General features: G+C 43.5%; 2 protein-coding genes across 2 annotated transcripts; both read left to right on the top strand.

Annotated features, from left to right (window-relative positions):
* Window positions 1-2,590: 2,590 nt before the first annotated feature.
* Window positions 2,591-39,720, top strand: LOC122560004 (tumor necrosis factor receptor superfamily member 5-like). Its single transcript, XM_043710155.2, has 9 exons — window positions 2,591-2,865; window positions 14,073-14,157; window positions 16,675-16,800; window positions 19,319-19,465; window positions 19,572-19,668; window positions 20,747-20,799; window positions 28,621-28,728; window positions 31,130-31,167; window positions 38,920-39,720. Exons 1-9 carry the CDS (start codon window positions 2,809-2,811, stop codon window positions 39,133-39,135), a joined length of 927 nt encoding a protein of 308 aa, XP_043566090.2. The 5' UTR covers window positions 2,591-2,808; the 3' UTR covers window positions 39,136-39,720.
* A 23,956-nt stretch (window positions 39,721-63,676) lies between these two features.
* On the top strand, window positions 63,677-133,871 carry LOC122560005 (tumor necrosis factor receptor superfamily member 5-like). The gene is made up of 9 exons (XM_043710156.2): window positions 63,677-64,036; window positions 87,202-87,286; window positions 103,323-103,451; window positions 112,306-112,449; window positions 113,931-114,027; window positions 121,547-121,608; window positions 123,051-123,149; window positions 125,180-125,217; window positions 125,813-133,871. The coding sequence occupies exons 1-9, from the start codon at window positions 63,995-63,997 to the stop codon at window positions 126,044-126,046; spliced, it is 930 nt and encodes a 309-aa protein (XP_043566091.2). The 5' UTR covers window positions 63,677-63,994; the 3' UTR covers window positions 126,047-133,871.
* The last annotated feature ends 9,873 nt before the right edge of the window (window positions 133,872-143,744 follow it).

Here is a 143,744-nt window from a genome sequence, read left to right as displayed (position 1 = left end):
TGTTCCAAAGTGCTTTCCATGTACTTTCAAAGCCCAATCACCATTGTAAATGCAGAAGCCAACTCTGCACTGCAAGATTCCACAAAGGATAATAAGATACGTTCAAAAGAAAGAATTTCATTTATATTGTACCACTTGTGACCACCAGCCTTCTCAAAGCACTTTACAGTCAATGGAGTGCTTTTGAAGTATAACTATTGTAATCTAGAAAAAATGGCAATCAATTTGTGCACAGCAAGCTCCCACAATCAGCAATTTGATAATGGCCAAAGTGATCAGATTTTGTGATGTTAATTGAGGAACAAATATTGGCCAGGGAAACAGGAAATAATTCCATCTGATCCTTTTTTGAGATTTCTCTATACCAACCTAGAAGGACAGGGATGACTCAGTTTAATATTTCTTCTAGAAGATGGGTCATCACTTAATTTCCAATGCACTATTAAAAAAAAGATTTAATGACATTACCACTGTGATGTAGTGACTGCTATTTTTAAAATCTGTGCCATAAACATGACTTAAGAAACCAGGGGAATGGGTATTGGTGGGAAGTAACACTTTTAACACTGGTGACAATCAGAAGGATGGGGTTAGTCGCAAACCTATTTAGACAAATGCAGCTCAATTTATTTTTAGGAGTCTATTCCCATATTAAAGTGTTTAAACTAAATGGAATGCATGTTGTTTCTGGCAAGTACAGTTTGGCAAATTTGTGCAGCACCTCTGTATTCACTTGTTTCTCCAGGACACAAACTTAGAGTCTTTGTTACCTCAATCAGACCCATTCCATTTTGAAGGCAACAATCACAGTGTAGTTGCAGGCTCCAGCCACTAGCTGGCTCTGTGGAGTGGGTCTTAATGTAAAAGAGTCCCTTCTCATTGGCTGACCATTAGGCAGTGACAGTGTTTTAGGAGGACCATTTTAAAACTCAGTCTCAATAAGACACACAGAGTAGACAGTCCCAGGTACACCTGCACACATGCAACATGGGTAAAGAAAGGAAAAAAAATTAAACAGGAATGTCAAGGGTTCTGTTCATTCTGAGAGCTGGCTCTGAGGGAGCAGGATCAGTGTCAAGGACATGTAAATAAAGGGTGACTTGGTGATGGGATACCGGCCTCTGTGGAGTTATTTCAGTGGCAGAGAGAAAAAAAAGACAGTCACAGGTAATAGTCGTTTGTCTGTATTCAGTTACCCAGTTTCATCCTGTCAATAAGTATTAGCGACTGACCTCAGTGCATCTGATGAAGAGAAGGAATGGGATATTCCCAGTGGAAGATTGAACCGGGCAATAATTGATGCTCTTGATTGCTCATTTATGGAAAAGATTTCATGCATGGAAATTGGGTGAAGGCAGGACAGGGTTCAATGCTAACAGCCTTCTTGAGGGATTACAGTCCACTGAACCACCTGGGTGGTTGACTCAAAATAGCTCTTGTCCACTTCCTAAAGGACAGGCATTGGTTAAGCTGTAAATTCCTTATAAGTTAAAACGTTTGAATTTCTGTTGCAATTATCAAAGTCCTGTGGCATCCCAAAGTACTTTACCACCAATGAGGTTCTCTAGAACTGCTATCATTGAGGGAATGAAATGCAGCAAGATCCCACAGAGAGCCAAGTGGATACTGACCTGCTTTAGTGGTGTTAAGTAATAAATATTGTCTGGGACACTAAGAACTCCCCTCTTTTACTCTGGAATGATGCTTATTCACCTGACAGGGCCTGATGAAACCAAAGTCAGAAAGACACCTCTGGGGTTATAGTGCCTGACTGCCTTTCACTGTTGCACGTCAGTGTCCATTGAGAAGTAGCACGTGGTGCCCTCCAGCATCTCTTTTTTTCTTAGTGCTGTGTGATCAAAACAGTGAAGGGGAGGGGAAATCTCCTGTTTATTTTTCTTTTTTTTTCCTTTTATTTTAGACACAAAGTGCACGAATCTTTATTCACAGCATCTCTTCACAGAGACCGGCTCACAGGGACTGGCTGCATCATTACCAATACTAAACTTGATATTTTAACAATGTTTTAATATTATTCTCATAAGTTTCCATTGTAGTTTTGTGAATTTCTATTGATCGTTTGATTTTACTTTTGTTGCAATCCCCCATCAGGGCCATTCAACTTGATTAGCGTACGCTTAAAGGAGTAGAAAGGCACCTCTGACAGTACAGCACTCCTTCAGGACTGTAAATGCTTCCCTGGATTTTACACGTGAATCTAGGGGGTCCGCAACACACGAAGTTGCGAGAATTAGCACATTCCCAGCGGAGAATCACATATTTACCGGAGTGACTGAAGCAAAATGCACTGTCTGTTGCAAATCTTTTAATAAATGGAAGATGTAGGTTTTATTCAATGGGTCAAGCAGCGTCAGTGGAAAAATAGAGATAAAAACAACCTTTTAAGATTAACCAGAATTGAATGATCCATCCTGATTCTCTATGCAGTTGTAAACCTCTTTCAACCTCGAATTTCCCAGTTTGGAATGAAATGTTAATGAAGTGTAAACCCTGGCTGAGGAGGACGGGTTGGGAGTGTGTGTGAGAGAGAGTGAGAGAGACTGTAAACTCGACTGAGTGGTGTCAGGAATGGGACGCCTCCACGGCCTCTCTGATTCCGCCTTCCGCTCGATAAGCCAGTCCTTCCCGGATCGTGATTGGGAATATCTCGGAGCCGCAGTCCAGGCCTCCCTCTCATCCCCAAAGCCAAACCAAATCCTTACTGGGAGTGAGCTTGGGGCGAACGCCAGCGACTGAGATGCGACCCGCACAAAGTCAGGGATCAGACCATTCCGGCTGGGAACTCGGATGCCATGCAGAATGAAAGTGCGGCGCTACCTCTGGCTGGTGGTTCAGGCGATTCAGGTTATTTCTGTGTCTGTGTCTCTGTGTGTTTGCAGGAGAGTGCTGAAATCACAGGCTGTTGTTCTGTGTTTACAAAGGTTTAAGATTAACGAGAACTGCTGGATTGAGAAGGGGAGCAGGATTGTGTCGGGGTTATGTATCTCTCTGAGGTGTCTGAGTAACATTCTCTGTATACACAGAAACCGGGGAGTGCTGTGATATCTCACTGCAAGCAGCGAGGCTTCACTCACTGTATGGGGCTCGGAGCACGGAGAGCAGGATTACTCTCTGTCCTTGGCTGCAGGCCTTTTCCGAATGGCTCGGCCCAGCCGCAGGGGTGACCCCTACACCAACACTGCAAATGGTCAGGGCTCAATTTCAGTGACAGCAGAAAGTGTAATCATTGGGCACTCAAACTCTGCAGTGATATGTACGTCTAAAAAGGTGGACTCACTGGGCAGTGATACATAACATCTGAAAATGTGGACTCACTGGGCGGTGATATATAACATCTGAGAAGGTGGACTCTCTGGGTGATGATATATAACATCTGAAAAGGTAGAATAACTGGGTGGTGATATATAACACCTGAGAAGGTAGAATAATTGGGTGGTGATATATAACATCTGAGAAGGTAAATAACTGGGTGGTGATATATAACATCTGAAAAGATAGAATAACTAGGTGGTGATATATAACATCTGAGAAGGTAGAATAACTGGGTGGTGATATATAACATCTGAAAAGGTAGAATAACTGGGTGGTGATATATAACAACTGAGAAGGTGGACTCTCTGGGTGGTGATATATAACATCTGAGAAGGTGGACTCTCTGGGTGGTGATATATAACATCTGAGAAGGTGGACTCTCTGGGTGGTGATATATAACATCTGAGAAGGTGGACTCTCTGGGTGGTGATATATAACAACTGAGAAGGTGGACTCTCTGGGTGGTGATATATAACAACTGAGAAGGTGGACTCACTGTGCAATATTGTAAAATTGTTAATTGTTGACCTGCGTTACTTTCAATGTTCCCTTTCCTTTGATGTAGCTGTCTGCCAATGTAATCTCTAAACCTATTTAACAAATCCTGATTCAGATTAATCTCTGAGACGGAGACTGGAAGTATATTTAAAATATAAGGAGAAAAGGGAGTGTTGGTTTCAGTCATGTTGGCACTAAGGCGGCCATGAGATAGGAAAGATTTTTTTTAGTGTCTTTCACAATTGCAGAGTGTCCCAAAACACTTTACTGGCAATTAAAAGCACTTTTGTAATGACTGGTCTAACTTAGGAAGTGCACACTTCTGTTTGGACACATTAGACTCAAATACTAACGTGACCACATACATCTGCGTTGGATTAATGATGAATTTTGGCTGCAACCCTGGAAGAATGCTGGTAAAGCAGAAACTTGGTTTACTTTAAAAGAAAAAGCAAATATATTTTGAGTGAATCGCTTTGAATTCAAAGGGGTAAATGAGGAATGCATTCAGAGGAAAAAATAGATGGTTGTTTGGATACTTGGGACTGGCGGAACAGGTTAGCAACAAGTACATGGGACTTGAATGTAGGTTCCACTCATGATTATCAGCACATTACCCAGGGTGATGGTGAATAACTTCTCTCTATGGACAGGAGAAATACTTAAATAACATGTTTGGCTGTGCAGCCTATTGGCCAGATTATAGTGGGAGAGTTGACATAGTAGTTTATAATGGTTACTTGATAGAAACATTTGACCAAAAATGAATTGGCAATAGTAATTGCTTATGGACAGGAATCAGCTGTTCTACGTAAGATTTTTAAATTTTATATATATTATATACATTATATAATGCTTATCGTATATACACAAGCTTATTCTTTTCCTTATCATAATCACTCATTAAGCTTCTGTACGCAATTATATTGAATAGAGTTTTCAGGATATTGTGAAAAAGCCAATGGAGCTTTGGATGCAATGTCATCTTCATGTTTCATGTTATTTTTTCAACCTTCAGTTTCTGCCACAACCCTTCTCCTTATGTTACAATCTTTGCCATTGTCTTGGGCTGTATTCGTCCCTTTGCATACCTGCCATTCTGTTCGATCCCAGTCTGAATTTTCAACCCCCTCCGCTTCCCAATGTTAAGTGGAAACACTGTCTGTTTCCGTCTCAGCAACATTGTTCATTTGTCCCCAGCTCAGTGTGTCTTGTGTCGAAACCCTCATACATATTTTTTGGCATTTCCAAAGTCTGTACGAGTAAGTTTGAATTTGTGTGATTGTGTAAAACTGGAGATAAGGGATCAACCAAGTGTTCCAGTTTTCAGTTGTGAAAAATTAGGTCAGGAGAGAATTAAGGCTGAAAATGTGTTGCTGGAAAAGCGCAGCAGGTCAGGCAGCATCCAAAGAGCAGGAGAATGGATGTTTCGGGCATGAGCCCTTCTTCAGGATTCCTGAAGAAGGGCTCATGCCCGAAACATCGATTCTCCTGCTCCTTGGATGCTGCCTGACCTGCTGCGCTTTTCCAGAACACATTTTCAGCTCTGATCTCCAGCATCTGCAGTCCTCACTTTCTCCTAGGAGAGAATTAAGGCTGCTGATCATTATCACCTGTTTTATGATATCATCCAAAATTTAAATTGCCCACTGCTCTTTCACACTTCCAAACTTTTTAAAAAAAGCGAGTCCACATTGTGTTCCCTCCCTTGCCCATTATTATAATTTCGGATGCCCATGCCATAATGGTGTGGCTGAGCAGTCTTCGACAGATGCACTGCTAACAATCCTCCTCCTTGGTATCAAAGCTACATTCCTGATACCATGTGGAGAAGGATACTTGCACAGTAGGAGATAGGCTCAATCTTGATCAACAGCAAAAGTTTATTACATATTTATAATTAGCACATTACATTGATGACCTCTTAGAAGACATCAGGCTCAGTTTAAGAGTACACAATATTGCTAGCTATGTGGACTATGCACCCTAACAATTACAACATGACATATTGTAATGAGTTAGAGCACATGAACACACCGGTTTGCTCCTCCTGGGAACAATTTTTTATCTCTTGATAAGCAAAGCTTATCTCATTAATGTTGGTTAACTGCTTTGGATACTAACTACCTTACAGAATACCCATCATCTCTCCAGTTCTTGCTGACCTTAAGTGGCTCTCCTGACCCTCTATGCAATGCAATGAGAGTTTTCACTCTATATCCCTAACCCCAACACGCCAATCCTCTGATGTAAGCCCCTTCGATGTTTCTATTCCCTTCATCTTATATGCAAGTGACAGGGCCTTCTCCTTCAATGTTCTACACCTGGAATTCTAACTCTAAATGGTTATGTTCTCATTTGAGAAGCTCTCCAAAACCTGTTCCTTTAACCAAGTTTGTGCCCAATGCATTTTGTTCTGCTTTCCTGGCTCATTGCCTTTTTGTCCAGAAGCTTATTCCATCAGTTAGCACAGCTGCCTCACAATGCCAGGGACCCTGGTTCGCGTCGATGCATGGGTGACTGCATGCCCACATTGTACGTGCCATGCTTTTTTTAATATTACAGGTGTTATATAAAATGGCTGCTATTGTTGTTAAGCAAAGCAAACAGATGCAGATGTTCCCAAGAGTGGGCCATAGTGCACCATCTTCTGAGGCACTAAATGCATTATTCTCTTGGCTCTCAAAAGTGTCAACCGATCCTTGGAACTCAGTACACGTGATCCGAATCCCGACCAGAGATGGATGTTGGGACAGTGATGCAGCGTCAATCCATAGCTCCTGCTCAGTACTGGGAGGGGAATGATTAATAGCAGCACTTATTCAGTGCAAGTTGCATCTCCACTTCCATAATGCTAAGAGTTAGGACGGTCAAATAAAATGTAGCAAATGAAATGTGTTAATCAGTATGTGCCCACAGACACCTTTAAAGATGAAACCTTACATTTCCCATGCTCCTTCAGAATTTTATAATTTTGGGAATGCAAAACGCAAGCTTTTGTGTTTATTAGTCTTGTCCTGGTGTACCAGTAATGGAATGACAGAGGAAGGAGTAGACATCAATAGCTCAAGTATTGCAAGCTCACATCCACTGCAATCTCAATGTAACTGCTTATTTTAGGTGAGCCAAATTTCAGCTTCCACATTGAATTGTAGACTATACCCTAACTCACTTGTGAAAATCATGGTGTTCCATGTGTTTGAGGAAAGACATTCTGGCTATTGAGGGAGTGTAGCGTAAGTTCATGAGGTCAATTCCTGGAATGGCGGGATTACCTTACACTGAAAGACTGGAGCGACTGGGCTTGTATACCCTTGAGTTTAGAAGACTGAGAGAGGATCTGATTGAGACATATAAGATTATTAAAGGATTGGACACTCTGGAGGCAGGAAACATGTTTCCGCTGATGGGTGAGTGCCGAACCAGAGGACACAGCTTAAAAATACAGGTTAGACCATTTAGGACAGAGATGAGGAGAAACATCTTCACCCAGAGAGTGGTGGCTGTGTGGAATGCTCTGCCCCAGAGGGCAGTGGCGGCCCAGTCTCTGGATTCATTTAAGAAAGAGTTGGCTGGAGCTCTCAAGGATAGTGGAATCAAGGGTTATGGAGATAAGGCAGGAACAGGATACTGATTAAGGATGATCAGCCATGATCATACTGAATGGTGGTGCAGGCTCGAAGGGCAGAATGGCCTACTCCTGCACCTATTGTCTATTGTCTAAAAATGTAACGTCATTGTAAAACAGAGGCACCTACTAGAGATATGTCTTGTGAGCTGCATTCTAGTTGGTTTATTTTTTTAAAGCTTTTCTGGCATTGTGTCAACTTCCATGAAGTCAGCTGTTGCCAATTTTCTAATTGCCTGCATTCCTCTTGTTCATATCTTGAGACCAGCCTGCTCCCCCATGTCCCTGTGTCCACTATTGCTTCCAGCTTCCACCCTCAGTGGCAAACGGTCACTTGTTGCAAATATCCTGGTTCTGCACCCATCCATCACATAGAATTCAATCATCATTTCATATTGCACATCAGTTATTATCATCCCCATTGATGTAGTAGTTTTGGCTAGGGTGAAGATGAGTCAGAAATTTGTGGGCTCAGATCACACACATGAGGCTGATAAATCACTGTAGTGATGAGGGAGCTGGGCATTGTCAGAGGCACTGCCTTTGGGATGATTCATTTAACTGAGATCCAAGTTCCTCTTTCAGGTGTTTGTGAAAGATTCCATGGCACTATTCTGAGGAAGAACATGGTCCTCACTGACATCTGCAACTCATCCAGCATTATTACTAAAACAGATTAGCTGATCATCCAGTTTATTGCTTTTTGTCATTGTCCACAACTTGACTGCAGTGTCTTCTACATTTCTATAGCAGTTGCATTTTAGATGTGTGTGAGGTGAGTTGAGACATTCTGAAAGCTGCTGTATAAACGCAAGTTCAATCATGCCAGCTATGTTAATTTGTGAACTATGACTTAATGTTTATTAATCTATTGTGCAACAGGGTGTGGTAACCATGCTGTTTAATAAAGGTGTGATGAGGGAGAAGAATCATTTCTGTTCTTGGCCCACAGAGAATCCCACCCCCATAAAGGGTTATCCCCTGAGTAGCACCAATCTCTGGGCTGGTGTAAAGGACACAGCAGAAAGTGCTGAGGCCTTAAATGTGTCGAACATGCTATTGAGCCCTGAAGGCTGCAGGATCCCCAAATGGAAGTTGAGATGCTGTTGATCCAACTTGCGCTGAGCTTCATTGGAGCACTGCAGCAAGCTTGAGAAAGAGACGTTGGCCAGGGAATAGGGGGGATACGTTGAAGTGGCAGGCAACTGGAAGCTCAGGTCATTTTTGTGGATAGAACGAAGATGTTCTGCAAAATGGTTGTCCAATCCACGCTTCATTTTCCCAGTGTACAGGAGACCACATTGTGAGCAGTGAATATAGTAGACTAGATTGACTGAAATGCAGAAAAAGCGCTGCTTCATCGGGAAGGTGTGTCTGGGGCGTTTTGTTGGTGAGGACGGAGGAAATAAACAGGCAGGTATTACAACTTCTATGATGGCAAGGGAAGGTGATGATGTGGAGAGGTGTTGGGAGGGGAGAAGGAGTGGACTAGAGTGTTGTGGAGACATTAGTCCCCGTGGAAGGCTACTGGAGGAGGGGAGGGGAATATGTGTCTGGTCACAGCATTTTAATACACTTGGATAAATGGTGGCTTATAATCCTTTGGCAACAGTGGCTGGTAGGTTGGGAAGTGAAGACAGGGGAACCCTATTGCTGTTGATGGAGGGAAGAGATGGGGTGGGGGCAAAGTGTGCGAGTTGGGTCGGACATGATGAAAAGCACTGTTGATCATGGTGGTTGGGATTCCTCAGCTGAGGAAAAATTTATGAGGCCTCCCCCACCGGAAGGTGGCATCATTAGAGATACCATGGAGGTGGAGAAACTGGGAGAAATGGGATGGAGACCTTACACAAAGCAAGATTTAGGGATGTATATTCCAGGGAACTTGGAATCAATGGGTTTGTGATGGATGTCAATGACAAGCTATGCCCAGAAATGGAAACAAGAGATATCAAGGAAGGGAAGGGAGGAGTCCGGAGGTGGACCAAGTGAATGTGAGAGCAGGGTGAAAATTGGAAGCAAAGTTGATTAACTTCTCCAGTTCAGAATGAGAGAGGGAAGGAGCACCGATGATGTCATTGCTGTGCTGGAGTAACAGTTGTGGGTGTATGCCTGGGATTAGGACTGGAACAAGGAATGTTCCATGTATCCCACACAGAGACAGACATAACTGGGGCCATGCAGGTACCCATGGCCACCCCTCTGACCTGAAGAAAGTGAGAGGAGTTAAAGCAGAAGTTGTTCAAAGTGAGGATGAGCTTGATAAAAGTTCTCTCTCTTCAGGTACTGTCCCTTTAATTTTTCAAAACCACCATCATCCTCGCCTTCTCTGAAATCCTTGACACAGTTAACCTATGGTTCTCCTTCAAGATAACCCCTTCACTGCCTAACTCACTGACACTGCTCTTGCTTCATTATATCAGTTTGTTGCAATGATTTCTCAACTCTGCAGTGTCTCTCTGGAGAACTCCAAGATTCCCGTGATTTTATGAGGTTTCCCAGTATCCCATACATGTGGGGTCAGCATTCTTGCCTATCAGACCTAACTCTGCCTCTCTATGTCACCTATCTCGATGTATCTGTTGTCTCCATGCTGCCAGAATGCTTGCCAACACGCCGCCTTGGAAAATTGGTCACTATGTCCGGTTAAAAGACAAGAGAAGCCAAAACCACTGTCTTTCTTACTTGTCACCAACCCAGGATCTTCTCTGATGAAGCAACCCTCTTGCACACTGTGATAGTAGGTGATGTATACAATATGTATAGAACACTCAGATCCTGTGCAGGAGCATTAGCAGTTCTGAAAGCCTCTCACTTCCTTCTGATATGAGTGTGTAACCACTGCAAGATCAGGCTGTGAGATAAGTGATCACTTGCAAACTCCACTTCTCCCACTGATATAATCACCAAGAGGGAAGCAAACACAGCAGTTAACATCACTAAATTATTTGAAATGTTTGAGTTTGGAGATCAGCTTCAGGAGACATTGGAACACATTGGTATGTTCAGTAACAAGAAATTACATAAAGCAGCACAGAAACATCCCCATTAGTTTTCTTGTGGGAAGCTGGGGTTAGCTGTGGTGATCAGCCACATGCCTGTGGGTCCACCGTTGTAGAAACAATATATACAAGAACTATTTCCTCTTCCTCAACCTTTGCAAATGTTAATATGTATCAAATATTAAATGGCAGAGAGGGTAGCATTGATGCCTCACAGTGTCAGGGACCTGGGTTCGATTCCAGTCTCTGTGCACACTCGACACAGACAATCACCATTCTCCCCGTGTCTGCGTGGGTTTCCACCTGGTGCTCCGATTTCCTCCCACAATCCAAAGTTGTGCAGATTAGGGTGAATTGGCTGTGCTAAATTGTCCATACTGTCTAGAGATGTGCAGGCTAGGTGGATTAGCCATGATAAATGGAGGGTGACAAGGATAGACAGGAATATACAGTGATAAGATCAGCCATGATGTCATTTAGATTACTTACAGTGTGGAAACAGGCCCTTCGGCCCAACAAGTCCACACCGACCCGCCGAAGCGCAACCCACCCAGACCCATTCCCCTTTATTTTCACCCCTTCACCTAACACTACGGGTAATTTAGCATGGCCAATTCACCTAACCTGCACATTTTTGGACTGTAGGAGGAAACCGGAGCACCCGGAAGAAACCTGCACAGACATAGGGAGAATGTGCACACTTGACACAGACAGTCACCAGAGACTGGAATTGAACCCGGGTCTCTGGCGCTGTGAGGCAAGTACTAACCACTGTGCCACCGTGCCGCCCACGAATGGTGGAATTGGCTTGAGGGGCTGAATGGCCCTATCTATGCTCCTAATTCATGTGTTTATGAATAACCAGCGCAATCTTTTAGCAAGAATTAATTGGCATAATCATTTAAAAAAGGAATAATGGGGTCTAAATTTAACATTTTTTTTAATTCATTCATAAAATGTGGATATTGCTGGCCAGACCAGCATTTATTACCCATCCCTAATTGCCCAGAGAGCAATTAAGCATCAGTCACATTGGTGTGGATCTGGAATCACATGTAGGTAGGTTGCCTATCCTAAAGAACGGTCATCATTAGACTCTTAATTCCAGACTTTTGCAGAATTCAAATTCTGCCATGGTTGGATTTGAACCCGCGTCCCCAGAACATTACCTGGGTCTCTGGATTAAGAATCCAGTGATAATACCACTAGGTCATCGCCTCTCCTGTACCTATTTGTGGTGTCTGTTTTATGGATGCAAATTGAATGTGGTGCTAAACACTTGAGGATGGCAGAGGTCTGATCTGCATTGTCTGCTCGCTGGAAAATTCATTGGTGCTTTGCTTCATTTTCAAGACAGTTCTTGTGTCATTCCAGAAGTGGATTGTTAAACTTGTTTAAAAGCAAAGTCCCACAGATGGAAATCTGAAACAAATACAGGGAATGCTGGAGAAACTCAGCAGGTCTGTGGCGAGAGAAAGAGAGCAGCCTAACTGCAGTCTGTAAAGGGTAATGGTAGGCTGCTTAAACAAGGCCCCAACCTTTTCATTGTCAGAAGCTTCCTTTAACACTCTTTCATCTCCAATGTCTCTCAGTTTCCAGTATGACTTCGTACGGGATAGAATCGTAAAAGGACTCGAGTGGGAGACCTGTTTGCCCCCACAATTAGTTATTCTGTTGTGGCCTATGATAGGCTTAGTTCAAACCCATCATTTTCTGTGCAATTCTCACACCACAGGGGAATACAGCAAGTTTGGACATCCAAGAAAAATTTAAATAAGTCATTGTAGGGAAAAAACTTTTTTTTAGGATTGTTGTGTCTTCGAAGCCATTTAAAAGCATAAAAACAGGAGAAGATCATTCCTTCAGCCTGCTGTGAAATTTACTAAGATCGTGGCTGGTCTGATTGTAACTTTTAGTCTACATTCTCACCTGCACCTTTTGCCCACTTGCTTAATAAGTTATCTATCTGTCTCTGCCTCGGAGATATTCAAGGACTGTCTTTCCACCACCTTTTCAAAAGACAGTCCCAAAGATTTAAGACCCGCAGAGAAAGAATCTCTGTTTGAACTGGGTGATGCCGGATTTCTAAACCCCTTGTTCTAGATTCTTCCTTTAGAGGGAACACCCTGTCCAAATCTATGCTGTCAAGACCCCTCAGTGAAATAATTAAGCCTTTAATGACTTTAAAATCCTCTGCCTTTTTCATTGGATTTCTGTTGGGTTTACTTGCTTTGAGAAAATAGAATGTATTTTAGGGCCTTGGCAGTGTTGTAGAACAGAGAGACCTAGGGATTCAGGTGCATAACTCTTTGAAGTTTGCGTCACGTGTAGACAGGGTGGTTAAGAAGGCAAAAACCGAAAAAAACTGCCTCAGTTTGAGGAAGGGTCACTTGACCTGAAACGTTAAGTCTGATTTCCCTCCACAGATGCTGCCAGACCTGCTGAGCTGGTTAAGAAAGTGTTTAGCACGCTTGCCTTTATTGCTCAGACCTTTGGGTATAGGAATTGGGACTTCATATTGAGGTTGTACAGGGTGTGGCAGTGCTGGTGTTGGACTGGGGTGGACAAGATTAAATGTCACACGACACCAAATTATAGTCCAACAGGTTCATTTGAAATCACAATATTTCCGAGCACTGCTCCTTCGTCAGTTTGAGGATGTACAGGACATCGGTGAGGCCTCTTCTGGAGTACTGTGTGCAGTTCTGGTCGCCCTGTTATAGGAAGGTTATTATTAAACTGGAGTGGCTTCAGAAAAGATTTACCAGGACGTTACCAGGACTGGAGGGTTTGAGTTATAAGGAGAGGCTGGATAGGCTTGGACTTTTTTCACTAGAGCATAGGAGGTTGAGGGGTGATCTTATAGAGGTTTATAAAATCAGGTGGGGCACAGATAAAGTGAATGGCAAGTGTCTTTTCCCTTGGGTGGGGGAGTTCAAAACCAGAGGGCATATTTTTAAAGTTGAGAGGATAAAGATTTAACAAAGATACAAGGGGCAACCTTTTACACAGAGAGTAATTTGTGTGTGGGGTGAACCTCCAGAGGAAGTGTTGGATGCGGGTACAGTTAGAACATTTAAAAGGCATTTGGATAAATTCACAAATAGAAAGTGCTTTGAGGGATAAGTGTCAAGCCCAGGCAGGTGGGACAAGTTTAGTTTTGGATTAGGGTCGCCATGGACTAGTTGGACCGAAAGGTCTGTTTCTGTGCTGTGTGACTATGACTCTATTGGGTGCTATGATGGCAATGAGAAAGCTATCACTCATCCACAATTGGCACTTTCCTGATACAACAGCGGTCTGACAGACCGAATGGTCTGCTGTGCACTGTATCTATTCTATGGTTCTATGACTTTGAGTTGATTGGAAAGTTTCTTTGACCATTGCTCATACAGCCAATTTTGATCAATTTCTGATATATTTACAGCTAAAAAAATAAAAGTGCGCAAATAAAATTACGTCTGCACGCTTAATTTCTCCTATGGTTTTTTTTCTTCTGGATTTGCTCATCCCATTGTCCTGGAGATTAATCTTTCATTCCCGCAGAACACAGTGTAGAATGAGCGGAACGCTTTATAATTGTAATTCATTGTTTGCCTTTCTGTTTTCAGCTGTACCACTGTGAGTCTGCCGCCAAATGTAACAATATCACACAGTACTCATTGTCTTCCCGCTGCTGTGCCAAGTGTCCACCGGGTAAGTACAGGGTTAATGATGGAGAATACTGAGGGGCTGGAGAGAGAACTGGAATATAAACTGGGCGACTGCTTGACATTTTGGAATGGAATCAGGAAGCATGTCTTCACACACAGTCCAATAAAAATCAAGAATACTGTCCACTGTAGGGCTGGGGCTTTCAAGATATGGATCAGAGCTTCCTGAAGTGGGATATAGGGACCCCACGTGGGGTCATGTGCTGAATCTATGGAGTTACAAACTCTGAGGTATGAGCACAGCTCTAACCAAGTGTATAACTCTCCTTCCTAACTCTGAAAGCTTACAATGAGAGGTTGTGACAATTTCCAAGCCTTGAAATGGAGTTACAGAGTGGAAAAAGCTTGAGAAGTGCTGATTCTGATCAGTAGAGCTAGTTGTAGGTAGAGTGATGCTGAATTACAGGTTTTAATAGAATGGCCAAGAGGCTGAATAGCCTCGTCCTCTTTCTTTAACTAAAAAGGTTGCTTGCATTGATATGAGATAACTTTCACAATTTGATTTTCACAATTATACCTTATTCTGTGAAAAAGTATGGATCAATGGCATTGCATAGGATCCAAGTTATTGACTGGTTTACCCATTATGTATTGTCCATCGGGGAGTTCCAGGATGAGTAGTTTGTTGGTGTCTGAATAAGTAGAACTGATCTGAGTGTTCAGGTAACAAATTAAGAACTAAATTAGAAGAACATGACAAGGGATACTAAGCTCAGAAGAAACTTCGAGCAGGAGTGGGGTCAGATTCAGGCTTGATGGTCAATCTCGAGCAGTGCATGGGAGATTAGTAAATCTACAGTTCAGGTGTGATAACCTTCATAGTGAGTTAACCTGTCACCAGTCATAGCCTCGACTCATGACCCCACTTTGAGTCTCAACCCTCGTTTTGGGAAGCTATGATCCATATCTTGAAAACCCCAGCCCTTTACTGGACAGTATTCTCGATTTCTATTGGTCTGTGCATGAGGACATGCCTCCTGATTCCATTCCCAAATGGCCAGATGTACACGTGAAGAAGAGAGTTGCCTCAAGTACTTAAAAACTGATCGTACCTATCTAACCTTTAGCACCCTCAAGGCAGGAGACAGGAAGGGACAGAAATCTAAGAATAAATTGAAAGCAGATTAGGCTTTGCAGTTGAGTGAGTGAGCAACTGAGCTGAGGATGTCAGGAATTTCCGAGATTGCATTTCTAAGTCAGTTGCTGACCTGCACTGACTTTACTTTGTCTCTGTTGAGGTTGTTATGGTTTGCTAATAGTGATCTCTGGGTCAGGAAGTATCTGACTGGCCCTGGTTCCAGTGCTTGCTGGTTGGGCAGTATATGTCTTGTCAGGCTGATACTTTGTCCCCCTCCCTTTGGGTTTACTGTATTTTTCTACAGTCTCCACTTTCTTCCCTCCATATTGATAGGATCATTTCTTGCCGTAATGGTACTACTGTCTGGTCAATGTTCTCATCAGCTGCTCTCCCTTTTTACCATCTTCAGATATCTCAACACTCACCTTTAGTTTTATTGAAATATACAGTAGGTTCATCCCTACAAGTCTCTAGCTGTGGCTCAGTGGGTAGTATCTTTGCCTCTGAGTCAGATGGTTGTGACTTCATGACCCACTTAAGCACAGAACGATGCTGGCACCTTTGTACAATACTCAGGGAGTAGAGTTATGTCAAAGGAGCATATTTCAGAAGTGACATTAAATTTTTCTGTAGGGACCTTCTCATGTAGATACAAAAGATTAGCCAATTGTATCGTGAAGAAGAACTGAGCATGATTCTGGCCATTTTTTTGTCACTCAATAATCAAAATAAATTATCTTGTGTCTTATTGTAAAAGGATGCCCTTTGTCACAGCTTTTTATCTTGAACTTATCAGGACAATTTGCAAAAAACATCCCAATTCAATAAGAAAATCAACATTTATATTTAAGAAAGGACAGTACTGCTTTGTTGGCAAGTGCAGTCTGATTGGTAGAGATGTTGCCATGGAGATTGCAGAGTCAATGATGTTTGACAGTTAACTGACAGGCTTTGTTTACATTTTAATTCAGACAGGTTGACTTTGATTGGTCAGGGCATTGCTTTGAAAAATGGAACAGTGAAAGGCTATTTAGATGAGTTGAAACAGACGCAGTGTTTCTTACAATACACTAATGTCTACTTTCTATACTCTTTCATTTGGACCACCTTGAGGAAGGTGTGACTATAAATGCAAGTTCTTTCTTCTCAGGCATAGCAGTTTAATCTTTTATCTCTTCCTATTACCTTTACATTCTTCTATAAGGCGGATTTTGAATGTTTTCTACATTGGTTCAAATTGCCGCAAAATTAGTGTGGAAAAACCTGCTAAGAGGTTTATTTCTATATAAATGACCAAATATTTGTTTGCATCAGACACTATCAAAATCTATTTAGTTCTGTAGGAAAAGGTGGAGGATTTGAGCCAGATTTGAGAGTTGCATTCTTGTGCAATAAATTTGTATTGTGGTATTTATCTTGCAGGTACCTATTTGAGCAGTAAATGCACAATACTGAAAGACACTGAGTGCAAGCCCTGTGAAGAGGGACTGTATCAGTCAAAGTGGAACTTGGCTGATCACTGTCAGCGGCACACATACTGTGATCCAAGTAGGTCCAAATTATTTTCCCTAGTTTTCTTTCTGCTTACATTTCTGGTAGGGTTTTACTGATGTATGCAATTGTGTAAGTTCGTGTGTGAATATGCATTTGTGTGTTTCTGTGCATATGCACAAGTGTATGCATATGCTCCTGTGTCAGTGTGCACACCTGTGTAGGTGTGCTCCTATACTTGGGTGCAAGTGTGTGTGTGTGTCTATGTGTGTGTGTGTGTATGTATGTATACACACGCATGCCTGTGCACACAGATAAGTAACAAGTTAATCTAATTAATATCTATGATTTAAAGTATATTTTTCTTATCATAAATCCACTAACACACAGACGAACAGATAGACATGGTTTGGGGATGAATTAAAAAGAAAAGAAATGAATTTTAATTTGCCAAATAAGTAAACAGTTTCCAATAATGGATACTAGGCCTCCATGAAAACCTTAGACAATAGATTGTCCACAGGAACTGTATAAGAACTAGGGGCAGAAGTAGGGAATTCATCCCCTTAAGCCTGTTCTGCCATTTAATACAACTATGGCTGATCTCATCTTGGCCCTAACTCCACTTTCCTGCCCTTCAGCCTCTTACTGTTTTAAAATCTGTCCATCTTCTTAAACTTATTCCATGTTCTGGCATTCTAAAGGGTAATGAGTTCCACAATTCACAACTGTTTTAGAGAAGTCATTTCTTCTCATTCCTATTCTAAATCCGCTACCCATTATCCTAAAACTATGACCCCTTGTTCCAGATAGCCCTACCTGAAGAAACATCCTCACTTTGTTTACTTTGTCAATCCACTTTGGCATCTTGTAAACTGCGCTTAGATCTCCTGTCATTTATCTAAATTCCAGACAGTATAGGTCTAAACTGCTCAGTCTCTCTTCATAACACAACCCCCTCATATCTGGAATCAATCTAGTGATTCTCTTCTGAACTGTCTCCAATGCAACCACGCTTCCCCCTTGAGTAAGCATACCATAATTGTACGCAGTACTCCAGCTTGAATTCAATGTCACCAGTTAATACAAACAGTTTCAGAAGACGTCTAGAAATATTTTAAAATTATTTCTTACAAACTGGGCCTTTCCTTAGAACATTCAACAATTTTATAACTGAATAGAAAACTGGAAAGAGCAAAACACAGCAATCATCTCTGAAAGTTTTCAAATAATCACTCTTCTACTAAAAACAAATCAGAACTGGTGGTTCTCTCTCCTTCCTTTCCTTTTAAGTCAGCATTCTTTATGGGTGAGTGGTTGGCACCTGTTCTCCCCGATTGACAAATTCAACATTGAACTGCTGCCGGCCTGGAACATAGAAATTGCTCAGTGCCAATTTGTTCACAGTGCCTTTGGCACAGTAATTAAGTTGCATCGTCTTCCAGGCCAGTACCCAACTACAAACATCTGTCCTTGTTCTCTTCCTGTTTAAAACAAGCTGCTGTTCAAAGTTCAACTCTTAATCTGACCTTACATTTCCAAACCAAAAATAAAGAGGAAATAAAAGAAAACCGGTGAGAGCCCCTAGAATACATGTACATGTTCCTGTGCTTTTGTGACTATGTATGTGCATTTGTGCATGCATCTGGTCGTGTGTGTGTATGTGTGCGCGCGCTCATCTGGTTGTGTGTGTGTGTGTGTGTGGCACCAGTGTGTGTGCATGTATGTGCACCTGTGTATGTGCATGTGTGTTTGTGTCTGTTCATGTGTGCATGCACATGTGTGCATGCAAGTGTTCCTGTGTGTCTGTGCACCAGTGTATGCGTATGTTTCTGTGTGCATACATTCATGTGTACCATGTTTTTGTGTGTATGTGCATGTGTTTGTTCGTGTGTGTGTGTGAGAACCTATTGGCCAAGTCAGCTTTATGGTTTGATGAAATTGTGCTGCACACAAAATGGAGAGTATTTCCTGTCAGTCACAATTGACTCTGAATAAATATAGAACTGTTCTTTGGGGGAAGGGAGGAGGGAAGTGAGATCGTGGCCAAATTAAATCCCCAACAGAATTTGGAGAGCTTTGTATTTGAAATGGATGTTGTATTATTAATGCAAATTCAGCATTCTGTTGGACCACTAAATAAGAGGGATATTTCTTCATCCACAGTGCAAGCAAAACAACAAAATTGCCAGAATTATTTTTATTTGCCATTTAAAATATGCCATCGCTTCCCAATGAGATACTACCTGAATAAAGAAAAATTATCATAGCCCTACAGGGGTCAAGATAAAACAATGGCCTGTGTTGATTAAGTCAGGTTTGGGCTATTTTATGACAGGGCCTGCAGTTTAACAGTTTCCCAAAGTGTATTCACTTCATACAAGAGTGCACTGCTTGACTTATAGGAAGTGTCGAAGTGAAACCGTAAGCCAGTTTCCAAACAGGACGGAAATCTTAAAAATACAGGCACACAATCCCTGTCTCTTTTGCGAGGTGCACAGTCTTATCACTGTAACCAAGAGGGAGATCTCTGCAATCACAAATATTCTTACACTCTGCCTTTTCCTATCTTCAGATGGAGGATTTGTGACCGAGTCGCCTGGCGACACCTTGACCAATGCTGTGTGTTTGTGTGCGATAGGGAAGCACTGCATCAATGAGGACTGTGAAATGTGTGTGGAGGACAAGATTTGTGAGCCTGGTTCTGGAGTAACTAAACCAGGTAAAAACATAAGCATCTGTAAATATCTCAGATTCATAATGTATAGTTTGTGGTATTATTACTGCCTTTGTCGTTTGCTGATGTGCTAATGTGGTTTGTTTGCCAGCGGATCGCAAACACAAGGACACAGAGTGTGAGGAATGTAAACATGGTTATTACTCAAATGTCTCTTCGGCTGTAGAGCTCTGTTCGAAATGGACAAAGTAAGTAACCCAGGTTAACTGGGGGGAGTGGGAAACTTTAGGTTGAATGGGGTAGGTCAGTATCCATGGATTAAATGGGCAGGATTTCAAGCTGCCTCTGGCTTTACATCGACCCTGTATCTTTGCTGAACCACTGTTTGACTCTCTTGTTTGATTGCCTTGTCACAAGCAATGTCTTTACTCTTTTCCATGTTGATGGATCTTCCTAAGATGGCCCCAACTTTTGCTTTGTCAAATCTAAGGGGCTCAGATCTGGTACAAAGCTGATTTAATCATCCAACACTAGGTCTGGCTAGATCACCTATATGTCACTCCCTCTGACAAAACTGCTCAAAAGCTCGAAATTACTCTGGAGAGAAATTAGTTCTCTGACCTTTTTTGTTCTCCTCTCCCAACAGTCTGTTTAACCATGCCCAGGCATTGTTGGCAAGATGTGTATTTACAGCACATCACTTGTTAGCCTTGAACCACTGCTGTTCTGATGGTGAAGGCATTCAACTGATACTATGAGAGCGCGGTCAGAGGTCACACGACACCATGTTATAGTCCAACAGGTTTGTTTGAAATCACAAGCTTTTGGAGTGCCGTTCTTCATCAGGTGTCGTGTGACTTCTAGCCTTGTCCACTTCAGTGCAACGATATATCACGGTTAGAGAGAAATTTCAGGACTTTGATAGTAACAATATGTGATATTTTGTGACCTGGAGGGAGTTCAGAAGTGGCGCTGTTTCCAAGTGGCTGTTGTCCTTCACCTACAAAGTGATTAGGTCGTGGGTATGCAATAATCTGATCAGGCCGACATAAAAAGCATAAAACATAAGACTAGCCTGAGAGGACTTTTTGCCTCAAAAAAAGGGCAGTTAAACAGGGGATGAGCTTGGATGGGCTGCAACTAATTGGTGCCCATCTGATTAAATTGATACCTTGATATTCCACATGTGTTCCTTGGTGTAGGTTGGCATCAGTGAACAAAGTAAATGGGATATTTATTACCTGAAATTGGGAGCTCTGATTATACACAGTCTTTGGTACTTTCTGTGCTCTGATTCTCTGACTACCAACATCCCTTTGCTTTCAGTTGTGGGTCACGCGGAGAGCTGAAACCAGGCAATGCAACAACTGATGTGAAATGTAAGTACATCAAGCTTCTAGCAAAAGATCACCATAGAGTCATAGGACATGGAAACACCCCCTTTGATCCAACTCCTGCCAATCTGGTCTATTTGCCATTTGCCAGCACTTGTCCCGTATTCGCCTAAACCCTTCCTATTCATATACACATCCAGATGCCTTTTAAATATTGTAATTGTACCAGCCTCCAACAGTTCATTTCATACATGTACTCCAATTTAGAACTCTAACTGTTTGATCAGTTCTTTACTTTTTCATAACTATTTTAAAATTAACAGAATGATGACCACTTGCTCCAAAGTACTCTTTCATTGACACCTCAGTCACTTACCCTACATGATTTCCAAGCACAAAGTCAGGTATTGCTCCTTCTCTAGTAGGTAAATCCAAATATTGAAGAAGAAAATTCTCCTGTACACACTTTAAAACATTCTGCCCCATCCAAACCCTTAACACTATGACGGTCCTAGTCTATGTTCGTAAAGTTAAAATCCCCAACCACAACAACCCTACCTTTCCTACAGGTATTTGAGATCTCCTTACATACTTGATTCTCAATTTCCTGCTGACTATTGGTGGGCCTATAATACAATCTCAACAAGATGATCATTCCTTCCTTATTTTTAAGTTCCACCCAAATAACTTCACTGGACGATTTCCCAGGAATTGAGAGTGTGTTGCTGGAAAAGCACAGCAAGTCAGGCAGCATCCGAGGAGCAGGAGAATCGACATTTCGGGCATAAGCCTTTCATCAGGAATGTGGTCAATATCTCATTCCTGATAGAGTCATAGAGATATAAAACATGGAAACAGACCCTTTGATCCAACCCGTCCATGCCAACCAGATATCCCAACCCAATCTAGTCCCACCGGCCAGCACCTGACCCATATTGCTCCAAACCCTTCGTATTCATATACCCATCCAAATGCCTCATAAATGTTGCAATTGTACCAGCCTTCACCACTTCCTCTGGCAGCTCATTTCATATCCGTACCACTCTCTGCGTGAAAAAGTTGCCCCTTAGGTCTGTTTTATATCTTTTCCCTCTCACCCTAAACCTATGCCCTCTAGTTCTGGACTCACTGACCCCAGGGAAAAGACTTTGCCTGTTTACCCTATCCATGCCCCTCATAATTTTGTAAACCTCTGCAAGGTCATCCCGCAGCCTCTGACGCTCCAGGAAAAACAGCCCCAGCCTGTTCAGCCTCTCCCTCTAGCTCAAATCCTCCAACCCTACAACATCCTTGTAAATCTTTTCTGAACCCTTTCAAGTTTCACAACATCTTTCCAATAGGAAGGAGACCAGAATTGCACGCAATATTCCAACAGTGGCCTAACCAATGTCCTGTACAGCCGCAACATGACATCCCAACTCCTGTACTCAATACTCTGACCAATAAAGGAAAGCATACCAAACACCTTCTTCACTATCCTATCTATTTTAATATCTCCCCCATTTTCTGCGGCTCCACATAAAGGCTGCCTTGCTGATCTTTGAGGGGCCCTATTCTCTCCCTAGTTACTCTTTTGTTCTTAATGTATTTGTAAAACGCTTTGGATTCTCCTTAATTCTATTTGCCAACGCTATCGCCTGTCCCCTTTCTGCCCTCCTGATTTCCCTCTTAAGTATGCTCCTATTTCCTTTATACTCTTCTAAGGATTCACTCGATCTATCCTCTCTATACCTTACATATGCTTCCTTCTTTTTCTTAACCAAACCCTCAATTTCTTTAGTCATCCAGCATTCCCTATAGTTACCAGCCTTCCCTTTCACCCTGACAGGAATATACTTTCTCTGGATTCTCGTTATTTCATTTCTGAAGGCTTCCCATTTTCCAGCTGTCCCTTTACCTGCGAACATCTGCCTCCAATCAGCTTTCGAAAGTTCTTGCCTAATGCCGTCAAAATTGGCTTTTCTCCAATTTAGAACTTCAACTTTTAGATCTGGTCTATCCTTTTCCATCACTATTTTAAATCTAATAGAATTGTGGTCGCTGGCCCCAAAGTGCTTCCCCACTGACACCCCAGTCACCTGCCCTGCCTTATTTCCCAAGAGTAGGTCAAGTTTTGCACCTTCTCTAGTAGATACAAAATTATGAGGGGCACGGATAGGGTAAATCGACAAAGTCTTTTCCCTGGGGTCAGGGAGTCCAGAACTAGAGGGCATATGTTTAGGGTGAGAGGGGAAAGATATAAAAGAGACCTAAAGGGGCAACCTTTTCATGCAGAGGGTGGTACATGTATGGAATGAGTTGCCAGAGGAAGTGGTGGAGGCTGGTACAATTGCAACATTTAAGAGGCATTTGGGTAGGTATGTGAATAGGAAGGGTTTGGAGGGATATGGGCTGGGTGCTGGTAGGTAGGACTAGATTAGGTTGGGATATCTGGTCGGCATGGACAGGTTGGATCGAAGGGTCTGTTTCCATGCTGTACATCTCTATGACTCTATAAATGGAGTTTAATTTATTAGTCCTACCTTGTCCCTGCCTGCCCTGACTGTTTGACTTGCTTCTGTTCTCAACTGTACCAGTCTCAGATGATTTCTTTCCTCGCTATCTCCCTGGGTCCCCCCCCCCCCCTCCCCCACCCCGCTCCCCCACCCGAGCAGCTCTAACAAATCTCCCTGCTGGTATATTAGTCCCCTTCCAATTTAGGTGCAATCCGTCCTTGTATTGGTCACTTCTACCCCAAAAGAGATTCCAATGATCCAAAAATGTGAATCCTTCTCCCATACACCAGCTCCTCAGCCATGCATTCATCTGCTCTATCCTCCTATTCCTGCCCTCACTAGCTTGTAGCACCGGGGGTAATCCGGATATTACTACTCGCGAGGACCTCCTTTTTAAATTTCTGCCTAACTCTCTGTAATCTCCCTTCAGACTCTCAACCTTTTCCCTTCCTATGTTATTGGTTCCAATGTGGACAATGACCTCTTGCTGGCCCCTCTCCCCCGTGAGAATATTCTGCACCCACTCTGAGACATTCTTGATCCTGGCACCAGGGAAGCAACACACTATTCTGATTTTTCGCTGCTGGCCACAGAAATGTCTGTCTATATCTTGGACTAGAGAATCCCCTAACACAATTGATCTCTTAGAAGTCGATGTACCCCTCGTTGCATTAAAGCCAGTCTCAATACCAGAAACATGGCTGTTTGTGCTACGTTCCCCTGAGAATCATTCCCCCCTCTACATTTTCCAAAACAGCATACCTGTTTGAAATGGGTATATCCACAAAAGACTCCTGCACTAGCTGCCTAGCTCTCTTACCTTTCCTGGAGTTAACCCATCTATGTGACTGTATCTGAGACTTTCCCCCCTTCCTATAACTGCCGTCCATCACATACTGTTGCTATTGCAAATTCCTCATTGCTTCTTACTGTCTCTCCAACCAATCCATTTGATCTGATAATATTCGCAACCAACAGCATTTATGGCAGATATAATCCGCAGTAACCCTTAAACTCTCTTTAAAGTCCCATATAATCTAAATGACATCATGGCTGATCTTATCTGACAAGAAGCATATTTCACTCTACTAAAAGGCCATTTCTGCTTCTTCACAATCTACATACCCAGAAAATAACACCGTCTTATTCCTCTACAAACACTGCCCCAGGTTAAATTAATTGTTATGGCTTATCATTTAAGTTTAATTAAGAGACATATCTCCAAAAACATATAAACAAGAAAGAACCCACTCTACTAACTACTGCAGCCTCTCTGTAGGTCACACTGAAAACAACAATACACTTATCTAATTCTGTGCTGTGAACTTCACCCAACAGTTCCTGCAAGGTCAGTTGTGAATTTCACTGTTTGTTAATTTTCCCAGATGCACTCCGATGTCCAGCGATCCATGAATTCAAACAACAAAGGCAGTGTCAGTTTCTTTCTCTCTCCCTCTCCTGCACTGACCTCACCATGTGCTTCCTTTGTCTGTTCTTCTCCCTTTTAAAACTGCTGTTGTTTTGACTTTTTTTTTCCAAAGTTCCAAAACAATGCAACAGCAAAAAAACAGTAATTGCTGCTCCTGGAATTTGAGGACATCACCTCCAGCACCTAAAATACCTCAAAAAAGGAGCAGCTGTTACAGCTAGAAATTTTTCCCGTCCCCCATCTTGGAGTACCCAGAATCCTGAAGGGCTCTGGCCCAAAACATTGATTCTCCTGCTCCTTGGCTACTGCTTGACCTGCTGTGCTTTTCCAGCAACACACTCCCGACTCTGATCTCCAGCATCTGCAGACCTCACTTTCCCCTAGTAGATTTCCCTGGAATATTCTTCCACTTTGACAGGGACATTACTTCTGGCTGTCGATGATACAAATATCTCGGCAAGGGGTCCAGAAATCTCTTCCCTAGCTTCCCACAAAGTTTTGATCAGGTCCCTGGTAGAAACTCAGCAGGTCTGACAGCATGTGTGGAGAGAGAAACAGAGTTAATGTTTGAAGTCTGGTGACCCTTTCTTCAGTATGCAATCCAGGGTAAAATTGGTTAACTGTTCCATTGTCTCTGGTGGTAATCTGACATCTCTACTTATTTCCCTGTGTTCCCTCGATTCCGTGTCCTTCAAAATACTGACACAGAGTATCTCCTCCCAACTGTCATGTTACCTCACGCATTTCACTGCTGTTGGAGACAATGATTAATCAGCAAACTGATTGTGGAAGGGACATTATAATCATATGGAGTATTGTTCTCCCCTGAATTCTGCACATGTTCTTGTTGCATTAGGAGCCTCTGAGTGGTAAGCAGGCACCTGAAACTGGCTAGGAAGGAGCAAATTACTGCAGATGTTGGAATCTGTACTGAAAACAAAAAGTTGCTGGAAATCACAGTGGGTCAGGCTGCATCCTTGGAGAGAACCTAACTAGTTGTTATATCCCAGTGCATAGTCAGGACAACAATATCATCAGTTTAGTTATATCTCACTGAGATCTTGTCTTTATGATAATACACGTACCGCACCATATTTCATGTAGTTTGTTATAAATTGTTGTTGCAGAAGAGAGTCAGGGACGACAACGCATTCATAAATGAGTTTATAAAGCTACAGTGTCACTGTTGAGGGTGGTTTATATCGAGGAATGACAGGGTGGCTCTTATCCTGGGGATACACGTCATGTTCCATGTGGGAACTCCAGGACATATGTACTTACATCCTGGACAATCATATATGCAAGAAATATCATCAGCAACAGCAGCTAATGCCACTGCCTCATGGCTGTGCGATTTGAGAGCATTGGGTGTATCATCCTGCAGTATGAGGGACCCTCATTCAAAAAAAGGCCATAACAAGAAACCCTGTTACTAACAGTCAGTCAATCCAACTTAGAATACTGTCAGAATGATCATTTGTGAGTAGGCAAGTGCGAATTAACTCAGAAAAATTAAGGGAAATCTGTATTCTTGTTTGAGTATTTTGATGAAATAACAGAAAACTTTAGGATATCTGGTCAGCGTGGATGAGTTGGTCCGAAGGGTCTGTTTCCATGCTGTACATCTCTATGACTTCTACAACTTTAAAAACGACATTTGATAAAGTGACAGATGTGTGAGCAAAGTTAGAACTTGTGGAACAAAGTGGACAGTAGCAATATGGATACAAGATAACTGAGCAGGAAGCAATGAAGAATTGTGATAAATGGTGCATTTTTGGAAAGGAGGCAGCTTTGTAGTGCAGTTTCCTAGAACTCAGTGTTAGGATCCATGCCATTCCTGACGTATATTACTGACCTTCTTCCTGGTGTACACTAGTTGGATTAGGGTCAATTTCATTTAAATTACAAATGCTGCTGGGTGTAAGAGCAGTTTGTGCTGGAGCAGAGATGAACAGGAAATTGCAGGGTTTAACCCAGAGTACTTTGGAACAGAGAAGGGCCCGACAAATTCCAATGTCAGTCTTTAAAGGAAGGTTCTCGGGAAAACTGGTTGCCAATTGAATGCTGGGCTTGCACTGCATTAGAAGAAGCACATGGTTTTCATAAGAAATACGTCTGTGGGGCATTTTAATCCATTTTACCTATAAAGACAGCATTTTCTTCATTCCTGGGGTATGGGCAATGCTGATATCAGATGGAGAGGATGTCCAAATGGAAACCTAAATATCACATCAGGGCACAATTCTAAAGGGAGCACAGGGTGTGAGTGTGGATAAACCAATGGACGTGGCAGAACAGATTGGGAGAGTGGTTAGTAAAGCATCTCGCACCTTGGGCATTGTTCAATGACGGCTTCTCCCCACCCCCACCCTCCTCTCACTTATCTCTCCACCCTTCAGGCTCCCTGCCTGTATTCCTGATGAAGGGCTTTTGCCCGAAATGTCGATTTTACTGCTCCTCGGATGCTGCCTGAACTGCTGTGCTTTTCCAGCACCACTCTGATCTGGACTCTGTTTTCCAGCATCTGCAGTCATTGGTTTTACCTCAATGAGGGCTTAGACTACAAAAGAAGGAAGTTATACTAATCCTCTATTAAAATAAAAAAAAAATCAGGCTTGACTGGTGTCTGGTTCTGGACAACACACTTTGGGAAAGATGTGAAACATTAAACAGGGTGCAGAAGAGATTCATGAGGATGGTTCAGGGGGTGAGGAACATCAGGCACAGCGAATGACTGTTTTCCTTGAGGAAGAGAAGGCTGAGAGGAAGTTTGGTAAAGGTGCTCAAAACTGTGAGGACTTAGGACAAAGGAGATAGAGACTGTTCCCATTGGTGGAAGGACAGAGAACCAGAGGGCACTGATTAAGGTAAGAAATGGCAATATGAGGGAAAACATTTTCACTCTTTGTGTGGCTAGCATTTGAAATGCACTGCCTGGGTGTATGACTAAGGCAGGGTCAATTAAGGCTTTGAAGAGGAAACCGAATCATTACTTGAAAGGAAAAAGATGCAGGGCTACTAGGAAAAGGCAAAGAAGTGACTTTAGATTCATTTCTCCTTCAGAAGGACAGTACAATCACAAAAGACGAAATGGTTTCTTTTGGTGTTGTTACCGTTCTAGGATTCTGTACTGCATGGAGCTGGGCATGTCCAGAGCTACCTTCAGAAGGAAGGAGCAGAACATACAGCAGCATGGTGGCTCAGTGGTTTAGCCCCGCTGCCTCGTAGCACCAGGGACCTGGGTTTGATTCCACTCTTGGGTGACAATCTCTGTGGAGTTGCACATTTCCTCCATGTCTACATGGATTTCTTCCAGATGTTATGGTTTCCTCTCACAGTCCAAAGATGTGCAGGTTAGGTGCATTGGCCATGTTAAATAGCCCAAGGTGTCTGGGGATGTGCAGGTTAGGTACACTGGCCGTGCTAAATTGCCGATAGTGTCTGGGGAGGTGCGGGCTGGGTGGATTGGTCACAGTAAATGCAGGGTTATAGGGATAAGGTACAGGACATGTAGGTCTGGGTGGACTCGATGAGCCGAATAGCCTGCTTCCACATGTAGGGATTCTATGATGCTGTGAGAAGCAAAGTACAGGTGGTTTAAAGCTTATTCTACAAATGATTACGGTAATATCCGTGATCTGTACTTTAATGTCTTGGTTCTGCTTGGAACTAGTTCTATCTAACCATTAAAATTATTGATACAATTGGTTTTCTTTTTCTTTAACAGTGTTTATAAAAGTATGGACCAAATCTTTGCATTGTTGGCACTGGCAATGCTGCTGGGAATGAGGTGGTGCTGGGGGATTTTGGCATTGTCCATTTATTTGTCTGCTTTAAATCTGTCGATTTTTAAAAAAAAGTTCTATTTTAATTAAATAAACCAGAGAAAAGCAGAGTGGTTTGTTAGCTCTGAATGACCATGTGCCTGTTTTTATTCAGGTAAGCCTTGGCCTGTAGCAGTACCTGGTGAGACCCCAACGATTGTGATCAGTGTTATTGTCACGGCTGCATTGGTAGCTTTAGTTGCTGCCATTGTCTACCACAGAGGTAAGGCTTACACTCTTCCCCATTATATTGTTGCAATGGCAGGCTGAGTTTTACAGTATTGTCTAAAACAGTGTGTCGGTACAGAAAACATGCAGATAGTTTCAGATTAATCAGAGAATGCTGATCACCATGTTTTCTGTCTCTGTCAAGAAATTTTAGATCGAAGATCTACGTTGTAGTCATTACTTGGTGAGCCCTCTGACCTCTTTCATTGCATGATCCTCACACAAAGCAACAGCGAATGGTTATTACTTATGAAGACAATGCAGATCTTGCTTGTGGAGAATGAAAAGGGAGCAACATCTTCATTCACTTGATCTCTGTGCTGCATAATCTGCTCTCTAAGCCATACTGCCTTTTTATCTTATTTCGTAGAATCGTAGAATCCTTATAGTGTGGAAGCAGGCCGTTTGGCCCATTGAGTCCACACCGACCCTCCGAAGACCCATCCCCCAACTCTATCCCTGTAACCCTCCATTTCCCCTGGTCAATCCACCTAGTCTGCTCCTTTCACACAGTGCTGTGTCTTCAAGGATGAATCTGTTTCTCTTTTGAAAGTTGCTATTGAATCTGTTTCTCCCAAGCTTTCAGGCAGCACATTCCAGACAGTAACACCAACTGTGTGAATACAATGTTGCTGAAAGCTAAAGGGAGTCTGCCAGGGGACTGATGGCCTTGAGTAAATGACAAAAGCATTTTACAATCTGTATTTTAAACAAAGAGTGATGAGTTTGGTTCCAAAAATATTGCTGGGCTCATCTTTAGAAGTTACACAGCTGGTAGAAAAGTTGCTTTGCGTGTTTTGCTAATTTCATTTTTATAGAAGAGGAAGTCACTGGTGAGTTAACAAACCCATATTAAATCATTCTTTTTTTAGATTAGATTCCCAGCAGGATGGAAACAGACCCTTCGGCCCAACAAGTCCACACCGAAGAGTAAACCATCCAGACTCACTTCCCTATATTTACCCCAGATTGATGCACCTAACACTATGGGCAATTTAGCATGGCCAATTCACCTAACCTGCACATCTTTGGATTATGGGGGGAAACCGGAGCACCCAGAAAACCCACGCAGATACGGGGAGAACATGCAAACTTCACACAGACAGTCGCCCGAGGCTGAAATTGAACCTGGGTCCCTGGCGCTGTAAGGCAGCAGTGCTAACCATGGAGCCACCATACCTCCACCCATGAAAGTGCCCATTCTTTGAGCAGGATTATTCTGGTGGGGCCATTTAATGTTCTGCAGAGTGTTAAGAGGATGATGGAGACTAGATTTGCTGCTCACTCAGGACCTCAGAAAGCTGTCAGTCAATTCCTGGTTCCCAGATTTTAAGTATCAGTCATCCAGGAAAAAGATAATTCAAAGCTGTCTTGCAGTGGGGGACAGATAGGGAGTCCTTAAGTGAAGTAATGGTGGTGGGGGGGTCTGTTGGAAAGGCCCTGGTTTAAGGTTGGGCGGCAGGCCTTAATTGGGAAAGGGGGCCAGTGATGTAGCAGGCCACAAGCCTGCCGTCCTGCCTGAGCTCCAAGCAGAATTACCTGCCAGGCATCCTCCCCTGACGACCTGCCATTCACCCAGTGACTGGCTGTTTAGGGCATCAACACCAGTGAGGGTAGGTGCCTGCTCATGCCTACCCTTGTCCTTTAAAGCCTCTGGCAGGTGGGGGAGGGGTGTCTAGGTGGGAGGAGGGACAAACTCCTGCTGCATTTTACTACCCGCCACGCCCCTTCCTGTCTAGAAACCGGTCAGTGGAGGCTTGTAAAATTCTGAGCCTGGCGTTTGAAAATGAACAATGTGGGTTGGCTGGTTGGACTCCCAATCTTGCTCGACCCTTGTACACTTCCAATGGACTTTCATGGATGGAACTTGGGAGTGGCACCCCTCCCCCATTCCTCTTTCTCACAGTGTATGAAACAGATTATGTACTCTGAAAACAGCACAGAAGAGGGGTCAAGTCTTGAGCTTTCCTAATGGTATGGTTCATTGTCACATCTTTCAGGACAGAGATGGAATTATAGAATCATAGAGCCCTACAGAATGGAGTCAGGCCCTTTGGCCCAAACTGGTCCATGCTGACCAAAATGTCCATCCATGCTAACCCCATTTCTCTTGGCCCATATCCTTCTAAACCTTTCCTATCCAAATATTTGTCCAAATGCCTTTTAAATGGTGTTAATGTACATGCCTCAACCACTTCCATTGGCAGTTCATTCCATATGCGTACCAACCTCTGTGTAAATAAAAGTTGCCCCTCAGGTTCCCTTGTAATGAATCTGTGACTCCTTTCCATTGCAGACTACTCAGTATGTTTGGACATTATGTACAATACATAAGTACAACTAATCACTATTTGCAATTCACTTGTGCAGTTAATGACTCTGTTTTCCCTATGTAGATCACCTGAAGGGAATGTTGAGGCGATTCCACACACGGGTAAGCAATACTATTTTCAGTATTCTGATTACAAAGTATAAAATTATCCAACCTCTCTCTCTGAAGCTGAAACAAGCCTTTTGCAGTTTTAGCTTCCTGTCTGACCCTGAGTTGAGCTTCCAACCATTAACATCTCCATCACTAAGACTGTTGAATTCCAGCTCTCCAGCCTCACTTCATCTGCTGCTGAATCCCTCAACCATGCCTATTCTAATCCCTCTGCCCATTATTAGATTTGACTATCCCTGACCAATCTCCTACCAGTAAACTTGAGCTCAACCAAAGCTCAGCTGTTCATATCCTAACTCTTGCGAAGTCCTGTCCATTATTATCCCTGACAGGTTTTGCTGCATAAGCTTCAGCCCAGTGCTAGCTCAATTGTAAGATCCACATTCTAGCTTTTAGCTTCTTCCTTGGCTTTTGTTGACACTTTCAGCCCTACTGCTTTCAGTTCTCTCACTCTTCATCAATACCATCAGTGATGGCTCCGTCTTTGATTGCCTGGGCTTTGTCTTTTCTCTTGGTGTGATCATTTCTTTGCCCTCCTTTAACATGTTCCTTTAAAATCTGCCTCTTTTTGACCAAGGTTCTGGGAGTCTGTTCTAAGATCCCCTTATGTGATTTAGTGTCAAAGTCGACCTGATGAAATTCCTGTAAGGAGCTGTGAGGCTATTTACTATGCTAAAGTTGCAAAATAAATGCAAGTAGATGTACACACATGATTCAAAGGGGAGACAGTTGTGTAGTGGTAATGCCACAGGTTCAAATCCCACAATGGCTGATGGAGGGTTTTAAATTCAATCATTAAGTTCACTTCATTAATGGTGACTATGAAAGCTGTCATTGACTGCCATAAAATCCATCTGGTCAGCAGTCAGCGGACCTCCTCATTGGTCTGCTCCTGAACAAACTGGCTATATACAGATCTGGGCAGCAGGGTGTACAGGGGGATCATCTGTGCTGACTGCCCGTCCCTCTTCCATGGTTATGTTCATGCCTGGGTGTCATTGGAGAGTGAGCACACAGTGTCCATCAATGCTCTTGACACCTTTACAGGGAGTTGGGCGCTGGGGAGAGGTGCTGGCCAGGCAGAAACACAGTCATCCATTCCTCCCTCCAACTCGATTTTGATTTAGCCCCCTATCTCTTCCTCCCACTTGATGGTCCCATTACCTTTACTGGGCTTTTGACTTAAAGTAACCAGTTGGAGAACTTGGGTGATTTACTGGCGATGGTTAGTAAATGTTAAAAATAACACGGGTGGTTTGGTGATAGGATAAAAAAAGACACTCAGTTGTGTGTAAGAGCACTTCTGGATCTAAAAAAAGAAATTTGGTTTCCAGTCTCTTTTATTGAAGGAAGTCTGTGACTGCTATTCCACAATAATCAGTTGTGCCTTGACTGTTTCCAGTTCAAAAGCAATTAGAATGAACAACACAATGCAGGAAAAAACCACCAAAGTCCCATCTTCCATTGAGGAGAGCCTCCTGTGTGTTACATGACTAACACACAGGAGTCTATCCAGAAGGAAGTGATCATGGATTTGGAAGGTGCTGTCTGAGGAGTTTTGGTGAATTTCTGCAATGCATCTTGTAGATAGTACACAGTGCTGCTACTGAGTGATGGTGGTAGAGGGAGTGGATGTTTGTGGATATAGTGCCAATCAAGCAGACTGCTTTGTTCTGGATGATGTCAAAGTTGTTAAATGCACCTAGCTAGGCAAGTGGGGAATATTCCATCACACTCCTGACTTGTGCCTTGTAGATGGTGGACAGGCTCTGGGGAGTCAGGAGGTGAGTTGCTTACTGCAGGATTCCTAGCCTCTGACCTGCTCTTGTAGCTTCTGTGTTTATTTCACGAGTCGAGTTGAGTTTCTGGTCAATGGTAACCCCCATGATATTGATAGTGGGGTATTCAGTGATGGTAACGCCATTGAATATCATGGGGTAATGTTTAGATAGTCTCTTATTGGTGATGGTCATAGTCTGTAGAAAGGTAAAATAAAATGGAAAGTAAGTGAGATATGTTAAACTTTTAATGAACCTTGATTAGATCACACAGAGTACTGCATGCACATCGGGTTGCTATATTACATGAAAAGAAAAGAGACTGAGATATTGGAGAAGGTGTCCTACAGTAACGAACAGCGGTGGACAATTAAACAATTTGCTGGAGGAGGAGGCTCGACAAATATCTACATTCTCAATGAGGAGGAGCCTGACATGTGAAAGCAAAAGACAAAGAAATTTCAGATTCCAGCATCCGCAGTAATTTGCTTTTAAGCAGAAATATTTGTAAGATCTTCAGCTAGATTGGCCAAGTGGACTGCGCCAAGTGGATGAGCTATCACAATTTCCACTGGAATTTCTCCCCAACATGGTAGAGTTTAGATCTTAGTTAGTTAGATCCCGTCTGTGCGATATCAAGAAATGACTGAGAGGAAAGTGCAATGGACGAGGGCGGGAATGACTGTCCACAAGGCAGTCCAAAAGAAACATGCAGGTAGTGCAGGAGTCACATGCGGTCCCACTCACAAATGGATTTTCCATTGGAAACTGATGGGTGTATTGGTTCCTCAGGGGAGTGCAGTCAGAGTTACATTTGTGGCAGTGTGAGTGGCTTAGCTGTACAGGAGAGGAGGAAGGAGGATCAATAGTAATAGGAGATTCCATAGTTAGGGGAACAGACAGGCCTTTCTGTGGCTGTAGACCTGCCTCCAGCATGCTACATTGCCTCCCCAGGGCCAGGGTCAAAGAGGTCACAGAGCAGGACATTCTTCTGGGAGAGGGTGAACAGCCAGTGGTTGAGATTCCTAGAATCCCTACGACGTGGAAGCAGGCCATTCGGCCCATCGAGTCTACACCGACTCTCTGGATAGCATCCCAACTGGGCCCACCCCATCCCTGTAACCTTGCATGGCTAACCCACACATCCCTGGACACTATGGGCGATTTCCCATGATCAGTCCACCTAACCGGGTAGAATCAAACCAAGGACCCTGATGTGTGGGATAGGTGGGTTAGCCATGGGAAATGCAGGGTTACAGGGACAGGGTAGGGAGGGGTGGGTCTGGGTGAGATGCTTTTTGAAAGGTCGGTGTGGACGCGATGGGTTGAATGCCCTGCTTCCATACAGTAGGATTTCTATGATCTTTCTATGATGTTAGCTGGATGGGCTAAGTGGCCTCCTTCTGAACCGTGACAATTCAGTGATTCTATGAATGAAGGCACTGAATATTGCACAGCTTCTGGGCCTTGAAAAATCCTGATTCAATACTGAAGGCTTGTGCTCCAGAACATGCAGTGTCCCTAACTCACAGCTACAGCATCTGTCTGACAATGTGGGAAGTCCAAAGTGGCCAGTCACCACCACATCAGTCTATTCTCAATCAACAGCAGAGTGATGGAAGGGGTCATTGGCAGTGCTATCAAGTGACACTCTGTCATCAGGAGCCTGGTTACCAGTGCTCAGTTTGTGTTTCACCAAGGCCTCTCAGGTCCAGATTTTATTACAGACTTGGTCCAAACATGGAGGAAATCTGAATTCCACAGGTTTGGGAGTAACTACCTCTGACATCAAGGCAGCATTTTACGTCCACCATAAGGTCTGAAGTGTGACTATTCACTGATGATTCACAGAATTCAGTCATGTTGGTTTCCTTGGATACTGAGGCTGCCTGAATGCAGCCAGATCTGGTAAACATGGTTACTACGTGGTGAGGAATTTTGGCAAGGTAATGACTATCTTGTACACGAGGGAACCTAACCATCTCCCTTCGATGATTAATGGCATTATTGTTGTTGAATTGACTTCTTGGGCAGAAAATAAACTGGACTCTCCACAAGAGGCTGGGTATTCTGCAGTGAGTAACTCATCGACAGGGACACATCAGAGGGTGATAGAATACTCTCCAATTTGCCTGGGTGCTGGCAGGTCTGACAACACTTGTGAACCTTGACACCACCCAATGTAAAGCCTGCCTGATTGCCCATCCACTACTTAAAGCATCGATGCACACCAGCAGCAGTCTGGTCCTTTTATGAAATGTACCGTGGGGTGGCACGGTGGCACAGTGGTTAGCACTGCTGCCTCACAGCGCCAGAGACCCGGGTTCAATTCCCGCCTCAGGCGATTGACTGTGTGGAGTTTGCACGTTCTCCCCGTGTCTGCGTGGGTTTCCTCCGGGTGCTCCGGTTTCCTCCCACAGTCCAAAGATGTGCAGGTCAGGTGAATTGGCCATACTAAATTGCCCGTAGTGTTAGGTAAGGGGTAAATATAGGGATATGGGTGGGTTTCGCTTCGGCGGGTCGGTGTGGACTTGTTGGGCCGAAGGGCCTGTTTCCACATTGTAATCTAATCTAAAAAAAAATCTACATGTTCAAGGCTCCTCCAACAACTACTTTCAAACCTGGGATGTTTACTACCCATAAGGACAAGTACAGCAGACACATGGGATTACTACCACCTGTAAATTTCCCTCTGAATCACACACCGTTGAACTACATCACTATTCCTTCCCCATCACTGTAAAATTCTGGAACTTCTTCACTAACAGCACTGTGGGTGTTTCTACACCCAAGAGCTGCAAGGGTTTAAGAATTTCCACCATCACTGTCACATGTAATTAGGGATGGGCAACAAAACCTGGTCTAGCCAGCAATGCCTAGAAAACCACAAATCAACATAAAATGTTTAAAAATTACAAACACATACATTGCGCAAGGTTCAGGTTCTGTCTTATGTGTTACGGAGTGAGCTATGAATCAGGACAGGATTATTGCAGAGGCAGTCCAAGCAGGTGCTGGCGATGTTGGAGGAAGGCAGGATTTAAAAGTTGACTTAAATGCCTCTCATCAGAGTGGTCACTGTTGATGTGAGTCAGTCACTGCAGGTTTTAAAACCAGCACTGACCCAGTTAAAACAGCTCGGATTATAATATCGAGACTGGTGTATGAGCCAACTGTTTGACAGTGGGGGAACTGAACAGCTGAGACGAATTCTTTGACAAATACATGTGCTGTCTTACTGGAGATGCAAGTTAGACTGGCGTAATTTTCCAGTTTGTATATTTCACCTGATGAAATTGAGCAATGTTTGATGTTATTTGTTGGGACTACCCCAGCCTCCAGCCAGAAGTATTAAAGGATATTTGGCCGAGCCAATAAAGTAAGCCTTTAAGATCAGTTCATTCTCAGGGTGTGATCACAATGCTAACATTTCCTTCGAGCTCCGCTTCCCTGAGAAAGTGGAGCTGGGTGTTTCTCTCGTGTTATACCTGAAGAACTTGCTTGGCCTGTTCGTTTGGCAATTATGGATCGTTTGGAATTTCAATTGTATATAGGTTAGATTGGGTAACAATGTCAGGTGTCATTCCTTAAAGTGGAATCATACGGGCTTTCAGAGTAAGTTCTAGAATAATCAAAAATCCCTCCCACCCTGGTTATAAGCTTTTCTGTCAGGCAGATAATACAAAAGCTTAAACGTATGTGCCAACAGATTTAAGAACAGCTTTCTGTCAGCTGTTATTAGACTTCTGAATGGACCTCTCAAATTTTAAATTTAATATTGATCTCGCTCTTTGTGCACTTTCTGTGTATGTGTAACATTGTATTCCTCACTCTGTTCTATTACCCTAATGCACTTTGTAAGGTATGATCTGCCTGCACTGCATACAAAACACAAGTTTTCACTGTACCTAGGTACATGTGACAGTAATAAATCAAATCAAATCAAATAAAGTTGACAGCAATTATAAAACTCTTTGGTCTGAGCACGGCTGGCAAGCAGAGTATTTGTTGCCCATCTTGAACTAAGTTGCTTTCTAGGCCATTTCAGTTCAAGATGGGCAGTTAAGAGTCGGTCACATTATTGAGGGTCTGGAGTCACATGTAGGTAAGATCAGATAAGGTCTTCCCAAAACATCATTAGTGTCCAAATGGGTTGTACAATAATTGAGCGCAGTTATTGGTCACAATGAGTAAAGCTAGTTTATAAATAAAAGAAAGAACTGCAGATGCTGGACATCTGAAACAAAAAGAAAAGAAATTGTTAAAGAAACTCCACAGGTCTGGAAGCATCAGTGGACGTTTCGGGTCCACTGACTCTTTAGCAGCAAGGAAAATGTGGTATTTATGCTGAAGCCAAAGTGGGGGAGGGCAGAGGTAGAGACAGAGCCCAGAGAGAGAGAAAGAGTTGTGGAAGGGGTAGGTAAAGAATGAGATAATGGATAGCTGATTTATTCATTGAATTTTAAATCCCTGTATCAGCCATGGGTGTTGAACCCTTGTCCCCTGAGCATTAACTTGGGTCTCTGGACCATGTGACATCATCAGTACATGACCGTTTCCCCCACAAGCACTTTAATCGATCCCAGCTTTATATTCTGAGCTTTTAAAATAATAATGAAAATTCTCAAACTGCTGTGGTGGAATTTGAACTCTTTCTCTGCATTAGTAGTCCAGGTCCCTAAGTGTCTGGTTCAGTAACATAATAAGATAACATTATACTTTGCCGTTAACATTCTCTGTCTTATTCTTGCTAATTTTTTGTCAATGTTATGAATGAGGATAGATTAACATTGCGCCACTAACCCCATGCCCCGCCTTCATGGAATTGAGATGGTTATATATCATGAACAATAACTTTCATTGATGTATCACCTTTAACATTGTAAAGTATGCCATGCCCTTCATGTTACAGTCCACATCGAAACTGAACTTTAAAAAATGCTTGAATTTCTGGTTACTGATTGGAAGGGATTACATGACAAAGTTTAAGACTTTTAAAGCAATGAATAATAAAAAGAAACAGTGGCTAAACACTCTTCTCTCAGCAACTTATACTGTAATTTACAGAAAATATTCATGTAACTTTTAAAATGACCACAGTTATATTTTATTCTGTTCCTTAAGTGATGCCCACTTAAAGTTCTCCTCCATGGAACAGTCCAAAGCTCTCATTACCACCTGACTACTGGTCTCTTTTTCGTTTTTACAACCAGACAATTTCTCATCTTCAAATTGGCTTCCATAGTGAATTTCTGCCAGAAATCTCTCCTCCTCACAAAGCTGGGAAAACCTGCTAGCCTTTATCTTGTTTCTCTCTCTCATTCAAGTTCTTACAACCTGACCTGCCTGTGTAATGGTTCAAGGATATCTAAAGACACCTATAAGCTGATATAATATGGCTTGCTATGGAATCTTCCTCTTTCAGAGCCCACTTCCATTGGCTTTGTGTCCAGATAGAAGAAGCTAATTCTCTACTGTCTAGACCTCCAATCCATTCTATGTTGAAATTAAATAGACAGTTGAAAGTATAATAGTGAACAAATCTGACATACCTAACACCTCCATGTTACACTTGGAGACTAACAGTCTATCCTCTGTCAGCACTGTTGCTCTCGTCTCTGTTTACCAGATGTGAATATTGCATATTTTCCAAATAAGACCACCTGGATCCCTTTTTAACCTTTAGCAAACAAACACTCAAACTTGTTGTTAGGCAGAATTCAGAGTTGGGCACTTGACTCCCTTAATTCCACTATTTTGTCCAAAGTTTACGAGACAATCTCAAAAAGAAACAATCTTATAAACTTTAGTAAAGCAGGAATATAATCAGAAAATATTCAATACAAAGCCAGAGATTATTACTGGTGACCAAAAGCTTGCTTGAAGAATTAGTTTTCTTGTCACTCATTTTGAATGCTGTACTGTTGGGAGTAACTCGTAACAATTAACATCAATGTTTCCACAGCTCAAGCAACCAAAACATCGTGGCTTTGAAGAGGTTAATGGTGCTGCTGCAATCTTCCAGGAAACCAACTGGCAATGTGGAGAGCAACTGCAAGAGGAGACATCACTGCCAATTCCCGAGACCTTGGCAGAAGAACAGAGCTTGATCATAGCTCAAGAAGATGGCAAGGAGAGTCATCTCCCAGAGCAAGAGCAGGCATCTCTGCCAAATAGCTAGCAAGCATACTTGCCACCAGATTGTGTATTCATTGCTGGATGGGCTTTTGAGCCTGTCTGAAACACGTTGAACCCTGACCCTTGGCACTAAGTCAATGAGATGATCTTTTCTCAGCCCACCCTGCCCCCTCTATTTTTAATGACTTGACTGTGTTGTGACAACTTGTGGTCATGTTTAGTTGACGTGCTTGCAAACGCATGTTTCCAAGGCAACCCTGCAGCTAGATCCTCATCTGTGTGTTCCAGGACCTGGGAAAATAAGGCTGTCGTGCACCCACTGCAGTTGGGCATGAGAAACCAGAACGACTCTTGGTGTTAAAAGATGCAGTTCTGTGCTTCGCATAACAAGAACAAAAAAGGGTGCTACAATTAAAAATGTTTATCTGTGGAGATGAGAAAGGTTTCCAGTGCAATGCTGGGCCTGTGGTGAAGTTCGGTGATCTCAGTCGGGTTGCAAATAAGGATGTTACAGCTTTTGTTAATCAGTTAACTTACCACTGAAAAGTCAATAATGCAGTACAGTGGAACCATCATCACCTGCTCAGGGCCACCCATATGGTAATAAACCTTTCTAATGATGGACACATCCTAAGAATTAATGAAATGCTTGAGGGCTGGGATAATCATAGAAATTAGAAGCAGTAGAGCAGAAGACTTAGGAGCAGAAGCAGGCCAATCAGCCCATTGAATCTGCTACACCATTTAGTAAGATCGTGGATGTTCTGATCATCATTAATTTCTCTGATAGTAGGTTATTTTTGTACCCATTCACTATTTAACATAATAGCTGACCCTCTGTCTCAATTCCATACTCCCACCCTCTCCCCATAACCTTTAACATCATGAGAAATGTATTTCTATCATAAACACAGTTCCACAGTCTTTGTGTGGTAAAGAACCCCACAGGTTTATCACTCTGAGTGAAGAAACCTCTCCTCATCTCAGTCCAAAATGGCCTATTGTGAAGCCTAGGACTGCAGTCGCTTCCTCTGGACCTCTTGGCCAGGAGGAGCATAATCCTTGTGTCCAGTCTGTCCAGCCCTATTTCAATCAGATCCTCCTCTCATTCATAGAATCATAGATGTCCTGCAGGCCATTTAGTCCATATCAACCATCCAAAGAGCATCCCAGAACCACCCCTGTAACCCTACATTTCCCATGGCTAATCCCCCTAGCCTGCACATCCCTGGATAATTTAGCATGGCTAGTCCATCTCACCTGCACATCTTTGGACGGTGAGAGGAAACAGGAGCACCCACAAGAAATCCACACAGACATGGGGAGAACCCGCAAACACCACACAGACAGTCATCTGAGGCTGGAGTCATTGCCTGGGTCCCTGGCTCTGTGAGGCAGCAGTGCTAACCATGCCACCGTGCTGTACTAAAGTAAGGGAGCCTTTTGACGCTGGGTGGTTTTGAACCAGCAACCTGCTGGTTAACAGCCAAACGCGCTAACCTATTACGCCATAGGGACAGGCTATCATCTAAACTCCAGTGAATCCAGGCTCACTTGACCCAGTGTCTCCTCATAAGGACAGTGCTGCCATCATAAAAATCCATGGCGAGCCTTCGCTGAACTGCCTCCAATTACATGTAGGTTCTTTCTTGGGTAAGGACAGTCAAATTGCGCACAGTGCTGTTGGTGTGGTCTCATCAATTCATTGTACAGCTCCTGTATACCACTGGCCTTCCTAGCTGCTTGCTACGTAGAAGGAAGGAGAGGATAGGGTGGGATTAAGGAACTTAAATTTCTCAACAAACAAACAATTAGTGTTACGGCTGGTAATGTTGAATAATGGCTGTTCACTTGGATTATTTAGACTTTTAGATGTCTCTGAGGTGTGGACAGAAGGGCTATAAAGCTGGGAGACAAATTACTTGACCATGGCTCTATGTTTACGACAACAACTCTAAGCTGGTAAAATGAATGAGATGCTTCACAGGAGCCCTTATAGAGGTCTATAAAATTGTGAGGGGCACAGATGAGGTGAATGACAAGGATATTTTAACTAGTGTGGGGGAGTTCAAAACTAGGGGGCATATTTTTAAGGTGAGAGGAGAAACATTTAGAAAGGACAGGAAGGGGCACCTTTTTTTACACAGAGGGGTTGGTGTGTGGAATGAACTTCCAGAGGAAGTGGTGGATGTGGGTACAGTCACAATGTTTAAAAGGCTTTTGGATAATTATATGAATAAGAAAGGGAGGAATATAGGCCAAATGTAGGCAGGTGGGACTAACTTAGTTTTGGAACATCATTGGCTTGGTCTGGTTGGACCAAAGGGTTTGTTTCTCCTCTGTAATGACTATATGGCTTCATAAGCAGGAAAATAAAATTGACGTCAAGTGAAAGAAGAAGAGCTTAGGGCCTGAACAGTTGGAGATACAGCTGCCTATAACACAGGGGATGCTCAGGAGGTAAGCTTGGGAGGAACACTCTGTTTTCAGAGAGTTAAAGGCCTCAGAGGGAAAAGTGAGCTCAGAGCAGGATTTGAACACAAGGACGATTATGTTCAAGTTGAAGACTTTCTGGATGGGAAGCAAGAGTCAGTCTGGAAGCACATCAGTGACGGAGAGGGAGCCAGTGAATCAGGATTGAGATTGAGCGGGTGTTTCCCAGCCTGTTAACAGATATGTTCACAGACCTCGGGAACTTCCTCACTGGAGAGCTGACCAGTTAATGGGAACATGCAGGACAGTGTAATCTGGTTTCTTGCCTGACTCAGCCGAGATAGAGATCACCTAAATAATGCAACAAATAGCTCATGCCTCGATCATCCCGTCAGTCATGTAGTAATGAATGCAATGGTATATTTAATCTCATATAACATTCTGATTAGATTCATAAAAGAGCCTTGTGCAATTCGAGTAAATTATGGAAGGAGGAGCAATTAGATGATGAGATTTTTAAGATGTATTGTGTTTATAGCCTGTACTTCCTGATGACTAATTATTTTATTGGATATATACAGCCTGGACCTATTCCTCTCTGGAACTCTGTAGTCACAACAAACCTTCCTGCAATCTGCAAGGTTAGAAGGGGGAGTTTTCAAATTTATCACTCAGCGATAAGCAGCTCATTTTCCAGAAGGCTGTTCCAATGTCCATCACCATGGTAACATGAGGGGAGTAAGTCAGGTTGGGCTAATGCTGAGAAAAATTAGTGCTTATTGAGTTAGGCTCAAAGCACTCTCTTTATCTTTTACAGTAATTACTTCTATTTTAGCCACTAGATTGGCTGTTCATAGTCATGGATTAAACTTGGGAAGTCCCTGGTTTATATTGCTTTGGTAGGTGACAGTTAAGCTAGCAAACAGGAGGGTGGGGTTCATTTTGAAACAAGTGATCCTCATGACAGTCGTATAGTTGCTGAGGATTCGCAAGATTGTTAGTGGTTACTTGCGACAGTTCAAAGAGTAAAGGTATCCTATTGAGGTTAATCGAGTGAGTAACTAATATAGGTTTGGGCACTTCCTATACCAATCCCTAGTCAGAGCTGCATTTGCTGTTCTCAGTGGGATCACTGTGCAGACTTTAGGGGTTAGGTTCAGGGGCAGAAAGTTGACTAGGATTGTTGTTGGTTGTAATTTGTGCTGAGGGGTCAGTTTAAGTTCAGCTGTACTTGTTGTAGTCGAATCCTCTCTGGACAGTAGGTCTTTCTCATGTATACTGGCCATTTGAGTGTGACTGATGCCTGTTGGAACTGTCCCTCAGGAAAAAAAAAGCTTATGTCAGGGCTACCCAAGTGGGATTGCAAGCTGAAAGTTTAGAATAACTGGCTCAAATCCAGCAACAGCCAGTATGGAGCACATACTCAGATATAACAGCTACACCCCTCCCATTCTAACGGAAAGCCCTGTCCCCACTTCCACAGGCCTTTACCCCACCCCCACCCCCACCCCGCAACTATTCACACAGGTCTCAGTGAGAATCCTGACAAATTGCTAACTCCTAAATAGGGTAACAATAGGAAAAGATTTGGCCAACACTGGCCGATATCATCAGTAGAAACTTTGCAAGAGTATGATTTTTTTTCTGCTATTTCAACCTAAATGGATTAAATAGTAATCGGGTGTGATAGATTGGAATCTTTGGGGTTGAGTAACAGTGGAACAGGAAGGATGAGAACCTGAGGGGTTTCAATGTTGATAATGATTCTATCACATTGTTCTTAGGGACGAAAAGAGCCAGGTGCAGACTTGTGGCCTTGCAAACCATGAAATAGGAGCTATCCAGAACGAGCAAAAGCTTCACTGAAATGCATTTGTTTGTATAACGTTGCAGGGCTCTCTTCTTGACAGCAGTGAACTAAACAGCTCCTCTGACTTCCTGTGGAATTTTTCTTTATTGTGAAGGACTTGTAGCCCTGATTAGCTGCTCCTGTACTTTCCATCACTTAGTCATACTCTGATATTAGAAAGATTCATATTACCCGTTGTTTTACTCCCTCACCCCGTTTTTCATTCACCTGCTTTGACTTCATGTAATAGCCGCAGTCCCTCTGCTGCACTGAAATGGAAATAATCTGTGTGTGTGTGTATGTGGCGAGGTGGTGAAGGGCGTGGGAGGAGGCGTGGTCAGTGGTCATGTGTGCAGAAATAACAATTTGGGACCTGGCATATAAATCATTTGTGATCAGGTTCCAGAGTTTTCCGGAGGGGTCTGTGCCCCTCATGTCTTTGTTATATCTTTTTCCTATCATCTTAAAAATATGCCTCCTAGTCTTGAAATCTTACACATTAGGGGAAAAGACACATGCCATTCATCTTATCTATGGCTCTTATCATTTTAAAAACCTCTATACAGTCACCACCCACATCCCCATCCTCCCATGCTCCAGTGGGAAACCTCCCAGCCTATCCAGCTACTCCCGTCTCTCAAACCTTCCATTCCCAGCAATTCCTTGGTAAATCTTTTCTGAATCCTCTCCAGTTTAATTGTTTCCTTCCTGTAGCAAGGTGACCAGAACTGGACACAGTACTCCAAGAGTGGCCTTGAGTGTTGGTACACGTGACAATTAATTCAATTCAATTCAATTCAGTATGAATGGTGGATGCAGGTACAGTCACAACATTTAAAAGACAGCGAGTTCAGAGAAGATCTGTAGCTCAGGTTGAGGTTCTGGATGTAGGTTTGCTCGCTGAGCTGGAAGGTTCATTTTCAGACTTTTCATCACCATACTAGGTAATATCATCAGTGATGATTTTACCTAGTATGTGGTGACAAAATGTCTGAAAATGAGCCTTCCAGCTCAGTAAGCAAACATTCTTCCAATTTAAAAGACATTTGGATGAGTACAGGAACAAGACATCTTTGGAGGGATATGGGCCAAGCGCAGGTAGGTGGGACTAGTTTAGCTTGGGATTATGGTCGGTGTGGAATGGGTTGGACCAAAGGGTCTGTTTCTATGCTGTGTGACTATGACTAGATTTTGAGAAGCTGTTCTCTCTTGTGAAAAGCTCAAAAACAAGAGGGTGCAGATTTAAACCCATTGGCAAAAAAGCAAAGATGGCATGAGGAGAAACTTCCTAATGCAGTGAGGGTTTGGAATGTTACTACCTAGATTAGATTACTTACTGTGTGGAAACAGGCCCTTCGGCCCAACAAGTCCACACCGACCCGCCGAAGCGCAACCCACCCATACCCCCACATTTATCCCTTACCTAACACTACGGGCAATTTAGCATGGCCAATTCACCTGACCTGCACATCTTTGGACTGTGGGAGGAAACCGGAGCACCCGGAGGAAACCCACGCAGACACGGGGAGAACGTGCAAACTCCACACAGTCAGTCGCCTGAGGCGGGAATTGAACCCGGGTCTCGGGCGCTGTGAGGCAGCAGTGCTAACCACTGTGCCACCGTGCCGCCCACTACCTGACAGTATGGTAGAAGCAGGCTCAGTCAAGGGGTTCACAAGCCTCCTAGACTGTTATCTGGAAAGGAACTTTCAGTAGGGTTACATTGAGAAGTATGGAGAGTGGCACTAAGTGAGATTCTAATCAGGACAGCCAACAGGCATGATTGGCCAAATGGCTTCCCTCTGCTCTGTTTAATTCAGTGCTCAATTCCCCATCTTTTATTTAATTTTTCTAATTATTTTTGTGTCACAGTCAGTTGGAACTGCGAGCTGATACCATCACTGTGAAGTCAATGAGCTCCAATAGCCTCTGTCCATAAGCATTTAATATTTAAACTAGAGAAAACAACTGAGGGGGCAACAGAGTACATAGGAGTGAAGAGTAGGCATAGTCCGTTCAGCCCTTCAAGTCTTCTCCATGATTCAGCTTTATCATGGCCTATCTACCTCAACAACATTTTCCTGCGTTATCCTCATAACCTTGTTGTATTTAATGTCTAGAAATTTGTTGATGGCTGTATTGAACATAGTCAAAGATTGAGCATGCAAAGTTCCCTTACTCAATTCCAAAGATTCATTACCCTTTCAGTGAAGAAATTCCACCTCATCTCAATCCTAAGTGGCCAACCATGATCCCTCACGTTGGACCACCCAAGGATAGAGTGAATCAGATGTAAATAGATATATAGAGAAAAATAAAGCATGTGGAAGAGAGTTGGAGACAGTAAGGAGATGCTGGAAGTTAGAGTCAATTAATGTGAAACTAGAAAAGCATAGCAGGTCAGACAGCATCCGAGGAGCAGGAAAATCAACGTTTTGGGCCAAAACCTTTCATCAGAGAGATTGGGTTCACAACAATGACTTACATAGCATCTCTAATGTCATGAAATGTCCAATGGTGCCTCGCAGGAACATTGTTAAACAATATGACATTTAGCTATGTCAGAAGGTATGGCAGATCACCAAAGGCTTGTTCATAGAGGGTGGTATTATGAAGTGTTTTAAAGTATGAAGGTGAGATAGTGAGTTGTAGGCAGCGAACTCCAGAGCTAAGGCCCCTGACAACAGAAGGCCTGCTCACCAATAGTGGAGAGATCAAAATAAAAAATCCCTAATTCTCTCTTGCAAGGGGAAACTATCCTGTTGATACCCAACCTGTGGAGGGATCAGAATTAGAGTACAGATTTGTTGGTGGGCTGGAGGAGATGACTGAGATAGGGAAGAGTGAGGTCTTAGAATTCAGAAATGAGAACCTTAAAATCAACACTTTGAGTCAGTATCGGTCAAAACGCTTAGGAGTGATACGGGAAGAGGGCTATGTTAAGAGTTAAAATTAAGGCTGCCCAGTTTACAGTTATCTAAAATTTCAGTTTAAGGCAGAGGGAGAAAAATAAAAGATGGAAAGGTCAGGAAGGAAATAGAAGTCAAGTTGGAAGTGTATGCTGAGAACAATTTACAGGAGGGAGACTCCAATTTCAACTGTTGCCTTGCTGAGCCTCTAAGGTTGAGTAAGATTCAATGACATCTCATTACCATATTAAAAAGGGTTCTTACCTTTAACAGCAGGCCAACTGTTTGAGGTGAGTTAAAATTGGATTTGTAACATGAATCCAGCCAGATCTTGACACTCATGGGGTGATCAACTGTGAGATCCAATTTTGTGAGGCTTTAACAACCAGTCATCCAGCGCCTTTTTTGCAATTCACAACTCACAGCGCAATACTTCCTCAGCACACATTGGTGGGATTTTGACACTAATAATGCTGTGGTGTGAATTCACCATTAATTTACCAGCAAATTCTAGGCCATGACGCATTCATTATATAACATATGGTTGATTTTGGATCTTTGGTTCTAAAAAGGTCTCCACTGTTAAGATTTCCCTTGTCCCATATCATGGTCTGTTCTAGATGAATTATTAGTGATTGATTGCTATAGTTAGCCCACGCTACATTATCATTGTATCATATGATGACCAGGACAATAGAAAGTGAATTAGTAGACTTTGGTCTTCTGTTGTCCAGCAATTTCTGCTTTATTGTGGTACAATGGCACTGATCTCTCTCAGACTACACCTCACATACCCTGATAGCATTATTAGAGTGGGTATGCTCTGAGTTATCAGGTCTTGGTTGTAACAAGTAGCAGCAATGAGAACATTAAGACCATTTAGTATTAGCAGCCATGTTTGCAGCTTAGCCAGTCCAGCCTTCTGCTTACAGGGTGGGGACTTCAGCCAATCTTAATCAAAGTGCATTGACCTCTTGTGGAAGAACATGGTCATGGCCATCAGCTTCAGGTTGAGGTCTCATTAAAAACTGTAACGTATTATGCAGCAAAACATCCAACCTGAAAGAACCACATTGATGCTGTTTCCAACCTTAGGGTGATTTACTTACCTTAGCAGGTGGCTCAGTGGTTAGCACTGCTGCCTCACAGCACCAGGGTCCCAGATTTGACTCCAGCCTTGGGCAACTGTCTGTGTGGAGGTTGCACATTCTCACCGTGTCTGCGTGGGTTTCCTCTGGCTTCCTCCCACAGTCCAAAGATGTGCAGGTCAGGTGAATTGGCCATGCTAGATTGCCCATAGTGTTAGGTGCATTAGTCAGAGGGAAGTGGGTCTGGTTGGGTTACTCTTCGGAGGGTCGGTGTGGACTGGTTGGGCCGAAGGGCCTGTTTCCACACTGTAGGGAATCTAATCTTACTTCACAGCTAATAAAAGTGCAAGCACTACATGGGAAATATGGCAGGTAAGTTGTGTGCAGTAAGCTTCTGCAAACAGCACATGTGATAGTGGTTAACAGTACTATTTTAGCATTGTTGACCAAAGAATAACATTGGCTTGGACACTGGGGAGAAAGTCTCAACTCTATCCTTACAGTCTGTAATTTATGTCCTTGTCTCATCCAATTTCATTTGGAAATCTTTCAGTGTCTCTGCTTTCACCATCCCTCACAGACAGCGAGTACCATGCCATTGTGATTCACTGTATAACAAGGATTCCCAAAGTAGGGGTTAGACTCCAAGTGGAGTTGTGAGCTGAAACTTTGTGATTGTGACCTCTGAGGCAAAAATGACTGTCATGGAGCTCTGGCAGAGTTAAAACAGCCATTCTCCTGCTCTAACAGACCTCAGCTCTCTCACCTCTCACTCTCTGTGCTCTCAGTTCTCCCTGAGAGGTTATTACACAGTAAGAATAAGTCACAGTAGGAATACGTTTGGGAAACATTGCAATGTTTAAAAAGGTATTCCCACATATACTTCCTGCATCTTTCACCTAATATCTTAAACATATCTCCTTGTCCTTGTGCTCTCGTCAGTGTTTGAGGTGATGATTATATATGCTCATCAATCAGCTAATGGGAACAGCTTTCTTTGTCTGTTTAGCTTAAACCTTGTACTCCTCTATCAAATCTTCCCTTAGGAGACTAACTCAGGGCTCTCCAACTTAATCTTGTGTTAAAATCCAACACCTCGGAAAGAATACTGTTCAATATCCCCAACACCGTCTCAAGGACATTCCAATAGTGTGGTGATCAAAAATGGATGTAATACTTTAGTTGTGCCCCTTCCAATTTTTTATACATGTTCAGCAACACTTCCTTCTTTTGTACTCATTGAGTTGGTATATACTTGGCTATCAAGTCCAAGATCTAATATGCTTTACTTATCACACTCTCAATGGGTCTGCTACTTTCACCACCATATCTATGTACACAAATTGCCAAATCACTGTCCTTTCATATTGTCTTAAGCTGTAACATTAGGTGCGTACATTGGCTCTCTGTCTCTTCTGCCAAATGGCATCAGTTATTCATTGAAAACTCTCCATGGGCTGCATCCAAGCTAGGATATTCCTAGAGTCTCGTAGGATTCAGGACATCACTACAGTTGTGGATTGAGGCCTACTTCAGGACTTTAGCACAAAAGCAAGGCTGGTACTGCAGAGGCATACTGAAGGAATGCTGCTCAGTTGGAGATACCAATTTTTGATAAGATTTTAAACTGAGGTTCTGTCTGACCTTTCAAGTATATGTAAAGGATCATTGGAAATGTTTCAAAGTTCTTTCCATTGTCCTAGCCAATATCCTTCAATGAACATCACAAGAACATGTAATCTAGTAATTATCTGGCTGTGGGAGTTTACAAGCTGATGGCTACATTCTGACAGTGACTGCACTCCAAAAATACCTCATTGGTTCCAAAGCAACTTGAGATAGCTGGAGGACCATGAAAGAGTTATATAAATGGGAATCCTGGCCTTTTACTTTTGACACCTGGGAGAAAAATCATAGGGGGGATAAAAAGTGGTGTTTTAAACATTGTTCTTTGTGTTTCATTTAATTAAGATTGGCTTAAGATTAAGATGGGGAGATTAAGTGATGGAACCTGCAGAAATATGTGCAAGGAAAGTTGGCAAGCTTCATCTTACATTACTAACAGTACCTCATCTAGTCTTTGCAATGACTGTGTATTGCTAGACACTGGATAACTTGAGACTTCTTTGTAATGTATCTGTATTAAAAATATTCTTGCTATGTGTTTTTGCCTGATTATGTAGATTGATATAACCTGACTCTGTGTGCTTTCCTTTATATTTCAGTTAGTGCAGAGTTCTGTTGCAAATATGGTTCTGACACTGACCAGGGCTTACTGGCTGCTCATTTGACATCCAACATTTTATCCATTGCATGACAAAGCCAACGCCACACAATGGTATTGTAATTGGCGTAGTATCCAGAGACCCAGGCTGATGTTCAGATGTTCAATTAATTAACCTGGAATCGAAGGCTAGTCTAATGATGACCATGAAAACCTTGTTGTAAAAACCAACCTGGTTGACTAATGCTCTCATGGAAGGAAATTCTGCCAACCTTGCCTAGCCTGGCCTATATTTGACTCCAGATCCATGGCAAAGTGGGTTACTCTTAGAATTAGAATTAGGTTTTATTGTCACTCAAGCACAGGGTACAGTGAAAAGTTTACAATGGTGCCATCTTAAGTACAAATTACCTAAGTACAAAATCATAGGTAAAAGATATAAAAATAAGGGAATAAATTAAAAGATCAGCATTTCAGTTTTTGCAAGTATAAAGCAGTAAATATGAAATAAAGTTAGAAGTACCAAATTATAGTCTTCCTTTAGCCATGGGCCTGCAGTCACTTCATGCTGGGCTTGACAATCCCTACACCTCGATCTTGCTCACTGCCAGAGTCCTCCTCTGTTGCTGCTCCGGGCCCCTGGTTGCTTCTACAAAACCACTGACACCAACTGCTTCATGGGTGACTGGCAAAGTCCCTGCCCTTGGCCCCCAGCTGCTGCTGTCACCACAACCTAGCTCCCTCCAGAAGGTGAGTGGAGGGAAAAGAAAACTAAGAAGAACTAAAGAAAAATAAAGGAAGAGAAAAGCGGGAAAGTAGTCGGAGCAGACGAGCTGAGGCTCAGGAGCCCTACTCCACCACCATCTTGGAGCTGTGCAACAACGGTTGAAAGAAGGAACGAAACTGGACACACCATCTATCGTTGACCAAGGCACTGGAAATGTTAGCATGGCTGAGACAGCAATTCTGAGAGAGCAATACAGCCTGTGTATAACATTGAAGAGAAGGCATGCATTTTGTGCTGAAGTGCCTGTTTGTATCTACAGCATTCTGATGACAGAGAAGTGCATGACCACTGAACCGCAGCTGTTTCTGAAGGCTGCAGGAACATATTAAAATCAAGCTGGTGACTGAGCCCAGTATGATTTCCGTTCTATAAAAAAATGTTTAGCATAGTCTGTAGTGTGGAATCACCACGAACATTTTGATGCAAATATCTCTATTCTTAAAACAGATTCCTTCACTTTGCAGACTTCCTGTCTTCAACACATCTAAACTGGCTGATTTGGAAGTATCAACCTGGATGTTTAGTGTTAGCTCCCTTGTCTTCTCGATGATGCTGATTCTTGCATATGTGTGCGACCTCATGACCCTGTCAGCCACCTGAGCTCTGTCAATTTGCTAATCTTCACCTAAATGATCGGCAGGTATTCCTGCCCCTAGTTCAAAAAGGTGCCTCACCACCACCTTTTCAAGACCGACTGTGGGTGGGCAAGAAATGCTGGCCCAGGTAGTGATGCCAAGACAGTGCATGAAGAAAGGAAACCCAAGAGGTTGGGGGTAACGTGGTGCCAGTCAGGGAGACAACTGGCAATTTTCCTTCCTTCCCTTGCCTCCCCCATCCATCTGATTGGGGGAAGTAGAAATGAGCAGGATTGAAGAAGAGTCACATTTGACTCAAAGCATTAACTCTGCTCCTGTGCCCACAAAGCTGTTGCTGGAGGTACTGAGTATTTTTCCAGCAAATTTCGAGTTCTTCCTCTATCCAATTGTTGAATTCCTGGAATGTGTGTATGAGAACATGAATATTAAGTGAGGCTCGGGATTGGATGTGAGGCCTCTACAGTTAAATAGCCTTCCAATACTGTCTGTTGAAGAGTGAATGTTGAGTTCCTGGGCTGTACTGATGACTGGGCAACAGTACGGCAGCACGAATCAGCAACGTCAGGAGATGGAGGAAAGCCTCATTTACCCAAATTACACCTAGGTGGAAGGAGGTTAAGGTGAGGGTGATAGGCCGACAGGAAGGAGGTTAAGGTGAGGGTGATAGGCCAGCTGGAAGGAGGTTAAGGTGAGACCTATCGCATTCCCAATGCCCCTCCCCCAAGCCCCTCCTCCCTACCTTTTATCTTAGCCTGCTTGGCACACCTTCCTCATTCCTGAAGAAGGGCTTATGCCTGAAACGTTGATTCTCCTGCTCCTTGGATGCTGCCTGACCTGCTGCGCTTTTCCAGCAGCACAATCCCCATAAACACTGTCTTGCAAAATAAAGGAAAAGTCCAGCACAGGGTCTTACAGGAGAGAGATGGCAGAGAAATTCAGTATCGAATATCTTCTTCCATGTAGCTGTTTCTTGGATCAACAGCGTCAAAACTGACTGACTGTTTTCAGTGAACAGCCAGACTGCTCAAACCAAACCAGAGAAAAGTGTCAAAGAGTGTGGTGCCGGAAAAGCACAGCTGGTCAGGCAGCATCCAAGGAGCAGGAAAATCGATGTTTCAAGCAAAAGCTCTTCATCAGAAATGATGGGTTGGCCCAAGGGGGCTGAGAGATAAATGGGAGGAGGGTGAGGCTGGGACTGGAGGGAAGGTAGCTGGGAATGCAAAAGGTAGATGAAGTTGGGGGTGAAGGCGATAGGTCAGGGAGATGGCGTGAAGGAAAATGGACAGGTAGGACAGGTGAAGAGGGCAATGCTGAGTTGGAAGGTTGGATCTGGGATAAGGTGGAGGAAAGGAAATGAGGAAATTGGCGAAATCCACATTGATCCCGTGTGTTGGAGGGCCCCACGGTGGAAGATGAGGCGTTCTTCCTCCAGGTGTTGGGTGGTAATCTTGATGGTGGAGGAAGCCCAGGACTTGGTGGAGTGGGAGGGGGAGCTAAAGTCTTTGGCCACGGGATGGTGGGATTGTTTCATGCATGTGGGACCCTCCAACCATACTGGATCAATAGGGATTTCACCAGTTTCCTCATTTCCCCTCCCCCACTTTATCCCAGATCCAGCCTTCCAACTCAGCACCACCCTCTTGACCTCTCCTACCTGTCCATCTTTCTTCCCACTTATCTGCTCCTCTCCAACCTATCACCTCCACCTTCATCTACCTATTGCATTCCCAGCTACCTTCACCCCCACCCATCCCCAACCCCTCCCATTTATCTCTCAGCCCCCTTGGGCCACCCCCTCATTCCTCATGAAGATCTTATGCTCGAAACGTCAATTCTCCTGCTCCTTGGATTCTGCCTGACCTGCTGTGCTTTTCCAGTACCACACCTTTCGACTTTGACCTCCAGCATCTGCAGTCCTCACTTTCTCCCAAACCAGAGAAAAGCTGAGCAAGGAGAACTAGCCACCCCCCCCCCCCCCCCCCCTGTCATTGCATGTGTTTTTTAAAAAACTTCAAAGCATTCTCAAGTAGTTAAACCCAGACTTTTTGGAATCGCTGATTTTACAATCTCTCTGAAAAAAAAGCCAAGGACAGCATAACCTTGTTAAAGAAGCAGCATGTCACAGGTTCTTGTATGTACTTACACGTGGAAGTATTTCAATCTGAAGTTCGTCTATGGGTGGAAAATGAATGAGATCGGGGTTTCACTGAAGCATTTAACTCTCTGGACATCACAAATTACTTTACAATTAATGAAGTGCTTTTTGGAATGTGGCAATGTTGGAAATCCACCAGACAACTGCCACACAGCATAGTTCCCCAAACAGCAATAAGACAATTCTCAGATAATCAGTTGTTTGAGTTATGAATGTTGCTCAGGTCATTCGGGCTATCATTCCTATGTTTTGAAATAGGGGCCACAAGACTTTTCTACTTTCCCCTAAGAATCCTCAGTTTAGTGTCTCATCTGAGAGAGCAATACAGCCTGAGCATAACATTGAAGAGAAGGCATGCATTTTGTGCTGAAGTGCCTGTTTGTATCTACAGCATTCTGATGACAGAGAAGTGCATGACCATTGAACCACATCTGTTTCTGAAGGCTGCAGGAACATATTAAAATCAAGCTGGTGACTGAGCCCAGTATGATTTCCGTTCTATAAAAAAATGTTTAGCATAGTCTGTAGTGTGGAATCACCACGAACATTTTGACGCAAATATCTCTATTCTTAAAACAGATTCCCTCATTTTGCAGACTTCCTGTCTTCAACACATCTAAACTGGCTTATTTGGAAGTATCAACCTGGATGTTTAGTGTTAGCTCCCTTGTCTTCTCGATGATGCTGATTCTTGCAACCTCATGACCCTCTCAACCACCTGAGCTCTGTCAATTTGCTAATCTTCACCTAAATGATTGATAGCAACAGGCCCTGCAGGGCAGCACAGTTGAGCCCTCTGCTATTCTCAGACGTCAGGAGTTATTTGTGTAGAGTCATAGAGATGTACAGCACAGAAACAGACCCTTCAGTCCAACTCGTCCATGCCAAGCAGATATCCTAACCTACTCCAGTCCCATTTGGCAGCACTTGGCCCATATCCCTCTAAACCCTTCCTATTCAAATACCCATCCAGATGATTTTAAATGCCGTAATTGTACCAGCTTCCACCACTTCCTCTGGCAGCTCATTCCATACATGCACAACCCTCTTTGTGAAAAGGTTGCCACTGAGATCCCATTTAGTTTTGGACTCCCCCACCCCAGGGAAAAGATCTTGTTGATTTATCCTATCCATGCCCCTCATGATTTTATAAACCTCTAGAAGGTCACCCCTCAGCCTCCAATGCTCCAGGGAAAACAGCCCTAGCTTATTCAGCCTCTCCCTACAGCTCAAATCCTTCAACCCTGGCAACATCCTTGTAAATCTTTTCTGGACTCTTTCAAGTTTCACAACATCCTTCCAGGAGGAAGGATACCAGAATTGTATGCAATATTCCAAAAGGACCTAACCAATGTCCTGTACAGCTTGAGCATGACCTCCCAACTCCTATACTCAATGTTCTGACCAATAAAGGAAAGCATACCAAACGCCTTCTTCATGATCCAATTTACCTGCGATTCTACTTTCAAGAAGCTATGAACCTGCATTCCAAGGTCTCTTCGTTGAGCAACACTCCCTAGTACCTTACCATTAAGTGTATACGTCCTGCTCTGATTTGCTTTTTCACAATGCAGCACCTCGCATTTATTTAAATTAAACTCCATCTGCCACTTCTCAGCCCATTGGCCCATCTGATCAAGGTCCCATTATCCTCTGAGGTAACCTTCTTCACTGTCCACTACGCCTCCAATTTTGGTGTCATCTCAAAATTTACTAACTATACCTCCTATCTTCACATCCAAACCATTTATATAAATGATGGAAAGTAGTGGACCCAGCAGTGATCCTTGTGGCACTCCACTGGTCACAGGCCTCCAGTCTGAAAAACAACCCTCCACCACCACCCTCTGCCTTCTACCTTTGAGCCAGTTCTGTATCCAAATGTTCTCCCTGTATTCAATGAGATCTAACATTGCTAACCAGTCTCCCATGGGGAACCTTATCGAACGCCTTACTGAAGTCCATATAGATCACATCTGCCGCTCTGCCTCAACAAACCTCTTTGTTACTTCTTCAAAAAACTCAATCAAGTTTGTGAGACATGATTTCCCACGCACAAAGCCATGCTGACTATCCCTAATCAGTCCTTGCCTTTCCAAATACATGTAAATCTTGTCTTTCAGGATTCTCTCCAACATCACTGACATCAGGCTCACTGATTGTTATTCCCTGGCTTTTCCTTAACACTTTTTCTTAAATAGTGGCACCACATTAGCCAAGCTCCAGTCTTCTGGCACCTCACCTATCGATGATATAAATAACTCAGCAAGGGGCCCAGCAATCACTTCACTAGCTTCCTACAGAGTTCTAGGATATACCTGATAATAGTTGAAAATGTGTTGCTGGAAAAGCGCAGCAGGTCAGGCAGCATCCAGGGAACAGGAGAATCGATGTTTCGGGCATAAGCCTGGCTGAAGCATCACACACTGCAAAGACCGAGTGAGGGCTGATGGGGGGGTTTATATCCCTGATGCTCACACCAGCCTTTCTTCCATTACCTCCTGGGCTGTGGCAGTCATGTCTTTACTGAAATGCATATGCTTTCCTCCATTGTTGAAGCCATTTATGCTTCTAACACATTCGTGTTTTTTTCTTTTATCTTTTGTCTCGTTTTTTTTGGTTTCTGCTATCATCACTTTAGACATTTAATCTCTCCTTCCCTTCATCCTTTCACAGACTCTTTGTCTTTTCTCCTCTTCCCCCTTTCCTGGTTTCTTATGTGCACCTGCTAATTCTGATAAACCACCATTAATCTGAAACATTAACTTCGCTTTCTTTCAATACTGCCAGACATGCAGAAAATTCCAAAATTTTCAGTTGTACCTTCAGCCGGGTCACATCATGTTACAAAATCTTTGCTTGCTGACAGATTTGTCAATAAATATATTTATTTATTCTGTGAGGTAACACTGAACCACAGGGATCGCAACATCTGAGGTTGGATCTTTGGTTGGCATTAGGTGAGCTGATCAACCACTGAAGATGTCCCTTTCCCCTTAGGTTAGAGCAAGAATTGCAACTATGGAATGCCATTGGGTGAATCTGACTCATAGTCCTTGACTGTTGAGTGAAGGCATAAATGGCCTTATCTGCGATGCCTTCAAAGGTTAATCAACTTGTCAACATGCACTGTGTAGTCGAGACCCAGACATGAGTAACTATTGGGACAGGGAGACCTTTGAGCCTCTGGATCTGAGCTGAGGTAAAGAGAATTGGAAGAAATCACCTGAAAGTAGTCCTTTCAAACTTCATCATAAAATCCCTCCAGTGTTGTAGCAGGCCATTCGGCCTATTGAGTCCATACTGACCCTCCAAAGAGCATTGCACCCAGACCCACCCCCTACCTATCCCAGTAACTCTGCAATTCCCATCTAATCCATGCAGGGGTACGGTAGGTCAGTGGTTAGTAATCTGCCTCAAGGCATCAGGGACCCATTTTGATTCCACCCTTGGGCAACTGTCTGTGTGGAGTTTGCACATTCTCCCCGAGATTTGTGGGTTTCCTCCCAATCGAAGGATGTGCAGGTTAGGTGAGTTGGCCATGCTAAATTGTCCATAGTGTCCGGGGATGTGCAGGTTAGGTCGATTAGCCATGTGAAATGCAGGGTTACAGGGATAGGTAGAGGGGATGGGTCTGGGTGGGATGCTCTTTGGAGGGTTGGTGTGGACTCAATGGGCTGGGGATTCTATGTACCAAACAGAATATAGACAATAGACAATAGACAATAGGTGCAGGAGTAGGCCATTCTGCCCTTCGAGCCTGCACAACCATTCAATATGATCAATTCTGATCATCCTTAATCAGTATACTGTTCCTGCCTTATCTCCATAACCCTTGATTCCACTATCCTTGAGAGCTCTATCCAACTCTTTCTTAAATGAATCCAGAGACTGGGCCTCCACTGCCCTCTGGAGCAGAGCATTCCACACAGCCACCACTCTCTGGGTGAAGAAGTTTCTCCTCATCTCTGTCCTAAATGGTCTACCCCGTATTTTTAAGCTGTGTCCTCTGGTTCGGCACTCACCCATCAGCAGAAACATGTTTCCTGCCACCAGAGTGTCCAATCCTTTAATAATCTTATATGTCTCTATCAGATCCCCTCTCAGTCTTCTAAACTCAAGGGTATACAAGCCCAGTCACTCCAGCCTTTCAGTGTAAGGTAATCCCGCCATTCCAGGAATTGACCTTGTGAACCTATGCTGCATTCCCTCAATAGCCAGAATGTCTTTCCTCAAATTTGGAGACCAGAACTGCACACAGTAGTCCAGGTGTGGTCTCACCAGGGCCCTGTACAGCTGCAAAAGAACCTCTTTGCTTCTATACTCAATCCCTCTTGTATTGAAGGCCAGCATGCTATTAGCCTTCTTCACTACCTGCTGTACCTGCATGCTTACCTTCATTGACTGGTGTACAAGAACACCCAGATCTCTCTGTACTGCCCCTTTACCTAAATTGATTCCATTTAGGTAGTAATCTGCCTTCCTGTTCTTGCCACCAAAGTGGATAACCATACATTTATCCAAATTAAACTGCATCTGCCATGCATCTGACCACTCACCTAACTTGTCCAGGTAACCCTGTAATCTCCTAACATCCTCATCACATTTCACCCTGCTACCCAGCTTAGTATCATCAGCAAATTTGCTAATGTTATTGCTAATACCATCTTCTATATCATTAACATATATTGTAAAAAGCTGCGGTCCCAGTACTGATCCCTGCGGTACCCCACTGGTCACTGCCTGCCATTCCAAAATGGAGCCATTTATCACTATTCTTTGTTTCCTGTCAGCCAACCAACTTTCAATCCAAGTTAGTACTTTGCCCCCAATACCATGCGCCCTAATTTTGCTCACTAACCTCCTATGTGGGATTTTATCAAAAGCTTTCTGAAAGTCCAGGTACACTACATCTCCCTCATCCATCTTCAGAGTTACATCCTCAAAAAATTCCAGAAGATTAGTCAAGCATGATTTCCCCTTCATAAATCCATGCTGACTCTGACCTATCCTGTTACTACTATCCAGATGTGTCGTAATTTCATCCTTTATAATAGACTCCAGCATCTTTCCCACCACTGAGGTCAGACTAACTGGTCTATAATTTCCTGTTTTCTCTCTCCCACCTTTCTTAAAAAATGGTACAACATTAGCCACCCTCCAATCCGCAGGAACTGATCCCGAATCTATCGAACTCTGGAAAATAATCACCAACGCATCCACGATTTCTCGAGCCACCTCCTTCAGTACCCTGGGATGTAGACCATCAGGCCCCTGGGACTTATCAACCTTCAGACCTAACAGTCTCTCCAACACCAAATCCTGGCAAATATAAATTCCCTTCAGTTCAGGTCCTTCAGCCACTGTTACCTCTGGGAGATTGCTTGTGTCTTCCCCAGTGAACACAGATCTGAAGTACCAATTCAATTCTTCTGCCATTTCTTTGTTCCCCGTAATATATTCCCCTGTTTCTGTCTTCAAGGGCCCAATTTTAGTCTTAACCATTTTTTTGCCTTTCACATTTATCCTATTTGCAGCTTGTGGGATGAATTTGCTGAAGTGTGTTTGCTTATGAAATAGCTTTACTTCCTTAATGAAACTTAAAGCAAATGGGAGGGGTGTAGAAATGTCCTTAGAAAGAACGGACAGGGGACTCTCCAAATATGACTTCTTCCTTCCTGAAAATGATGTTGAGATGGATAAAACCATGTGTTTGTCTGGAACTTATGAGGCAGCAGAGATCATGAGTCTGCCAGTTCTAGGATCTCAGCCTAGCCAGTGGCTCCCAGTCAAAGCACAAGCACAGCTTTAATTATTCCAAGAATTGGCATTGATCTGAGAGCCTTTCACACATCATGTCCACTGAACAACTTTTGTGTCACTCTAATATACAGAGGAATGAAACACAGGGTGGACCAGTTAAGCTAAATTACCTGTTTCCATGTAACAGCAATAACAAAATGATCAAAGAACATGCTTTACTCATTTGAGATAATTGTTGGCTGCAAAACGCAGCTGAATTTCTCTGCTCTTCTTTCACACAATGGTAGAGGACATTTTACATGCACCTGAGCGGGAAGATAGGATCATTTTAGTGATTGCCCAAATTAACATGATATTGTTAAGGCTGATCAATCCCAGTGCTTGGAAGGATTCAGAAAGACTTATAAGCATGTTGCCAGGATTGGAGAGTTTGAGCTACAGGGAGAGGTTGAATAGGCTGGGGCTATTTTCCCTGGAGTTTCAGAGGCTGAGGGGTGACCTTATAGAGGTTTATAAAATCATGAAGGTGATGGATAGGGTGAATAGGAAAGGTAAAAACAATGACTGCAGATGCTGGAAACCAGAATCTGGATCAGTGGTGCTGGAAGAGCACAGCAATTCAGGCAGCATCCAAGGACAGGCAAAATCGACGTTTCGGGCAAAAGCCCTTCATCAGGAATAAAGGCAGAGAGCCTGAAGCGTGGAGAGATAAGCTAGAGGAGGGTGGGGGTGGGGAGAGAGTAGCATAGAGTACAATAGGTCAGTGGGGGAGGAGATGAAGGTGATAGGTCAGGGAGGAGAGGGTGGAGTGGATAAGTGGAAAAGGAGCTGGGCAGGTCGGACAAGTCCGGACAGGTCAGGGGATCGAGTTGCTGGAGGTTAGAAGCTAGGATGAGGTGGGGGAAGGGGAAATGAGGAAACTGTTGAAATCCACATTGATGCCCTGGGGTTGAAGTGTTCCGAGGCGGAAGATGAGGCGTTCTTCCTCCAGACGTCTGGTGGTGAGGGAGCGGCGGTGGAGGAGGCCCAGCACCTCCATATCCTCGGCAGAGTGGGAGGGGGAGTTGAAATGTTGAGCCACTGGGCGATTTGGTTGATTGGTGCGGGTGTCTCGGAGATGTTCCCTAAAGCGCTCTGCTAGGAGGCGCCCAGTCTCTCCAATGTAGAGGAGACCGCATCGGGAGCAACGGATACAATAGATGATATTAGTGGATGTGCAGGTAAAACTTTGATGGATGTGGAAAGCTCCTTTGGGGCCTTGGATGGAGGTGAGGGAGGAGGTGTGGGCGCAGGTTTTACAGTTCCTGCGGTGGCAGGGGAAAGTGCCAGGATGGGACGGTGGGTCGTAGGGGGGCGTGGACCTGACCAGGTAGTCACGGAGGGAACGGTCTTTGCGGAAGGCGGAGAGGGGTGGGGAGGGAAATATATCCCTGGTGGTGGGGTCTGTTTGGAGGTGGCGGAAATGTCGGCGGATGATTTGGTTTATGCGAAGGTTGGTAGGGTGGAAGGTGAGCACCAGGGGCGTTCTGTCCTTGTTGCGGTTGGAGGGGTTGGGTCTGAGGGTGGAGGTGCGGGATGTGGATGAGATGCGTTGGAGGGCATCTTTAACCACGTGGGAAGGGAAATTGCGGTCTCTAAAGAAGGAGGCCATCTGGTGTGTTCTATGGTGGAACCGTTCCTCCTGGGAGCAGATACGGCAGAGGCGGAGGAATTGGGAATACGGGATGGCATTTTTGCAAGAGGTAGGGTGGGAAGAGGTGTAATCCAGGTAGCTGTGGGAGTCGGTGGGTTTGTAGAAGATGTCAGTGTCAAGTCGGTCGTCACTGATGGAGATGGAGAGGTCCAGGAAAGTTCTTTTCCCTTGGGTGGAGGAGTCCAGAACTAGAAGGTGTAGGTTTAAGGTGAGAGGGGAAAGATTAAAAGAGACCTAAGGGGAAACTGTTTCATGCAGAGGCTGGTGTGTGTATGGAACAAGCTGCCAGAGGAAGTGGTGGGGGATTACAACATTTAAAGGGCATCTGGATGGGTATGTGAATAGGAAGGCTTTAGAAAGATATGGGCCGACTGCAGGCAAATGGGACTAGATTAATTTAGGATATCTGGTCAGCATAGTTGGATCATAGGGTGTGTTTCCATGCTGTACATCTCTATGACAAGCAGCCTTTGATAAAAGGTTTCTGATCAATCTGTTCAGAGATGTTATGAAACACCTTTGGAACACCTTGAACCTGGCCTCCGTGCTCAAAGGAAAGGACATTATCAGCAGGGTGATGGGAACCTGTGGTGTAGTTCCAGTGCACATGAGGATGTGAGTAGGGAGGACATGGACAGGATTTCACGGTCACAGGAGTGTGCTGGAAGACTGCAAGCTGGTTTAAAGTGTGTCTACTTCAATGCCAGGAGCATCTGGAATATGTTAGGTGAGCTTGCAGCATAGATAGGTACCTGGGACTTTGATGTTGCGGCCATTTCAGAGACATGGATAGAGCAGGGTCAGGAATGGATGATGCAGGTTCCAGGGTTTAGATCTTTCATTAAAATCAATATAGGTGGTAAAAGAGGGGAAGGTATGGCTTTGTTAGTCAAGGACAATATAATGGTGGTTGAAATAACTTTTGACGAGGACTCATTTACTGAGGTGGTATGGGCTGAAGTTAGAAACAGGAAAGGCGAGGTGACACTGCTCGGCATTTTTTATAGGCCTCCGCAAAGTTCCAGGGATGTGGAGGAGAGGATTGGCAAAACGATTCTGGGGAGGAGTAAAAGGAACCGGATGCTCACCTTTGCCCCCCACCTCCATCCACCTATTGCACTCTTAGCTACCTTCTCCCCAGCCCCACCCCCTCCCATTTAACTCTCCACCCTGCAGCCTCCCAGCCTCATTCCTGGTAAAGGGCTTCTGCCTGAAACGTCGATGTTCCTGCTCCTTGGGATGCCTGACCTGCTGTGCTTTTCCAGCACCACTCTAACCTTGACTCTGACCTCCAGCATCTGCAGTTCTCACTTTCGCCATGGTTTCATCAAGGGCAGGTCGTGTCTCACAAACCTCATTGAATTTTTTGAGAAGGTGACCAAGCATGTGGATGAGGGTCGGACAGTTGATGTGGTGTACGTGGACTTCAGTAAAGCCTGTGATAAAGTTCCACATGATAGGCTTTTTGGAGAAAATGCTGAGGCATGAGATTGAGGGTAATCTAGCAGTTTGGATTAGAAACTGGCTTTCTACAAGAAGGCAGCAAGTGGTGGCTGATGGAAAATATCCAGTCTAGAGTCCGGTTACTAGTGATGTGCCACAAGAATCTGCTTTGGGATCACTGCTATTTGTCATTTTTATAAATGATTTAGATGCAGGAATAGGTGGATGGGTTAGTAAGTTTGCAGCTGAAAATGTGTTGCTGGAAAAGCGCAGCAGGTCAGACAGCATCCAAGGAACAGGAGAATCGACGTTTCGGGCATGAGCCCTTCCTCAGGAATGAGGAAAGTGTGCCAAGCAGGTTGCAGGGGACTTGGGTAAACTGCAGAATTGGACTGAAAGGTGGCAAATGGAGTTCAATGCAGCTAAATGTGAGGTGATCCACATTGGGAAGAATAACAGGAAGGCAGGGTACTGGGTCAATGGAAAGATTCTTGGTAATGTGGATTTGTAGAGGGATCTTGTTGCCCATGTACATAGATCCCTGAAAATTGCCACCCAGGTTGATAGTTCTGTTAAGAAGGCATACGGTGTGTTAGGTTTCATTGGCAGAGAAATTGAGTTCCGGAGCTGTAATGCCATGCTGCCACTGTACAAAACGCTGGTGCAGCCTCACTTGGAATGTTGTGTACAGTTCTGGTCGCCCCATTACAGGAAGGATGTGGAAGCATTGGAAAAGGTGCAGAGGAAATTTACCAGGATGTTGCCTGGTCTGGAGGAAAGGTTTTTATGAGGAAAGGCTGAGGGACTTGGGTCTGTTCTCGTTGGAGAGAAGAAGGCTAAGAGGGGATTTAATAGAGACATACAAAAGGATCAGAAGATTAGATAAGGTGGACAGTGAGAGTCTTTTTTCCTAGGATGATGACGTCGGCTTGTACGAGGGGGCATAGCTGCAAATTGAGGGGTGATAGATTTAAGACAGATGTCAGAGGCAGGTTCTTTACGCAGAGAGTGGTAAGGGGGTGGAATGCCCTGCCTGCTAATGTAGTCAACTCAGCCACATTAGGGAGATTTAAACAATCCTTGGATAAGAACATGGATGATGACGGGATGTGGGGGTGGGCATAGATTAGTTCACAGGTCGGCACAACATCGAGGGCCGAAGGGCCTGTTCTGCGCTGTATTGTTCTATGTTCTATTACCACTGCATTACCAAAGCATTCCACACCCTATAGTCTTTCAAGTGTTCATCTAAATATTTCTTAAATGACTTGAAAGTTCCTGCCTTCTTAAAGGCAGTGAGTTCCAGATATCCACAACTCTCGGAAAAAAAACCCTCCATTTCCCCCTTAAACATCCTTAAACCAGTGGGCTGGTTACTGTACCTCAAAAAAAAACAATTTGATTACTTGTGGCTTTGCTGCCAGTGTGGTCTAGCCGTATCTGAAGTGGCTGCCCTCTTTGCCAATGATAATTGCATTTCCAACTTGAAGGGCTTGTAAGAAGAGTGGGGAGTCTTTCAGCGTCATGAGAGGCGCTATGCCAATGCAAGCCTGCCTTTCATTGGTTGCTCAATGTGTCAGTGTTTAGATATTTTGCTGCTGTAGCTGGGCCACACAAGCTGTGGTCTGGTAGACAGCACAGACTGGCGCTGTGATCATTTTTTTTTAGTTGTACTGGGCCAGTGTCCGGTTTGAAGGGGCGGAGGTGGCGTGTGTATGGGTGTGAGAGAGAATGAAAAACAAGGCGGGGGTCTGACTCTTGTTCCGCGAGTGGTTTCTGGCGGTTTCTCGTGACACTTTGGGTTCGTGAACCTGGTGCACGGGCGAAGAAGAGCAAAGAGAGAGAGAGAAAAGAATCACTATCCAGGCTCTGAACTGTCAGGGAAACAGGCGGAAGTGTTTATGAATCGTGGAAAGGGGAAACTGTTGTAGTGTGAGATCTGATAGACATATCCCGGGGACAATGGACTCACTGACTCTCATCTTGTTGTTTGGTGTTATTCCAGTAAGTATTAAAAGCTGGGGACCCTCGGTTTTGCCCAGTTTGACTGGGAATGCGGATTTGGGAGGGGGTACTGTCTGGATTAAGTAAAACCCATTGTGTGTTTTATTTTGTAATCAGGAAGTTCCAGCGACAAAGTCTCTGGCATTTCGCGTCCACTGTGGATTACACAGGACTGTGCAATTCCCCTGAGGGGTTAGGGGGATATATGGAGATTTTATATGGGGGGGATTAATGTTTACAAGAAACATGAAGCCCATGTAAAGGAATATATCGGAAACCGTTCCTTTCACTTTCGATTTTTACCTTTCCAGGCTGTTGCGCCCACTGTGTGTCGTTTTATATTTATCTTTGAGGCTGTGGCTCAAACGTTCACAGATGGTCCCAGCACATGCCCCTCATTCCAGACGCACTGGTGGAAACTGCGTACACTTATCGGGAATTGCTTACTGATATATACATTAAGGATCTGGATGAAGGAACTGAGGGTGTTGTTGCTAAGTTTGCAGATGACTCAAAAGATAGGTTTAGGGACAGGGAGTGTAAGGTAAACCGGGAGGCTGTTCAAGGGCTTGGATAGGCTATCAGAGCAAATTGTGGCAGATGGAATACAGTGTTGGAAAGTGTGAAGTTATGCACTTTGGTTCGAAGATTAGAAGCACTTCTGTTTTCTAAAAGGGGAAAGGTTTCAGAAATTTGAAGCACAAAGGGACAACGGAGTCCCAGTTCAAAATTCTCAAGGTTCACACTCGGATTCACTTTGTGGTTAGGAAGGCAAATGCAATGTGAGCAGTCATTTCAAGAGGGCTAGAATACAAGAGCAGAGATGTACTGCTGAGGCGATATTAGGCTCTGATCAGATCACGTTTGGAATATTGTGAGCAGTTTTGGGCTAAGTATCTAAGGAAGGATGTGCTGGCATGGGAATAGATCCAGAGGACTTGTACAAGAATGATCCCAGGTATGAGGGGTTTGTCCTATGTGGGGCGGTTGAGGACTCCGGGTCTCAATGGAGTTTAGAAGGATGAGGGGAAATCTGATTGAAACTTACAGAATACTGAGAGATCTGGATAGAGTGGACACGGAGAAGACCTTTGCCCTGGTAGAGGGAATAGGACCCAAGGGCACACCCTCAGAGTGAAAGGACAAACCATTAGAACTGAGATGAGGAATTTCTTCAGCCAGAAGGTGGTGAGTCTGTGGAACTCGTTTCCACAGAGGGCTGTGGAGGCCAGATATAGATTGAAGACAGATATAGATTCTTAAGTAGTCAGGGGATCAAGGGTGCAGGTAGAAGAGGGTTGAGAAACATATCAGTCATGATTGGATTAGCTGAGTGGACGTACATTTTATTGTATTACGATCGAAGTGTGTCTTTAAGTCCCACAACAGGAGATTTGAGCCTACTCCAAAGCAGTGCTGAGGGAATGCTGTCTGGATTACGGGAGGAGAATTTGTACCAATGTCTTGTCTGGCTTATTATGATAACTGTATCCGTACATCACATTTCAGTTTATACGGAGTCAAATGAAGTGCACTTTGCAGTGCATGTGTGAAAAAGTATCTAGGGTGTACTTGAACTGTAACTGCATTTTTTTTTTAAGGATCTCTGAGTTGAAGCTGCATCTGTATGCAAATCCTTTGTCTATTATGCAAATAAAAGATATGAGTTAAACAGTCTGTTGTAAAAAAGGATGAGGAAATTGCCATCATATTTGTTACAAAAGTGGCATCATCTGCTGTGTCTGTCATAATGACAGAGTGAGTAATTTGAGTTGATGAAATAAAGTATTACTTAAGACAGAAATTATTTTTAAATCCACTGGTAGGTACTGTTGTCAATGTCTGTACTACAGAAGGGTGCTTCAGTTATTCAGATTGTCATCCTTGTTCAGCTTTGAGCATCACATCTTCAGGAAGGATATACTGACCTAGAAAAGGGTATAAACAGAATGATGCCAGTCTCTACAGGGTAAAATTATGTGTAAACATAACTTGAATTCCCTCGAATAAAAGAGGTGGAAAGGTGTTTAGTTGAGGTACTTGTAAATGTTGAAAAGATTTGATAGCGTAGATACAGGGGGAGAAAAACCAGTTCTGTCTGTTGGGGGCATAAAAAATTGGCTACTCAGGAGAAACGTTAGGAAGCGACAGTGAGCACTGAAGGTGTTAAATTCTTTCCCAGAAGACTGTGGATGTGACACAGTTGGAGCTTCCAACACTAACATTGTAAGATTTTAGCTGCTTAATGTTAGTAAGTGATACTCGTCAAAGAAGCTAAGATTCAGGTGAACTCTGATTCAGTTGAACAGCAGGGTAAGCTGGAGAGTTTGAATTGCCTTCTTGTACTAATGTATCAGTAATCTGTATCACTTCTTATCTCTCAAACAGTACCTGCTAAATGAAAGCTATGGTGGGCTCTCTGTTATATCAATTCCTGTGGCTGCGTTTGAAGACTTTTATTATCCAAATCTTTATTTTCAAAATGGCTCTCTAGAAGGATTACTGTGTGAAGGGAACAGTTCTGTTTTAAATATTTTACTAAAGCTGGTCAGATAACTTGGCTTTTTATGTAAAGCTGGAATTCCCCTGAACTCACTTTGCTAAATTTATCTGTGTGGCATTTTCAAGCTGTTATTATCCTCTTGGGCTGTGGCTGTACTTAACAAGTTTCACAAAATCTAAATGTTGAAAATAAATGGAAGCCAGGTGTAGGAGTTGGGAGTCATGTTGTGGCTCTGCAGGACATTGGTTCAGCCACTTTTTGTATATTGTGTGCAATTCTGGTCTCCTTTCTATTGGAAGGATGTTGTGAAAATTGAAAGGGTTCAGAAAAGGAACTATAGGGAGAGGCTGAATAGGCTGGGGCTGTTTTCCCTGGAGCATTGGAGGCTGAGGTTTATAAAGTCATGAGAGACATGAATAGGATAAACAAACAAGGTATTTTCTCTGGGGTGGGGGAAGGGGTGAACTAGAGGGCATACGTTTAAGGTGAGAGGGGAACAATATGAAAGGGACATAAGGGGGAACCTTTTCGCGCAGAGGATGGTGTGTGTATGGAATGAGCTGCAAGAGGAAGTGGTAGAGACTGGTACAATTGCAATATTTAAAAGGTATCTGGATGGGTATGTGAACAGGAAGGGTTTAGAGGGATGTGGGCCAAGTGCTGGGAAATGGGACTGAACTAATTTAGGATATCTAGTCAGCATGGATGAGTTGGACCAAAGGGTCAGTTTCTATGCTGTATATCTCTATGACTCTGTGATTCTTTGGTAGGATGCACACCAGTGGGAGTCTAAAGCCGATATAACATCCAAATCCACTTAAAGTCTAAATCCCGCCTGAGAATTCTGAGATCTGGAGTTGAGTGGAGATTCTTCCCTCCCTGATGCCTCACATTATGTGTTCATTCTTCATGTACTGATGTGTATTGTTTAGGTCCAACTCCTCCATGACGACCAGATATCCGAAATTAATCCAGTCCCATTTGTCAGCACTTGGCCCGTATCCGTCTAAACCATAAGACGATAAGACATAGGAGCAGAAATTTTAAAAAATTCATTTGTAGGATTTGAGTGTCACTGGCTGGCCAGCACTGATAGCCCATCCCTATTTGTCCTTGAGAAGATGGTGGTGAGCTGCCTTCTTGAATCGCTGCAGTCCACTTGCTGTGAGTTGACCCACATCCCTCTAAACCCTTCCTGTTCTATTGACTGATACAACTGAGTGGCTTGCTAGGCCATTTCAGAGGGCAGTTGAGAGTCAACCACATTGCTGTAGCTGTGGAGTCACTGGTCATCAGTCCACGGAACCATTAATTCCAGATATTTTTATTGAATTCAAATTCCACCATCTGCCATGGTCAGGATTCGAACCCAGGTCCCCAGAGCATTATTTATCTCAGTCATAAATATACTCAATGACCTGGCCTCCACAACCTTCTGTGGCAGTGAATTCCATAGATTCACCATTCTCTGGCAGACAAAGTTTCTCCTTATCTCTATTCTAAAAAAAACTTCCCTTTACTCTCTGGCTGTGCCCTCGGGTCCTAGTCTCTCCTACCAATGGAAACATCTTCCCAACATTCACTCTGCCCAGGCTATTCAGTATTCTGTAAGTTTCAGTTAGATCTCCCCTCATCCTTCTAAACTCCATTGAGTATAGACCCAGAGTCCACAAATGTTAAGCTTTTTATTTCTGGGACCATTCTCGTGAATCTCCTCTCAACACGCTCCAGGGCCATTACATCCTTTCTGAGATATGGGGCTCAAAGCTGCGCACAGTACTCTAGATGTGGCCTGAACAGAGCTTCATAGAGCCTCAGAAGTACAATCCTGCTTTTATATTCAAGCCCTCTCAAAATAACTACTGACTCAACCTGCAACCTTGAGAGAATCGTGGACTAGAACTCCCAAGTCCTTTTGCACTTCAGATTTCTGAATTTTCGCCCCATTTAGAAAATAGTCTATGTCTCTATTCTTCTTACTAAAGTGCATGAGCTCACCCATGTTGAACTCCATCAGCCACTTCTTTGCCCACTCTCCTAACTTGTCCAAATCCTTCTGCAGCCTCCCCACCCCCTCAATGCTACCTGTCCCTCCGCCTATCTCTGTATCATCTGCAAATTTAGCCAGAATGTCCTCAGTTCCTTTATCTAGATCGTTAATGTATAAAGTGAAAAGTTCTGGTCCCAACACTGAGCCTTGCAGAACACCACTTGTCACTGATGCCATCCTGAGAAAGACCCTCTCATCCCCACTCCCTGCTTTCTTCCAGACAGCCAAGCCTCTGTCCATGCTAGCACCTTGCCTCTAACACCATGGCCCCTTAGCTTACTCAGTAGCCTCCTGCGTGGCACCTTGTCAAAAGCCAATTTGAAGTCCAGATAGATAACATCCATTGGTTCTCCTTGGTCTAATCTGCTCATTACTTCCTCAAAACATTCTAACAGATTTGTCAGGCATGACCTCCCCTTCATGAAACTATGCTGACTTTGCCCAATTTTACTATACACTTCCATGTATTCAGAAATCTCATCCATCATGATGGATTCCAGGATCTTACCCACAACCAAGGTTAGGCTAATTGGTTCTGTAATTTTCCTCCTCCTGCCTTATTCCCTTTTAAAACAGGGGTGTCACGTTAGTGATTTTTCAGTTCCCTGGGATCTTCCCTGATTCTAGTGATTCCTGAATGATCGCCACTAACGCCTCCACTATCTCTTCAGCTATCTCCCTTAGAACTCTGGGGTGTAGTCCAGGTAATTTATCCACCTTCAGGTCATTCAGTTAATCTTGCACCTTCTCCTTGGCAATGGCCACCATATTCAGCTCTGTCCCTGCACTCTCTTGAAATTTTGGGAAATTACTCATGTCTTCTACCATGAAGACTGACGCAAAATAATTAATCAGTTCCTCAGCCATTTCTTTGTTTCCCACTACTATCTCTCCTGCGTCATTTTCCAGCAGCTCAATGTCCACTTTTACCTCTCTTTTGCCCTTTATAAATCTAAAGAAACTCTTACAGTCTTCCTTTATATTACTGGCTAGCTTACCCATATACTTAATCTTCTCCCTCCTTATTTCTTTTTTTTTTGCCCTCTGTTGGCCTTTAGAAGCTTCCCAATCCTTTGGTTTCCCACTATTCTTTGTTACTTTATATGTTTTCTCTTTTGCTTTTAAGCTATCCCTGACTTCCCTAGTCAGCCATGATTGCCTCATCTTCCCTTACTGTGCTTCTTTTCCCTTGGGATGAATCTCTGCTATATCACCTGAATTTCTCCCAGAAACTCCTGCCATTGCTGTTCCATTGTCTTTGCTGCTATGCTCCTCTCCTGGTCAATCTTCCCTCTTGCCTCTGTAGTTGCCTTTATTCAGCTGTAATACTGTTACCTCTGATTTTATCTTATTTCTCTCAAATTGCAGATTAAATTCGATCATGTTATGATCACTGCCTCCTAAGGGTTCTTTCACCTTAAGCTCTCTTACCAAGTCTGTCTCATTGCACAATACTAAATACTATTGCCTGTTCCTTACTGGGCTCCACCATAAGCTGCTCCAAAAAGCCATCTCATAGACATTCCATAAATTCCTTTTCTTGCGAATCACTACCAACCTGATTTTCCCAGTCCACCTGCATGACCACTGTAACTTTGCCTTTCCTACACATCTTTTCTGTCTCTTGGTGAATCTTGTGCCCCAGCACCTGACTACTGTTTGGAGGTCTATACCTGACTCCAACTTTGGTTTTTTTATGTTTGCGGTTCCTCGATTCTACCCACATAAATTCTACACCATTTGACCCTTCCTATTCATATATTTATCCAGATGCTTTTTAAATGTTGCAATTGTACCAGCCTCCACCATTCCTTCTGGTAGTTTGTTCCATACACGCACCACCCTCTGCGTGGGAAAGTTGCCCCTTAGGTCCATTTTAAATCTTGCCCCTCTCATCCTAACCCTATGCTCTCTACTTCTGGACTCACCCACCCTAGGGAAAAGATCTTGTCTATTTCCCCTATCCATGTCCCTCATGATTTTATAAACATCAATAAGGTCACCCCTCAGGCTCCGACGCTCCAGGGAAAACAGCCCCAGCCTGTTCAGCCTCTCCCTATAGCTCAAATCCTCCAACCCTGGCAACATCCTAGTAAATTTTTTATGAATCCTTTCAAGTTTCACAACATCTATCCGATAGGAGGTCTGTTTCTGTGCTGTACATTTTAATGACTCTATGACTGTTTAACCACAGTGGGTATCACCGATAAATGCTATCATAACCTCATCTCAGTGACTGCCCAGATGCAATTTGCAGCCATGTTCACTGGCTTCGTTTTGCCTCTCTTCCTATCAATTAGGAAACACAAATCCAGTCGATCGATTGAATAAACCACTTTAAGGCTCAGTTCTCATCTTAGTTATTTGAGCATTACTGCCTCACAGTGCCAGGGACCCGGGTGACTGTCTGTGTGGAGTTTGCGCATTCTCCCTGTGTCTATTGGGGTTTCCTATGGGTGCTCTGGTTTCCTCCCACAGTCCGATGATGTCCAAGTTAGATGGGTTGGCCATGCTAAATTGCCCCATGCTAAAGTGTCCAGGGATATGCAGGCTGGGTGGATTAACCTTAGGAAATGCAGGGAGAGGGTGGCAGGGGGTGGTTTGGTCCTCCAAGGGTCAGTGATGACTCATTGGGCTGAATGGCCCACTCCCAAACTGTAGGGGATTCCAAGTACTGAACAGTTCATTTCTCCAATTTGCGGCTTGTGGGATGAATTGGTTGCAGTTTGTTTATTCATGGAATAGCATTACTTCCTTAATGAAAGTTAAAGCAAATGGGAGGGGTGTAGAAATGTCCTGACAAAGAATAGACAGGGGACTCTCCAAATATGATTTCTTGCTTCCCAAAAATAATGTTGAGATGGATAAAACCATGTGTTTGTCTGGGAACTTATGAGGCAGCAGACATCATGAGTCTGCCAGTTCTAGGATCTCAGCCTAGCCAGTGGCTCCCAGTCAAAGCACAAGCACACCTTTAATTATTCCAAGAATTGGCATTGATCTGAGAGCCTTTCACACATCATGTCCACTGAACAACTTTTGTGTCACCCTGACATACAGAGGAATGAAACACAGGGTGGACCAGTTAAGCTAAATTACCTGCTTCCATGTAACAGCTTTCATGGGTTTCCTCTGGCTGTTCTGGTTTCCTCCCATAGTTCAAAGATGTGTAGGTTAGATGGATTGGCCATCGGGAATGCGAGGTTGCGGGGTTATGGTGGATTGGCCATCGGGAATGCGAGGTTGCGGGGTTATGGTGGATTGGCCATCGGGAATGCGAGGTTGCGGGGTTATGGTGGATTGGCCATCGGGAACGCGAGGTTGCGGGGTTATGGTGGATTGGCCATCGGGAACGCGAGGTTGCGGGGTTATGGTGGATTGGCCATCGGGAACGCGAGGTTGCGGGGTTATGGTGGATTGGCCATCGGGAATGCGAGGTTGCGGGGTGATGGTGGATTGGCCATCGGGAATGTGAGGTTGCGGGGTGATGGTGGATTGGGTGTGGGTCTGGCTGAGATGCTGTCGAGAAGGTCGGTGTGGACTTGATGGATCGAATAGCCTACTTCCTCCACACTGTTGGGATTCTATGATTCTAACTAAGGAAAAGCGGAAGGGACCATTCTGTTGGCATATTCGGGGAGATCCTGTGAAATGACATCCCTCATCCAATTGCCTCAAACCCTCTTCCTCACTCTTCTGTGCCCATCTGCATAATAGCTCATCAATAACCCATTAATATACAGGCTCAAAGAAAATGAGAAACACTTTATATACATCTCTAATGTTTTCTCTGTATTGGTTATGTTAGTGTCCATGGGATTAATCATTAACACCAGGAGACTGTCCAGGATAATAGCATATTATCTGGCTTTTAATAAAGTTTACAAGTGTTTAGAGCTTATCCAAAAATGCTGTGTAGTTCCTCCTAGCACAGCTTCAAGTTTGTTACAATGAGGAGATTGTCCTGGATGGGGACTACAGGATGAAGAGTGTGGCAGCACAGTGCACCTTACTACAGAGTGATTGGGAGATACTGGTGATAATTATTAATTAACAGTTTGTAATCTTTTCCATTGATTCCTGATCTGACAATGACACCTTTCCCCCTCCAGTTTATCTGCCTCACCCCTGAGCATTTAGCTTTGGGGCCCAGCTGGATGAAGCTTGTAAACAGGTCACCCTTTTGGGCAGTGTTCGTGGATGGGAAAGCCAACTGTGGAAGGGAAGCAGAGACCATTAAATCTGGGAGGGAATTAGTATAGGCCTGAGGAGGGTAATCACTGTTGAGATACACATCTGCGTCTGAACCTAAGTGAGTGATGGAATAGGCTTGAGGACTGAACGGTCACCTCCTGTCATTATGTGACATAAATGGTTCACTTGGTAACTGAGCTGCTGAGCACTGTGGTTAGAAACACAGGGTATAGGGAAGTCTCCAGTTTCTGCAGAATTGGCTGAGGATAGTTGGGTCAGGAGTGGAGGTACATTGAGTTTCAGAACTCTTGGCGTAAGGGGCCAGAAAACAATCTCAATTGAGCTTTATTGCCCTTCTCATTGATCCCTGGGATGGAGCGATTGAACAGTGAGGAGAGGTTGAGGAGACTGGGCCTGGATTCTCTTTGGAAGAATGAGAGGTGATCGCATTGAAACATACACAACTTTTAGGGTTCAACAAGGTAGACAGCAAGGATCTTTCCTCTTGCAGGAGCAGGGACGGATGGATATGTGTGTTGTCCAGAACCAAGGAACATGGTGTCTGAACATGAAATAGACTATTTAGGTGAGAACAAATTTATGCCCCCAAAGAGCTGTGGAAGCTCAATCTTGGAGCACATCCAAAAAGGAGATCAAAATAACAGGGAGAGCACAGTCTTAGATATGGTCACCCAGTAGCATATGGAAGTGCAGCCAGCGAGGTTAGGAGTTACCATCAGTCAGAAGAAGGGTGGCAGGCAGGTGGTTAGGCAGCCCTAGAGCTCATCTCACTTTCCTTTGTTGGAAGTCAGTGAGAGTGACGCTGCCTCTGGAGAATGAAGCCAGAGTCCAACTGCACAAAGAGGGAACAGAAAGAGAGGGAGAACAATAATGGTAGGAAACTCAGGAGGGGCACAGTCAGGTATTTATACAGCCACAGGCATAACACCAGGATAATGTGTTGCCTCCCTGAGGCCAGGGTGAAGGGTGTCATTGAACAGATGCAGGGCATTCTGAAGGACAAGGTGAACAGTCATTGTTCACATTGGGACCAATATTATAGGTAGAAAGAGGGATGAGGTCCTGCAGTCAGAAAAATAAATTGGGAACTAAGAATCTAATGATGACCATAAATCCATTGTTGCTTATCGGGAAAAAAAACATCTGGTTCCTTAATGTCCATTAGGTAAGGAAACTGCTGTCCTTACCTGGCCTGGCCTGGCCTACATGTGACTCCAGACTCCTAGCAATGTGGTTAACTCTGAAATGCCTTCTGGGCAATTAGGGATGGGCAATAAATGCTGCCTAGTCAAAGACGCCCTCATCCGGTGAATGAATAAAAGAATTTAGGGAGCTAGGCAGCAGATTAAAAAGCAGGAACTCAAAGGTTGTAATCTCTGGGTTACTCCCAGTCCCACATGCTAGGGAATAGAGGAATAGGTGGATAGAACAGACGAGTGTATGGGTGAAGAGTTGGATGAGGAGGGAGAGCTTTAGATTCCTGGATGGCTGGGAAAGGTGGGACTTGAGCAAGTTTGACAGGAAGCACCTGAACTTGGGGGTGGGGGGGGGGGGGGCAACTTCCTTGTGGGCAGGTTTGATAGTGCAGTTGGTGAAGGTTTAAGCTAATTTGACAGCGGGAGTGGGATATAGAGATAAAATAGTGGGTGATACATTAAAATATTTAGAAGAAAAGTCAAGTGATAGTCAAGGCAAGACACAGGGAAGCTTGGCATGGTGGGTAGCATTTATTTTAATGTGAGGAGTCTTGCATGTGAGGCAGATAGGTTGAGGGATGTGATTTCATTGGTGTGATGGAAACATGGTTGAAGGAGAGGCAGGACTGGCAGCTCAATATTTCAGGATATAGAATCCTCAAGCAAGAATGTGTGATTGTAAAAGAGGAGGAGGTGTAATATTGATCAAGGAATCAACTACTGCTATAAGGAGGGATGATATTTTAGAAGGCTCCTCAAATAAGACTGTATGAGTAGAACTGAAAAAATAAGAGGGAGATCTCATTGTTAGGAATGTATAATAGACACCTAAACTGTGAGGGTGTGTTCGAAGGGCAAATACGTAGGTAGATTTCAGATTACTGTAAAAATAAGTGTTTTAACAGTAAAGGATTTCAACTTCCCCAGTATTAACTGGCATAGACAAGGTGTGAAAGGCTGAGAAGGGGCAGAATTGTCAAACTGTATCCAGGAGAGGTTTTTCAGCCAGCACATAGAAAGTCTGATGAGAGAGGGAAATCCTGGGTCTAATTTTAGCCAATGATATGTATGAAATGTCAATGGGAGGCACTTTGTTGATAATGACCATAACTCAGTAAAATTTAAGGTAGTCAGGGAAAAGGATGAAGACACACCAAAAATAAAAGTATTGAATTGGAGGAGGCCAAATTTAACAAACAGGTTCTGGACAAAATGCAGCTTCTTCTGGAAAAATCTATTTCAGAGCAGTAGGTGTCTTTCAAAAAGGAAATCATGGAAGTGTAGGGTCAACATATTCCTGTAAAAATGGAGAGTGGGATCAAAGACCTGCAGACATCAATGGATATATAGAATTGGATAAAGAATAAAAGAGAAGCTTATGGGAGATACTAAAGACTCAGAACAACAGAGGTTCTAAAGTCCTACAGATAGATAGTTCAGGGTGTTACTTAAAATGAAATGAGTAAAGTGAAGAGGGTACACGAAAAATAAAGGAACATCCAAAGGCATTTTATCAGAAAATTAGGAGGAAGAGATTAAGCCAGCAAAAGAGTGGAGCTTATTTTGGACTCAAGTGGCAAACTGAAGGTGGATCCAGAAGACACAGGTGAGGTTTTAAGTAAGTATGTCACCTTTGTGTTCATGATAGAGAAGAACGATAAAGATAAAGATAAAGAAATTACGGAATAGCACTGCAATATACTTGAATAAATTACAATTCAGGGAGAGGAGGTATTAACAATTTCAGCAGGCTTGAAAATGGATGAATCCCCAGACCCAGATGAGATCTCAGGCTGGTGTGGGAGGCAAGTAAGAAGATTGCAGGGGCTTGGACTTTAATTTTCAAATCCTCTCTCGTCACAGGAGGGGTTCCAGAGGATTGGACGTCAGCTAATGTGGTACTATTATACAAGGAGGGATATACCAGAAAACTACAGGCCAGTGAATCTAACATCCGTGGTAGGGAAACTACTGGGAAAACATTTTGAGGGAGAGCCTTAATGTCCGTTTAGACGGGTAAAGATAATCAGCATGACTTTTTCAGGGGGAGGAGTTAGCATCCATCATGATTGAATCTAGCTGAGTGGTAGGAAGCAGAGAGTGATGGGCAAACATTGTTTTTGTGACTAAAGTCCTGTGTCCAGTGAAATGCCACAGAGTTTGTTGCTGGTTCTCTTGCTGTTTGTTGTTTACATTAGACCTGAATGAGGGAGGTTTGATAAGTAAGTTTGCAAATAGGGGTGTGGCAAATACCAAGGATAAAAGCTTTAGACTGTAGGGCAATATTGTCAGGCTGGTCCATTGGGCAGAACAAAGGCCAATTAAATTTTAAAAGTGCGAGGACTAACAAGGAAAGGGAGTGCATGATAAATGGTACGATCGTAGGAAATACAGAGGGTCCAAAGGGGCCTTGATATGCATCCCCTTGGATCCGTGAGGAGAGCAGGACATAAGGATAAGATGGTTAAAGAAGCCTTTTGGATACTCACCTTTATTAGTCAAGGCATTGAATATAAGAGCAGGAAGGTTATGATGGAACTATGTAAGACATTGTTAGGCTACAGTTGGAGTATTATATGCAGTTTTACTTGCACAATTAAAGGACAGGTGTGATTGCACTGGAGGGGAGATTCCACCAGGATGTTGCCTGAGCTGGAATGTTTCAGCTACAAAACGAGACTGGATAGGCTGGAGTTGCTTTCCTTAGAGCAGAGAAGGCTGAACAAAGATATGATTGAGGCATACAACTTATGAGGAGCATGGACAGAATAGATAGGAAAAATACTTTCCCCATAGTGGGGGTATAAATTTAAGATAAAGGGCAGGAGATTTAGAGACAAATTAAGGAAGATTTGTTATTTTCACCCATAAGGTGTCTGGAACTGAAAGGGTGATAGAGAGAGGAATCCCTTGTGACATCGAAGAAATATATAGATGATCACTTGAAGTGCCAAGCAGACAAGGCTACAGAGCAAATGGCTGTATTAGAAATGGACTAGAGCAGATCGGTGCTTGATGACTGGTACAGAAACTAAGGGCAGAAGGACCTCTTTCCTTGTGGTGACAATTTAAGATCAGTCTGGATCACGTTGAATGGCAGAGCAGCTGTAGAAGCCAAATACCTTACTACTTCTCCTCTTGCCTATGTTTCTCTGATCATGATCCAGTTGGACGTGAGAGCGTGTTTAGTGGAGACTCTTGCATTCAGATTGCTGACTGAAACAATGCAAAGGCTCAAACCTCACTTGAGGCCTCAAAAACCCGAATGACAGCACAAGCGAGAACCTCAGGAGAGAAAACTGGCAGTTAGGGAAGTGAGAGGAATCAATGGAAATGATATTTAATAAGTCAATCGGAAAGAGTAAAGAAATAGCATGGAGGATGTATGGGGAGTGAGTTAAAAAAAGGCCTCAGATATAGAAAAACAAAATAATTACATTTCAAAGGTAAAATGGAAGTAGTCAGCTGAATAGAAAGCAAAATTGATATTGAAATGGGATAACGAGAGGTATGAAGTCTAGAAAATCAGATAAACACTTCCAGGAGTGAATATCAGATGTTTTAGGTAGTTTCCTCTTGAGTGTTGTGGTTTCTCTGGTGCAATGGTGTTATCGTTTGTGGGAGAGGTTTGTGCAAACAGAACGAACCCAGCTGGAGTGAGATCAGCAGGGTTACCACTGTCGTAGGTGGGATCACAGAAGATTCTTTCTCGAAACCTCACATCCTACAGTGACACGGAGCCAGTTGCCTGAGAGGTTGCGACCTGCAATTTCTTTCAAATGTCTGCGATCCATCTAACCCTGGGCTTCCCTTCTCTTCCATAGTTGTTGTGTTTTGCATGGGGCATTAATCCTGGCTGTCCCTTCCAATTCCTGTAACATAAAAGAATAGCAGGAGGAGTCTCCACAGTGTGCTCGACAATACCTATCCCTCAATCAGTTTTACTAAAACCAAGTTCTCTTTTTTTGTTAAATCATTCCTGTTTATGGGAACTTGCTGTGCACAGCCAGACTGCTACATTTTTCTGTACTTGCCACAGTGGACACTCTTTAACACCACCTCACCCTTGAGAGGGATTTCCTTACTCCTGCATCATCCTGGACCATCAATGCCTCTAACTAGTTGGCAGTGTGCTTGGGAGCAGGGTTTGAGGAGAGACTGCTTGAATCCATGGCAACTTGCCCACACATCTGGCCATGGTACTGCCAGCGCCTCGGGAAGAAGCTGGTGCCAGGCCTTATGAAATGGTGTTTCCGGTCTCGACACCTTTCCAGGGAGACAGTCTGATCCCAGTGATGGGTGGAGGTCATGGTGTCTGCCAAGGTGATGATCCTGTTGCTCCCAGAAAGATTCTGTCATTTTGTTTGTGCCTTTGTCACTTCTATTGGTGCTCCACCATCCAATAAGCTCATTGGCTTAATGACACTTCCCTCATGTACGGGAGCTGACCTTTGACTTGAGGGGTGGTGGAGGTCATGGGGGTGGGGCTACAGTCAGGTTGAGCTGGGCTAATGTCCACTCCCCACCTCCAACTTCATCCACTGTGATACTACCTCTTTATAAGTCTAGAAGAAAATCCTAAATTCTTTCTCCTCAGTTCTTTGGTGTTGAGTAACCTCGCTGAGGGATTTAGTCTTTTCCTTGGAGCTTCTTCTTGTCCACTGCTCATCATTTCCCTCTATCAGGGAATCTGAGATCAGGGATCAGTGGGAAGTATTACACTCAATGTGCAGTAACCTACCAAGCACGCCGTAGCGCTGAGTGCTGAGGAGGAATAGAATTGGCACTGTGTTCAAGGTATGTGTCATTGTAATAGAGAACGTACTGGACTGAGGCTGGCCGACAACCTTCCTGTATGGATTTCTCCTCAGGGCTGTCTAGTTGTGATCATTGTGATTCTTTCCCCCTTAGTTGTACTTAAAAATTATCAGTATGAGGATAGAATCATTAAAGCTGTGATATCCCCGAGTTATCAACAGCATTTCCAAACTTCCTGTTCACTTTTTATCACTGCCATCTTGTTTGAAGATTAAGAACTGAAAGACATTGTTGACCAATTTCTGGAAGTAGGTGATAATAACAAGAGTTTACAGATCTGTCTATTTCTGGAATTGACTGGTGCTAGACCCTATTTTGAAACTTGAGCAACGTATTACAGACAAAACTTAGTAACGGCAATTCATAAGTTATTTCCTCTTGAATTGATTTGTTCGAAGATAGCTCATCAGCTGATGAAATGTTTCCGTTAACTCAGGGCTCCCTTTCACAAACAGACTTAGGGCCCTACATTCTCTAGGACATGGGCTTTCCATCAGATCAGTGAATGAGTGAGTGAGTGAATGATTTTCCACTGCCAGCCATTCCCTAGCCATATAAACATGTTTCCTGGTTGTTGAATCTGCACCCAATTGCTTAATGGCCCTGGTCTGCTAAGTGCAAGAACTAAAATTCCAGTTCTTCATCTCCTCCTTTAATGGGACGAAAAGACAGAACAATGTCAATAGCCTGTTGCAGTTTTTGTGTGGAGCCTCTGTAATTCAGGGATAGTGACAGTTTGCGTGTGTCTGACGATCAGTGTTATGACTTTGTGTTTTTGCAACAAATTATCTTTTACATAAGCTGTGAGCAAGCTTCAGCAAACAGGATCCCTTCTGTTAAGACAACTCACTCAGCACAGCATAGGCTTGGAACAACCAGCAGTGACTGGCTAGGTTGACTTCAGTGCTGCAGATGGACTCATGACCTCATGAGATATACAAAGGTTAGAGAGCAGATTACATCTTCATAACAGTGATATAGATATGATAGCATATTTTTTGCCCTCCTGGATGCTAATCCCCAGTCAAATTCGAGAGGGTACTGCTCCCATGCTCTGCATGTTCACGTTCACAAGCTACAAAGAGAGAGAGCTACATTTACTTGGCTGCTTGTCTTTCATTCATTGTCAGCTTATTGGAATTGCTGGCCAAGTCAGCATTTATCACTGATCCTCAATTGCTGTGGAGAAAATGGTGGTGAGCTGTCTTCTTGAATCACTGCACTCCATGTGGTGTAGATACACCTATAGTGCCAGTAGGGAGGGAGTTCCAGGATTTTGAACCAGTGACTGTAAAGGAACAGTGATTATGAGTCAGGGTGGTGAGTGACTTGGTCGGGAACATATAGGTGCGGGTGTATCTGCTGCCCTTGTCCTTCCCAGGAGTGTTGGTGAGTTGCAGCACTGTATCCTTTTAAAATGTATGCACTACTGGAACTGAGGATCGGTAGTTGGGAGAATGATTGGCACCACATCCCCAAACAATCAGGTGTGCTGCTTTGTTCTGGATCGTGTCAAGCTTCTTGAGTGTTGTTGGAGCTGAACTCATCCAGGTACATGGAGAGTATTTCATCACACCTTTGACTTGTGCCTTGTAGATGGTGGACAGGCTTTGGAGAGTTGGAAGGTGAGTCAGTTGCTACAGGATGCCAAGATATTTAAGTGACGAATCCAGTTCGGATTCTGGTCAGTGGTGATCCCCAGGGTTGATAGTGGGGAATTCTTGCAAAAGAGTCAGCAGAGGCACAATGGGCTGAATGGCCGCCTCCTAGGCTGTGAGATTTGATAATCCTATTCACTCACTCACAGTGGAGGAACCATTTTCCACTGAAACAACCACTTCCTGTTGTATAACGTAGCTGCTGGAAATTGCTGGCTAAACATATGCCCCAGACATAAGCTGGGCCTTAGGATTAAAAAAAAACCCACAAATCTAAAACATATCAAAGTAAAGTTGTGGCCTGCTACTTTATAAGTTAGCTCTTTTTTGATTGCTCACATTTAAGCATTTGGATTAACAGGACAACATTAGCATTGGGGCATTTCTGGGGTAAAGGTCAGGAAGCTGTGGTCCCATCTAAATTATGCTCTAATGGGACAGAGGAGCGAAAATGCAAACCAACAGTTAACGAAACAGAAAAGCTATGAATGTATTGGAACTGATGCTGTTAAGCTAGTTACTGTACAAGACTGTTTGTTTGTGAGCTATAGTCTGTCAGTGGAGCAGAGTTAAGTATTAAGACAATCGTCCCTCCAACACAGTCCTGCCAGGTGGTTGCTTTTCCCAATGTTGGTACTCCAGGCCCATTGAAAAACTGGTTTATTCATTGATTCACATTTCCTCTTTTATATTCATTCACGGAATCACAGCAGGAACATGAGATTCAAAAAATGGCTCAATATATTTTTCTATTTAATATGTTCAGAGACGTTATTACACACCTCTGGAGTAAATGGAATTTGAACTCGGGCCTCCCAGCTTAAAGGCAGTGACAATACCATTTTGCTGCAAGTACTGTTGGCCCAATATATTGTACTGAGGAATGGAATTGTGCAGCCAACTGAGAAATCAGACTCAGTAAAGATCCAAATTCAGTCCTCAATTTGAGCACTAACCAATCACAACTGGGGTGGGAGTTGAGGGTCTACAGTTGGCTTGGTATTGTAGAGAGGGGAAATCAGCTTGGGTTTTCCCTATCCAAATCCACAACCTCTATAAGAGAGAGTATAATGACACAGGGGAAGATGGATTGTGTCTTCAGAGATGAATGTTTGCTCATGTCACATTCACAGGTGACAGAGTCTAGTGCTGAGGGATGGTTAATCTCTAAGGAGTTGAGGCCCATCGTGAATCAGTGCTTGAAAGGGAAGTCGGAAGAAAATAGTTCTTTTTTTATGTGCTTAATAGAAAAGATTTATACCGTGATACTGTGTTTGTTATTGCATTACTGATTAAAGGACTGGAGTAAAAGTCTATGTTCAAATGCTATCACAGCCATTTAAGAGTTTGGGTTTGGTTAATATCAGAGACACAGTGGTAGAAGCCTGATTGTTGTTTAATGTCTGTAACCTATATCTGCCACCAGCTCATCTATGAACAGGAAGTCTCGTTTGGGGTTTAGATGTAAGAGCACGACTGCTTTTTGTTTGATCCAGATGTTGAACATTTTCTGAGGTTAAACCGATACTGTGTTATTTCGCGCTAAAATAATTTAAATTAGAGGAAACAACAAAGTACTGAATTGATAGCCCAGCTCAGTCTCCTGCTGACAGCGAATTCCCAAATGGGACAGGTAGTTTGTTGAATGGACATTCCAGTTCAGATCACGTTCTTGTCGGGAGAGCTCAACCATGTCATCTTTATAACTCAAGAGACAGGAAATCAGATTGTATGGGTCAGTAATGTACATTACCGGACAGAAAGTCAGATTATATGGGTCTGTAATGTACATTACCGGACAGGACATCAGACTGTATGGGTCTGTAATGTACATTACAGGACGGGAAATCAGATTGTATGGGTCAGTAATGTACATTACCGGACAGGAAATCAGACTGTATGGGTCAGTAATGTACATTACCGGACAGGAAATCAGACTATATGGGTCTGTCATGTAAATTACCGGACAGGAAATCCGATTATATGGGTCTGTAATGTACATTACCGGACAGGACATCGGACTGAATGGGTCTGTAATGTACATTACCGGACAGGACATCAGACTGTATGGGTCTGTCATTTACATTACTGGACAGGAAATCAGACTGTATGGGTCTGTAATGTACATTACCGGATAGGACATCAGACTGTATGGGTCAGTAAGTACATTACAGGACAGGAAATCAGACTGTATAGGTCAGCAATGTAAATTACCCGACAGGACATCAGACTGTATGGGTCATTAATATACATTACCGGACAGGACATCAAACTGTATTAGTCTGTAATGTACATTACCGGACAGGACATCGACAATATGGAGTTGCCAATTCCTGAGTGAGACTTGCAGTAGGTGCATCTTGCAAATTACTTGTAACTTACCTTGAATATAAAGCATATGGAGGATATTTTGGTTCAGATTCTGTAGGTCACCCATTTTGATTTGTTGAATGTAGGGTAGACCTGGACAAAGTAGTGTGAACCGTATTAGTAAGCATCAACACGATTTAAAATCTTAGAATCCGAGACTAAGAAAAGGTGCTAGGTTAACGAAAATGATTCATGAGTGTGGAGGGAGCAGTGTTGTAAACTGTTCATTGATACTTTGACAATTCTCCAACAGTCTATTTATTCGTTACAATTCAGCAACTTGATGAGCTTGACAATGGCCCAGATAAGAAATAAACCTTGTTTGCAGCAGCTTTCTCATGAAGAAGTCTGAGGTCATGAGGTCAGGATCCTTCATCTTCCAAAAGGCCCCCAACAGGTGACTTAACCACTCTGATTACAATGATATTACGTACATTTCTTTGGTCTGACTATTTTCCATGTGTAAAATAGAGACCATCAACAGAAGTGCATGAGTCATAGTGCGAGGTCAAACAGGAAAACAGACGCAGGCAAATGAGGAATTAAAACTGAGAGAAACAGCAGAGAGTGTGCTTTGGGCTGAGTGCGCTGAGGCCGAAGAGATTTTGTGGATAAATTAGACGTGTGATACATAAATGTTTTTATGTAAATTTTAGCATTCAAACTGCTAGCATATCACTTTGTGAAGGGTTTGAAAGAAAGAAGTTCAGGGGGTGTCCCTCTGAATCAGTCACCTCATCCAGTATGTGTCTGAGTACAGGTGACTGTGAACAATGTTCATGGTGAACACCTTGGAGTGTTGATGGGAGATTGCTGACACTGTGGGGTTTATGTTGGGAGAGTAAACATTGGACTGCGTTATCTTGCCTTTTATTTAGAATAATCAAAGATCAGTTTTAGCCGAGAACTCCAAGGCATTGAATACTTTTAGGGTAGTCTTGGAAGAGACCTAACTAAGCTCAGAAGCAAATCTAGTTTCTCTCCTACGATGGAGGATAGGACAGTTCAGGGGAAGCATATTTACCTTGAGATAAAGGTTCAGTTTGGAAGGCTTCCAATCCCAAAAGTGTTTGATTATAAATCTGCAGATTATCAAAAGATTGAGAAAGTCTGAGCGTTCCATTTTGTAAGCATAAGAAGAGTTCACAAGAATGAACTGGGGAGAATCTGTTAAGTTGAACCTAATGATTTGAGATCTCGGTCTCATTTCTCTAGATTGCTATAAAGTGAAACATTTGGGAAAATAGATGAGACTTTATTTTGTTGTGTGCTTTAAGATTTTTCAAACTGTATTCTCTATTTAGTCAGACCTATTTTTTTAAATGTTTGCATGATCTGTTTTATTATTAAAGAACATATTCAACTATATGTGACTATATTTCAGTGAGTGACCAGCATGGCAAACAGAATAAAATTTGTCAAGCCAGATTTCATTCTGGGATCTGACTTGTCCAATAGTAACATCAGCTAGAATGGTAACAGTGAGCAGGAAGTGCATCATAGACAATATAGTTTCATCCAGGTCTGTAAGCCTACAACACTGAGTTCTGCTGCTAGATGGTTGCCAAATGTGTCCTAGTGTCTGGCTGATAATGTGGCCTGTACCAAAAAAGAACTGTACATTTCCAGTACGAACACCCAGTTTACAAATAACAACTGTGAAACAGAGAAATAACTTTAAAATAGATTGACTTGTTGTGCAGAAATTGAGACATTTCATACTGTCCCGGGTGTGACGATTTTCTTTGTGTTGTAATGGTGATGATTTATAACGGTTTCGTTTACAGCTCCATGGGTTGAGTCAGGCAGGTATTCAGTCACTTGCAGCAAGGCTAGGACGGGATGAACATTGTTCACAGGTTGGTCATTTGAGATTCTGGTAAATTCCCCTCTGGATGACAGTGCAGCGATTGTTACAGCAGGAGACAACAGAACGTGGTAATCTTCCTGTAAAGGGTTGATTGAGCAAGCAGAGCTGGGTTTGAGAATGTTGCTTCAGATCTTATTGTTTCAGATCATCGAGAACTCAATGGAAGAATAAAATTAATCTCCCCTTTGGAAGGTGCCAGCATGGGAGCAGTGACTCAAGAGGAAACACAACCTGAAATATTTCAGCTGCAGATCCTTGGCGGCCGTTCTGTGACCTGTTTATTGCCCTTTACTCATTTAGAAAGTCTCCCTATCTCTGTTGACTTTCCTTACGTTTCTGTGGTTCCCAGCGCTGTGGTTGGCCAAATGAACCAGTCTCCTTCCGTCCTCTGGGAGAACTCACCAATTGTTTTATTTTGAGGTAAAAAAAAGGTCATCAGAGACGAGCTTCAATTTTATTCAAAAAAGGCCTCCTTGGGTTAAATTCAGCAGTAATTCTGGGATTAGGAAATACTGTGCAGCTCAGAATGTACTCCTGGAACCTGTTTTGCTTTATTATTAGAACAGCTTGTTTTTTTATTCATTCACGGAGTGAGGGCATTGCTAATTGCCCAGAGAGCAGTTAAGAGTCAACCACATTGCTGTGAGTCTGGAGTCACATGTAGGTCAGACCGGGTAAGGATAGCAGTTTCCTTCCCTGAAGGACATTAGTGAACCAGAACAGTCAACAATGGATCCATGGTCATCATTAGACTCTTAATTCCAGATTTTTTAGAATTCAAATTCCACCATCTGCTGCGATTTGAACTCGGGTTCCCATAACATTACCAGGGTCTCTGGAGTAATGGTCCAGTGATAATATCACTTGTGTTTCTCTTCGGTCGGTTAACTTGTTTTTCAGTGCCTGTTCGAGCTCAGTCAGCATTGGTGGTGCCTCGGAGCTAGGAACTTGTGAGTTTAGTTCCTGCTCTGCAGGCTTAGGCTGAACAGGCCCCGTGTAGTACTAAGGGTGGGTGCTGCACTGTTGGAGGAGCTGCTTTTCAGATGAGGCCTCTTTTAGGTGGCTGTGAGGAAACTCCACTAAGAGCAGGGGAGCTCTTTGGTTTACTGGTTCATATTTAACAGATTATCTGTTCACTGACATTGCAGACTGTGGAATGGTGCTGGATGCAAAATGGCTGCTGCATTTGTTACAACAAGCTGTTGGAGGTTACGAGCTGTTACTATCAATGCAGGTCTTCCATTGCTGAGCCTGTGTTTACAATGGAATTAGTAATCTCCAGCTTCAAATCCGAAGAGTCTTTTGCAAGTTGTGGACCCAGGAGATAAATTATTCACTGGCGGTGGGTAGGTGGGTGGGTATTTAAAAATGGAGGGTGAGCCTGTTTGCCTGTAGCTGTTGGATTGGCCTCAAAACTATTGAAGAGCCATTGTGTCTTTACCTGTTTTGAACTCTGGCTTCTATCCTTAGGTAGAGGAAGCCCCGCTCTGAGAGACGCAGGCCAATCAAACGTTTGGCAGCCTACCTGTCCCAACAGTGCCACCAGGAGTGGTAACCATTGCTGGGGCTGCAGTGAATTGTCTGAAGGGTAGAGGGCAGGAATCTGGAGCAAGAAGAATTAGGGGTCTCACAGCTGCCTGCTTCGCATGATTTGGAGCGGGGGTTGGGATTGCGTCTGGGTCAGGCAGGGCTGAGGGTGGGAGAGAGTATGGAGGCAGGGATATCTTTGTTGTGAGCATCACTCAATCTGAGCCTATGAGATTACATACAAAAGGATGCGGTGGTGCAGGGAGTGTCAATTGGGTCATGCTGACCTGTTTCTGTGCTGTTGGCACTGTGCAATCGTAACTTGCAAAAAGGAAGTCAATAATAATTGGAAAGAAGAAAGCTGCACAGTACAGGAGTGTAGAAAGGAGTAAGATTAATTGGATAGATTTTTCAGATAATGGCCATTTTTCAGCATTGTATAATTCAGTAATGTTGGACAACTACTATTGAACTCGAAAGTTAGATTGTCATACAGCAAACTTCACTTTAATAATGGGCGGTACTCTTGATAAACCTGTGAGTAAAAAAGCAAATTACATATCGTACCTGAAATACTGATAATTTACTGCATTATCGCAATGTCCAAGTTGTCAATTGAGGGTGTGAGTGAGTGGGCTCTGTGAGGGTAAGTTTTATTTAAAGCTAAGTTGCTTTATTATTTAGTGCTGTAAATGAAGTATAACAGTGATTTGTATACCTCCTAATTGCATTTCTACTATTTACTGTGTGTTTTTAACATTGATTCTGCGGATTTCTGGATTATCCAGAATATTTGAGCATGCTTCTGCTCCCATAGGTGCCAGTTAATAAGAAGTTTGGTCTACTTCAGTTGGTCTTGATCAATGAGAGTTGAAGAAAACTAATTCTCATTAAGAAGGGAGCTTGAGGAAAAGGTCAGCAGCTTGTTCTGAGGATCTTGTGTCTGTTTAATTTGCAGCTTTGCCTGTGTGCCTCCCCCAGTGACTGTGACAAAAAGACCGAGTACTTTAAGGATGGCAAGTGCTGTTTCAAATGTGGCCCTGGTGAGTACAAGTATTGAGTGGGTGAAAGTTAAACAGGGAGTTATTGATAAAAACAAAACATTTTCTTAATGTGAGCATGGAGGATACTAGAAAAAAAAACCCATAGATTTATCTGTACCAGTTAAAAAAGGAAGATAGTTTGGAATTTAGAAGTGACGTGTCATTTGAAACTAGAGTTTTTTGTTTGACAAATGTATTGATCAAATATTCCTGGTATGTCTCAAAGGCTGAATGACCCACTGGATGTCTTCCAGTGTTTTTCTTTTTTTCAGTTGGTTTTTTAAAACTAATTTCCTGCCAATGACTCTGTGATTGTATTTGTAGAGAAAGTACAGAGGATCATCAGGCTGTTAATCTGTTGTAAAACACACTATTACCCACTTCCAGTATCAAAGATACATAACCTATTAAAGCCATCAATCAAAATGTAAACACAGCCAATCTGGGATAAGTGGTTCCAGATTCCTCGGGACTTTATTATTAAAGATGTTATTAAGCTGGAGAGGGGTCAGAAGAGATTTACCAGGATGTTGCCAGGAATGGAGGGCTTGAGTTGGATGGAGAGACTGGATAGGCTGGGACTTTATTCACTGGAGTTTCGGAGATTGAGAGGTGACCTTGTAGAGGTTAATAAAATCATGAGGGGTAAAGATAAGATGAATGGCAGGTGTCTTTTCCCTAGGGTGAGGGATTTCAAGATTAGAGGGCACGTTTTTAAGGTATGAGGAGAAAGATTTTTAAAAGACATGAGGGGCAATTTTTTTTTCAGTGGTTTGTATGTGGAGTGAACTTCCAGAGGAAGTGATCGATGCAGCTACAGTTACAATGTTTAAAAAAAAAGTTGAGATAAATACATGAATAGGAAACGTTTGAAGGGATGTGGGCCCAGTGCAAGCAGGCAGGACTTAATTAGTTTGAGATAATGGTTGGCATGGACTGGTTGGGCTGAAGGGTCTGTATGACTCAGTTAAGCATTCCTAATACATTTAGCTAACCCAGGAAAATGTCAGCAATGCAGCCTGTTGAAGCTGAAACCCTGGATGGCCTTTTTTTAAAAGCTGCAAGTGATAGTTCATTTTAAAGTGGATTTCCCATGAATCAGTGGAGTGCAGTTGGTACTTAGATTGTTGTATTGTTAAACAGCAGGGATATATTTAACAACACTAACGATCAGTGGACATTTGTATATCAATCCAACACAGAACTATAGGACTGCAGTGATGCAGCATAGGAGACCATTCACTCCATTGTATCTGCACCTGCTGTCCAAATAGCATCTTGGCCTTATGCCCATGTCATAGCACATTGGATGACTATTTCAATAGAAACAATGTCCTCTTGAGTAAAATGACATACATGACATGAGAGTTTGCCAGCATGTTTCCCTTCAGTTTTCAGTGCATTATGGTACTTTCTCCATTGGGACAAGTGCAGTAATGCATGCCAAGACTTAAATTGTACTGCTCACTGCAATGGTCAACTTGTCTTTGCAGGACAGGATGCTGTGATGCACCCTTGTATTAAAACCAGATTTAAATTAAAATTGAGGAACTGAGGAAGGGTCACTGGACCCGAAATGTTAACTCTGATTTCTCTTCAGAGATGCTGCCAGACCTGCTGAGCTTTTCCAGCAACTTCTGAACTTTGTACCAGCTCATGGTTGCCCTTAACTGGCCTGTATTTCAAAATTATATCTATCCCGTCTTTAAATACTTCCAGTGATCTGATCTGCACAACTCTCTGGAATTAATAATTCTGGACATTCACTGCCCCCTAGGAGAAGAACTTCCTTCACAATTCAGGTTCAAATGAGTGTTCCCTACATTATTTCCTAGTTGGACATTTCTCCCAATAAACATAGACACATAGAAAATAGGTGTAGGAGTAGGCCATTCAGCCCTTCGAGCCAGCACCACCATTCAATATGATCGTGGCTGATCATGCAACCTCAGTATCCCACTCCTGCTTTCTCCTCATATTCCTTAATTCTTTTATCCAAACGAGCCATATCCAGCTCCCTCTTGAATATATCTGACGAACCGGCCCCAACAGCTTTCGGTGGTAGATAATTCCACAGGTTGACAACTCTGAGTTCAGAAATTGTTTCTCATCTCAGTCCTGAATGGCTTACCCCGAATTCTTAAACTGTTGCCCCTAGTTCTGGACTTCTCCAACATTGGGAACATTCTTCCCATATCTAGCCTGACCAATCTCATCAGGATTTTGTTTCTGTGACATCCCCCCCTCATTTTTCTAAATTCCAGTGAATACAAGCCTAGTTGATCCAGTCTTTCTTCATATGCCAGTCCTGCCATCCCTGGAATCAATCTGGTGATTTTTTGCTGGACTCCCTGAATAAAAAGCATGTCCTTCCTCTGACTAGGAGAGCCAAAAGTGCATACTGTAGTCAAGGTGTGGCATTACCAAGGTCTATATAACTAGTGGAAATATTTTCTCAGCATCTACCCTGTCAAACTCCTTCAGAATCCTATATATTTTGATAAGATCACCCTTTATTATTCTAAACTGTAATGAATAAAAACTGTATTGAATAGGCAACCCTTTCATCCCAGTGATTGGCCTATTGAATCTAATTTTTTTTTTAATACTAGTATATCCTTTCTTCAGTAAGGGGAGTAAAACTGTAAAAGATACACTCAGGTACAATCTTGCCAACACCCTGTGGAGTTGTGACAGCACTTCCTTGTTTCTAAATTCCAATCCCTTGCAATAAAAGCAGAAATTTCATCTGCTGTCTCAATTACTTTCTTCTTCTGTATGCTAACCTTTTGTGTTTCATGCACAAGACCGCCCAGATCCCTCTGTGTTACAATTTTTTGGCGTCTCTGTCCATTTAAATGATAGCTTTCCTTTTGATTCTTCTTACCAAAGTGCATGACCTCACAATTACCTACAATAAATTCCAACTGCCACATTATTGCTCCCTTATCAAATCCATGTAAATATCCATTCGGATTCCTTATATCCACAGGGATATTTTTGTATTGTTAGTTAATCGATATAATCCCATTTTGCTGCGCTTGTCCCATATCCCTGAATGTCAAGATATCTCAAGGTAGATGGTAAACAATTGAGGCAGTAGGACTTGCGTCTTTCCAACCTGAAAAAAAAATCATTGGATCCGACTGTCTGAATTCCACGTTAACCAATCCTCGATTTATGCCAGTACTTTACCTCCAATACTATGAGCTCTTATCTTGTGCAATAACCTTTAATGTGCTGCCTTATTGAATGCCCTCTGCATTACGCCTGCCAATGAACCTTTATCAACTTGACTTCTTCAAATATCATTAAAGAATGCTGAACATTTTATCAGACGTGACTTCCCTTTCATAAAACCATGTCGATTCTGTTTGGTTGTGTAAAACATACTAAATAGGAGTACTTGTTTCTTCCTGCCTGCTCCACCCTTCAATATGATCTTGGCTGATCATCTAACGCAATCCCCTGTTGCCATTTTCTCCCCATACCCTTTGATCCTTTTAGCCCTAAGAACTATAGCTAACTCCCTCTTGAAAGCATTTGCTATTTTAGCCTGAGGCACCACTTGTGACAGAGAAATTCCACAGGCTCCCAACGAAGCAGTTTAGATCTCCGCAATGGAGGACAAAGGGATTGATTAAGTGAGGAAAAATACAGTACGGAACATACAAACTGATTTGTAAAAATAATTCTGTAGAAATGTGTTCATTCGTCTTTTTCTCTTCACAAGTGTCTTATGTTTAGAAATAGTACAAGTTGTAATAGAGAACAAAGAGATGACAGACCAGTAAATGTATTCTGTCTTCACAATGGACCCAAATAACATCCCAAAACATTGGGGAAGACAGTGTCTAAGTGATAGCTAGGAACTGAAGGAAACCAATATTAGTTGGAAAATGGTGTTGGGAAATTGATGGGATCAAATACTGAAAAATCCCCAGGATCTGATAATCTGCATTCCAGAATATTAAGGAAGTGGCCCTAGAAATATTTCTAGGGTCATCTTTCAAGATTCTGTAGACTCTGGAACAGTTTGTATGGATTGGAGGGTAACTAATGTAGCACCACTCTTTAAATGAAAAGGTAAAAAGAAAACAGGGAATCAGAGGGTGTTTAGCCTGATGTCTGTAATGGAGAAAATATAAGCATCAGTGGGTTCCTGGTTCAACTCCCATCCAGAGGTGTGTAATAACATCTTGAACTGCCTTCTGCGGCCAGGAATTTCATAGGCTCATCACTCTCTGGTGAAGAAATTTCTCCTCATCCAAGCCCCAAATGGCCTATTCTATTTTCTTCAACTGTGGCCGTAGTTCTGGAACTCTCCTTCCTGAGTTTACCTGTCTTGGCCTGTTAGAACATTATAAGTTTCTATAAAATAATCCTCATGTTCTTCTAACCTCTGGTGAATATAGTCCTAAACAGTCTAGCCTCCTCATACATCAGTCCTGTCATTCCAGGGATGCAGTATTAAATTCCCAGTCCTGGTCACCTTGCAACCACCTGTCCGTAATAGCTATCAAATCATTTTTTACTTATTTATATTTGTGCTATAAACTCATTTATCTTGTTACAAATAGTGAGTGCATTCAGATAAAGAGCCCTAAACTTTAACTCTTTACTATTAATACTTTCTCTGGCTCTGATTTCAGCTGCAATCAGTAACATACATTTTCTACGCTTTCTTGTCACCCTTTGGTTATCGTTTACTTCTTGACTAACTCGCATCTCTACTCTCTCTCATTTATTTTTAAAATCTTTCCTTCAATTGAACCCTCCACCCCCCACCCTCACCCCTCCCCCCCCACCACCATGACCACCACCGCCTCCACCCAATAATTAGTTAAAAGCCCTATCCATATCCCTAGTTATGTGATTCCCAAGAATGCTGGCCTCAACATGGCTGCCCTAATGGAACATCTCTCTCCTTCTCCTGTTCTGGTGTCAGTGCCTCATGAGTTGGAATACATTCTCCCACCTGAATCTTTGAGGCAAGCATTAATCTCTCTAATCTTACTTACTGTCTGTCAACTTACATGTGATTCAGGTAGTAATCCAGAGATCATTACCTTTGTGGTTCTGCTTTCAAATTTAGCTTCGAGCTGTTTGTAATCCCTCAGGATTTTCCAACCCTACCTTTGCCATTGATGTCTACATGGATCCCAACAACTGGATCCTTCCCCTCTCATGACAAGTTTCTCTCTAGCCCAAAGGAGTTTTTTTGACCTTGGTTCCAGGTTAGCAACATAGCATCAGATCTCTCTGTCTTTGCTGCAGAGAAGTATCTAATCCCCAAATCGTGATATTCCCAATTACTGCTACATTTCTCATTTATCATTTATCCCCCCATTTCAATGCACTCTGGACCATATTGCTTTGGTCAGTTCATTCTTCCTCTTGGCAGTTCACACCCTCCAAAGCTGAATTCTGCATGCTCATAGAATCCCTACAGAGTCATAGAATCCCTACAGTGTTGAAACAGGCCCTTCAGCCCAACAAGTCCACATTGACCCTCCGAAGAGTATCCCACCCAAACCCATTCCTCGTTACTCTACATTTTACTCCTAACTAATGCCCCTAACCTACACATCCATGAACACTATGGGCAATTATAGTCTGGCCAATTCTCCTAACCTCACATCTATGGATACCTGTCTCACTTGCAGTCACACTCTCCTGTCCCTACCCATGCACTAGATTTGATGTAATTAACATAAAGGGTGTGACTACCCTCTGAGGCAAAGTCTTGCTACCTCTCCCACCTCTCTGATACCTCACAGTGTAACTTGGCTTCCACCTTAACAACTCCGAACTGAAGTTTCTTGAGCAGCTAACGCTTGCTGCAGATTTGGTCAATGTGGATCTGCCAACTCCAACATTCGCCTGCCCAGCTACTTCTGTTATGTGTCATGAACCAAACTGAATGATAAATAATTTAAAATTGAATTTCTCAATTGTACTGCTCAGCTGCAATAATATCTCCTGATGTACGCTACTTGCCCAATGAAAAGAGACATGCACAAAATATTTACCAGTCACTCGTTTATCTGTGACATTACACTTTGTCACTGACAGGTGGAATCAGGTTGATGGGACTCTCTGCCACTTTTTTTTAATCTTCTGCCACTTTCTCACAGAAGTCTGCTCTTGTCTTTATGAAAATGCTGTGTCTGTTCTCTCTCGTGGTGTTTCAAAAGCACATAGTTCTCTCTTTCACTCCTTTTGATGTTAGTAACTATCTCTGGTCATTCTCTCTCTCTCTCTCTCTCTCTCTCTCTCTCTCTCTGTCTCTCTCTCTGTCTCTCTCTCTGTCTCTCTCTCTGTCTCTCTCTCTCTGTCTCTCTCTCTCTGTCTCTCTCTCTCTGTCTCTCTCTCTGTCTCTCTCTCTCTCTCTCTCTCTCTCTCTCTCTCTCTCTCTCTCTCTCTGTCTCTCTCTCTGTCTCTCTGTCTCTCTCTCTCTCTCTCTCTCTCTCTCTCTCTCTGTCTCTCTCTCTGTCTCTCTCTCTGTCTCTCTCTCTGTCTCTCTCTCTGTCTCTCTCTCTGTCTCTCTCTCTGTCTCTCTCTCTGTCTCTCTCTCTCTCTCTGTCTCTCTCTGTCTCTGTCTCTCTCTGTCTCTCTCTCTCTGTCTCTCTCTCTCTCTGTCTCTCTCTCTCTCTGTCTCTCTCTCTCTCTGTCTCTCTCTCTCTCTGTCTCTCTCTCTCTCTGTCTCTCTCTCTCTCTGTGTCTCTCTCTCTCTCTCTCTGTGTCTCTCTCTCTCTCTCTCTCTCTCTCTCTCTCTCTCTCTCTCTGTGTCTCTCTCTCTCTGTGTCTCCCTGTCCCTCTCTCTGTCCCTGTCCCTCTCTCTGTCCCTGTCCCTCTCTCTGTCCCTGTCCCTCTCTCTGTCCCTGTCTCTCTCTCTGTCCCTGTCTCTCTCTCTGTCCCTGTCTCTCTCTCTGTCCCTGTCTCTCTGTCCCTGTCTCTCTGTCCCTGTCTCTCTGTCCCTGTCTCTCTGTCCCTGTCTCTCTGTCCCTGTCTCTCTGTCCCTGTCTCTGTCCCTGTCCCTCTCCCTGTCCCTCTCCCTGTCCCTCTCCCTGTCCCTCTCCCTGTCCCTCTCCCTGTCCCTCTCTCTCTGTCCCTCTCTCTCTGTCCCTCTCTCTCTGTCCCTCTCTCTCTGTCCCTCTCTCTCTGTCCCTCTCTCTCTGTCCCTCTCTCTCTGTCCCTCTCTCTCTGTCCCTCTGTCCCTCTGTCCCTCTGTCCCTCTGTCCCTCTGTCCCTCTGTCCCTCTGTCCCTCTGTCCCTCTGTCCCTCTGTCCCTCTGTCCCTCTGTCTCTCTCTGTCCCTCTCTGTCCCTCTGTCTCTCTCTCTGTCTCTGTCCCTCTGTCCCTCTGTCCCTCTGTCTCTCTCTCTGTCTCTGTCCCTCTGTCCCTCTCTCTCTCTCTGTCCCTGTCCCTCTGTCCCTCTCTCTCTCTCTGTCCCTGTCCCTCTGTCCCTCTCTCTCTCTCTGTCCCTGTCCCTCTGTCCCTCTCTCTCTGTCCCTGTCCCTCTCTCTCTGTCTCGTGCCTCTTCTCTCCTCTCCTCGCTTCTGTCTTCGCTTCTCTTTTCTCTTTCCTTCTTCTCTCTTCTCTTTTTTCCTCTCCTCTCCTTTCTCGCTCTCTTTTCTCTCACTCTTCTTTCCTCTCTCGGTGGAAACAAGTTCCATATTTTCACTATACTCTTGCTGCTGAGGAACATCCTGTTACCAATGCAGAATGGCTTACCTCCAGCTTCACGATTGTGCCACCTCTTTCTTGAAAATAATTTCAATCTAATTACCCAATCAAATCCTTGAATCATCTTTGATTTAAACCAACCTGGTTTTAGACACCGACACAAGTGTTTTCTTAGATGTGTATTCACTGGAGCCAGTTCAATCGTTACATTATGAGCTGAATGTTCACTAAATTATAAAATGATAGTGTGTACAAAGTGGCCATTTGGTTCACTGTGTCTCTGGTGGATATTCGGTTTACCCTAATCTACTGCTTGGTTTTACACAAAGACCTGTTTTTTTTGTTCAATGCCTTTCTGCCTCTCTCAGTCACTGCAATCCCAGCCACAACTCATTCCCGCCTCAGGCGACTGACTGTGTGGAGTTTGCACATTCTCCCCGTGACTGCGTGGGTTTCCTCCGGGTGCTCCGGTTTCCTCCCACAATCCAAAAATGTGCAGGTTAGGTGAATTGGCCACGCTAAATTGCCCGTAGTGTTAGGTAAGGGGTAAATGTAGGAGAATGGGTCTGGGTGGGTTACGCTTCGGCGGGTCGATGTGGACTTGTTGGGCCGAAGGGCCTGTTTCCACACTGTAGGTAATCTAATTCAAAAACTCATTTATAAAAATGTTTCCTTTTGCCACCATTGATTCTTTGATCACTGACATTAAATCTGTAGTCTCTAGTTATGTACCCACTGACACTGGAAGCAATTGCTCATTCAAAACCATGTGTGATTTTGAACACCTCTATCAAATCTTTTTGTAAGCTTCTCTGTTACAGTCTCTCCCCATGATTGATGGGCTGACATCCTCCCTACAGCACAATGCCCAGTGTTGGAAACAATTCTTCAGCTGGCTGTTTTATAGATGTTTATGATATCTTGCTCGCTTTTGTACACTATTGCTTTTTTAAGAAATGAGTAATCTCAAAAGCTTCTTTAAAAGTCTTCTCAATGCGTCCGGCCTCGTGCCACAATGCATTTACAGACAAGGAATTTAGAAAGGGAGGTTTGCTCATGCTATTGAGGAGGTTTTAAACTAATTTGGCAGGGGGGTTGGGGGACAGAGGTGGGAGCAAGGTCCAATCAGATGTTGAAGGAATGCCAGGACCATGCAGTAGGTGGGGAACACATGGGCAGGGAGAAACACGTGAAAGGTCCCCAAAGCTCAGTTGTATCTATTTGAATGCAATGAGTTTGACTGGTGAGATGGGTGAATTTAGATCAACGAGCATTATGGGAATATGATATTGATGCAGTTCCTGAGACATTGTTGAAGGAGGGACAGGACTGGCACCTTAACATTCCAGGGTATAGAGGTTTCAGGCATGACCGGTTTGACGTAAGAGAGATGGGGGTATTCCATTATTGATAAAGAAAATCATCACTGCAGCAATGAGGGAGGACATCCTAGGGGGTAGGGGGAGCGGTGCTCAAATGAGGCCATCTGGGTGGAGCTTAGAAATAAAAAAATTGCTGGGATTATACTACAGGATTCCCAACAGTCATGGGACAGAGAGGAGCAGATCACCAGAAAGGTGTATGAGAAACAGGGTGATAGTTGTAATCCCAACATTAACTGGGATCATCTTAGTATCAAAGGTTTAGACAGTGGAATGTTTTTGAAGTGTATCCAGGATTGTTTTTTGAACCAGAACACAGATAGTTCTAATAGAGATGGGGCAGTGCTAGACCTAATCTGCCACAATGAAGACGGTCAAGACGTTTTAATAGGAAAGCATTTTGGGGACAGTGACCATAAGTTTCATAGTTAAGTGTCTAAACTGGGAGTAGGTCAATTTCAATATCATTAGCACAGGATCTGGCAAACACAGACTGAGAGCAGCTATTTGCAGATAAGTCTACATTTGAAAAGTGGGAGACCTTTAAAAGTAGTATTGTGAGAATTCAGGGCCAACGTGCTCCTCTAGTGAGGAGCAAAGGCAGCAAGCCCAGGGAACCTGGGATGTCAAGGGATATTGAGAGTTTAATAAAGAAAAAGAAGGAAGCGATTGTCAGGTGCAGCACATTAAAACAGAGGACGTACTTCAAGGTATAGAGAGTGTTGGGGAGGGGTGGGGGTGGGGGGTGGGGAAGGTGTTTGCTTTAAAGGGAAATTGGGCGGGCAGACAGGGGCCATGAAATATCATTGTCTGGTGGCGGAAAAACCCAAGGCTTTTTATAAATGTATTAGGGTAAGAGGATAACCAGGGAAGAGTGGGACCTATTGGAGACCAGAGGGTCAACCTATGGATGGAGCCAGATGAGTTCTTAGATGAATATTTCCCATTTGTACTCAGCAAGGCAAAAACATTGTAGCTGGAGATTTCACTTGGGCTTGTGAGGTTCTAAGAGCGTGTTAAGGTTATAAGATGGAGGTATTAAATGTTTTAGCAGCCTAGGATTGTTTAAATCCCCAGGGCCTGATGAGATGTATCCCAGGCTGCTTTGGGAGGTAATGCGCTGAGATTGTTGGGGCCTGGACAGAGATATTTAATACCTCACTGGCCATAGGTAATGTGCCAGATGATTGGAAGATATCTCATATGGTTCCTTTGTTCAAGAAGGGCACAGACCAGGGAATTATGGACCCCTTAGTCTGACGTCCGAGATAGGGAAATTATTGGAAATAATTCTGAACGACAGGATTAATCCATACTTGGAAAGGTAAGGATTGTTCAGTGGTTGTCAGTGTGGATATGTTAGAGGGAAAGCCTGTCTGACTAATTTAATTGAGTTTTTTGTAAAGTTGACTAAATGTATTGATGAGTGTAGGGTAGTTGATGTGGTTTACATGGACTTCAGACCTTTGGCAAGGTCCCACATGGAAGGCTACTACAAAAGCTAAAAGCCCAAGAGATCCAAAACAAGTTGGCAAACTGTATCCAAAATTGGCTACCAAATAGGTGATGGTGGAGAGTTGTTTTTTTAATTGGAAGCCTGTGAACAGCAATGTACCACAGGGGTCAGTGGTAGGATCTTTGCTGTTTGTTATTTACATTAATAACTTGGATATGTGCTAGGTGCTGCATTTTGGGAAAGCAAATCTTAGCAGGACTAATACACTTAATGGTAAGGTCCTGGGGAGTGTTGCTGAACAAAGGGACCTTGGAGTGCGGGTTCATAGCTCCTTTAAAGTGGAGTCGCAGGTAGATAGGATAATGAAGAAGGCATTTCCTTTATTGGTCAGAGTATTGAGTACAGGGGTTGGGAGGTCATGTTGTGGCTGTATAGGACATTAGTTAGGCCGCTGTTGGAATGTTGCGTGCAATTCTGGTCTCCTTCCTATTGGAAAGATGTTGTGAAACTTGAAAGGGTTCAGAAAAGATTTACAAGGATGTTGCCAGGGTTGGAGGATTTGAGCTACCGAGAGAGGCTGAACAGGCTGGGGCTGTTTTCCCTGGAGCGTTGGAGGCTGAGGGGTGACTTTATAGAGGTTTACAAAATTATGAGGGGCATGAATAGGATAAATATACAAAGTCTTTTCCCTGAGGTTGAGGAGTCCAGAACTAGAGGGCATAGGTTTAGGGTGAGAGGGGAAAAATATAAAAGAGACCTAAGGGGCAACTTTTTCACGCAGAAGGTGGTACGTGTATGGAATGGGCTGCCAGAGGATGTGGTGGAGACTGGAACAATTGCAACATTTAAGAGGCATTTGGATGAGTATATGAATAGGAAGGATTTGGAGGAATATGGGCTGGGTGCTGGCAGGTGGGACGAGATTGGGTTGGGATGTTTGGTCGGCATGGACAGGTTGGACCGAAGGCTCTGTTTCCATGCTGTACATCTCTATGACTCTATGAATTTAGAAGGTATAATTAGTAAGTTTGCAAATGACATGAAAATTGGTGATGTTGTTGGTAGTGAGGGGTATCGTCTCAGATTAGTCTGATATTGATCAGCTGGTGCACTGCACAGAGCAATTGCAGATGGAATTCATTGTGAGTTGATGTATTTTGGGGACTCTAATAAGGGAAGGATTTACACAATTAATGTTGGATCTCGAGTGAAATGACTCCACAGAGGCTGCTATCCCATCACCAAATGCCCCTTTATTTACACGTGCATGTTAATTGACACAAGGGAGACTGTAATGAGACGAGGAAGGAGTTGGCTAAATTAGACTGGGAACACCAGTTATATGGTGGAACAGTGGAGGACTTGCAAAGAGAGTTTTCACAGTGCTCAAGGAAAATATATTCCGGTCAAAAACAAGGATAGCAAAGGTAGGGAAGAGCCAGCCTTGGATAACCAAGGAAATAAAGGAAGGCATCCATTTAAAAGCTCAGGCTTACAAAGTAGCCAAGAGTAATAGGAAACAGGCAGATTGGGAAAACTTTAAAAAGCAACAAAGACTCATGAAGCAAACAATAACGAAAGGAATGATAGATTATGAATGCAAACTAGCATAGAATATGAAAACTGTTTGAAAAAGTTTTTATAAATATATAAAATGGAAAATGGTGGCTAAAGTGGATGTAGGTCCCTTGCGGGATGAGAAAGGGGATTTACTATTGGGTAATGTTGAAATGGCTGAGGCCTTGAATAACTATTTTGTGTCAGTCTTCACAGTGGAAGATGTGTCTAGCTTGCCAAAGAATGATTTTAAGGATACGATGGGAGGTGAAGACCTCAATTCAGTTGTTATCACTGAAGGGGTAGTATTGAGCAAACCTGAGGGTGTAAAGGTAGATAGGTCCCTTGGTCCTGACGGAGTGCATCCCAGGATGCTGAAAGAAATGGCAGAAGTTATGGTAGATGTGTTAGAGGTAACTTTCCAAAATTCACTGGACTCCAAGCAGGTCCTGGTGGACAGGGAGACAGTGAATGTCACGTTGTTGTTTGAAAAGGGTGTAGTCAAAAGGCAGGTGACTATAGGACAGTTAGCTTAACATCTGTGGTCAGGAAGGTGCTGGAGGCTATCATTAAAGAAGAAATAGTAAGACATCTGGGTGGAAAGGTATCGCATCAGGCAGACGCAGCATGGATTCAGGAAGGGAATGTTGTGTTTGACAAACTTACTGGAGTCCTTGGAGGATGTAACAAGCATGGCGGATGGAGAGGTACAGTTGGACGTTGTATACTTGGATTTCCAGAAGGCTTTTGATAAGGTGCCACATAAAAGACTCATCCATAAGATAAGAATGCCTAGAGTTGCACGGAATGTACTGGCATGGATAGAGGACTGGTTACCAATGGAAAGCAGAGAATTGGGATAAATGGGTGTTTCTCTGGTTGGAGGTCAGTGTTGAGCAGGGTGGAGCAGGGGTCAGAGTTGGGCCCGCAAATGTTCATGATATATATAAATGATTTGCAAGAGAAGACAGAGTGTAATGTATCCAAGTTTACTGATAACACTAAATTGAGTGGAAAGGCAAACTGTGCAGAGGATGTGGAGGGTCTGCAGAGAGATTTAAATAAGTTAAATGAGTGGGCAAGGGTCTGGCAGATGGAGTACAATATTGGTAAATGTGAGGTTATCCACTTTGGAAGTCAAAATAATAGGTCAGAGTATTATTTAAATGGTGAAAGACTGCAGCATGCTGTTGTGGCAGAGGGACTTAGGAGTGCTCGTACATGAATTGCTAAAAGTTGATTTGCAGGTGCAACAGGTAATCAGGAAGACAAATAGAATATTGGCTTTCATTGCCAGAGGGATTGGATTTAAGACCGGGGAGGTTCTGCTGCAATTGTACAAGGTGTTGGTGAGGCCGCACCTGGAGTATTGTGTGCAGTTCTGGTCTCCTTGCTTGAGGAAGGATATTCTGGCTTTGGAGATGGTGCAGAGGAGGTTCACCAGATTAATTCTGGAAATGAAGGGGCTACCCTGTGAGGAAAGGTTGAGTTGCCTGAGACTGTTTTCTCTAGAATTTAGAAGATCGAGAAGGAAAAATATAGAAACATATAAAATTATGAAAGGGATAGATAAGATAGAGGCAAGCAAGTTGTTTCCACTGGTGGGTGAGGCGAGGACTTGGAACCATGGCCTCAAGATTAGGGGGAGTAGATTTAGGACAGAGATGAGGAGGAACTGTTGTTTTTAAGAGACCAGTGAATCTATGAAATTCTCTGCCCAAGGAAGCAATAGAGGCAGTTTCATTAAATATATCCAAGACAAGTTGCATGGGTTTTGCATGGTTGGGGAATTAAGGGTTATGGGGATGTTGGAGGTAAGAGGAACTGAAACGATGGATAGATCAGCCATGATCTTAATGAATGGTGGAATAGGCTCGATGGGCCAAATGGCCTACTCCTTCTATTACTATGAAACTGGTCTGGCTTCCTCAGAACCAGCTCTGAGAGAACGGAATCTCTGACACTTAGATTACTTACAGTGTGGAAACAGGCCCTTTGGCCCAACAAGTCCACACCGATCCTCCAAAGAGCAACCCACCTAGACCCGTTCCCCTAACAAAATGGGCAATTTAGCACAGTCAATTCACCTAGCCTGCACATCTTTGGACTGTGGGAGGAAACCGGAGCACCCGGAGGAAACCCACGCAGACACGGGGAGAATGTGCAAACTTCACACAGACAGTTGCCCGATGCAGGAATTGAACCTGGGTCTCTGGCGCTGTGAGGCAGCAGTGCTAACCACTGTGCCACCCTTAGAAACTGAGCTTCAGTGAGCCTGACTTCTGTTTATATCTGTCAGCCTGGGCACTTCATACCATACATATGAAAACATTGCCCCTTATGTCCCTTTTAAATCTTCCCCCCCCCCCCCCCTCACCCAAAACCTATGCCCTCTAGTTTTGGACTCCCCATACCCTGTGGAAAAGACTTTGAATATTTACCCTTTCTGTGCCCCTCATGATTTTATACACCTCTATAAGGTCACCCCTTAGCTCCTGACATTCTAAGGAAAATAGGCTGAATAGGCCCAACCCATTCAGTCTCTCCTTGTAGCTCAAACCTTCCAACCCTGGCAACATCCTTGTTAATCTTTTCTGCACCGTTTCAAATTTCACAACATCATGTTTATAGCAGGGAGACCAGAACTGAATGTAGTATTCCAAAATTGACCTAACCAATGTCCTTTATAGCTGCAATATGACCTTCCAACTCGTATACTTAATGCACTGAGCAAAAAAGGCAAGTGTACCAGAAGCCTTCCTCCATATCCTGTCAACCTGCGAATCCACCTTCAAGGAACTATGAACCTGGACTCCAAGGTCTCTTTGTTTGGCAACACGCCCCAGGACCTTACCATTAAGCCCTGCCCTGATTTGCAGTTCCAAAATGCAGCATCTCGCATTTATCTAAATTAAACTCCACCTGTCACTCCTTGGCCCATTGGCTCATCTCATCAAGGTCCATTGTACTCTGAGGTAACCTTTTTTTGCTGTCCACAACACTACCAATTTTGGTGTCATCTGCAAACTTACTAACCGTACCTCCTATATTCACATTAACATTTATAAAAATGACGAAAAGCAGCATCGATCCTTGCGGCACACTGATGGTCACAGGCCTCCAGTCCTTCAGGTATGGCAGTGAGTGCCTAGAGGAACGATCCTGGGTGGAGGGAATGTCAGGCCGTAGATGCTCAGTATTTGCCCAGATTGAGTTCTCCTCCATTCTTTCTGCTTGAGTTTGGGAAAGAAACCCATGCAGGAACAATGAGGGAAAAATTGATAGTGAGAAAAAGGAGAGATGGGGGAGAAACAAAACTAAAATAGCAATCAGCAAAGAAGCAGAGATCCTTAATAAGAGAGACAGATTTTTTTTATTCACAAAGGTTACTATTGTTATATAAAAACAGAGTTATGGGATTGAGCCAAACTCCAAAATGGATATTACAGACCAGGTAGAGGGGAGTGCTCAATTGTTAACCTTTTTGGTGAGATGTTAAAGTGACACTTGATGAAGGCATTATGCTTGAAACATCAACTCTTCTGCTCCTCTGATGCTGCCTGACTGGCTGGGCATTTCCAGCGCCACACTTTTTGACTCTGATCTCCAGCATTTGAAGTCCTCTCTTTCTTCCACTTGTCTTGTTCTGCTCACATACAGCAGCAGTCAAAGCAGAATGTGCCATTCTGCTGTGAAGCAGACATCACCAGCCTAATTAGCCATCCCCAGTTTGGGAGATGATGACGTCAAATACAAAATGGCTGTCACTTCTGCCCTATCTCACAGTGACAGCCGTTTCAGAGTTATTCATCATGTGAAGAGTTGTGAATTGTTTCTGAGGGAAACAAAATAATTCATTCTCTAAATGAAAGTTCTTGACTTCTTCCAAAGCCATAATCCTTATCAAACAAGGTGAATGTCTCCCATTTGATGGGTACCTTTATATTTTGCAGGTTCGTTCTTGGTGGCGAAGTGTAATTTAAGCGAATACTCCAGTTGTAGACCTTGCCAGCATGGCTTCTACCAACCTGCCTGGACTATGGAAGATCATTGTCAGTCACACACAGTTTGCGATTCAACAGGTACTTTTATTTTTCTCAAATAAACTTGTCATTGGTTTTCCCCCTGTTTCCCACCCTTATATCAATTCAGCAATTCCTCAGCTTTAGTTATCCGTTTAAGTTTAGCTTCCCCTAAACTCCTCCTGTCTGGCCGCCCGGGCAGATATGAGTTGTCATTCAGTGGATAGTAGTTTGATCAGAAAACTGCGTACAAGTCCCACTCCAGAGATGTGGACATGAAATCCAGACTGCCAACTCCGCATAGTACAGGGATTGCTGCAGAGCTGACTTTTAGATTGAATACTATAAACTGAGGCCTATCCTGTTTCCCCAAGTCTATGTAATAAATCTCATGTTTCACCAAAGAGAAAGAGAGTTCTCACCCAGAACCAGTTTCACAGTCTAAGGACATGTGGTAGGCTAGTTTGGGTTGAAATGAGGAGAAGTTTCTTCATCCAGAATGTGGTGAGCCTGTGGAATTGTCTTCCATAGAAAGCGGTTAATGCCAAATGAATGTCTTCAAGAAGGGGTTAGGTGTAGGCCTTAATGGATCAAAGGTTGTGGGGAGAAAGCAGGAACAGGGGACTGACTTGGATGATCAGTCACGATCCTATTGAATGGTGGAGCAGGCTGAAAGGGATAAATGGCCTACTCCTGCTCATATTTTCTATGTTTCAGCAGCCACCTGGTCAGTATTTACCTCGACACGTGACATCAGTAGAACAGATGACCTGGTCATGATCACGTTGCTGTTTTGTGGGATCTCACTGTGCAGAAATTGGTCACCTCACTTCCAGCATTACAGCCATGGTAGGACCTCGAAAGCACTTTGTTAGCTGTAGAGTTCCCCTCGAGGACATCATGAGGTTGTGAAAGACGCTAGGTAAAAGCCAGCGACCATTATTGGTTCTCAGGCAGTATCTGTGGGAGAGGAAGGTTACCAATGGAAAGTCATGTGGTGAGTGAGGAAATTGCTGACTATTAGAATCACTGCGATGACTCTGAGTAATTTGACTGTTCCTTCTAAAAGTGACTGTTACAGGATGTGGTATATCAACCTCAGATTAAAGTGGGAGTGTGGATGTGCTTTTGACCTTGAGTGCTGGGTTGGTGTTGGTTCTTAGTCAATGTGTTTTGTCACATGTGGTGAGCTGGGTGAAGATGCTCACGGAGCACAAGACTCAAACACAATCGCTCAACTCTTCAATTCGCCTCGCCTCAGGTCAGACCAATGTGGGCTGCTATTTCTTGCTTTCTCCAGGAAGTAGAGGGCCTCATGCGAGATAATTCTACACTGATGACAAAAGATAAAATAAAGTAAAAATATTGGTAATGGAGCAAAGTTCCGGTGATGCTGGAGACCTGGGATAAAGCAGGAAGTGCTGGAGCGGGTCTGAGGAAAGAGAAACAGTTGAGAGTTCATGTCTGAAATGCCACTTCTTTGGAACTGAAACTGATCTGATTCCCAATACCATTCCTTACCTCCACTCCCAGCTGCATTCCTCATTGATTCCCAGCTCTGCTGGCCCACCGTGTTACTTATCAGCCCTTCCCTCCATGCAGTTCCATGTCACTCCCGCCTCCAACACTCAAAACATTCCTCTTACAATGCTCCTCATCAATTGGCTTTCTTCTTTACATCACTATCCCCCTTTCCTTCAGTGCCACTCTGCATTCTGCACTTTAATATTGCTCCTGAACCCCAACTTGCATCCCCCCATCACTTGCAACTTCCAGCTCCCCACCATCTCCCCTCCCCTCACTTCCTGCCCTTCACCGTCTCCCTGCTGCCCAGTCCTCCCCTTTACCTTCTCAGCACTGCCTTTTGCATGCCATGTGTTTGCCAGGAGAGTTTCTGTCACTGGAATTGCCCATCCGGCCATTGGCATGGCAGCAGCTGACCGGAAAACAATGGGTTCGCTCGAGACAAATGAGGGAAGGGGATTGTCAGCATAAGCAGGAGGGTGAATCAATATCCCTGAATTTGGGAGGGTGTAACGGTAATGCAGAGAGAATTGCAATTTTATAGTTACTGTTGTGACCTTATGTCAACCCTTTACTGGAGTACTTTTGGAAAGGAGCCACTACTGTCATGTTGAAATTGACTACTGCAGTTCCAAATGAAATGCCACAAATAGCAATGCATTAATGACAGAAGACAGTGCAGCACTCCCTCTATACAGACCCTCTGACAGCGCAGCTCTCCCTCTATACAGACCCTCTGACAGCGCAGCTCTCCCTCTATACAGACCCTCTGACAGTGCAGCTCTCTCTCTGTACAGACCCTCTGACAGTGCAGCTCTCTCTCTCTAGTGATGGAGAGGGATAAGTGTGCACTGCAGGGCAAGAGTTATAGCTGGGGGCAGGGAAATTATGTTGTGGTGAGGCACGACTTAGGATGCGTGGCTTGGAAAAGTAGGCTTGAAGGCATGGGCACAATTGATATGTGGAGCTTGTTCAAGGAGCAACTATTGAGTGTCCTTGATAAGTATGTACCTGTCAGGCAGGGAGGAAAGGGTCGTGTGAGGGAGCCGTGGTTTAATAAGGAATTGGAATCCCTTGTTAAATGGAAGAGGGTGGCCTATGTAAAGATGAGGCGTGAAGGTTCAATTGGGGCGATTGAGAGTTATAAGGTAGCCAGGAAGGATCTGAAGAGAGAACTAAGAGCAGCAAGGAGGGGAAATGAAAAGTCCTTAGTTGGTAGGATTAGGCAAAACCCTAAGACTTTCTATAGGTATGTCAGGAATAAAAGAATGACTAGGGTAGGAATAGGTCCAGTCAAGGATAGTAGTGGGAAGTTGCGTGTGGAGGCTGAAGAGATTGGGGAGACACTGAATGAATACTTTTCGTCAGTATTCACTCAGGAACAGGACATTGTTGCCGATGTGAATATTGAGTCACAATTAATTAGAATGGACGGCTTTGAGGTATGTAGGGAAGGGGTGTTGGAAATTCTGGAAAGGGTGAAAATAGATAAGTCCCCTGGGCCTGATAGCATTTATCCTAGGATTCTCTGGGAAGCAAAGGAGGAGATTGCAGAGCCATAGGCCTTGATTTTTATGTCCTCGTTGTCTACAGGAATAGTGCCAGAAGACTGGAGGATAGCAAATGTGGTTCCCTTGTTCAAGAAGGGGAGTAGGGATAACCCTAGTAACTATAGGCCGGTGAGTCTCACTTCTGTTGTGGGCAAAGTCTTAGAGAGAATTGTAAGGGATAGGATTTATGAACATCTGGATAGGAATAATGTGATCAAGGATAGTCAGCATGGTTTTGTGAAGGGCAGGTCGTGCCTCACAAACCTTACTGAATTCTTTGAGAAGGTGACTAAGGAGGTAGACGAGGGTAAAGCGGTAGATGTGGTGTATATGGATTTTAGTAAGGCGTTTGATAAGGTTCCCCATGGTAGGCTACTGCAAAAAATATGGAGGTATGGCATTGAGGGTGAGTTGGAGGTTTGGGGGGATTAGGAATTGGCTGGCTGGAAGAAGACAGAGGGTAGTAGTTGATGGTAAAGGTTCATCTTGGAGTGCCGTCACTAGCGGTGTTCCGCAAGGATCTGTTTTGGGACCATTGCTGTTTGTCATTTTTATAAATGACCTGGAGGAGGGGCTAGAAGGTTGGATGAGCAAGTTTGCGGATGATACGAAAGTTGGTGGAGTTGTTGACAGTGAGGAAGGATGTGGCAGGTTACAGCAGGATATAGATAAGTTGCAGAACTGGGCAGAAAGGTGGCAAATGGAGTTCAATGTAGGTAAGTGTGAGGTGATTCACTTTGGTAAGAGTAACAAAAAGATGGGGTACTGGGCTAGTGGTCAGATACTTGGTAGTGTGGATGAGCAGAGGGATCTTGGTGTCCATGTACACAGATCTCTGAAAGTTGCCACCCAGGTAAATAGTGCGGTAATTAAGGCATATGGCGTACTGGCTTTTATTGGTAGAGGAATTGAGTTCCGGATCCTGAGGTCATGTTGCAGTTGTATAAGACTCTGGTGCGGCCGCATCTGGAGTATTGTGTGCAGTTTTGGTCGCCATACTATAGGAAGGATGTGGAGGCACTGGAATGGGTGCAGAGGAGGTTTACCAGGATGTTGCCTGGTATGGTAGAAAGATCGTATGAGGAAAGGCTGAGGCACTTGGGGCTGTTTTATTTGGAGAAAAGAAGGTTTAGGGGTGACTTGATAGAGGTGTACAAGATGATCAGGGGTTTAGATAGGGTTGACCATGAGAACCTTTTTCCACGTATGGAGTCAGCTATTACGAGGGGGCATAGCTTTAAATTAAGGGGTGGTAGGTATAGGACAGATGTTAGGGGTAGATTCTTTACTCAGCGAGTCGTGAGTTCATGGAATGCCCTGCCAGTAGCAGTGGTGGACTCTCCCTCTTTATGGGCATTTAAACGGTCATTGGATAGGCATATGGAGGATAGTGGGCTAGTGTAGGTTAGGTGGGCTTGGATCGGCGCAACATCGAGGGCCAAAGGGCCTGTACTGCGCTGTATTTTTCTATGTTCTATGTTCTAGACCCTCTGACAGTGCAGCACTCCCTCTGTACAGACCCTCTGACAGTGCAGCTCTCTTTCTATACAGACCCTCTGACAGTGGAGCGCTCCCTCTGTACTGACTCTGACAGTGCAGAACTCCCTCAGTACTGACCCTCTGACAGTGCAGCACTTCCTCAGTACTGACCCTCTGACAGTGTAGCACTCCCTCAGTACTGACCCTATGACAGTGTAGCACTCCCTCTGTACTGACTCTCTGACAGTGTAGCACTCCCTCAGTACTGACTCTCTGACAGTGCAGCTCTCCCTTGGTACTCACCCTCTGACAGTGCAGCGCTCCCTCAATACTGACCCTCTGACAGTGCAGCGCTCCCTCAATACTGACCCTCTGACAGTGCAGCACTCCCTCTGTACTGACCCTTTGACAGTGCAGCACTCCCTCTGTTCCAGAATTCTGACAGTGCAGCACTCCCTCAGTACTGACCCTCTGACAATGCAGCACTCCCTCTGTACTGAACCTCTGACAGTGCAGCACTCTCTCTGTACTGACCCTCTCTCAGTACTGACCCTCTGACAGTGCAGCACTCCTTCTGTACTGACCCTTTGACAGTGCAGCACTCCTTCCGTACTGACCCTCTGACAGTGGTGCAGCACTCCTTCCGTACTGACCCTCTGACAGTGGTGCAGCACTCCTTCCGTACTGACCCTCTGACAGTGGTGCAGCACTCCTTCCGTACTGACCCTCTGACAGTGGTGCAGCACTCCTTCCGTACTGACCCTCTGACAGTGCAGCACTCCTTCTGTACTGACCCTCTGACAGTGGTGCAGCACTCCTTCCGTACTGACCCTCTGACAGTGGTGTAGCTCTCCTTCCATACTGACCCTCTGACAGTGGTGCAGCACTCCTTCCGTACTGACCCTCTGACAGTGCAGCTCTCCTTCTGTACTGACAATCTATCAGTGCAGCACTCCCTCAGTACCGACCCTCCGCCAGTGTGGCGCTCCCAGCCTGTGATCCTTTTGTTGGGAGTTGATTTACCTGTGGAATCACAGTATGTTGAACTTTGACCCTACCCCTCTCCCCAGCGTGAAATGTATCGGGTGGGAATTTCTGATATTGCATTGGGATGGAGGGGTTTGCTAAGTGAAAGCCCTAGCCTTGAACCTGAAGTAATTGAGTTGTCAGCTTTGGCCACAGGGAGCAATGTTACATCTTCATAGTGACCTGCTGTTTCAGCAAGGTGAATAGGGAAATTTTAACAATGATTGCCATTGGTTTGCGCCGTACAAGTGATTAAACACTGGACACATGTGAACTCACCGTATGAGAGACATAGATACCCTAACGCACTGTTCTTCAAAGGCTTGCAGCAGGAACCAGCTCCTACCAGTTCTCCATGCTTGTAACTGATGGGCTGAAGAAATAATCCCATTAGAGCTTGAGTGATAATAAGCCTCGATCTTTCCTGTAGTCAACAGAAACCCTAATTGCATTCTTGTTCCACTCTATTTTGTGGATTCACGTTTTGATGTAGAGGAAGAAAATGCACTCTGTCAGCTCAGAGTGGAACAGGTAGTCAGTAGATGCAGGGGATTTGAGACCATTGTGTCATCAGATCTCCAGTCATAGTGCATCACTCATCACCTTCCAGTCAGCCTTTATGCGGAATGATGTTCCATCCACAGCGACTGGGAGTTTTGTTTCAACATTCAAATGGCTGCAGGTGGAAATCCCCACCAGCCTGTGCTCTCACTTACCCCTTTCACATGGAGAATGGGGGACTGACAGCACATCGGTCTCTCTGAGGGGTGGAGGGGGAGGGGGAGCACTGACCCACACAACTTGTATGAAAGTGGACTCAGTTTGTTTCAAGGAGAAAGTGAGGAGTGTAGATACTGGAGATCAGAGTCAAAAGGTGTGATGCTGAAAAAGTACGGCAGGTCAATCAGCATCCGAGGAGCAGGAGACAATGTTCCTGATGAAGAGCTTATGCCCGAAATGTTGACTCTCCTGCTCCTTGGATGCTGCCTGACCGGCTATGCTTTTCCAGCACTACACGTTTAACTTAATTTGTTTCAAGTCCATTTCTGAGGGCAAATGTGGGTTTCTTGTAAGAGGTGACATGGAGCTCTGTGATGTCTGGAAGCCTTTTCTCAGGTTCAATGTTTGAAGTTGAGTTGGAGATCTGCCCCACTCTGGAGAGTTAACTCTGTCCCCGCTTTCGTTTTTGCTGCAGTCCACCTGTCCGACTGAGCATTTCCTCATTGGAGCTGTGTTCGCCCAAGGCCCTGGTCAACCTTTATTTCACAGCCAAACAGATGATGTTTATCCCTTTCTTGTTTGTGGGAGCTTGATGTTTGCAAATTGGCTTGTGTGATGCCTACATTAGGAGAAAGTGAGGACTGCAGATGCTGGAGATCAGAGCTGAAAATGTGTTGCTGGAAAAGCGCAGCAGGTCAGGCAGCATCCAAGGAACAGGAGAATCGATGTTTCGGGCATGAGCCCTTCTTCAGGAATATTTTAAGAGTGCTATGCTCACTATAAACCACCATGGAATGTTTTGCGGCTATATATAAACTATTCTGTAATTACCAGTTATCATTTTCTTTGTTCATACCCAGCAGAGCCCATGAAACTATGATGAATAGAAACCTTTGTTAGCCCCCGAACAAGATCCGTAAATTGAGCAAAAAGCAGGAACTGAATCGAGAACTCTCTGACCTTTTTGTAACTTAGCTTTTACACCAAGACTGTTTACTTCCGCCTCTGTAATGTTGGCCTTTCCCACCTTAGCCTCCTGGTGCTTTTTGTTGGTTCTGGTCTCAATGTAAATCTTTATTTCCTCCTCCTTTCTACCATTACACCAGACAGCTAGCAAAACAAACTGGGAATGGACGTTCCCTGGATATGCATGACCCTCACACTAGCCAGACAACAGGGACGCGTTAAAATCCTCAACTTTCCGAGCTGCAGACAAGGATATTCTTGCTGGCATCTGAGTATCAAAAAAATGCAATCAATAAACTGGGGCAGTTTTCAAAGAAGGATGCGAAAATGAAATAATGACACTTGGAACTCAACTAAGTCTAAGGATGAGCTCTGTCCAAAATGGGCTCTGAACTAGTTTTACTGTACCAAGGGTTAAAGTTTGAAGAGAAGTTTTTAACAACTTTGAAGAATTTCCCAAAGTGCAACAGTACAGAGTGGTGGATTGTGGGTCTTGACCATAGTTTGTCTTATGATGCACATTTTGCTTTGGTTTTGTTGCGACAGGCAGTTGCCATTTTTGAAATCAGTTGATCCACCCTAATGGATGGGTTAAAAGGCAAATAGTCCCGCAAAGAAAGCTTTTTCTGAACTATGTGAATAATGGAGGAACGCTATGACTGGTCACTCAGTGAGGGGCCCCAATTCGAATCTGGGTGAGGAGGGAGGAACGCCCTCCCTTTCTTTATTCAACCCCACTGTCTACTGGTTTCAACAAGGTTAACTTCATGCAAAGGATCCCTTGCCCCATGGATACCTTTCCCAATTTGAATATATTTATGTTTTAAAAGAGTTTACTTGAATCAGGTTTACGTGAGTGTATTAGTTGCTGAAATAAATGCAACATACAAACACAGATTAGAACTAAGGACTGAAAAGGTAAAAGATGTTCAGAGAGAGCGTTCAGAAGAGATTTACCAGAATGTTGCTAGAAATGGAGGTTTGAGCTATAAGGAGAGCATGGATAGGCTGGGACATCTTTTGCTGCTGTGTAGGAAGTTGAGAGGTGACTTTATTAAGGTTTATAAAGTCATGAATCATATAGATAAAGTATCTTTTTCTAGGGTGCGGCATTTCAAGACTAGGGGTCATATTTTTAAGCTGAGAGGGGAAAGATTTTAAAAAAGACATGAGGAGCAGTAATTTTTACAGCGAGCGGTTGGTGTGTGGAACGAACTGCCAGAGCAAGTGTGAATGTGGATACAGTTACAACATTTAAAAGACATTTGGATAAGTGCATGAATGGGAAGGGTTTGGAGGGATATTGGCCAAGTGCAGGCATGTGGGACTAGTTTAGTTTGAGATTATGGTCAGCATGGATTGGTTGGACTGAAGGGTCTGTTTCTGTGCTCCATGACTCTATGACACACAAAGAGGTAAATGTGGGAGGACAGTTTGGTCAGTGTGGGAATTTACTGCTGGTGTACAATGGTGACACAATGTCCACCTCTTCCTCACTCTCTGCCCTGGTACAGCAGCACAGGCACAGTTTTAAATGTTCAAATGGTAAACGATTGTTGTCTGATGGTGAAGTGAGAGGGAATGATGAATGGATCTAGTTAGATGTTCCGTGCTGAAGAACTAATGTCTGCACTTTTCTTTTTTTTTAGGAGGTTTTGAAATTGTGAAAACTGGTGACCAGCTGAGCGATGTGGAGTGTCTATGTAAACAGGGGATGCATTGTCCTAATAAAGACTGTGAGATCTGTCACTCTGATACTGCATGTCATCCTGGTGAAGGAGTCACAATTCCAGGTGAGATGCCAGTATGCCAGTGTTGGAGCACGGATGAAATGGCTTTCAGTTCTGCTGAAGGCCTTTTGGAATTGGGGAGCTATTATGAAGCAATTCAACTTGCACCATCAGGGCAGTTACTGATGGGGAGTCATACTGTGTGGAAAGAGCACATCTGATCAATCCATGCAGTACCAGGCTTCAGTTTTACTTCCTGGCGTGTTGACCTTAATGTGGCAGAGAATGGGATATTCCCGATGCTTGCAGTTATATTGTAAACCTGTCGCTGAGCAAGGTATTGAACAGAAGCGAGTCCTACTGCACCTTAGGCTTCAGCCTCAGTTATTGAGCGCCATGAACAGAGGCAGCAATGAGGCGCTTTCAGCCAGTGCGGCCCAGGGAATGTGTCAATTAAAGTCGGAGCTCATCGGCTCTCGGGTAACACACTTCACAGCTCAATCACATCACAACCTTAGGGAGGAAATCTTCACAGTCAAATCCCAGGATGTTTCCATCTAACTGGGTGTGGAATTGGGATCCAAAAGGAGGTTTGTTCATGCTGTTATTGAGGCTTAGAATATAAGGCAATGCCATCCATTTGGATTTCTTCCTCCTGCGTACTTAAGGGCGATGCCTCTTGTGAGACAGCTCCCCAGGCGGCAGAAGTGTAAGCCTGGGTTATGGTACGCTATTCAGTGGTGGGGAGCATCACAGTTCGTCCTTTCTTGATTGGGAATTGTAACTGTCTCCACCTGCCGCCTCTCCATCCAACACCACTCTCCCCCTCCCCCACCTAACCCCCTCCTTGCCTCTCTCTCCCAAGCCATTAATACCAGCCTTCACTTTGCTGTCACTGGAACAGTACAGGCCAGGCCTGCTTTACCTGGTGCATCCACTCACTACAGTCAATGTGTAACTGATTATTTTTACAAATCAGAAACCCTCTGACATAAAATGAGAAAGCTTGATCCCTTTTTTTGATCAATATCAGACTTTGGGTGAATTTTTTTTTCTTGAATAAATTATTTTCAGTATCGGTAATTTAGGCCAGGAGAAGCTGTTTTCATTGACAGGAGAGTCACTAACTCCAGGACACAGTTATAGGATGCGTGGCTAAGTAAGCAGGATTGAGCTGAGTAGTTCCATGTTGAATTGCTATATCCCGGAAAAGAGCGATGGAAGTATGTGCAGTTGGAACTTTCGAAAGGAAATTGGCTACAGACTTGAAAAGGAAATAAAATACTTGCAGGGTGATGGGACAGAGCAGGAACTAACTGTTCCAATGAGCTACAATAGGTGGATTGAGTTGAATGCTCTTTTGTTGTGCAATAAGTTTCTTTGATTCTATGGATTGTTGGGACCTTCTACATTTCTGACGCTCGTTGCTCTTTGCACTCCAAGGCTCCATTTGAAACCCTTCAGCTAGCAAGCAGCAAGTTAGCTGTAGTGATGGGTTGCTGGCGAATTTGTAACGGTGTCATTCTCTCCCACCCCTGGCCCAGGTGACCGAAAATTTCAGGAAACAATTTGCGAGGATTGCAAAAATGGATTCTATTCAAATGTGACGTCTTTCACGGAGCCTTGTAAGAAGTGGATGGAGTAAGTACCTGGATTGATTAGAACAAGCTTTCTGAATGCCCTTTTTGGAAGAGAAAGTGCCTGTCGTAGATGGTCCAACACTTGCCTCCTCGAACTGCTAGATATCGTGGTCATTTGAATAGAAATCTAGCTTTAATAATGGTCTGCAGGGTATATCTAACTGCAATTGGACATGTCCGTGCAGGTTTCATCATAGAGTCATACAACATGGAAGCAGACCCTTCGGTCCAACTAGTCCATGCTGACCAAGTTCCCAAACTAAACTCGTCCCACTTGCCTGCTTTTGGCCCATATCTTGCCCCTTCCTATTCATGCACTTATTCAAATGTCTTTTAATTGTTGTTACTGTATCTACATCCACCACGTCCTCTGACAGTTCATTCCACACATGAACCTCTGTTTAAAAAGAATTGCTCTTCACGTCCCCTTTCAATCTTTCACCTTAAAGATCTGCCCTATGGTTTTGAACTTGCCCACGCTAGGGAATGGACTCTTGCTATTCACCCTATCCATGCCCCTCGTGATTTTATAAATCTCCTATGCTCCAGTGAATGAAGTCCCAGCCAATCCAACCTATTGTTATAACTCAAACCCTCCAGTCTTGGCATAATCCTGGTAAACTTATACTGAACCCTCTCCAATTTAATAATATCCTCCCTGTAGCAGGGCATTCAGAACTGGACACAGTACTCCACAAGGAGCCGCACCACATCCTGTGCAACCTCAATCTGATTTCTCAACTCCAAAATTGAAGGGTCTGAGCAATGAAGGCAAGTGTGCTAAATGCCTTCTTAACCACCCCCTGTCTACCTGTGACACAAATTTCAAGGAATTATGAATGGGAACCCCCAGGTCTCTCTGTTTTACAGCACTACCTCGGGCCCGACCATTAATTGTATAAGTCCTGCCCTTGTTTGTTTGACTAAAATGCAATACCTTGCATTTATCCAAATGAAACTCCATCTGCCACTCCTTAGCTCATTGGCCCAATTGATTAAGATCTCTTTGCAGTCTTTAGGTAGCCTCCTTCACTGTCCACTGTGCTACCAATTTTTGTCATCCACAAACCTACTAATGTGCCTTCCACATTCTCATCCAAATAGTTCATCTAAAGGACAAACAAAAGCTGACTCAGTGTCGAGCTGTGTAGAACACTGCTGGTCCCAGGCTTCCCGTCAGGAAAACGATCCTTCACCACTGCCCTCTGTCTCCTTCCATGAAGGAGGTCTATGGGTCATGGCTATGGCTTTGGGATAGATAGATTCTAAGAAAATGAATGAATATGGGGATCAGGCAGCAAGGTGGGGTTGAGGTGAAAGGTCAGCCATGATCTTATTGAATGGCAGAGTAGTGGGCCGAATAAGATCCTGTATCCAGCTCCTGTATCTTATGGGATGACATGTTTTATTGCCCTTTTTTCTCAAATGAGATTTTTTTTTTAACTGACAATCAAAGTTTGCAATTTCTTTTATAATGTGTGTGAAGTTTCACCTGAATTGCTGACAGCCATGTGCTGGAGCGTAACTTATTAATTCCTGGAGAGTTGATGACTATGTAATGGGATTAGTTACTGTGGCCTGGTACCTAGCTATGAACCAAAGCAGTGGGTGTTAATAGCTTACAACTGGGACATTGTATTGTCAAATGTGACATATTGGTCATTGCTGGTTAAGAGTAGATTCTGCAACCATAAACCCCATTTGAATGGACAGTAATGATGGGTAGAGTCAAGAGTGTGGTGTTCTAAAAGTGCAGCAGGTCAGGCAGCATCCGAGGAGCAGGAAAATCGACGTTTCGGGCAAAAGCCCTTCATCAGGAATGAGGCTGGGAGCATCGGGGGTGGAGAGATAAATGGGAGGGGGGTGGGGTTGGGGGAAAGATAGCTGAGAGGGCACTATGTGGATGGAGGTGAGGGTAAAGGTGTAGGTCGGAGGGGAGTGTGGTGCAGATAGGTGGGAAGGAAGATGGACAGGTGGGACAGGTCATGAGGATGGTGCTGAGCTGGAAGGTTGTAACTGGGGTGATGTGGGGGGAGGGGAAATGAGGAAACTGATGAAATCCACACTGATGCCATGGGGTTGGAGAGTCCTGAAGCGGAAGATGAGGCGTTCTTCTTCCTGGTGTCTGGTGGTAAGGGCGTGTCGATGGAGGAGGCCCAGGATCTGCATGTCTTCGGCAGAATGGGAGGGGGAGTTGAAGTGTTCGGCCACAGGGTGGTGGAGTTCTGGAGATGTCACCTACAAAGGGATCCTACCACTAGAGATATATTTCCCTCCCCCAACCCGATCCACTTTTCATAAAGACTGTTCCCTCCGTGACTCCCTTGTCAGGTCCACGCGCGCCACCAACTCGCCCTCCCTTCCTGGCACCTTCCCCTGCTACTGCAGGAATTGCAAAACCTGCGCCCATGCTCCCCCCTCACTCCGTCCAAGGTCCCAAAGGACCGTTCCACATTTATCAAAGTTTCACCTGCACTTCCACACATGTCATTTATTGTATCCGTTGCTCCCGATGCAGTCTCCTGTACATTCAGGAGAGAGGGCGCCTATGCGCAGAGCGCTTCAGAGAACATCTCCGGGACTCCCACACCAACCAACTCCACTGCCCCTTGGCCGAACACTTCAACTCCCCCCTCCAAGGACATGCAGGTCCTGGGCCTCCTCCATCGCCACTCCCTTTACCGCCTGACACCTGGAGGAAGAACGCTTCATCTTCCGCCTCAGGACCCTCCAGCCCCATGGCATCAATATGCATTTCACCAGTTTCCTCATCCCACCCCCACCCCCACCACCTTACCCCGTTCCAACCTTCCAGCTCAGCACTGTCCTCATGACCTGTCTTACCTGTCTATCTTCCTTCCCACCTCTCCGCTCCACCCTCCCCTCCGACCTATCACCTTTGCCCCCACCTCCATCCATCTACTGCACTCTCAGCTACTTTCTCCCCAGTCCCATCCCCTCCCATATATCTCTCCATCCCCGGGGCTCCCAGCCTCATTCCTGGTGAAGAGATTTTGCCTGAAATGTCAATTTTCCTGCTCCTCGGACGCTGCCTGACCTGTTGGGCTTTTCCAGCACCACAGCCTTGACTCTAATCTCCAGCATCTGCAGTACTCACTTTTGCCGAGTAGTGATGGGGTAATGGAGTTAACAGCTGAATTTAGAAAGGGAGAGGGAATAGGATTTCTCTTTCTATTACTTTGTTCAATGTATGTTTTAAAGTTTGCTGACGCAGCCATTATAATTTTGGTTGAAAATGTGTTGCTGGAAAAGCGCAGCAGGTCAGGCAGCATCCAAGGAGCAGGAGAATCAAAGTTTCGGGCATGAGCCCTTCTTCAGGATAATTTGTGCAATTATAATTTTTGTGTCCACCAGCCATGATAATTTGTTCTTCTGGTCTTGCTCCCTCTGCTGGATAGAAAATGCATGGCACATGACCTGAAAGGGAGCCAAAGGTAGAATGGTCTGTGATCCTGATGTTGGTCCACACTGACCCTCCAAAGAGCTTCCCAGCCACTGCCCCCAAGCATAACCTTGCATTTCCCATGGCTAACCCACCTAGCCTGAACCTCCGTGGACACTGTAGACGATTTAGCATGGCCAATCCAACTAACCTGCACATCTTTGGACTGTGGGAGGAAACCCACACAGACACAAGGAGAATTGATACTGGAACATGCTTTTCTTTGCTTAATTGTTCTGGCTTATAGTACTGAGTGATCTAGACTGAGTGTTTGTGTATGCGTAATGATGCACATGTACATGTGAATGTATGTATGTCTGCATGCGCACTTGTGTAAATGTGCATGTGCTTATGTGCATGTGTCTATAAATTAGTGTGTGCCATTGATAGGGTGGGTATTCAGAATTTTTTTCACAGGTTAGGGAATGTCAAATACTAGGGGGCATAGATTTAAGGTGAGAGGGGGAAAATTTAAAGGAGATATGCAAGGCAAGTTTTTTTTATACACATGGTGGTAGGTTCTATGTGTTATACGTATATGTGTGTCTGTGTGTGGACTGTATAGTGTTTTACAGGTACATGTCATATTGTAAAATCGTGCAGCATTATTGATTATTGATTTACTTTAAAGTAAGCTATATTTGTTAATGCTTTTTAAAATCTGGAACAAGCCAGGAATCCCTGAATGTGGTGTGTGTTCTAGTGTGTATTATGTGTGTGTGTGTGTGTGTGTGTGTATATATGGATGTATATGTGTTTATATGCCTGTGTGTGCATGTTCAGATGTTTAAATATACATGTTCATATATTAATTTATACATTTGTGTTTGACTGTCTATATGTGTGTGTTGGAGTTTGTGGGGGGGGGGGTGCAAAAATGTGGCACGCGTTGTTTGTTTATCTTATTGTAAAATCCTGCAGGGTTATCACTTGTTAAATTAGAATCAGCTGTATTAGTTAATGATTTTAAGGTATGGAACAAATTCTTACATGAACTAACAGTAGACACCTTGTAATAGTGTTATTGCCAAGGTCTGCAGGAATAGAGAAGCAAAATCGGTCCCAGGCTAACAATGTACAGAAACTTAGTTAAAATCATTACCTTTTCTTAAAGATAAAAACCAGACAACACCAGGTTATAGTCCAGCAGGTTTATTTGGAAGCACTTTATTTATTTGGAAATCATGTCTACCATCGATACCACGAGTGCTTCCAAATAAACCTGTTGGACTATAACCTGGTGTTTTATGATTTTTAACTTTGTTCACCGCAGTCCAACACCAGCACCTCCAAATCATCATCTTAAAGTAGTATTTTTGGCAGTTGCTCTTTGCTGCCACTGTCAGGCCAATGCTAGTAAACACGATCCCACCATCTCCTCTTAAAATTGTTTACTGATAACAAGGTGTGACAATCTCACCTGAACATAGAACATAGAAAAGTGTTGCTAAGAAACTTGGATGTCTCAATGAATTTCTGCTGTGCGTATCACACAATCAAAACGTACCAGCAGTCCCAAAAATGTGACTGTGCGCAAGTTAATGTGTATAACAAAATATTTCATTATTTTTGTGTGAAACTTTGACTTAAAATCATAATTCTGTAAACCCAATGGCAGCTTCTCTACAATAAACTGTTGAGACTCAAAATCGAAGCATTTTAGCACCCCTTCTGACAGGAGGGTGTAATTACAGTGTAACATGTTTACATAGTCAGTCCCCTATGTAAATGTATCATTGAAGATTTTATAATGGAACGGTGGGCCCAATAGTGACAGAAATCAAAACGTTAGAGGCACACCTTGTAACAGGGTGCACGATTTTTAATATATTCGAGACGGTTGGCTGCAAGAAGTAAGGTACTTGAACAAAGCCTTTGCTGCTTGAACTAAGTGGTTAAATTCAGAATTGTACATTTCAGGCTGACTTTCCAGGAACACTGTTAAACAGGAATATTGTGGATTGGTGCCTTAGGGGTTGGGCAGGGCTTAAAATCGGTGCTGTGATGTGGTTGTGAGATCCTCATCACTTCTGTATGGGCTCAGCTACATGGCTGGGTGGGGTACAGAATTACACAGGGGTACAGAGTTACACCTCAGAGGATCCCCTATCCCACAGCCTCCAGCTTCATAGATGCAGAACCATGCACCACCCAGTACTACCTCTTACCCAAAATTCACAAACCTGACTGCTCCGGTCGACCCGTCATCTCAGCCTGCTCTTGCCTCACGGAACTTATTTCCTCATAACTTGACTCCGTCATGACCCCCTTAGTCCAGGAACTCCCCACTTACATTTGGCACATCACCCATGGCCTCCACTTCTTTCATGACTTTCGGTTCCCCGGCCCCCAATGCCTCATCTTCACCATGGATATTCAGTCCCTATACACTTGCATCTGCCATGACAAAGGCCTCCAAGCCCTTCATTTCTTCCTCTCCTGCTGATCCAACCACAACTTCGCAAACACTTTTCACCATGACCTCAAGTTCACCTGAACCATCTCGGACACCTCCCTCCCTTCTTGAACTGCTCCATCTCCATTTTCGGCAATTCCACCCCAGGTGGCCACCTAATTCAAGGACAGCAGTTTCCCATCCCATGTGATCAGCAATGCCCTCCATGGCATCTCCTCCACTTCCTGCACCTCCGCCCTTGAAAGCCACCACTCCAACTGCAGCAAGGCTAGAAATCCCCTGGTCCTCACCTTCTCCGGATACAGCACATTACCCTCTGCCATTTCCACTACCTACAATTAGACGCCACTGCCAGAGATATATTTCCCTCCCCACTCCTGTCTGCATTCTGTAGAGACCATTTCCTTCGCCATTCCCTCTTTAGGTCCATGCCTCCAACCAACCCACCCTCCACTGCTGGCACCTTCCCTTACCAGCTGAAGAGGTGTAAAACCCGCACCCACGCCTCACCTCCATCCAAGGCCCCAAAGGATCCTTCCACCGGCAGCAGAGATTTTTCTGTACATCCATTCACCTCATCTACTGCATCTGTTGCTCTCGATGTGGTCTCCTCTACATTGGCGAAACAGGACGCCAACTTGCCGAGCATTTCAGAGAACATCTTTGGGACGCACTAAACAACCCCATCGCCCTGTGGCTGACCACTTCAGCTCCACCCTCCCACTCCGCCAAGGACATGGTAGTCCTGGGCCTCCTCCAACGCCAAATCAAATCCACCTGCCAACTGGAGGAAGAATGCCTCATCTTCTGCCTTGAGATCCTTCAACAACACGGGTATCGAGATCGACTTCACTAGTTTCCAAATCTCCTCCCCCCCCCCCCCCCCCCCCCCCCCCACCTCAAATTTGGCACCACCCTCTTGACCTGTCCTACCTGTCCATCCTCCTTCCAACCGATCTACTCCAAACTCTCCACTGACCTATCACAATCACCTCCCACCTGCATCCACCTATTGCCTTCCCAGCTACCTTCCTCCCCGCCCCACCCCCAGTCCCTTGTTTATCTCTCATCCCCATTACCTCCCTGATGAAGGGCTTATTCCCAAAACATCGACTCGCCTACTCTTCAGATGCTGCCTGACCTGCTGTACTTTTCCAGCACCACACTCTCGACACTGATCTCCAGCATCTGCAGTCCTCACTTTCTCCAATTTCTTCTGAACCCTGTAAAGCTTTATAATATCCTTCCTATATAACTGGGTGATCAGAACTGACACAGTCTTCCAGAAGAGGCATCATCAATGTCCTGTAGCACCTGGAGAATGACACATCTTGGAAAGTCCATGGTCTGAGGAAAAGGGAATGGATTTGGAAAGGGAAAAAGTGCTGGCTGCTAAATCTGATCTTGTCCTGTCCAGGTATCCATGTCCGTGTGCTCCTGGCTAGCTATCAAGAGCTTGGCCTGGATATTCCTCCTATCCTGAGCCAACAGTGCTAAGGTCTAGTGTAATTTCACACCTCCCTGTTGATCAAAGATCAATGAAGGGGCAGAGTGAGGATTGATTCTGTCGATTGCAGAGTTTATTCATGATGGGGGGGTGGGAGTTTCTGTTGCTGCTGATGGCCATTTCTTTCTTTACAGCTGTTCATCACTTAGACTGATAGAAATCCGAGCAGGTACTGCATGGAGCGACGTTGAGTGTGGTGAGTAGTCTTCACCATCTGGGCTTTGCTGTGTGGATGACCCCAAATCTCTCAGTTTAAATGAAAATTGTTGAGTAGGTTTGTAAATGGGACCTTCGATATTCAAGCCCTGGGTTTCCAAATGCCCGTCTTTTGTGTGTCAAACTGTGAGGAGCGTAGACCTCTGGGGGGGAAAAAATAGGCCCCCTTATCCCAATCCTAGAATGAGGAGGTTATCCTATGAGGAATGTTTGAGCTCATAGTTTGAGTGATCAAAAGAGTGATCGTATGGAAACCCACGAGATCCTGAGTGGTCTGGATAAGGTGGATGCGGTGTGAATGTTTCCTCTCTTGCAGGAGAGACTGAAACTAGGGGGACACAATTTGAGAATAAGAAATCTCCCTAATCAGACAGAGATGGGGGCAAAGGGGCAAATTTCTTTCTCTTCGTGGTTGTTGGTTTGGGTAATTCTCTTCCCCTGAAAGTAGTGGAGGTTGGGCCACTGATTTGGTTCAAGATGAGTTAGATTTTTGATTGACAGGGGAATCAAAGGGCAGAGGGTGCAGACAGGAAAGTGGTGTTAAGACCACAGTTCAATGAGCCATGATGTTACTGGATGGTGGAGCAAACCCAAAAAGCCAAGGAACTACATCCTAAGTTCCTATTAGGATGTAGTTCCTGGATGAGTGTTGGGAAGATTGATTCTCTGTGTTGATCTGGGACAGATCAGAAAAGGATCTTAAACATTCACTCCCTCCATCAGGTAGGCATGGTAGTGTTGCCTCACCGCACCAGGAGGCTGGGTTCAAACTGGAGTTTGCACATTCTCCCCGTGTCTGCGTGGGTTTCCTCCGGGTGCTCCGGTGTCCTCCCACAGTCCAAAGATGTGCAGGTTAAGTCGATTGGCCATGCTAAATTGCCCATAGTGTTCAGGGATGCGCAGGCAATGTGGGTTGGTGATGGGAAATGCAGGGTTGGGGTAGGGGGACGGGTCCGAGTTGAAAGCATTTCGGAGGATTGGTTTTGACTTGATGGGCAGCATGCTTGCTTCCATACGTTAGGGATTCTGTGATAGTGGCAGCAGCGTGAGCCATCTACAGCATGCACCGCAGCAACTTACTAAGAGCTCTTTCAACTGCTACTCCCATTATCTAGAAGGACAAAGGCAACAGAAACATGGACCACCTCCACCTGCAAATTCCCCCCCCAAACGATTTGCCATCCTCACTTGGAAATATATCGCTGGATCAAATTCTTGGCTGTCCCTTCCTACACCTCTAGACCTATCGGTTTAACAGGAAGGCTTCTTGAGGACTACAAGGAAATGGCTCAAGATCTAATCCAGTGGCCATGTTGGGCTGGGTCCAGCTGGGTTTCTGGTCAATGACATCAATCTGGGAGCATTCAAAATATTGATTTTAAAAAAAAAATTAAATCCATAAACTTTAATCTTTCATTTCAGGTATCCCATACCAGAACAATGAATCCTACAAAGTTGCAATTGGCTTTTTGGCTGTGCTACTTATCTTGTGCATAGCTTTATTCATCTGCAGCAGGTTAGGTAAGTCTTTGGTTTTGACAATTACACTGAATATTGTGGAACTTGATAATAGATTTGGCTTAGCCAGGTATTCAATTAAAAAGCCTTGATATAGATTATCCAAAACATGCTTCAAGCTGCCGGTTAACTAGTTTTATCAATTTTAAGACTGGGTTAGATTTTGGCCTAGACATCTGGAAATTATGAAAAAATTACTCGAAATGTGCTTTAAAATGAAAGCCTGGCCAAATTTTTCACTCTGTCTTAGTGAGAGTCTAAGTCAATATTCCCAAGAAACAGACTTGTGGCTTGATCCTGGTTAATTTAAATTTTTCCAAACTTATTAAAACATTTATACTTACTTGTACTTGACAGTTTGCAAGTCCTTGATTTTCGTTACTGGCATTTATATCACACTTTTGAGGCAACTTCTAAATTGCAAATTCCTGTGCTTGCGTTTACAATGGAAATTGCTTCTATAAGCTTTGTGGGTTACACGACGCCTCAGTGGTTAGCACTGCTGCCTCTCAGTGCCAGGGACCCAGGTTCGATTCTAGCCTTGGGTGACTGTCTGTGTGGAGTTTGCATATTCTCCCTGTGTCTGCGTGGGTTTCCTCCCACAGTCCAAAGATGTGCAGGTCAGGTGAATTGGCCATGTTAAATTGTCCATAGTGTTAGGTGCATTAGTCAGAGGGAAATGGGTCTGGGTGGGTTACCGTTTGGAGGGTCGGTGTGGACTTGTTCAGCTGAAGGGCCTGTTTCCATGCTGGAGGGAATCTAATCTAAATATGATGGTAACCTCCCATCAGTACTGATGCCATTGGTACCTCATTTTTGTTGACCCAACTCCTCACCCTAAAGTGCAGAGATATCTTCTACTCCAACTCACGCATTTGTCAATTTGGATCAAGTTTTAGCTACAAAGCATGTAAAATATTACCTCTCCTAAATGCAGAAAGTAAAAACAGCTTGGGTTGAAATTGCCCCCCGAGTATTATGTAACACTAAAGAGGGAATTGATTCTTTTATAGGAAAATTGTTAGATTTTTTTTCTAGCTCATTTAAGAATCTTGCATTTGAATGCCATGGTCTAAATAAGTCAGATTTGCGTAAAGTCTACTCATCAACAAGTTGTATTTATGTAGCACCTTCTAATGTAGGGAAACATTCCAAACTGCTCGACGGGAGTAGCAACATTATAGCAAGGAGGTACTTATGGGTTGTTGAATCCAGGATTATCCAATTGATGATGGAATTTATCAGCCCGTCAGTTAAAAGGTTGCTTGATGCTGGAAAGACTGTTCAGATAGAATACCTGTCTTCAGTGGAAGACTTCTTTGGGTTACCAAAATAAAGTAAAATTCCCCAGTAACACAAAGTTGTTCGTCCCTCATTTGGACTATCCTGCTCAGCCCCAGGATCAACCTCACTGGCTTGGGAGAGAGACAACACAGTCTGGATATCTCCATTATTGAGGAGGAGTCAAAATGAGGGACTGTATACATTTTGCCTGAGGATCCATAGATTATGGATGACCCGAGGAGGGTTATTCACAGAATCATAGAATCCCTGCAGTGAGGAAACAGGCCATTTGGCCCAACAAGTCCACACCGACCCTCCGAAGAGTAACCCAGACCCATTCCTCTACCCTATGACTCTACATTTCCCCTGACTAATGCACCTAACCTACACACTCCTGAACACCGTGGGCAATTTAGCACGGCCAACCTGCACATCTTTGGATTGTGGGAGGAAACCGGAGTATCCGGAAGAAGCCCACACAAACCTGGGCAGAATGTGCAAACTGCACACAGACAGTTGGCCAAGGCTGGAATCAAACCCAGGTCCTTGGTGCCTGGAGGCATTCTGAAAGTTATTCTGAGACGGCCTGGTACAGAGGAACCACTGTTTCCTCCGGTGGCGTTAATTTAGAACAAGAGAGAATTTGTAAACATGTCAACTCAGGAATAAATCAAAAGGAGAATAATTCAGTCAGTCAGAGAGGTGTCAGGATATTCATATTCCATTAACAGGCATGTCCTTTTCCACAGGTTATCTGGATCAAGTTTTGGGTTTCATTCAAAGAAAGGTCAGTGCCTTCAGTTATTTCTGCCAGGCTCAGAAATGGTTAAGAATGAGCTGGTGCCTCTGCCTCCTCAACAAGCTGAATGTTGCTTACCCCTTGGTGCCTCCAGAGGCAGCAGAGTCGGAGTTCCATTACTTTGAATGACTTGGGTGGAAAACTTGCACACTTCGCCTGTTTGAGTGTATCAGGGGATTTGACCCCCCAAACGGAACAACCCCAAATACTAGATATTTGAGCCCTGGCTGTCCATCCACAACATTCCCAATTTGTTGGAACACGCAGAATCCCAATTCATTCTATGGTATTCCCAATCCATTCCAGAGGGGGGAGGGAGTCTAGCAATTTCGACATGGGATGTTTCCAAGCATTGGAAGGTTCCTGCAATCCTGGTCTGTCCAGGTCGTTTGAGGTGTACACCCCAATCTCCAATGCAGTGGCAAATGGCGGCTGCTACTGTATCAGATGCCCTGCACGGTTGAGTGGTTCCTTGAATGTTGTGGAATCTTCCTGCAATGCTAACTGAGCAGTTTCTGCTTCAGGAGTGGCTCATTGTCTATGTGATGTCTCATGGAGGCCTACTCTTTGTACCTTTTTTCAGAAAAAGAAGCAGGAGGAGACTGACCCTGAGCGTGTTGTCCAGGAAACCCATCCAGGGGATCCAGTTTTCACCCCAGAGATGGAGCAAGGAGGGAGCATCAGTATGCACCTTGCGGTCCAGGAAGTCGGCAAGGACAGCCGCCCCTCGGAGGAGGAAGGGCAGACCCTGCTTAACACATCAGGCAGCTCCTACGATACTGCCAATGGGAATGCAGGGAGAAGATGCTTGGACTGAGAAATAGTAGTAACGTGAATCGGAACCTGAAACCAACAAATCCAGGATTCAAAGACTTGCCCTTGGATCCCTACAGAACTTGCTTCAGGACTGAATACCGTACAACAGTCTCATTCTGTGTTCACAACATTTTTCTCTAAATCCTCCTATTCTTGGCCTGAGTCCATGAGAAGTCACTGGAAAGGTTGCTCATTGGAGCAGTACAACGAGGGATGCCTGTACTGTTATCAGTGACCACTGTACAGATGGATCACTCCTAAAGCAGAAAGGATCGCGACATTTCTTGGCTCTGCCTTTGATGTACGTAACTGGTGAATCTTGCAGAAAGGATACTGCCTTGTTTGACTGAAATTGGGTGCATTTGGCACAAAAAGCTGTCGATGAGTACTCAGTCAAGGGATTTATCAACCCCATCATGGAAGTTTACCTGGTTTGGTTGCGAGGTGGAATACACTTTGGCTTGGGATCTCACAGCCCCCTCACCTCCCAGCAATTTGCTCACATCCATTAACATGGATTGTGGCTGGACAGCTGGCAAAATGTGCCAGGGAATCTTAGATCGCTGAGGCACCAGTGAGTGGTAGGCTGCCGGAGTGGTGGGCTACCAGAGAGGATCCAGTGCAGGACTGCCAGTGCCTGAGAAGGGCTCAGAACTCATGGGGCCACAGAAGTAGAGAACTAAATGGAGGTGTACCCTAACAGGAATAGTCTTCGATGGCAGAAGGCATGAGATTAAATAGATGACAATGATAACAAGAATGTAATCCCAGACTGGGATTTCAGATGGCAGCAAAACCAGCCAAACTTCACCATAGCTCTTCAGAATAATTGGAAACACAATATTTGCTCTTGCTGATTCGAGTGTGCACAGGACAACTCCATAGCTGATTGAGTAATCAGTGACAGCTTGTTTCCATTAGCTTTTATTGAGAATTTTTTCTTGCTGGTTGAGTCAGCAAAATTCCCAGCATTGATGAGTCAGAGCTGATGATATGAGTTGTAAATGCTATGATTATGCAATTGTATCCTGTCTCACTGGAGGGATGCACCAATAGGGTGTACAGTAAATCGAGTGGAATTTGGTGCAGAGGGGAATAGGGCCTCTTACAGCGGTGGACATAGAAAAACATTTCCATGACACTATTTCGAAAAAAGACCTGTGAATTACCTGTGGTTATCTGCTCAATATTTGTCTCTCTATCAATATGACAATAATAGCTAACCTGCTTGTTATCGCACAGGTTTTTTGGGAGTTTGTTGTGTGTAAATTGGCTGCTACATTTCCTACATTATGGCAGTGACTATGGCTGGAGTGTTCCAGCAGTCTAAGCAATGTGAGCTATAAGTTTTGCGAGAATATCAGACAGGAAATCCGGCCAGGGTGATCTCAATGTCTGGAGTTTTTCGCTGTATACCTTATGCTTTTGCCAAGCAATGTGGTGAGTTTCACACTTGGTAGTGGGGAGTTGTCGATTAAGAGGGGTTATTGCTTGTTAGGTTCCTCATTAATGCCACAAATTGCATTATTAGTATTCAGTTTCCTGCCCTCCTAAGCAAGCTAAACTTTGAGAATTCTTGAAATGAAAGTCAGAGCGGGTACCTGGCGACTTGAGCTCATCAATTGAGCTCTGAAGGATCCCCATCACCAGCCACCAATATCACTGGGCACATTCATGGGGTCAGAAGGAACTGTTCTGCGAGGATAGATTTCATTTAAACTGACCCGTTACCAGTATTCTGGCGAATAGATTTGGCTTAGCTGGGAGTGAGCTTTCAGATAATGGCATTTGTACAAGTCTGAAGAGAAAAGTTGAGAATGTGAAGCAAAGTGTCAATTTGAGTAGAATCAAGCAAATGATGTCAGGAAAGGACAGAGAGCTTATTAATTTTAATAGAGCATTAGTGACTCCAGGCATGTCAAGGAAAAATAGCAAGTCGTTCAAACTCAAGTGCTTTACCTAACTGTCTGGACCATTCTTAATAATGTAGATAGATTAATGGCATGGATAGCGATGAATGGTTTTGATCTAATAGCCATGAAAAACTTTTGTGTGACAAGGATTGGGAACAGAATATTTGGAGTATGTGACCTTTTTTTAAGAAAAGATATGCACAATGAAAGAGGTGGTGAGGCATCTCTGATAAGGAAGGATATGGTAGAGGCAACAGGAGAAATTAATTTATCCTGGAAATCAGAATGTAGCATTTGTATGTTAGAATTAAGAAATAATGGGGTTTAGACAACATTGAGTAGTTTATGGATAGTCTAACAGTAATCATATTATTTACAGAGTATAGATTAGGGAATTAGAAGAACATGGAACAAGTCTAATGCAATTTTTATATAAACTGGCAAATTCAATTTATCATTAAGACTTGGAGGATGAGTTCATGGGGCAGCTTGCTGGAACAATGCATTAGAGTTATTGGAGTTAATTAGTAATCTTGTCATGAAGAATCCTCCAGGGAAGAGTGATCATAATCTGAAAGAGTTTCCTATTGAGTTTGAGATTGATGTGATCAAGTACGTAGCTAGGGTCTGCAGCAGTGTCTTAGATGAAGGAACTAAGAATAATGTATGTTCGCTGAAGCTGCAAACTCGACCCAGAAGGAGATGTGAAGAGACTGTGAAAAGATATGGATAGTTTACATGAATGGGCAGGAAGGTAGTCAACTTTGAGAGTGAGAATGAGGAAGCAGAATATTTTTTCAAACGTGAGAAGCTAGTAAATGCATTGTTCAAAAGAATTTGTGGCTTCTAACGTTAAACACAAAGTTAACATGCAGGTAAAGCCTATAATGATTTTGAAAGGAAGGAAGTTTTCGTGGAGTTGTCCAGGAATTTGTTGAAACTACACCTGCAGTGTTGTGGAAAGTTTTAGTCTCGCTGTCTTAGACATGTCTTGGAGAATGTACAACAAATATTGACTGGAATGATCCCTTGGATGAGTGGGCTGTCTTATAAAGTGAGGTTGAGTAGATTAAGATCAGGGGATTTCAGATTGGGAGTAGGCCATTCAGCTCATCAAGTCTGCTGTACCATTCGATAAGATCATGGTTGATGTGTTTGTGACCCCAGATTCATACTCCATCTGCTCTACATAACCCCTGACACTCCTTGTTTATTAAGAATCTGTCTAACTCACCCTTGAATAAATTCAGTGACTTGGTCTCCCCAGCTTTCTGCGGAAGAGAATTCCACAGACTAACTGTCCCGACAGAATGTCTTCTCATTGATCCTCACTCTAATTTCTCTTACCTGGTGTGTGGACCCCTGAGGTCACAGCGTAGCAGCCTCCTGTGAAATCAAAAATCATTTCGAATGGCTCATTCCTGCTTTGACTTGTGTTCTTGTTGAGAGTTTTGCACTAAGTCAGTATAACACTAGTGAATTCTTGGATCATTAAGAAGGTGGATACATTGTTTAGCTGCTAACCTGATCTGTACCTTTAAGACCCTAGCCGAACATCAGATAATTGTACATTTCAGATTGTAGTTCAGCAACAGGCTTTCATAGTCAAAAGAAACAAAGACAGTTTTTAATTTGTATCAACAAAATGATGTCTGGAGGGTAAGTGTGCTCAAGTATGAATTTATGTACTTATTACTAATAAATTTCTTTAGTACTGTTTCATAAGGATGGGAGAAATATGACAAATAATGTACAATCATAATTCTGGTGCAGAAGTGTAGATGTCTGAATCTTTAAGACTACAACAAGTTTCAGGCATAAGCCCTTCTTCAGGAATGAGAATTCCTGAAGAAGGGCTTATGCCCGAAACGTCGATTCTCCTGCTCCTCGGATGCTGCCTGGCCTGCTGTGTTTTTCAGCACCACATTTTTCAACTCTGGTACTCCAGCATCTGCAGTCCTCACTGACAGGTCAAACTGGATTACTATCAAGTGTTTCCTAGACAGCCATCACTCTCCTTTTATATGTCAGGATAAGCTCAAGTCTGTTCTCTGTAAAGGAGGCAAAAAAATTAGAACTGTTTACTTGACTATTTATATAGTTTTTGACAGTTTAATATATTAACCTGTGGTCTGATTTAATGTTCATTGTATTTCTTTGCAAAGTTAGTGCTATGAACCAAACCAAAACCCCACAAAATGTATTAAGAAGATAGTCTAGACTCTAACATTTACTTATTTTAAAAGTTAGTGTTATGTTCCAGGTGCAATTTGACAGTTAAAATATCAGATTTGAAACAAAATACACTTTATTCATACAGTATAGCTAAAATGTAACAAAAGAAAAAATTGGCTTAGTTATAACTCTATTAGGAAACTCTATTAGGAAACTCTATTAGGAAACTCTATTAGGAAACTTAACAGAATAATAGATTATTTAACTACTAAACAGTAACTGTACCAATATAGTAACACCCCATAAAGGTTTCTGCACTTGTTGTTTCTACATTGTGTCCTACAGCTGCACACACATGACATGGGTGCTAAAGAAAATATAGTAACATCCCATAAACACACCCTTGGAAAAAGGCAAGTTCAGAAAACAGATCATTTCACCTGCAATTCCAACAGCAGGAAGAGAATCCCCCAGCGTTTAGCTGTAACCAAGAGAGGAAAGAATAGATTCCACATCTTCAAGACCCCAATAGCAACTGCTTCTGAAAAACGTTTTTTTAAAAAAACTAAAAATCCCTGTTCTGTGGGAGCTTGACCCCACCCATTCAGGCTGCTTCTATTGTTCCAACTTTTAAAAAAAATCCCAAGGCAAGGTGTTTAGTAGCTGTGCTCTAAAACCTTTCTTCAAAAAAAAAGCATCAGAACAAAATATATTTCTTAAAGCCATAGTATTGTCATATTAGCTGGGACAATTTTAACCAAACCCACCCATTGGGCAAGTGGATTTGACTGGATACGAAAATGGCTGCATTACTCAACATTGCAGTCAGTGAAGAGCAATATCAATGGAAAACAAAAATTTCATCTGATCCCATAGCTTTGCTGCCAGGACATTTTAGTAACAATAGCCTTCAGACATGCGGGTGGTTTATATACAGTACACTGACACTACTGGTATCGGTGGGTTCACTTTCAGCACTTGTCATAACTATCCCTCCAACCCCCACCCCTGAGTTGGAAGAAAATAAATGAGGCTGAAGGGAATAAATTTGTAACAGCAAAGCTCACTCATGTTCAGCCAAAAGAATCCACTCCAATGATCAACTGCTTCAAACCCGAATTAATGAAGTAACTGATAATGCTCCTGTTTACTCATAGACATTTATCCATGATTGTTCTTGAATCAAATATTCTTCCATTTGATCCTCCCTCAAGTCCAAAACCTTTAATAATTGTAGTTTTACTTTCTATTATAATTTTAAAGATCCCTAATGACGCATTATGGTTCTAAAGTTATTGCAATCCATTGCTTTTGGACTCCTGGGTAACAACGATAATGCATGTTACAATCACTTGAGAAACTACTCTCAAATTCCAAATCTAATGTTGCTCTTCTTTTCAGTTGTAACTTTGTATCCCTTGCTCTGTTCAATATTCCATGATCTTTGTATGGTACGCTGTGCCTGTTCAGCATGCAAAACAAAACTTTTCACTGTGCTTAGGTACAGGATTTGAGAGGTCCATGCATCAGTCTAATAACAGCAGGGGAGAAGCTGTTCTTAAACCTGGTGGTGCACATATTTAAGCTTTTGTATCTTCTGCCCATAGGAAGAGAGGGGCCTTTGATGATGATGATAGCTGTCTTTTGAAGGCATCGAGAAATAGATGGAGTCAATGGATATTGACTGATACTCAATGGTATTCAATGAAGTCTCAGGAATTACAAAGTTCCAGACTCCCTCCTCCATACACCTCTCCAAAGGATCAAAATTGTTTGGTATTACAGAACTTAAACATCATGAAGTAGAGACACCAAGTTGGAACATTGGCTTGTGTGATGGACTGGGCTGTGTTCACAACTCTGTAGGTTCTTATGGTCCTGGACAGAGCAGTTGCTGTACCAAGCCATGATGCATCCAGACAGAACGCTTTCTATGGTGCATCCATAAAAGTTGGTGACCGTGTTTATGGACATGCCGAATTTCCTTAACTTCCTGAGGAAGAAGAGGTGGTGTTGTACCTTCTTGACTGCGGTGGTCTCGGACAGATTATTGATGATTGTCAGTCTTAGGAACTTGATGCTCTTGGCCATCTTAGACTGTCCAGACTCTCCAGGAATAAATGAGGGGAGAAGGTGGTACAGTGGTAATTATCACTGGACTAGTAATGCGGTGCCAAATACTGCAAGCACAGTGAATCTGAAACAAACAGATAATACTGGGAGAAATGCAGTAGGTTTGGCAGAGAGAAATGAAAGGTAATACTTTGAGATAGTTATGACTTCTCTTCATTACTCTCGGTTGAGACCCCAACTTGGCAGCTGGTGGAATTTCAAATCGATCATTCCAACCGGAGTTGGGGTGAGGGATGATGTCTGGGTAATGTTACTGGCCTAGCAATTCAGAATTTAAGGCTGGGGATATAGGTTCAAATCCCGATGGTGGAATTTGGATTCAGTAAAAGCTGGAATTGGAAGCGAGGCGCATAAATGGTGATTGTGATAAAAGCCCAGCGGGTTCACTAGTGCCCCTTTAGAGAAGGGAATCTGCTGTCCTTACCTGGTCTGATCCGAACATGACTCTAGGTTCTTAACTGCTGTGTGAAATGGCCTGGGAAGCCACTCAGTTCATTGGCACTTAGGCCTGGACTAAAGTGACGCGTATTTCCATAAAAGAATTTTAAAAAAGGGGGTGAACTCTATCACGACATTTACAATGGAATGATGGCCTTGCTCTTACCAAACAGAAGTAACTTGCCTTAAATAATGAGGACCTCCACTGAACAGACTGGTTGCTCTTTGAGTGCTGTCTTTTTTAATAATGTCTGCTCTTTCTGCCAGTGTAGAGGAAACATAGGAAAACCAGTTTGTGACATTAGGAGCAAGAATTGGTTAATCCTCAAGTTTTCTCCTCATTCAATTCAATGCAGCAAGTTAATTTTCCTGTCTTCAAGCCTTATCCAATTTATCAAACTCAGACATTTTGGAGGGAGCTCTGTCTAGATTTCAACGATCCTTTTTTTATATTTCATTTTTCAAAGACCAAGTTCTCACTTTAAAGTTGTGCCCTTGATGTCTGCACAAGACAAAATAGATTCTTAATTTCTCTCCTTGCCATTGCTTACTGCTAATCCAAGCCTGGGACTGAACCTGCTTTGTAGTATCTTCCAGCCAAGAATGACATCCCTTTAATAGACATGTTCAAAATATAGTCAAGATTAGAGTGGTGCTGGAAAAGCACAGCAGGCCAGGTAGCATCTGAGGAGCAGGAAAATTGACCTTTTGGGCAAAAGCCCCGCATTCCTGATGAAGGACTTTTGCCCGAACCATTGATTTTCTTGCTCCTCAGATGCTGCCTGACCTTCAAATAGTATCATCCAAACACATTGTATCTGGTTTCCTGATGAAGGGCTTTTGCCTGAAACGTCGATTTTCCTGCTCCTTGGATGCTGCCTGACCCGCTGTGCTTTTCCAGCACCACTCTAATCTTGACTCTGATCTCCAGCAGTCTGATCTGCAGTCCTCACTTTTGCTAAGCTCAAAATATAATCACCATACTATAGCATGTGAATTGAATGTATAAAGACCTCGGACTCCATCTTACTGGGATCACTTGCAGCATGACAGCTGAGGGAAATGTGTAACAGTTTGTAACCAGATTGTTCAGGCATGCACTGAGACTGTAATCTATGTGGATATCAGGAACTGTAATGACCATCTAATGAAGCTTTCAGTACCATGTTACTCGCCTCTTATTCATATGTTATGAGAGCTAACTGAAGTCTCACTTAGAGTAATAGAGTCATACAACAATGGTCCAACCAGTTGATGCCGACCATAATCCCAAACTAAACTAATTCCACCTGCCTACATTTGGCCCATATCTGTCCAAACATTTCTTATTCATGAACTTATCTAAATGTATTTTAAATGTTGTAACTGAACCTGTACCCATCACATCCTCTGGAAGTTCATTCCACACATGAACTACTCTCTGTTTAAAAAAAAATACCCCTCATGTCTTTTTAGAATCTTCCATCTCTCATCTTAAACATGTACCCCCTAATCTTGAAATTCCCCCATGCTAGGGCACCTGCTGTTCACCTTATCTATATCCCTCATCATTTTATAAACTTCTATAAGGTCACCTCTCAACCTCCTGTGCTCCAGTGAAAAAAGAACTAGCCTTTCCAGCCTTTCTTTATAACTCAAGCTCTCCTTTGCTGTCAACATCCTGGTAAATCTCTTCTGAATCCTCTCCAGCTCAAAAATATCCTCTTTATAACTGGGTGACCAGAACTGTGCACAGTACTCCACAAGAAGACTCACCAATGTCTTATACAACCTCAACATAACATCCCAACTCCTGTACTCAAAGGTCTGAGTAATGAAGACAAGTGTGCTAAACAGCTTCTTTGCAAACTTCAAAGAGTTACATACTTGAACCGCTAGGTCTCTCTGTTGACAACATTCATTGGTATGAATACCCTGCTGAAGCTAAGAGCCCATCACAAGGGCAGATCATGGTGCAGCACGGTGGTAAGCTATAGTAAATGCTAATGGAAGCATGAGATAAACGGCATAATGTTTATATGAGTGCAGATCTGCAAACAAAATTACCAGGAGGCAGATACATCTCTTTTCTATCTAAAATTTAAGTTCTATCTAGCCAGAAGCTGTGCATCAGTTTTTTTTAAATTTAAAAAGTCAGCCTGTTTTCTGATTTAAGCGTTAAGGTGAGCAATCAAAAAGCTTCTTAAACATTTGTAAGTAAAAGCAGCATTCAAAGACTACATTCAGTTTAAATACAGAAGAAATAGAGAACGTGAAGAAAATAACATTTTTAAAATTTCAGAAGTGATTTTCTGAACTGAGAAAGCTTCCCTTTATTACCTTTCAGCTCTATTAACTGAAACCTGCTGCTACAGGCTGTTGTTTCTGAAAGACACTCATTAAAGGCACTGGAACTGTGATAAATAAGGTAATATGGAAGCAGAAAAGGCAAAATAAAAGGATAGATTAGCAAAGTAAGTAAAAGAAAAGCATAAAGGAACACTGCACTGTATAAAGAAGCAGACCGTCAATAAGAAACTGAAGGCAAACATTTGGCTCTGGGCTGGAGAATGAGTAAGTGATATTTTCATGGCAGTTTAAATAGAAGATGTAGTTCATTTAACAAATCAATCAATAAATGATCTTTAGAAGAAATGTTTGACATCTTTAATATTATAAGGCGGGACTTAAATAAGAGAATAAATCAATTTTGCCTTTCTGAGGATGATAAAGTAATCAAAAGCATATTGAAGACCAGCTCAAGGAGCAGTTAACTTCAGGATGAACAGACACCAACTCGATATATGGACTGAGAGCCTGAGAGTCCATTAACCAGTTTGTCACAGGGTGCTGCAGCAAAGGGCATGAATGTGACTTCTCTGAAGAAGGAATGAATTGGTGGCCATTTTTACACCGATCAGAGGAAGATCTTTTGGGGAAGGAAAAGGCACATACATTTGATGCCCTTCTGGAAGGTAAATGCCAGTATGAAGCCACAGTGGTAGGCCAACATCGATTACATGCTTTAGGTGCAGACTATATTATTGCTACAGTCAGAGACATGCACCAAACTAACAAGATCTGACATAAATACACCTACCCAAAAGCCGCCCAGTGATTTGACTTATTGTTTGTCACATATCTTGTTAAAAAAGGCAACGCAAAGTGGTGTATAATGTCGCCACTCTCAAAACGCAGAAAAATAAACCAAATCATAAAATATAAAGGCAGAAAAATGATGAAATATGGAAAAAGTGTTCAGCTTCGCAATCCTTTTTTTTTATTATATAGATATTTTTATTAGAAATTTAACATTTTTACAAGTTTACAAAAATAACAAAACTCTCAGATATAAACATTGATATACAATTAGCTCAAATATACAATAGCCAAAATTTAACAAAAAAAAACACAACAACAGAAAAGAACTGAAAAAAAGAAAAAAAAATAAAACAAACAAAACTCAACTATCTACTAATCTAACCTACAACTAACCAGAGTGTATATTTAAGTCTCTTACATGCTCGGGATGTGTTAGCATCAGATATAATAAAACCCGTATTCGTGCGGGATTCCTCCCCCGAGGGGCCCCGGACCAGCCAGGTTTGTAATCTCAATTAAATAAAAGCCCTTGTTAGGATAGCCGAAATATCTGTATTTATGTAATTCAAAAAGGGCTGCCATATTTTATAAAATAATTCGGTCTTTCGGTGCACCATATTTGTAAGGAAGTCAAGGGGAATACATTCCATAATTAGTCTGTGCCAATTTGAAAGTCCAGGGGGGCCCTCAGCCGCCCAGTTCACCAAAATATTTTTCCTTGCACAGAAAGAATAGAAAATAGTCTCTTCCCGTATGTGTCCAGGGAGGGAAAGTTCGAAAAGCCCAAGAGGAGAGATACAGGGTCCACTTTAATTTCCGTTCCTAAAATTTCTGTCAGGGTACTTGCTACTTTAGTCCAATATCTACGGATCTTATGACAGGTCCATAAGCAATGTACAAGAGTGCCCACCTCTATTTTGCATTTAAGACACATTGGAGATGCTCCTGCCTTAAATTTTGCCAATCGAACCGGTGCTATATGGGCCCTATGAAGTATCTTCAGCTGGATAGCCTGGGTTCTGTTACAAATAGTAATTCTTCTAGCATTTTCCCAAATATCATTCCACGTTTCTGTGGAGATTTCTAGTCCCAGATCCTGATCCCATGTTTTAAGCAGATTATCCATATCTCCCGATACTTCATCATGTAGTAAATGATAAATAGTACTGACGGAAGATACCCCCACTGGTCGTAGGACACTACATTCTCTATCGGATTTATAAAGACTATCTAATAACGTAGTCTTCTTCTGTATATAATCTCGAATTTGGAAGTATCGAAAGAGGTCTCCATTGGGTAATCCGAATTTCTGACGCAGCTGTTCGAAAGACATCAGGACCCCGTCTTTAAATAGATCCCCTAGACATGAGATACCCCTGGATCTCCAGAGTTTAAAAGTGGCATCTGTTAACCCCGGTTGGAATCCCCATGCTCCCACTATCGGTGCATAGGGGGATGTTTTATGTGAATTGCCCTCATTTTGCCGCATTATATTCCAAGCCTTGATTGTATTTAGTATTATAGGGTTTTTACAGTGATCTGTAAGGATTTTCCTCTTGTCTGAGAATAAAAGGTTAATAAGTGGGTATTTTAATAGAGAAACCTCAATGTCCAACCAGATTGATTGTGGATCAGACAAGACCCAATCAGCTATGTAACTTAATAGGGAACTTAACTGATATTTCCTAAAGTCTGGGAAGTCCAATCCACCCCTTGCCTGTGGAAGCTGTAGCTTCTTCAGCTTAATGAGGGGCCGCCTATGATTCCAGATAAAGGAACCCTTCCAGCCATATAATTTACATAAAGCCGTCCTCGGCAGCATCACCGGAAGCATTCTCATAGGATATAGGAGACGGGGCAGGACATTCATTTTGATTAGTGCTATTCAACCCAACCAGGAAATTGGAAGGTGTCCCCATCGCTGGAGGTCCTGCCTTATCCTTTCCAATAAATACACAAAATTAACCTTATACAACTGACCAAATACTGGAGTAATAAAAATACCTAAATATAAGAAGCCCTCCAGGGACCAGCGAAAGGGAAAAAGGGATCTGTCCGCTAAGCGTGGTATCATAGCAAGGCCACCCATTGGCATAGCCTCCGATTTTGAAAAATTAATTTTATAGCCTGAGAATGCACTAAATGTATTAATAACTTGGATTAAGTGAGGTATGGACATCAAAGGGTTACTGAGGAATAGAAGAACATCGTCTGCATAAAGGGTAATTTTATGTTTACCTGTACCAATCCTCGGGGCCGTTATATTAGGATCAGCTCGTATAGCTTCTGCTAGTTGTTCAATTATTAGCGTGAATAACAATGGCGAGAGGGGACATCCCTGACGGCAGCCCCTACCCACACTGAAGCTATCCGAACCTAATCCGTTGGTAACCACCACTGCTTTGGGATCACTATACAATGTTGAGACCCATTTGGTAAACACCTGTCCAACGCCAAACCTCTCCAATGTGTAAAACAAATATGACCATTCGACCCTATCAAATGCCTTTTCCGCGTCTAATGGGACCACTACTCCTGGTATCTTTCCCTGATGACAAGCTTGAATCATATTCAGAGCCCTTCTAACATTATTGGATGATCTACGGCCTTTAATAAACCCCCTCTGATCCTCCTTTATAATATGTGGGTAGTATCCTTTCTAGTCTCAGTGCTAACGTTTTAGAGAGGATTTTAAAATCTACATTTAGCAAGGATATTGGTCTGTATGATGTACAATCTTCTGGGTCCTTTCCTTTTTAAGGATAAGAGAGATATTTGCCTCTTTCAGCGAAGGCGGGAGACAGCCCTGACTATATGCATAGTTGTACATGTCCATAAGTGGACCAGCCAGTATTTCTGTAAATTCTTCATAGAATTCAGCTTGAAAGCCACCTGGGCCCGGCGCCTTACCATTTTGAAGTTGCCTAATTGCATCAACTATTTCTTGGGGTGTAAGAGGAGCATTTAGGACCGATACTTGTTCCGGAGTTAGGCCTGGAAAAGTCAAATTTTTAAAAAATGACTGCATCCTCTTCGTCCTATCTTCACAATCCTGTGATTTATATAACTCAGAATAAAATTCTCTAAAGATCGCATTAATCTTTTTGTGATCATGAGTCAAAATACCTGTACTTTCCTTGATAGACGAAATAGTCTGAGGGGCCTTTTTTCTCTTTGCAAGAAATGCTAAGTATCTACCCGGTTTGTCGCCATATTCATATAGCCTTTGCTTTGCAAATAATATTTCCCTCTTAGCCGTTTGAGTAAGCGTAGTGTTTAGAGCTGTCCTAAGAGCTGTAATCCTTTGCAATTTAATAATAGAAGGTCTATCAGTGTATGCTGTTTCAGCCGCTTTTAAGCGAGCTTCAAGCAGATGCTGTTGTTCTCCCTTTAATTTCTTCTGGGTCGCTGAGTATGAGATGATCAAGCCTCGCGTGTAAGCTTTGATGGTCTCCCACATCATTGACGGGTTGCTAGCTGTACCTGAATTAATTTCTAAAAAAGTTTTAAATTCTTGAGAGAAGTACTTTACAAATTTACTATCTTTCATTAGGAAGGGGTCCATATGCCAATGCCGAGGGGATGTCCCATTGTTCCTCGCCTTAGTTTCCATATATACAGCAGCGTGGTCAGAAATTGCTATATTACCTATTTTACAGGATGATATGGAATTTAAAAAAATCGAGGGGGCAAAAAACATATCAATTCTGGTATGACATTTATGTGGATTAGAATAGAAAGAAAAATCTCTATCCTGTGGATGAAGACATCTCCATACATATTCTAATCCTAATTCTTTGTTCAGATCCATCAATTGTCTAGATCTGGGAGATACTCCCACAGTACTCTTGGGAATCCTATCTATTTCCGGATCCATAATACAATTAAAGTCTCCCCCTATAATTATATGACGGGCATCAAAAGCCATCAATTTTGAAAAGGCTTCCGTTATAAATTTAAAGGGGTGTGCCGGGGGGGGGCAGTACAAATTTAAAATCCCATATTCCTCTCCATTTATGAGGGCTTTAATCAAGATATATCGTCCAGATTCGTCTTTTATCTGCTTTAGGATTTTGAAAGGGAAATTCTTCCGAACAAGAATAACAACTCCCCTGCTTTTTGAGCTAAAAGAAGAAAAAAAGGCCTGATCAAATCCGCCCTGTCGTAATTTCAAGTGTTCTTTATCTGACAGGTGTGTCTCCTGTAGGAGAGCTATATCAACTCTTTCCTTCTTAAGATTTGATAATATTTTCTTCCTTTTGACTGGTGAATTACTCCCCTTGACATTCCAGGTGCACCACTTAACCGACTGATCAACCGTAATCCTCTGGGCCAATCCGAGACCCCTCGGGAGGGGGAACCCTATCCAGAACATCCCGAGCGTAGAACATGTAAAATTTACAAAAATAAAGCCTCTTTAATACACCCACAACAATACAGTAAAAAACTATTTCTAAATAAAAAAAAATATAAAATGTATCTAAGTGGAGACTTTCCCCCTTGTTCCCAGGGGGCGTCACTTCCTCTCCAAAAGTCCCTCATATCCTCTCCCAACCAATGCCCCACCCTTGACCCAGGCACTCCTCAATAAAATGAGGAGAATTCAAATATAATACAAAGCTAGAGTTAACGGTGAGCACCCTACCCCCACCCATACCAACACCTGGGTATATTTGGTAATGTTAATACCATATATAAACATATAACTATAAAATTACCACCTCAACAAATAATAATTAAATATAATAATACAAAATAACAAGGGGAAAACAACCCCGCTCCTAGAGACAGAGGTAAAATTGAATAAGGTAACCACCTCCCCCCACCAACATTAACCAAACCCCCCAGCTTTTATATATATATATATATATATATATATATACACACACATATACATACATCCCTCATATATACATAAAATAATAACAGAAAACAACCCCAAGTTGGGGGAGAAAATCAAACCCCTCTCCCCACCCCCCATGATAATATTAAACAGTAAGGTAAGAGAAAAGAGAAAAAAAAAGGGGGGGATATAAACCAAAGCGGGGGGGGGAAAGGCAGACCAACATCCATTATGTCTTACAGTTTATCTAAGAGAGTCCAAGAATTCCTTAGCCTTTTCTGGTGATCCAAAGTTATATACGGATCCTTCATGGTTAAAGCGTAACATCGCTGGGTAGCGTAAGGAGTACTGAACATTTAAGTCCCTTAAACGCTTCTTCGCCTCGTCGAATGCCTTCCTCTTTCGAACCAGAGCCGGGGAAAAGTCCTGAAATAGCATGATCTTGGATCCTTTGTAGATCATGGCTTGGGGGTCTTTTCCGAGATTTCTAGAGGCTTCTAGGAGTACCTGCCTCTCCTTGTAGCTCTGCAGCCGGAACAGGACCGGGCTTGGGCGCTGGTTTGAGCCGAGCCCGCGTATTGCGACCCGGTAGGCCCATTCCACCCTTACCTGGCCTGATCCAGCTTCCAGATTTAAAAGCTGAGGCAGCCACTGCTCCAGGAATGCTGTAAGCTGGCCTTCCTCTTCCCGTTCGGGAAGGCCCAGCAAACGAATATTTTTTCGACGACCTCGATTATCGAGGTCGTCAATATGATTTTCCAAGGTCCGGACTCGCTGCTCGAGAGTCCGGACCTGATCCACGGCCGATTGAGCGGTATTTTCGGAGGTCGCGGCCTTTAACTCCACCCCTCCGACTCGGCGTTCAATTTCTCGAATCTCTCGGTCGTGCTTCTGCAGCGCGGCCGAGAGCGAGTCCCAACGATTTCTGGATTCTGCAATAAAGGCATTGATCTTCGAGTCAAGCTTGGAAATCATTTCTGCAAGGCTTGTTACTGTTGGTAAGTCCCCCGGGGTGGCTGTGGACGCCTCTGCTGCAGCTGGAGAGGGTGGGGGAGGGGTTCCTGCTTGCTGAGAGCTGCGGGCTCCCTTCCCTTTAGTCATTTTAACTTAGGACTAAATTGTTTAAATATAATATTACACAACTAATTAAATTACACAACTATTATAAATGATTTGGTGAGCGTGGTGGGAGGAGCACTATAGACTCAGTCTTGCTGGGTCGCCGCCATCTTGGATCCCCCGCAATCCTTCTTATTAAGTGCTCCACCATCGGCCTAGTGGCCAGGCATAAATCCCTCTCGCTATGTCGCTGCTGTCAGAATGAAAGTCACCATCCTACCCCTAACAATGTAACCGGTGCCATCTTGGTTACACACTTGATTACAAAACTGGAGTTAAACAAAAGCTATAAAGGAGACAAAGCTAAAAGGAATGAGAAACTTCAGGCTTACTGATGTCTTAAGCCATAGCCTGGAGTCTCGGGGGGAGCTGAGTGCTTGCAGCCTCCAGCATCAGCACCTCTGGCCTCCTCCTGCTGTGATGCTGCCTCTGACTCAATAACTATCAATGCCACGATCCAGTTCTGGAACATGCCATGGCAGGGCCTGCTCTGATAGCCAGGTTCTTTAAGAATCCTGAAGAAGGGCTTATGCCCGAAACGTCGATTTTCCTGCTCCTCGGATGCTGCCTGGCCTGCTGTGTTTTTCCAGCACCACATTTTTCAACTGTGGTCTCCAGCATCTGCAGTCCTCACCTTCTCCTATTATGGTAGGAAACCAGAGCACCCGGAGGGAACCCATGCAGGCACGAGGAAAACATACAGACTCCACACAGACAGTCACCTGAGGTGGGAATCAAACCCAGGTCCCTGATGCTATGAGGCAGCAGTGCTAACCACTGAGCCACTGTGCTGTCCAATACAAAAGCAGTCAATGATTGTGTAATCAGACAGACTGACAGCAATCAGCAGATAGTTAACCAAGTTGTCACCCAACAATAGCTGAGAATAACACATAGTTTTCCAGATGGGTATTTGGGTTAGTCCTATGCAGACCTTGGAATAGGATGGCTTTGTAGAAAGTGTTACTAAGAAGGCAAGGATATATAACAAATTAGGTTACCTGAGAGTGAAAAGTTGGTTTTCGTCCCAGATCAAAAGCGGTGGGATAAAACCCTGAAGAGGTTACTTATTGCTGAGTACATTTACGTGTGTGTTTAAGATAGCTCCATGAAGAAGCTGTCTGCAGTTGCACTCTAAAAGTTGAAGTCACAATTGACTTAAACCTACCAAGGTGTTAGATACATAGACACTAATGTAAATATTGTAAGAGTGGTGTTTTGGTTACTGTACCAGGAGTGGTGAGTTGAGAACTCTACCAGGATATGCTTTGGATACTGTGTAAAAGATGTTTTATTTCTTTTCAATTGATGAAGGTGTGTTTTGGGTTTAATAGGATTGTACTTTTATTGTGTGTTAAAAATCTTCAATTTGAATTGTACGTGGACACTTTGGATCATTCTACTTTCTGTTAAATTATTTTCCAACGAACATTTGTTAACATATTTTGTTGTTAAAACAAAACCTGCAGAATTGCAAGATTATCTTTCAGTGAGAAACCATCACCTGTGATCTTAACGTTGGTCAGGGAGTAAACCTCTGCAATGCCCTGGAATGCAAAGGAGTGAAGGTCTAAATTGTTATATCTCTAAACAACCAAAGATGGGGCGATGAGGCTCAAAGCAGCCGGAGGTTTCCCTGTGAGCGACTAACATTAAGAACAAAGAACAAAGAAAATTACAGCACAGGAACAGGCCCTTCAGCCCTCCAAGCCTGCGCTGATTCTGATCCTCTATCGAAACCTGTCACTTATTTTCCAAGGATCTGTATCCCTCTGCTCCTGCCCATTCATTATCTGTCTAGCTACATCTTAAATGATGCTATCATTCCGCCCCCTACCACCTCCACTGACAGCTTGTTCCAGGCACCCACCACTCTCTGTGTAAAGAACATTCCACGCATATTTCCCTTAAACTGTTCCCCTCTCATCTTGAACTCACGACTCTAGTAATTGAGCCCCCCACTCTGGAAAAAAAGCTTCTTGCTATCCACCCTATCA

Source organism: Chiloscyllium plagiosum, unplaced genomic scaffold (genome assembly GCF_037043375.1).
Source record: "Chiloscyllium plagiosum isolate Xiang-an unplaced genomic scaffold, Cpla_swu_hap1 HiC_scaffold_15, whole genome shotgun sequence".
Taxonomy (NCBI): domain Eukaryota; kingdom Metazoa; phylum Chordata; class Chondrichthyes; order Orectolobiformes; family Hemiscylliidae; genus Chiloscyllium; species Chiloscyllium plagiosum.
This window is presented reverse-complemented; position numbering and strand designations above follow the sequence as displayed.

Excerpts from the sequence above, each read along its gene's own strand:
- LOC122560004 (XM_043710155.2), top strand. The coding sequence starts at position 2,809 with ATGCCATGCAGAATGAAAGTGCGGCGCTACCTCTGGCTGGTGGTTCAG. Across the intron at positions 28,729-31,129 it reads TGCCATTGTCTACCACAGAG|ATCACCTGAAGGGAATGTTG; the intron begins GTAAGGCTTACA and ends TTCCCTATGTAG. Across the intron at positions 31,168-38,919 it reads TGAGGCGATTCCACACACGG|CTCAAGCAACCAAAACATCG; the intron begins GTAAGCAATACT and ends ATGTTTCCACAG.
- LOC122560005 (XM_043710156.2), top strand. The coding sequence starts at position 63,995 with ATGGACTCACTGACTCTCATCTTGTTGTTTGGTGTTATTCCA. Across the intron at positions 64,037-87,201 it reads TGTTGTTTGGTGTTATTCCA|CTTTGCCTGTGTGCCTCCCC; the intron begins GTAAGTATTAAA and ends TTTAATTTGCAG. Across the intron at positions 123,150-125,179 it reads ATTCATCTGCAGCAGGTTAG|GTTATCTGGATCAAGTTTTG; the intron begins GTAAGTCTTTGG and ends CCTTTTCCACAG.